At 38.5% G+C, this 121,896-nt stretch overlaps 1 protein-coding gene across 1 annotated transcript; it reads right to left on the bottom strand.

Moving 5' to 3' along the window:
- Window positions 1-339: 339 nt before the first annotated feature.
- On the bottom strand, window positions 340-113,035 carry SLC6A11 (solute carrier family 6 member 11). The gene is made up of 15 exons (XM_064454236.1): window positions 112,737-113,035; window positions 112,030-112,260; window positions 107,576-107,710; window positions 107,252-107,392; window positions 105,726-105,816; window positions 82,454-82,586; window positions 63,523-63,657; window positions 21,289-21,392; window positions 14,318-14,442; window positions 12,078-12,190; window positions 10,562-10,699; window positions 5,022-5,124; window positions 4,071-4,171; window positions 2,549-2,719; window positions 340-549 (listed from the first exon to the last, which is right to left on the bottom strand). Exons 2-15 carry the CDS (start codon window positions 112,247-112,249, stop codon window positions 397-399), a joined length of 1,863 nt encoding a protein of 620 aa, XP_064310306.1. The 5' UTR covers window positions 112,250-112,260; window positions 112,737-113,035; the 3' UTR covers window positions 340-396.
- Window positions 113,036-121,896: the final 8,861 nt, after the last annotated feature.

The raw sequence follows: 121,896 nt of genomic DNA, 5'->3' as shown, positions 1-121,896 counted from the left end.
TAGTCCCCTTTATATACATACATTAAAAGCTGAAATGGTCTGAAATGATTACAGATTAGAATGCATATGTCTATGCAACATTACACCTGCCAGAAATCAAAATAGAAAAGTTTTACAGGACATTATACAGGTCTCTAACTTCTAAAAAAACCACATTTACTGAAATCACCATATTACAAGAAGTCATCATTATCATACCATATAATACTATTTCTTTTTCTTTTACATAATCATTAATTATATAGTAATTTAAAAAATTACTTTTAAACAAGTATACAATTTTCACTTTAAAATTAACTGGTTAATAAAACTTTGTGCAAAACAAGCCAGCTTCTATAGTTAAGTGATTTTATTTATTTATTTATACAAAAAAAATAAAGCAAAAAGATAGTTCTTTCAGAAATGTGTCTCCTTTTCTGTAATGGTTGAAATGGTGCCATCTCCTTTCGGTTTGGCATCGCAGTCATTTATTGCTGCAATGTAGGCTCCTCCTCCAAGTTTCCCTCTCATTTTCAAATCTGAGCTAGGTGTAATCAACTTCCTGAATTTCTAGAAAAATTGAGAAAACAGAAATCATTATCTTTTCTTGGTCACAGACACACATTTCTTAAACAGATTGGCTATAAAAACCTCTTTTCTTGCATGACCGTTTCTCATTTCCCTGTTATAGACACATCCATAAAACTGCATGCCACACAGTTCCTTACAAATAACACTAGACCAAGGGCTAGAGAATCAAGGCAAAGACAAAGTTCAAAGTGAATTTCTGTGCTGATTTAGAGTAACATTCTCTTCCATGAAGAAATTAAGCACATTGCTCTGAGTAAGGCCTATTATATGGGTACATTTTGTTTCTCATAGTATAGACAAAGTTTATATACTGAAAAAAAAATAAACAAACAAGAGACTGCCAAAGTATTAAGCTACAATAAAGTACAGAAGAAAAATATGCATGTTCAGCTAAGAACTTTCTCTTTCATAGCAATAACACCAGTAGCAATGTTGCTGCTTTCAGCTTGGAGATCAGAGACGTTGCAGGAAGTTGGCTTCCTGAGAAGATCCCAACTGTAATTAAAACCCCCCCACTCATCATTCATGTAGGGAAAAGATAATGACCTGCATGCAGTGCTTCAGATTACAAGGCACTGAAAAACAAGATTCTATAAACAAAGTCTATTTACTTGCAGAGACAGGGTAAGGTTGTGCAAAACTTCTTCTTTTGACTTGCTAAGAAAATTATATTATGGAGAATTAATTTTCTGTTTATATACCCACAGTAAAGATTTCCTAGGTAGTCTCCAGGCCCTGGAGTCATTTCAATATGGTCTGCCATCAGCAGTTAAATTGCATGTTAGCTTCTCCCTTCAAGAAAGCGGTAACTGTTACACTGAGATATATTCAGAGGTCATACCCTTCTGTTCTGAATGGAGGAGAATTTTGAAAGTGTGGTTATACACTGGGAGATATTTCAAAAGTGCTAGATAAGTTAATGAGCCCCAGGTACCCCAGACACAGAAATTCCTACTGTCTTGTTGTTCACATTGGCATTATCCCGGAAAATATCAGACAGATGAAGAAAGCATGAAAGGGACTTTATTAAGTCCCCTCCATATATGTATTGAGATAGAAGGACACAATACCGAGATACCTACTTTTACTGCATAGTATCTAAGGAACTCCAGATGACAGAACCAAGCTTTTCTGAAATATGAGAAATCCCAAACAGCTGAATAAGATTTATAGTCTTGTTTCTTCCATTATAGCCATCTTCACTGTCTTTCTTTGGAGAAAAGGTCTTATATTTAATAATCTTATCCTCATCCTAGACCTGAGATAACCTGATACCAAACGTTAGTAAATTGCACTGAATATTTCTTTTTGCCTCTATTTCTCACTCAGAGAACTGTAATCAGGAAAACTGTCCAGAAGAAATATGTGTTTGCTACCCAGCTGCTGGAGGAAAATCCTGGCAGCACAAATATTAGTTACCAAAAACATGGAAAGGAAGCAGCTGACTTGAATGAATTGCTGGTAGAAACCTTCCTGAGGGATTTAGCTGATGTTGCAGACATTTTAAACTAGAAACTGAGCAGGAACAGATCACCTTAAAGCTATAGTATTGATTAGTTTACCACAGGCTGAAGTCAGTGAAGGCAAAAACAAAAACAAAAACAACAACAAAAAAAGAAATTCAGAAGTTTTGCCCAGTGAAGTGGTTGAGTTATCATCCCTGGAGGTATTTAAAAGACATGTAGATGTGGGGCTTAGGGCCATGGTGTAGTGGTAGACATGGCAGTGTTAAGTTAATGGTTGGACTCAATGATCTTAAAGGTCATTTCCAACCTAAACAAATCTATGATTCTAAGAAAACAGAGAAAATTCAGATGCCTCCTTCCACCAGTGATTGAGAGGCCTAACCCAAGCTGCCACTGGAACAGGTACGTGGCATTGCTTTTTTGATTAAACTGTGCTTAGACTCATGCTGGTGAGGATTCACACTCCCTTCCCACTTCTTTTTCAGTATCATTACTTTGAAAATATATATTACCTCTATGAAATTGCCTTCTGTCTTCCACAGCTTAATGCAGATCCATAAAGGGATACAGATCATGGAAGAGAGCGCCATCATCCACCCTATGCCATAGCCCCAGTCAGGGTATATATATACATTGTTGTATTTCAAAGGCTTGTATTTCACCAGGAAAAAGATGAATATTCCCTGAAATAAGCAGAGAAATATATTAGTGGTATTTGAAAAAACAATTCCTATGTTACAAGAAAATGATTGACTCTGTAGGCAAGGCCAGTCTCCCTAAAGATGGAAAGCAGAGGTAAGCTTTTCAATCAGAGAAAAAACCCAAACATTAATATCTATGTACAGCTTAAATAACATGTCCCAGTACCTTCCACGGGAATGAACAACCTTTCAGGTTTAAATCCTATTTACCTCTCAGTAACAATAAAACCTTCACTTTGGTGGCAAACATTACCCAGGCAGGAAAGATTAAGTTTTGCTACTGTGAACTAGCTGTGATTAAGTAACACAAGCTGTGTTCTCTCCAGCCTGTCATGATGAAAAAGGAAAGCCAAAATTTTCAAAGTTGCCTTAATCCACTATCTGTATCTGCAGTTCTGCAGGTCAAATCTTTCATCCTCACAAAAGCTCAAATATACCTGTCTAATTTTGACAGGTGTCTAATGAAGCAGTTTGGACCATCTAAATTTATGAAATATAGAAAAGTTACTATGTACTTTTCTCCAAAGTGGTTAAAAAAGTGTACAAATGCAAGGGATATTCAGTTCATTGCAGAGTTGGTGAAAATGAGTCAGAAATTTTCCCAAGTTTACAGATGAACTGGCAGAGCTCAAGGGAACCTGGATCTCCAGGTGCCCCAGCATCTGTGGTTTTGCAGTTGCTATCAGTTACATATTGTAGAACTGGAAGATTTTAGTATCTAATCCTCAAGCACCTGTGGATCAAATTTATGGGCAATCTGGTCATGTTCCTTTTGTAATTTTGTCCCTGTTATGTAGCCACAGCAGATTGCCAGAGTTGGCACCAGTACTGCTGCTAAGCTTCTGGTAGGGCAAATTCCTTTCCCTCCTGCATGCATGCAAGTTGGGCTCTTGGCCTCTTCCACTATTTTTACTAGAAGAAAAAATGTCCTGTCTTCTTTGAAAAATGTCTGCTTATGCAGAGAGGGAAGGAGATAGGAGGCTGGAGCAGCAAGGAAACCAGCACAAGTCTGGAGGAGCTTGTGTTATGCTGGGTAGACACAAGGTATACTAGCAATGCAGTGAAAAAAGCCTCCATTGTATTGGCAAATGTTCATTTAGGGCCCTTAGTTTACTTCTTTCTATTATTGTATATACTAAGATTTCTCATGATTCACAGAATATTTAACAATTTTTACAGATCCTACAGAGTTTTTTTAAATTAAAACATATGCTACAAATCAATAGGCTTTTTTCTTAACTGTTGTGAACTATTAGTAGCAGCAAAATTATAAAACATACACAGAAACCCATCTTTGTATCTAAAACAAGTTATTGGGATATTCTGTACTTACTGCACAAATACCTGGAGTTAAGACCATCCAGCACCACTTAATCAATGACAGTGGTTTGTACCCAATCATATCTTCAATGTTGTCATAAAAGCGATTGCTGCCTGCCCAAAAAAACCCAAATGAAAGCAGATGTAGAATGTACATATAAGAGGTTGTATAGGTTGGTATTTAAAACAGAACAGAAAAACATTGGTTCTGACAGAACGGCAAAGACTAAAGCTCTATTTCCCTGACACATACATCTCTCTGTCATCTGCTCTACACTTGTGGCAGAGATTGCTGCCTACATCTGTGTCTGACCAATATGAACAGAGAGTAGGAGTTGGTGAGCTGTCAAACAGAAATGGGTTCTGTCCAGTAACAGTCTGAGCAAGCCCAGTTAAAGAGTATATCTATGATACAAGCTCATGTGTGAATCCTGAGGTAGCTGGGGACATGTGTGATCTGAAGTTCATACGTTGCTTTACAAAGTACAATTTTCAGTCCTGTGTGAGCAAAAAATGCTTGAGCCTGTAAACCATGACCATACCCAGCACTATGGTGGTTTTCTCTTAACTTTACTGACAGACAGAAACAGCAGAGCTAGGGATACTACTGTCTCTAGTTTGTGTTAATGAGGCATGAACTCCAGCTTCCCTGGATTTATATGTGAGTATCAGAAGCGGAAGGGAACATGCCCTGCACAGATGCTTTGTGAGAGAAGAAAGACTTATTGCCACACCTACTTTCTAAAGCAGCTAAGGACTTCCTTGCAGTCCTGCCAAGGGAAAAAAAAAATCAATTCTGCTATATTTGTTATTTAGAGTGGAAAAAAAGGCATTCCTGACTTTTGGTAGGGTATGGGAATGTGGATGGCCCCACTCCATAAGGGTACAAGGCTTTCACATTGCTTTTATGCAAATAGAAAACTTTCTTGAAAATTTGAAACCACAGCAGTTTTCAGCAACTCACCATAAACCCAGCCTATGCAGACACATTCAAATATGGCAACAAAAAGAAGGCACATTCCACTAGCTGCATAAGAGTCGAATAACTGAAAGACGTACATGCCACCCTGAAAGACAAAAACAGAAAAAGGAAAAAAAGATATTGTGTTGGCAACAGTAGGAATATTTCATAGCAAATATGCCTTTAATTACACAGTCAACCTGATGGTTTACTGGCAATCTTTGCACTACCATTGGTTTCTTCTTGAACAAAGAATATTAATTCCTCAGTGATTTGTTATGTGAAAGATTTTTTTCTTCCATACCACTCAAGATTATTCCCTATGCCAGTTGAATACAGTGCATTTGCTTTAAGGTGGTAAATACTGGAGTGGAGCGAACTACATATGAGTTGTTTCAAAATGCTCTCTCACCTCCATGCTTTTTTTCAACTTCATTTGTTGTCACGTCAAGCTGTAGATAACTACAGGTGCTTTTGATCTCCAGATCACTGCATATGAAGATGCAGCATCTTGGGTTTGTGTCTGTGCTATTATTATGTAAAAGGATTAGGTAAAATGTGGGGAAAGGGGGCAAAATCTGTAGCTACTAGAATCACTCTCCAGTGGCATAGGGACTGTAAAATGAATAAATTGACCTATAAAGTTTGATTGTAGCTCACGGCCTTTAAGCCTCATCATTTAAACCAGTCATTATTATTTGAGGGGAAAAAAAAGTGGAATAAGAATCATCCTGACTCCATGCAAGCTTTTAAAAAATGTTTTCCTAACAAGTCAAAAATTGTTCTCCAAACGGCTTTGAAATAGCAACCTCTGCATTTCCAGAAAGGAGAGCCAAAACCAAGAAGTGCCTTAAGTTAGCATGGCATCCATACACAATGCACACTATGCTATCAGTGATCTTTACTGTTCTGCATTCAGTGATGCCACGATACCAATCAGTATGAAAACGGAAAATGTGCTTAACATCCTCACTTACTTACTGTCTATGACTCAACACTATCAATTATCACATCTTTCAAAGACATAATTATTGTCTTCTTTTCCTGTATGTTTTCCCTTGTTTACAACAGTCAACTCTTCAGAGAACTGGCTGGCTTTCTAGAGCCTTTGACTCTGAAGTCCAATTAATAACATTATGGATAACCTGACCATAAAAATTAATTATATTACAGTAATTTCTATGCATGATGCTTAATCGTTTATCACATATGCATTCAGTATTGAAATAATAATGAGATTCACAAAAGATCATTTCAATAGAAAGGAATCCTAAGAATTCCCTCTTTGCAGAAAGCTATGTGAAGGAAATAGGGGCTTGAGATCATCTCTTCAGTTGAAATGTAATGCTATTTGAGTAGTACATATGATCCATTACATCTCAGACAATTTTCTGCAAATGGAAGAGAACCCTAAAAACATAAAGAAAACTAAATCAAAAACAATACCCAGGATTTGCCCCTTTTTTTTCTCTGCATTAACTGACTGAAGTTAAGATGGACTCTGTAAACTTCAAATCCTGTCTAAATCTTACAGAACATAAGAATGTTCTGAAGTTATGGTATATAAAACTGCTTTGATGCCTTACTCAAGTACCATGGATTAGAGCCTTCTCTACCAGTGTGTCATTTCTGCATTGGATCACAGCTACTTAGGTTGCCTAGGTGATGATGTAAATAAGTCACATCTCTCAGTAATACTTATGTCTCTCTAGTGACACTGAGAGAAAAAAAGTGTTTCTCTGCCCTTAAGGTTTCTGTTGAGCAAAAAGTTGTAGTAAAAGCACTGTGGAATGTCAGCCCTCCCAGACCAGAAGGCAAATGTTGAAGTAAATTTTTTTGAAGTGTTTTAGATATTTTTTCCTCCTAATGCATGTGCTTGTTTGATTATTAGCTACACTGCTTTTAGTCATCTCTGCCAGCTGACTGCTTCCCAAAATCTCACTAGTGAACATGTTTACTGCAAAGAGCTCTCTGGGAGGTTCAGCAAATATCTGAGCAAATTGGTAACCAGAGATCAACCAACTAAGACAATACAATATAAGAAACACAACCCTGCAAAAATACTGTACGACTATTCCTGTCATTTTGGAGAACTTGCTTCCTCTTCACACTTCATGCTTATATTTCTTTTAGTGGGTACATTTTGATAATCTACCTCTCACTGCTCTGCTTAACACATGCATGGTGGGAGGAATTATTCCAACATTTCTGCATCTTACATAGCAAAGACAATTTATCTTACTGAGGGTAAGAATGATTAAAGGCAATTGGTCCCTATAAGGTTGCTCTACTCCAATACTCAACTTATAGGGACACACATCTGGAAGGAATTCTTAATCAGTCAGTGCCAATTCCTCTGTTCTCACAGGGAACTATGTCACATAATACCTTTCATAAACTAACTGACAATCTGAACTCCGGTTTATAGCCAGAACTATTTTCTTGGAAAAACTTTTAGAACCTCACTGTTCTGATGGACAGAAATCCCTTCTTACTTTTCAGGCTAATTATTCATGGCCAACTTATACACCCTGGATTGGGGTTGAGAGAGACAGAGACATTCTTCTTGCAGAAATAGTTCATGTTTGTACTCACATATATTATGTATTTATAGAAAGAAATCTCAGAATCACAGGTTGGAAGGGACCTCAGGGATCATCTAGTCCAACCTTTCTGGAAAGAGCCCAGTCTAGACAAGATAGCCCAGCACCCTGTCTAGACGACTCTTGAAGGTGTCCAATGTGGCCGAGTCAACCACTTCCCTGGGGAGATGATTCCAATGGTTGACTGTCCTCAATGTGAAAAATTTCCCTCTGGTGCCCAATCGGAATCTCCCCAAGAACAACTTGTGTCCATTCCCCCTTGTCCTCTCCATGGGACTCCTCGTAAAAAGGGAGTCTCCATCTTCTTTGTAGCTCCCCTTAAGTACTGGTACACGGTGATGACAGCCCCTCTGAGCCTCCTTTTCTCAAGGCTGAACGAACCCAGTTCTCCCAGCCTACCATCGTATGGCAGGCTTCCCAATCCTTTAATCATCTTGGTGGCTCTTCTCTGGACCCCTTCCAGCCTGTCCACATCCTTTTTGTATAGCAGGGACCAGAACTGTACACAGTACTCCAGGTGTGGCCTGACAAGCACTGAGTAGAGTGGGATGATGACTTCTTTCTCTCTGCTGGTGATGCCCTTTTTGATGCATCATAATCATACATCCTTGCTAGTATTATAATAATTTTGCTAGTTTCTGGTAAAATAAGCTCCGTATTCCTAGGGTCATCCTCACTGCTCTTGCTTTGCAGTTTGAATACAAGTTTCTAGAGTCATACATAATCTTTCAGTGGGACTGTTACCTTGTCCAGTTATGGGACTATTCCCATCTCTCAATTGGAAGTACCTTCCCAAAACATCTAAGAAACATAGTTTTATGCCTACAGCATATTTTTAGTGCTTGGTTGCACATCCAGATAACTTCTCTTTCATAACAGTTTTCAATGCCGGATAGAAATGTTTATTACCATATGGATGTTTACTACCATATGGATGACCTTATACCTTGTGCTACTATAGTCCACCCCATCTTTAATACTTCCTATCATTATGCCTTCCTCTGTGACCCAGGAACTTCAGAATTAATGAAGCCTGATTTGGACTTAAATCTTATAGATGACTGTGAGCCTTTATACTTCACGCACTCATTGGGCTACAGCTTTTTTCCAAATTCTCTGTTTTTGAAAAGACTGAGCTCACGCTTTGTGCTTTTGAACAATAAGGACACTTCTAAGACTTCTCCATCTAGCTGCCAATTTTCATGAATGTTGAACTTCCAGGAAAAGGACTTATCTTTGAAAATTCTGTTAAATTGACTGAAATCTGCCAATAGGTTCAAAATTTAAAATGAAGGAATACATCGCCAAGACCTAGTCGCATGTAGCCAATGACTATATGTGACTTGTTTCCGTAGCAAGTCAACTACAGATACCAGGTAAAATTTCTGCCAACCACTGTCTGTGTAACTTCACTAAGAATATAATTTCAGCTTGTCTCTTTTAACACCAGCAGTCATCATCATCTCTTTGTCCAGTTACTTATACCAGTTCTTTTCTTCTGGATAAAATGAATAATTTTATTATATAATTATATATATACTTTTAAAAAAATATATTTTATTATATAATTTTTCTTGTAACAAATTTTCACTTTCTTCACTGAAGTATATAAAACTTCTGCTCAACTGCATTTCCTTCATACAGTGTCATATGTCTTATCAGAGAAAGATACCTGCTTAGTCTGGCACAAACTGTCACTAAAAAAATTAGTAAGAGTTTCATTTTGTCCTAGTCTCCACTTTCCTCCCCATCTTTAGTTATTCTTTCTTTGAGAGTGTTCCTAAAGCTAATATATTCTGATTTGTTGATTTATTCTATTTATTGTAAAAACTTGCATACCAAGGACCAGAGACTAACATGCTTACAATTGCCTAATGCCCCTTTTGGGATGAAATGTGCTCATTTTCAGTAAGAAAGCAATTAGAAAAGCACATAGTCTAAGGACTATGGATCTCTGTAGAGGGAATTTAAGTGACCCAGATGAGTTCATGAAGCCCTGGGAGGCTGTTTCACTGGGAAACCCTGCCTGAGATTGCTGCACAACAGAGGTACATTGTGGCCCTTCACAGTTCACACAGCCAGGCTTCCTCAGACAAACACTCCTCAGGCATTCAGTTCTACAGCTCCTCAGACATGAAACTTTTTTCTTTGCCTTTCTCCCTGGTACAGGGAGGCTTTAATGTCCCAGCAAGCAGAAGAATATGAGCAGAGGAGAGTGTGGACTCTGCCCCTCTTCTTCCTGTCTTGACAGGGTAAAGTGAAGGAGAGGAGGACTGTTGATATAACCCATTCTGTAAAGCAAACACTCAGCAGCAAGACTAACCTCCTACCAAGTACCAAAGGATCCCAGAGTCCCTCCCCAACCTGGGTACCAAATGCAGTAGTGACAGTCATGTTGTATCATTAACTGTTGGGATGGACTGACACCCTACAAATTTTTGGTTTAGACCACCCCAGAGTAAACATCCTAGTTTAGGTTTGTGGATTTTGGGTGTGGGCTGTTTGGGTTTTTTCCCCCTTTCTTCTCTTACCAAAGCAATTTCTGCTCAGGGATGGCTGTATCGATTTTAGTTTTCTATTTTCACTTTACTTCATCTTCTTTACTGATCTATTAATCCAAAATGTAGTTCTTTTCAGACTGGTCTGCCCAGAATAAGTAAGCAGAAACCACAATCAGTATATCTGGTTGGCAGATGTAAAGCAAATGGAATTTTTTTGGCTATGTAACTTTGATTAAAATATCTTCTAAGCACAACTGAAAAACTGAGGATACATTTCAAATGTTACACAGTAATTGAGAACAGTCTCTCAAGCTTTTTGTAGTCATATTCCTCACAGTGAAATTTGCCTATGGCAAATGTTCTTGCATTTTATCTGTAATGATTATAAACAGAAACCAATTTCCTTTTTTCTGCAGTAGTACAACAAACCACATCTTACCTCAGTTAACATTATTAGGCCAATGAAGTATGACACAATGGAAAGGCTGAGAATCAACAGTTCTCTTCGGTAGCCCCTTCGGAAAATCTTTGGGTACATATCTACAACAGCTGTCACAAGGCTTTCAACACACACAAACTAGAAAAAATGATAGGAAAGTACAAATGAAATGTTTGTCTCATCTGCTGCTGGGATTTGGATTTGCTACCAAACACTTCAGATACCCTTATATGTTCTCATCATAGAGACTGAACGATCCCTGAGGACACTCTATGAGCAGAAGTTCAAACTGAGAGGAACATCATTTCAGAATTAAAAAGTCCAAAGCTATGGATTTCCAGTGCACCACCAAATTCAAATAATTGAATCCACTATTACCTCAGAACGTATTTGCCCTGTAGCAGACGGATTACATAAAACTTAGATCTTTCAAATGTGTCTTGAATGGGACTTAAATAGTGTCCATAGGACTGCAGCAGAATTTTATTCTAAGCATCCTCTACTTTTGTCACTCAAAGGAATGCTATGCAGTGCTACGCACCATCAAGCAGTGCTAAAGGAACTGCAGCATGTTTTTTGTAGAAGTCATCTCCATTTTACAGAAGAGAGAAGTTCCACAAAGCTATTAAATGCCCAAGCTAAGTACATCTAATGAAGGGGGGAAGGAACATTCTTAAAAATCAACAGAAAGTAAGAGGCCTGAGCTTCTGACTCAGGGCTCTGGAGCAAGGTTTCTAAAATAGGCACTAAAATTGATGCCCAAAAGTTGACAATATAAAGCCTGCGTCACTGCAACAGTTGGGAGCAGAATTCATCAATTGCTCATTTTAAAAAAACAGACTTTAAAAAAGTTGTTAGATCACAAAAAAGAGCAGTTATTAAAATGTTAAGTTTAATGACTGGAAAGCACTGAAGAGCTTTATTCTATAGTACACAATCATAAACTTTCTGAACTAAATCATGCCAAGAGCTGAGGTGCTAAAAATGCCAGCTACTTTACATTTTTCTTCAAACAGCTTTCACATACTTTTCATTTTTCTTCAAACAGCTTTCACAGTTTTTGTGGTCACATAGGAAGGACAACTTCTGTGCTGTCACTTTGCTGCAATATATGACTACACATTTCTTGCTATGGTAATACACCACAGGAACTTACATTATCACTATCTGATATTCAGTTTCAAAATACATTGCAAAGTGCTTTAAAAATGGGAAAAGACAACACACTGACATTTTACTGACCTGTGAATTTTAATCACCCATATTTAAGTTCAAGCTTATTTCCATGTTAATAATGAAAGATATAGATAGGCTGAATCAGTGTTCACAGTAAATCATAAAGGAATCTCCAGGATCACACAACAGAGATTTAAAATAAGGAACTTGATTCAATGGTTTTAAGCAAGGAATTAAGTTAGATCATTCTTTCATCAGGTTCAGTGCTGTTTGCATCAAGGATGCTGATATAGATGTGCTAGGGAATCTGCCAAAATATTTAAATAGTTTTGTTTCATACCTGACTATCTAATCCAAGGAATATGAGCATCATGAAGAACAGAGTTGCCCACAGAGGAGAAAGAGGCATCATGGTAACAGCTTTAGGGTAAGCAATGAATGCAAGTCCCGGACCTGAAAAGGAAGAAAACAAAGGAAATATTTATGCTTGTGCACTGGGTCTGGCTGAGATGGAGTAAATTTTCTTCATAACAGCCTGTACGGTGCTGTGTTTTGATTTGTAGGTAGAACCACATTGCTAACACCAACATTGTGGCTATTGCTGAACAGTGCTTGCACAGCATCACTTCTTAAACTGCCTCTATCTGGACCCACAGGTTTTCTCACTTGTCTTCCTGTTCCCTTCCTCATTCCACTGGGGTGGGCAGGTGAGTAAATAGTGTGGATGCTTAGCTGCTGGTGAGGGTCAACCCCCCACAACTTGGTTATTGTTTTATGGCAGATAAGAGAAGTTAAATACGAGTTGAAAACCATCACAAACTCTAAATCTCTAATAGTCTAAATATTTGGTGATAAGGCTAATCAGTAATGAAGACTTGCTTGGCACATTAACTCTGCCTACAACCTGCCCAAATGTCTGAAGGTCAAGACTTCTGTTAAGACATCGCTGTACTTTACATTCTCCTCCTTCTTTGTGTGGATATACAGCAAGACTCGCATCCTGAATAAATAATAGCGTGTGGTCCTGTGATTGCCTTATATAACTAATTAACATATTCTGGATTTTTTTTTCCTAAGACAGCACTCTTTCTGACATTTTGTGCAAGAATGCAGTCGATAAGAGCTGTCTCTTGGAAGCCATACATGGTGCAAGCCAAATGTCTACTGCTTTGTTCAAAATCTGCTCTGCATTTTCAAGTGCTGCTCCTGATACTTAACATTAATTCATTGGCTGCATATTTACAGAAATCTTTAAAGCAGAACATTTTTGCAACATCATTGGAACTTCTCAGATCTGCTAAAACACTGTCTCACCTAGCTTATATTTTCCTGTTCTTATTTACCTGTGCCCATTTTTCAGCTGCTGCAAACTGTTGTGCTGTAACAGCTTTTACTGACGTTAGCCAGCTTTTAAAGCGGAGATATAAAGGCAGTGTCACAAAGCTGATAAAGGAGTACCTCTGCGCTCCTGCTGCAATAACTTCAGTGAAGACCTGTTAACACACTACTGCTTTTTCAGTTAACACAGTATTTGCAAGCTCCTTTAGTTTCCAGAGTTGCTGTAGTTTTGTAAACATTTTCTATATAGTTTCTGTAATAGTATAAGCCAGTTGTCTTGGGGGCTTTAGGAATACAGAAATATTTTCCATTACAGTATCAGTGGAGCTCTAATTGCTTTGCAATGTTCCTGTTAATCTTGGTTAACTTCTTGAGAGTCATTTCTCCTCAGCAGTTCAGTATTACACTGCTTTTTTTCTGGGCAGCACTCCTGTTCTTTTTGTTCTCTTGAGTTTTAAGTGATGCTTAAAAGTATTACATCCACAAAGGTGTTAAAGAGCAATTAACTGTCATTGGATGCCTAACTCCAGGTGATGGTAATGATTGTTAGATGGCTAATTTCTCGTAAAGCTGGGCCTTTGTGCCTTTCTGGACTCAAAACAAGAACTATTATATTTAATCAACCAGAGTGCTTCAGTGTACATCCCTGGGAGAAAAACACTGCATTAGGAAATGGCATTAGCTGTCTTACTCTTAGAAATCTGTATTTGGATAGTACACAGTAAGCAAGACTTCAGAGGATTTCCAAAGATTTCTCCTAAAGAGCTGGTTTCTCATTATTTAATAGCTATATATTTTTTGTTTCTCTCCACCCCCCCCGCCCCCCCCACCCCCCCCCCCCCCCGCGGGAACAGATATTTGTGTAGATTTCTGTCACATTTAAAGAAAACTGGATGCTCCTTTCATGAGAATGTAACACTCAAGGGGCATAACAGAGCAATATATCTCTGCTAAACAATCTTCTGGATGCTCAGCTGGAGTAAGTTTGTGTTACAATAGCTCCTTGACTTTATGAATTTGGTGCCATGCACAATAACATTAGTATTTTTCACATAAAAATTGTTAAAAACTCTTCTCATAGCAGTTATTCTAATGAGTCAAATAACAGGTTTTCAAGAGGAGTTTTGTAAGACTATCTGCAAAACAGTCAACTTATCCATAAGATAATGGAACAGACTAAGTATTCTGACAGCAACCCCTGGGCATTTTTTGTTAACTTGGAAAACTCCTTTCGGAACTTACCTGATTCTGCAACTTCTGCAATGGGCACGCCTTGTTCATAAGCCATAAATCCAAGAACTGAAAAGATAGCAAAACCAGCAACAAAGCTTGTGCCGCTGTTCAAGCAGCAGAGCATGATGCAGTCTCTGAAAATATAAATAAAAAACACTGCATTTAATCTCCAGAGCCTGGGTTTCTTTCATATACTGAGCCACAGGACTAACAGAACCCCAAGCTGCATGAATGGATGTAAAGTTGCTCACGAAGAGTAAGCTCCCAGCTGATACTGTGCCTGAGACGCATCAGTCAGGCATAAGCATTTACAGGAAGGCACCATCATAATACCCTTGTTTGTGTTTCAACTGGTTGAATTGCAAACCTGTTGTTATTCTCTTGCTGTTTTTTGATAGAATCTTTAAAAAACATGTAAAAGTACTGTAAGAATGGTGTTAAGAACAATTTTTCTACAGTAGTTGTAATAACATATTCCAGAGGATATAAACTAATTTATAAACTATATAAAAATGGTAGTAGTTTGTTTCCTGGAAAAAAAAAATCCTATGGTCAGAGATTAGCTAATTCTGTTCCAGTTACAGTATATTGGCAATTTATATCTATAATTTATATCTATACAAAATACAACTCCAGTTTAGTTTATAAGCTTTTTTTAAGAAGCTGTGGTAATGAAAAGCACTATATATAATCTAAGAAGTGTGTATATACCTAAAAAAGTATCTAACAAGTAGGCAAAGACAGTGCAGGGACACTGATCTCTCAGACCTATGTATCCTACACATCAAACAATGACAATTACAAGGCCAAGGTGAAGAAATATTTCTTTTCCCAGATTGGAAATGTCACAATAGTAAATCACTTTAAAAAAAGGGAAGATATTCTTGCAGAAAGGTACAATCTTTCCCCACAGCTCAGTAAAATATCATTGTTCACCCTCCTTTCAGACAGCACTTCAGGCTTGTCAGTTAATGATTTATCATGACAGTCTTTTAAGACTGTTTGCTACAAGAGACAGCTGTGTACTTGAGAAAGTAATAATCTAACCTAGATGTCTGAAAGTAAATTAGGATTCTAAAACACTGAAACACAAGGCAAGCCTGTAGTTCTGTCAAGCCTATAACTTAGCCTGGTCTGTTCCCATCCTACTACAGCTCTGAAGCAAATTTTTATGCAAGATAATGAGAAGAAATGACCCTGTAAAATCTAACAGGTTCTGAATCCACATCTTCAATAATGATTCCCATCTTTGTCACAGATTTGTAGTGACTTTTTGAGAATCAGAGACAATTAATATTTTTGAAGTCCTGGCATATATTCTGGCAAAACTTCTTTGGTAACCTCTCTGTCCTCTTGCTTGTTTCATTTGGTATTTTTATCCTGTAAATTTATCCCATTGGTTTATTAAGTTGAAAGTGAGGTGACCAGTTCCAGCATCTTATTCCTTCACTAATGAGCCCTGCACTGCATCCACAACTGTTCAAAGCTCTTTTTGTTACTGACTTTGACTCACTTTATCACATGCTAAGTGGCAGGAAGCAGGCATACATTTCAATACTGCAAAGTCAGTGATAAGCCGAACTATGGCCATTAGGCCATGGGAGGCTTTGGCTCTCTCTTATCACCTTATCTACAGTTAATTTTAACCATTATTTGGAGAATGTTTTTATGCTTTCATAATCATTTCATAGTTTAAAAATTCTATATGGCATATCATCTATAAATTGCCAAAATTTGTCCAGAAATGACTAAGAATGAATACTTCCATTTGTAGGTAAAGACTCAGACATGGAGAAGTCCAGTGATGTTCATACTTCTTTCACACATGTGCTCTCTCTAACACTGTTCGTTAGCAGGGGTAAATAGGTCCTTCAAAATACTTCCTGAAAATTCTGAAAATGGTCAGAATTCTAGCCTGTTATTTATTTGCTTTTCATATGAAATTGCTTCCTGTAGTTATGCACAGCCGGGCTAATTATACACTTCGGACGTTTTAAAGCAAAACAGCAATCTAAAAGAAAGAAACTGGGAGCACAGAGTTCTTTGTGCTTTGCACAGAAATAAAACAAAGAAAAAGATCATCTCTCTACCCATCCTTCTCAGTGTATTTCAGCACTGAAGTAGCTCTGGACAGGTTCTCACCCCAGCCTATCTCACCTAAGAAACTGGTGAGTTCAATGCTGAGAAATTAAAACCTGTGTGATGAAACTCTGTTGATAAGAGATGTCAGAAAGATGTATTTTTTAATCCTTTTGGGGGAAAAAAAGAGATACTACTTCAGTGGGATGGATCTGGCTGCTCAACAGTCATATGATGCCTCCATTCAGAACAGCCTCTTTTCTGTTAGATAAGACGTATTTTAGATAATTCCCAAACTTCAAATGCAGTCCAATCAACAAGATATATTTTTCTGGTGAATGGTGTGGCACAGGACATTTGAGAGCTGCTGATTCCTAACCATGCAAAAAGGGTTGAGGTGGAGACACACTGCTCCCTGTGCACATTCAGAGCCTCTGGCAGTTTCTGCTGCTTTCTCTTGAAGAAAGGTCCTAGGGGAAGGTTCAAGTGGTGTAAGCTGGACAATCCTGATAATTAGATCATCTGTGAGAGAACAAGAGGAGCACAAACATTTCTCCACTCCCAGGGAAGACCCATCCATCAATTTCTTGTAAGCACCCTGGCTAGGAATGCATCAGAGCCTGACTGAAGCCCAGACTGCTTTCAAACTAAAGGAAAACTTAAATTTTTTATGAAAATTCTGCATTCTTCCAGATTAATGTCTTGCTAATCACCTGAATAATTCAAGGCATACATCCTTATTCTCTCCCTGACTGACAGGCAGGATACTGCTGAAAACTGAATCTGCCTTCCGTAAGGAGCTTCTCTGATTAGAGACAATTGCTCACAGAGCCTTTTGCATCCCTCCAGTTATTTCCTTGCCTTTATGGATCCCCTCAAGACCAATCCCGATTCCTCTTTTCCTCTTAGACTAGAAGCTTGATAAAGGACACATCTTCTTTTCTTAAAAGTTTTGTCCATTTGTTGGCGGCATGTGAAATCACTCACGATGAAAGATAAGGACAATAAATATTAATTTCCTATTAAAAAATGTGAATCGACTGGTTTGCAATACATTTACAATGTTAATGAATTAGATCAGGTTGCTAATAAGAAAAACCCACATACAGTTTAGATTTTCCCATTTCCCACTAAAATACCTCATGTCATTATTTTCAATTGCAACTTTGCCTTAGAAAAAAAAATTAGTAAAAGGGTGCAAAAAGAGTAGAAATACTATCAGATGATGCATGGCGGGTATTGCAAGAGGCAAATCCATAGCTTAATTTCAATTTTTTTAAGTACTAGTTAGAATACAGATTTAATTCTGCTTTCCACTGCATAGCTGTTTTGTATGTCTCGCTTTGGTAACTGCCCTGTTTAATTCATCTGCTTTCTGCTGTTAACTTCTGTCCTACTCCTTTCCTCAGATTTCTTAGAGTCATACTTCAGGACACAATAAAATCTGTCCTTTTCAAGAAATTTGTGAAAACATTTTGTTAGAGGAATTGTGAAGCTTGGATTCAGTAAAAAGTATTCTGTTGCAGTATCTTCTTCAGGAGCTTTAAAAAAGAGCTGTCGATGCTCTTTATAAAGCTATGCTGCTCGGGTCAGAGGAAAAAAAGGAAAGTTACATAAGCTATCTGATCACAAATCTGATCAAAAATCCTGCCTTTTGTAATGAGTTACAAAACCATAATAAAAACATTATTGCAGTCCTTGAGGCAGTGACAGAATAGTTTGTAGATGGGATGCAACTGGAAAGAAATAAAAAGAAAACTAAATAAGACAGAAAAGGAGTATTGCCTTTATTAAAGCATTGCTTATGCTAATTGGGGAAAACTTTCATTACCCACTGATCTGTAGGGGCATTCATTACCTTCTGTTGGGGCTTTATCATTATTCTGAAAATAATGTCAATCAACACTGAAGATTATAGGGGATTGACACTACTTTATGTGGCAAAATGTTTGGTATATTGACTGTCATAGCCAAGCAAAGAGTAACTTCTGTTGCTGCTAAGTTACTTTGCATGTTTAGATGGCAAAGTACCCTTAACTGCCACTGGATAGCTTTGTGAACATTTGGCTGGTGGATACATTCATGTCTCTGTGGTTTCAGGTATCCCAATTCCCCCTCTGTCTGGAGGGTCCTACTGTTTTGTGTTTCTCTGACAGAAGAGCAAATTGTTGCTTAGACGTTGAAAGAAGAAGGCATTTCCTAAAACAGTCTCCTAATCTCTCCAAGTAAAACTGTAATTTAGAATTTAAATACACTTTGAGGGGTTTGGTGGTGGTGTGTTTGGAGTTCTTTTGCTATTAGAATGTATGATTTCTTTTATGAAACTTTCCTTTAATGAAACTTTAATTCTCTGTCTGGAGATCATAATGGAGTCAGTAGAATCAACCTGTCATTTACTGTCTTGTATTAAAAGCTGTTAAATAGTAGGAATATTAATTCAATAACAATGGATGCCCGAAGAAAAAAGTAGTGCTCGTATTCCTGCCTATGTCAGTAAAATGGAATTATAATTTGCAAAGAATCATAGAATGATTTGGTTTGGAAAGGACCTTTAGAAGTCATCTGGTCCAATACCCCTGCAATGAGTAGGGACATCCTCAAATAGAGCAGGTGGCTCAGAGCCCTGTCCAGCCTGACCTTGAATATTTCCAGGGATGGGGCACTTCTCTGGGCAACCTGTTCCAGTGTTCCACCACCCTCACTGTAAAAAATGTCTGCCTTATGTCTACTCTGAACCTACCGCCTTTTCATTTAAAACCATTAGCCCTAGTCCTATCACAACTGGCCCTACTGAAAACTCTATCCCTGTCTTTCTTATAGTCCCCCTTTAAGTACTGAAAGGCTATAAGAAGGTCTCCGTGGAACCTTCACTTCTCCAGGCTGAACAACCCTAACTCTCAGCCTGTCCTCATAGGAGAGGTGTTCCAGCCCTCTGGTCATTTTTGTGGCCCTCCTCTGGACCTGCTCCAACAAGTCCATGTCTTTCCTGTGTTGAGGACTCCAGAGCTCAACGCAGGACTCTAGGTGGGGTCTCACCAGAGCAGAGTAGAGGGGCAGAATCACCTCCCTCGACCTGCTGGCCACACTTCTTTTGATGCAGCCCAGGATAACGTTGGCCTTCTGGGCTGCAAGTGCACATTGTTGCCTCATGTCCAGCTTTTCGTTCACTAATACCCCCAAGTCCTTCTCTGCAGGGCTGCTCTCAATCCCTTCATCCAGCAGCCTATATTGATATCGGGGATTTCCCTGACCCAGGTGCAGGACCTTGCAAGTTGGCCTTGTTGGACCTCATGAGGTTCTCACAGGCCCACCTCTCCAGCTTGTCCAGGTCTCTTTGGATGACATCCCATCCTTCTGGTGTGTCAGCTGCACTGCTCAGCTTGGTGTCATCTGCAAATTGCTGAGTGTGCACACGATCTCACTGTCTATGTCACTAATGAAGAAATTAAATAGTACTGGTCCCAGTACAGACCACCGAGGGACACCACTCGCCAGTGGTTTTCATCTGGACATCAAGCCATTTACCACTACCCTCTGGATGCAACCATCCAGCCAGTTCCTTATCCATCAAACAGTCCACCCATCAAATTGGTATCTCTCCAGTTTAGATAGAAGGATGCTGTGGGGGACCGTGTCAAAGGCCTTACAGAAGTCCAGGTAGATGACATAGAATCATAGAATCATTAAAGTTGCAAAAGACCTCTAGGATCAAGTCCAACCGTCAGCTCAACACTACCATATCTCCTAAACCATGCCCTGAAGTGCCATGTCTATACATCTTTTAAATACGTCCAGGGATGGGGATTCTACCGCCTCTCTGGGCAGGCTGTACCAATGCCTGACCACTCTTTCAGTGAAGATATTTTTTCTGATATCCAACCTAAACCTCCCCTGACGCAGCTTGAAGCCATCTCCTCTCGTCCTATCACTAGTAACTTGGGAGAAGAGACCAACACCTACCTCAGTAAAACCTCTTTTCAGGTAGTTGCAGAGAGTGATAAGGTCTCCCCTCAGCCTCCTTCTCACTAGACTAAACAACCCCAGTTCCATCTCCTCATAAGACCTACTCTCCAGACCCTTCACCAGCTTTGTTGCCCTTCTCTGGACATGCTTCAGCACCAAAATGTCCCTCTTGTAGTGAGGGGCCCAAAACTGAACACAGTACTCAAGGCGTGGCCTCACCAGTGCTGAGTACAGGGGCATGATCTTTGCCCCATGCCCTTCTTTGGAAATGCTCCAGCAACTCTATGTCCCTTGTCTGTAGCTCTTCCCTTGTCCACTGATGTAGCCACTCCATCACATAAGGCCACTAGGTTGGTCAGGCTTTTTTTTTTATTATTTTTTAATATCCTTTTGACATTGATTCAGGAAAGATTAAAAACTGCTGAAGTCATTAGCAATTTCCTTATTGATTTCTAAAAAGACAAGCAATGAAATGCTATCCATTTCTACTGTGCTTTAGCTAGAAGCCAGTAAACGATGGGAAAAAGTGACATTCAGAGCACAGACCAAACTCAGGTGAGTTTTAATAACAATTTTTTGGTAGGATTTTTTTTAAAGCAGATATACATTATAAATCAAATATTGCATACACATGCAGTTATACATGTATGAAGTTCTGCATATTATACATGCAGTTGTGTATACCTATGTGTACTGAGTGGCTTGTGACTATGCAAGGGTCAGATAGGATCAAAAGGGATGAAACCACCAAATTTTGGACCAGAGTTCCTCTGATACAATTATAGGAAGCATTACAAATCTCCGTTGTACAAAAACATGTGCATGTGCTTATGATTACTCATGTAAATAGCTAAAGGAAAAGGGAAGTACTTCTGAGTGACGCTAAGTATGTGGACACTTCCATCACTGAAATTAAACGTAAAAATGGAACTTATTACCTGTAGCAGTTATTATTATAGTTGTTGTAACTTCCCAGGGCTGTCAAGCACCCCAAGCAGATCGCATAAGAGAAAAATATCTGTGTACCAGCATCCACCCATACCTGAAGACAAAAAAAATTGAGTGGTTAAAAAAGGTGAAGAAGGAATCACCTTTATACATATACTGACTACAAATTTGCAGAGGCTGTACAGGGTACATATGCTGTAGAGGGTAATAGTGCCTGGCAAACCTTTTATAAGACACACCTTAAAAAAAACGTATGCTGCTAGTTAAATTCCCCTCTCCTTCCTGGTATAAACAAGGAGTAACTCAGCTGGTCTTTACAGGTTCAACCTAATCTAAGTAGAAAGAGAGACTGAATTTCTGGAGAACCACCTCACCCAGTATAAATTCTTTAATGGTTTTATTAACATTATAAGGTGTTAGTAATTGCAACCTAAATAGAATCATCTGCATTTATATAATTCTCATTTAATAATTATTTATTCAAATTTAAAAATTTAGTGTAAAAAATACTCTAAAGACAAAATATGCCATTCATAGATAATATACAAATTAAGCTGGGGAAAGAGACGGGAGAACTTATCCAGGGAAATGGGTTTCTTTAACAATACTTAGTGGCCCCCATTTGGCACAAAGACATGGTTGTTCTGGTTGCTGTACAATTAACGAATAAAAGTTCTGTAGAGTTTCACAAGTAAGTAGCTTTACAATATCATTATGGTAACATTTGTATCCTAAAGGGATGCAAATACTAAATTTGAAATCAAAGAAAAGAAGAAAAAAGGAAGCATGAGCCAATGCAGTGAGATTATTCTCCTCACAGTGACCTCAGAACATTAATATAGCAAGCAAATGTTTTAAATTTAAAAATACTTCAACAAAACAGTTTACTTCATTCAACCCGAGTTTGGGTATGCTATCCATGGAGGTGAATAAACTTTTTTAACTCCTCATTTTGCCATGACAGCAATGTGAAGAACCCGCATCTACACAGCTGCACCATTATTTCCAATCCAATAAATTCTGACTCCTGGTTTTCTGGGATAAATGAGCTCTAAATTTTTTCAAAGCAGTGCAACCAAAGTGTTTTTCAGAGAAGTAACAAAGCACTGACTGATAACCAGAGGCAATAGCTGTGTAGCCATAAGCTTCTCTAAGTTTGAGACAGGAAAGAGGTAATGCAGGTAATGACTTCATGACTAATAATAGTAATACTAATAACAGTAATCAAATACACATAAATATATGAAGGGGGTGTATTTGTTTTACATGTGATCAAGCAAGACCTTGGTCTCTAGAGTTGAGAGTATTTCTGCTTAGGAATAACATTAAGATCACATTTGATTTGCATCAGTGGCTTAAATGGTTTCACTGCTGTCATACTGAATAAGTTACAGCTGGTTACATCTCAAAGTTTCACCACTTGGTAGGGAAAAAAACTGCACAGAGAAAGGTTTTTGACAGACAGGCTCTTTAACAAGATCAGAAGCTTCCAAAAAGCTGTAAGTAGCATAGGTCAACTGAAAATACACAGTCCTCTTAAGCATAAACAAAAGCTGGGAAACTGGATGAGCACACGTAGAATCTGCTCTTTCCTTCCATTTCAGTTTTTGCACAATGTATTGTTGCATTGTACAGCATGTACAGCATGTAAATGAGCAATAGCCTTTCCTGCTGGCATATGCCAGCTCCACAGAAGTCTGATTATTCCTTGGACAGCAAGTCCTAGTAGAAATGGGTACAAAGAATTGTACTCTGAAGTGAGAACCTCCAGAGCTGCCTGAGGAGGACAGAGCATATCCCTCTAGAGGTCCTGTGTACTTAGTTAGAAAAACAGGTGAAAATCTGACCCTAAGTGATATTATCTCCTTCAAAGAAAACAAGTCTCCTCTAAAGATCGTGATAGCTGTCAGTGATTCAACATAAAAAGTGGCAAATGCTTTATGAGAAACATGGCAGCAAATGTTCACATATTCTATAAAATTTGAATCAGAAGAAGAGCCCTTTGTTTTTGTTGCACTATATGACATCAGTCTAGAAATTCCACCAGAACTTATGGCTAATGTTTAAGCAGGAAGAAGGAAGTAATTTTATTTACTGAATGGGATAATACAATTAGAGAGCGATTTGAGAATTAGAAAGTAGAAAAAAATATTTCAGTTTCAAGTTTCTGAAATGGCAAAAAACCTACAACTGATCAAGGAAGTGGCAAATAGGGAAATAAATTTAGAAACTACAGGTAGATTTTTGGTAGCTGGAAAACATGCGAGATGGACTTACTCTGTTATATTTTGTCACAAGCCTAGACACATCAATATTTTTAAGCCATGCACTTGATGTTACAGATCAGTTCTTACTATTCTTCCCCCAACAGCTAGTGACCATTTGACATTTAGCATCCAACTGCAGTACTCATTCGTGGTTGGAGAAGTTGTTGAGGTACAAAAATTGTTTATTAGTCTAAGTCATACCCAGTCTTAGCCATTCATAAACTGTACCCTCAGGGGAAGTCGTTCTCATTAAAACTTCTAGTGAGTACAGATGGGGTCTTGTAGATACTACTCACAAATCCAGGTACCATCCATTTGGCTTAAAGCAACAAAAGCATTATAAATTATTTCTGAGCGCGCTGAGTTTGCAATGCCTGGCTTAGACTAGAAGTTGTAACTTTGTCCAAGTACATGGAATAGATGTAGCATAATTCTGCAGAACAATGAAATTCTGAAGGACAGAGACAAAAAAACCACTGCCAGTAAGCTGCAAACCAATGGTTCTGGAGCCCGTAGCTGGTGAAAGGCTGGGACAAAAGGAGTACATTTTATCTGAAATGAGAGGGGCTTGATGCATTTCTGGCATGAGTAAATTCCAGAGGAAAGGACCTGTACCAGAGGACATCCTGTTCATGTTTTATAAACTTTGTACCTTGAAAATCCTTTGGTTAGTGATAATTAAGTCAATTCAGAAACAAGCTGAATGGGGACTGAAAATGTTTTACAGTCTTCTATTAGCCTCTAACTTTAAAAGATGGAACTAAGTGGTTCTTCTTACATTTTTTTATATTATATTTTAAATGTTTCCATACCAAAACAAGATTAAAATTAAAGCACAAAACCTTTGTTTATTATACCTTAATATTTAAAAAATCCAAATGCCAAAGGACAGAACCTTTGTATCTACTGTGCTTACATTTTGCACCCATGTTACAGCCATTTTCTAAAGATGCTGGGCCCAGTACTACATCAGCGACAGTGTAGGCAAACTAGAAGAATGCAAATGCTAATTCAGAATACAGCAGCACAGCTATTATTCTTACTCCTGTACAGAAATAATACTTGCTGGCTTGGAAAAAGGGGCTGTTCAATAAGCCCATGTGATGAATGTCTGTTCCCAAAGGGAGAAGGAAAAGTAAACAAGCCTCAACTCTACCTGCTGTAGAGTCTGTGGAGTCTCTCCACTTTCCATTTTCTGAGAAGAGGAACAGCAGAGCTGTCTGTGCCCTGACCCTCATTTTGAGGCTTTCCCACACTTCACTTTACAGCTTTCCTGATTCACACCATTAGCTCACAAGCAGCGGTCTCTGCTGTGTCCTGCTGGTAACTAATTTATGTTGGTACAAACACAATTCCACAAACAGAATAAAGAAGAACATTTTTAACTAAAAATGGAAAGTGCTGTTTTGCAAAGTCCAGCTCTCAAAAGCTAGCAATACCCAGGTATTAAGTCTGCCTGGGTAATCTTATTTGGCCTTCTTGTGTGTAGGTCTAGGACACAATCTTCATTTACAGGACTATTCAGCTTTCTGCCCAGGGAGATGAATCGAGCTAGTCAAACCAAAGATCCTGTTGTCTGGAGGATCCCTTGCCTCTTTTGTTGCCATGATTGTAGTGCATGTAATGAATGAAGAAGGATAAAGAAGGAAGAGCGGGGATGTGCTGTAGTGAGGACAACAGAATACTGCTCTGAAGAATTAGATTCATGTCTGTGCTATAAATTTTCTATGTGATGTTATGTCCATAAATCACTTAAACCAACCCTTTCTCAAATGTTCATTAACTGGGTAGTTCTCATTTAACGGGTGTCCAAAGTGAAGTACAAAAATCACTGAGCATTCACTTTTGCAACCAGGGTGAATGAAAGCCGTGTATGGAACAAGAAAAAAAAAAAAAAAAAAACCACACACAAAAAACCAAAACAAAAAAACCCCACAGTATAAAAAGCCAGGTCTACCAACTTCAAACTGAAAATCCCCAAATGACTGACAGCCTCTCATTTTAGTCTCGCAATGTATCTCTTTATGTCGGTAAGATGGGGTCATACCATACGTTGAAAAAAAAAACAACCCCCAAACCTGAGGTTTATGGAGCACATGGACAGTGCAGAAATAAGTCACTTTGAGAGGCTGAGCCATTTTTTGTCTGAACAATATGCCATATGTTTATAGGGCCAAGCAGTGAGTGAAAAGGATAAAGCAAAATATTACATAACTTTCCTGAAATTAGTTTAGTTGATGCTGTACCTGACTGAAGCAGAGACCTTGAGGAAAACCTGTTATATGTTGATGTATTCCATAATGCATGGAATAAAAATGAACATTGCTCACCTGAATGAGTATCATTAGATTCCAGGTTTTTTCTCTTTGTACATTCCCCTTACTTTCCATACTCTTTGTACAGATACAGTACAGAATTACAGAAAATATAAGAACACAGTTTAGACAGCTGGGCAGACAATAGCTCCATATCACATCACTCCTGCTGTATCTCAGTACTTACTGCTGCCTTACAAGAAATGTGCAGCACATATTGTGACAGCCTCATGTAACATGTATGGTTACGTGTTATATGTGATTTGCATTCAGGAGAGTTACAGTGCAGGCACAGCAAGCTCCTAACTGCTTCAAAGCACAAGTCATGTGAATTCATGTCTTCCCAAAAAGGTCTGCACAGGTATACTGCCATATTCCCTAATGCAGGGATAGGGAAACCTCAGAGATCAGGATCTACAGGGATTCCTGCAGCAGCCATTCTCAGGAGGGAGCCCTTGCCACCTTTAGTCCATATCATTTTCAGGTATCAAATAATTGGGAGAACACTGTTCAACACTTAAGCCCGTATCTCATTCCAAAAGTCTTTTACTGTTCTTAAAGCAAACACTCCTAAACAACTACTATGGAATTGTCCCATGACTGCAGGGAACATGTCCCAGGATAAACTGACTTTAACTGGCACTTTCCCAGGCTTTTAGAACCATGACAAACAGCTGAATTTAACTCAAAAGGTGTAAAAGTGTTTCATGCCTGGGTAACATGGGAAAATTAGGTAGCTATTTTCAGTCTGATCCTCCTAAAAGATATGTGGTTTTAAAATAATATGTTGTCACCTGGAAAGCTTCATTTTACACCTCAGCTAGGAAGCTATCAATGAAATTTCAATATTCTGCCTTGTTGTGTATGTGTCTGCATATTAGTCTAGAAGAAAAAATGCAAGATGCCTAAAATGCATGTTGAGGACATTTTGAGCAGAAGTGGGAGGGTTTGTTAAAAATGTGATACTCAGAAATTATGCATATGGCAGGTTATAAGTTCAAATAAACAGTCAGGCACCTCACACCTCAGTGCCTGGGCCCTGGAGGAAGACAGGACCTGGTCAGCCTACATTGCCTCTGCCTGTGAGGATCAAGTCTGTGGGCTGGGTAGACAAGCTCTTGGATAAGCACCAGTTTATGCTGTAATTTTTCAATCTGTTCCTCAAATAATGGTAAAAATGGAAAAAGCAAACAAAAGAGAATATAATTTTCTAGAAATGGCCCAGTGCAGCACTAAATCACCTCAACCACTTCCTAAACTTACTCCTTGTTCAAATGTCTCTCTCTACGTTCAGTTTTGTGTGTATTTGTACATCCTCACAAGCACCCTGCACATGGTAACAGCAGCCTTCTAACTGTTGATTCATAGGTCTGTGATTGCAAGGTACATTTTTTCCTCTACAGACAACAGATGAGACTAACTGCATAACACTAGTGCTACTGTCACTGTGGCATTAAGAAGGAAAGACTTACTTAATGAGTAGCCATATTTGGGCCTGAAAGATATGATAGAATTTACACCAAAAAACCCCAGAAAAGCTCTAAAGAGCATCAGTGTCTAGATAATGAAGTATATGCCTAATTACACACAAAGAAAAGTAGCAGGAGTGAATAATGTTGCTATAGAATAATGGTCCTGGCTTTATACTGAACAGGAAAACAGTATTGTCAATGTCATTACAACTGCCTCAGACCTAAGAGCTGTATCTGACCTGTTGCAGGAGAGATGTCATTATTTCCTCCCAATGGTATTGCTCTCTGAACCCACAGATATCAACAAGGATGTTGAGGTCGTAGCTGTGGGTTCTTGATACTAGTCTGGACTTACACATAGGCTTTAGGTGCCTGTGTATTATGGTTTCAGAGAGATTTGTATATGTAAAGAAACATATATCACCCTTTCTCTTTTTGCAGTCTTCTAAATTATATTTCATAGATTTCTTAATGGTACCAAATCATTGTGATATTTGGGTTCAGGAGACAGTTTGGAGAGTTTTCAATGTAATAGCTGATCTAAAAGAATCCATGTTTCTGCGTACATAACTAGAAGAACAATCAAGCATTATGAGGATTCTTCCAGTAAACAAAATGTGTATATCATCTGTCTTTCCACAACTTTTCCCATAGTCTACAGTTAACAGATCTGTTAGAAATTATAAACACATAAGGTCTGCTAATATTTGTACCCACACACTTAAGTTTGCTTTCTTGAGTATTTCTATCAAAATTAAGGAATTAATTTCATGTTGGTGTCTGAGTACTGGCTGAAATATACATCCCAGTGGTGTAGTTTCATAAATATGCACTTTTTTCCCCTTAACAGTGAGATTGAACACCCACTTGAGCTGCAAAGCTCAAAGCATCCTTAACTACAGAGTGGTTAATTACAATTCCGTAATGAAGCATACTGTCTGATAATACGGAGATTTCATAGGCCAGTTGAATGCTGCACTCACTCTTTAAAACACGGTCCAAATGTTGATAATCATTTATTTCCCATTTTGTTATCGGAGAATGAGCAATCACTTTTGAGTTTTCTTTTAATTTAAATTATTCATTACTTTTTGATGAATCTCAGTAGTGTTTGTGTTTTAAAAAGCAGTTTGTCTTTGGTTTCAAATAAGAATTTTAAAAAGAAAGCCTTTGCTGTCAGGATATAACAAATGAAATTTCAAGGTAAAGGCATAGACTAGTTGCAGTTTTTTGTAACAGTAAGAATGCCTGAATAAAACAACCTGTTGCCAAATAGACTTAAATAGAAGCATTACTAGAGTTTAAGTCCCACACATCACGACAGGTTTAATGTTCATGTGTCAGTGTGTCTCACTGGGGAATGTGCGGAAAAAGTCAAAAATTAATGTCAGCTACAGAACATCTCTACCTGTACTAGACTGCAAGGTTTCGCATTTTCAAGTTGGCTTCTAAAGCACCTTTTTCGAGCCTATAGTCGCAAAACATGGTTTATATCCAAGCCACCTGGGATCAGTCGAGCTATCTGGGTATTTTAGATACTGTAAAAGGTAGGCAAATTCAATGAATGGAGGAGGCCACAATGAGAAGACTGCACCAAGATCAGAAAGAAATAAAAACAAAATCCACATGCAGTGTAGAGGAAAAAAAAAGATGGACAGTAAACAGACTGAAAACCAGTTATGGAACTCACACAGGGTAGCCAGGATAAATATCTTCATCTTTTGGGAAAAAGTACTAGATATTTTTTCATTGTCATATAGATTTAGATGTGACAGGACTGTAAGATACTACAAAAATATTAGGTCTTAATCTTGCAGTAGTACCTGCACTTAAGAGAGTACCCCGTCAGACATGAGGGAATTAACAACGTGTTTAATTATGAGCATTAAGAGAAGCTTTTGGAGAATCAAACCATTTGAAAAGAATCTACCAGCCATGGCCCTAACATAGGCTCCTTCCTCTCCTCCTGCCACCTGAATTAGATAAGAGTGTTTAAGGGAATGTCTTTGGCAATGCCAAATACAGCTCCAGGCACTGCTACAACAGGTCAGAAGTAGTCTAGTAATTTGTGACATAAAACTTAGAAAAACCCAGAATATATGCTGAGCAAAAGATGGTTAAAAAAATGCAGTTTCCAATGACTTTTGGTAAAAGCCGAAGTCCCTATTTCACCCTGTCTTTTCATCTCAGATAGTCTGGGTCTTTCTTTTCTATCAGTTTGTCATTGAAGACTGCTTTCAGTTACTAGCTAACATATCTAACTGAATAGGAGCTGAAATTGAAAACCGATCTGACCTTTCTGCTATGAGCCTACACATACAATCCGGAGGACAATCAGAAGAACAGGCAGATGCTACTAAGGTATTCTGACCTTGTTTGAAGGTCAGACTAGAACCTCTATTTCCTCTCATGATTAATAGGACTTCATGTTACATTGACACCAATTAGAAGAGCTGTGATTGTACCTATGAAACAAACATGAGTCACTCAGCTATATTAAACTAAACCAGCCATGTTCATACATAATGGTATGTTTTTCCTGCAGACATACTTGCTAATGCACAAATCCTACATATCCAGAGGCTCCTGACCATAATTGCTCTGGTGTAGAAACAGCAGGACTCCAGGGCCACCAAATTCTGCTACTCAAAATAATATTTTGATATTCAGAAAACAGAGAGCACATACTCTTTACTTTACAGGAAAGTACCACACAGCATGAAGTCTCCTAGGCAGTAAGCTTTCCCATTTTTTATTTACAAGACTTTTTTTCAGTCTTAGATACCATGCCTCTTAAATAAATGACAGTATTATCACTAAGATAAACTTCTACGTCCAGTTCTGGGCTCTCCAGTTCAAGAAAGATTGGGAGCTACTGGAGAGAGTCCAGCAGAGAGCTACGAGGAAGACCATGGGATGGGAGCATCTCTCTTATGAGGAAAGGCTGAGAGACCTGGGTTTGTCTAGCCTGGAGAAGAGAAGACTGAGGGGGGATCTTATCAGTGCTTATAAATATTTGAAGGGCAGGTCTCAAGAGGGTGGGACTGGACTCCTTTCAGTGGTGCCCAATGACAGGACAAGGGGCAATGGCCACAAGTTGGAACACAGGAAGTTCCACTTAAATATGAGAAAAAAATTCTTTACTGTGAGGGTGAAGAAGCAGTGGAACAGGCTGCCCAGAGAGGTTGTGGAGTCCCCTTCCCTGAAGACATTCAAAACCCGCCTGGACATGGTCCTTTGCCCCCTGCTTTAGGTGTGCCTCCTCAAGCAGGGAGTTGGACAAGATGATCTCCAGAGGTCCCTTCCAACCCCTACCATTCTGTGACTCCGAAGTCACTAGGAAACTAAGAATTATTCTACTGATTAAAATGTGCCGACACAGTGTAGGGTAATGTTTAACTATAAAAATAATTCCTGGAACATTTCTTAAATTGTTGTCTATTACATTCCTCTACTACAAGTTACATTTTTATGTATATATGAATATATCGTCTAAGAAAAATAGTAACATAGGCAGTAGTGGAGGACTGAGCATTTTACCTCTGATCTTATTCCAATTCATAGAATCATAAAATCATTAAAGTTGGAAAAGACCTCTAAGATCATCAAAAGTCAAACCATCAACTCAACACCACCATGCCTCCTAAACCATGCCCTGAAGTGCCACATCTACATGTTTTTTAAACGCCTCTAGGGATGGTGACTCCACCACATCTCTGGACAGCCTGTTCCAATGCAAATAATCCAACAATCCAAAATCAAAGTAATTTTTTCCAGCTTTCACATTATGAAGAACATTCAGCTACATCAGAAACTATTATGTTTAGCATGGTGTAGCATAGTTGACAACAGCAGGAGAGAGCACCAGGATGATAAGTAGACTGCTCCATGAAAGTTGTGTATATATACACTAGAAGGAAAGCAACAGGTATGTGTGTGGGGTTTTTTTTGGGGGAAGGGGGGGTTGACACTTCCTATGTTCCTCATATGCTAACCAAGATGAAGGATGTTATACATTCCCATGACACCTCACCAGAAAAGACAGAGATTAATTCTTGATTCAGTTTCAGTTCCAGTGCAGAATGCATTGTCAAATGGATGGAGGCAAGGCCAAAGCACTTACATCTGCCCCAGAAGCCACACTGAGCAGGAACATGAAGTAGTTTTAGATACCATTCCAAAAGCGCAAAGGGTAATACTCTGGACAAGTCACTACCATCGACTCAATTCTCTGTTCAAAGGCATGAAAAATAAAATTAACCAGTTTTCATTTATTCTCTAGTCACTCTGTCCTAATCAACTGAATTTTTTTCTTCAATAGCAGGTAACATGAAAATCAGCTGAATATCTGTGCTAACTGTGCAGAACACATATTTCAAAGTACTTTCTATGCTCAAAAACAACTTAGAAAATGCAGACATTCAAAGCAAATATATCCGTTCCTTGCATACATTCTGCTCTTTTCCTGTCTTGCAGTACAACGATAATGTATCTCATTCTAATGAATCTTGCAGAGAAAATCAAACGGGGAAGAATAAACTTTATTATTTTCATTTTCCCACATAGATAACACAGTTATTGTAACTGCATAGTTTCTCATATTTGACTATAAAATAGCAAAAAAGACTGATTTTCTAATCTTGGTATATGCTTAGTTTTAAAAAAATTACAAATTATTTCAACAGCATTAATTAAAAAACCACATTTATTTAGAAAGCGGACAAAAATATACTTCACAAAATTAACTAGTTAATCTCAGGGATCACAAGGACAAGGTTTTTGCTGGCTAGGAAAATACAGCTTTCTACTTGAAACTGAAATCTTGGAACAACCAGGGAGCAAAGCAGACGATTGCATTGCAATTTTAAAGTAACTTTTCTGAGTAGAATATAACTCTAACTAAAAGCACAGGTTAAAGCTTCTGAGAGCTTATATAATGACCTTCATGATAAACTATTTTGAAAGTCACTGCCTCGACAGATCTACTTTCAACAGTAGTCCAAAATACTTTTGATATACTTGTATTCAATTAAATATACTCATTTGAAAGAAAACTTTCAATGTCTAAATTTATCAAATCTATATTCATTGAACTTAAGATATAACTGTGATATAGAAATATAAGGACATAAATCAAAGACTATTCACTGAAAATGTGCCTGTCCCCAGGCTATTTGAAAGTGGTAACTGTTCAGACAGTCACCTATGTAAAAGAGAGTTTAGCATGATGTTTTACAAGTGAAACACAAGTTGTCTAGGGTTATTCAGATGGCAAGAGCAGTACTAACATATCCCTCAGTTATCTTCATGCAGCCTCGGTCAACTCTAAGGAATTGTGGCTGAGGGCAAAGCTGGGGGTCCCGTGGTCAGAAAAGTAGAAAACAAAATAAAACAAAAACCTGCTGGATCCAAGCATGCTGGCACCAACTGTGTTACCTAAAATAAACAAGCTTTTTAGCCCCTGACCCCTGTCCCCAGATGACTTCTTGGGGGGGTGGGGAATTATCTTGTTATTCTTTCAACTCAGCGGGAAATGTCATTAAATGGGAAACTAAACCAAAACAAAATATGAACTGTGTATTGTGGAGAAGCAGCAAAAAAGAAGAAAGTTGAGTTTTGGATACAGGTCTTAATTTGTTTCTGAAGTTTACTACCCAGGGGTTTTTAAACAACACAGCTTCTGAAAGCAGAGCCTTCATTAGAGCAGGAAAACACAACTTCAACGGCCAGGCAGAAAATGGCTGTATTAATCTCTTTTTTCCCCTCTTCTTAATGGTAGTGATTCTCAAAAGATTAAAAGTAGGTTAGGCGAATAAGAAAACAGCTATGTTTCTAGTGTCTACCTGACAACAGCTTTTGTAGAAGTGAATAATTACATGAAAACCACTTCCTCTCCACCTCTCTTTGGGTTGCTAGGCAGTCTGTCTCCTACCTTCTGCTAATGTTACTTACAGATGGGATGAATACAGTATATTCATTATGAGAATGGTGAGCGGAGGGGGAGAAGGACCTAAATACTTGAAGTTTTGTTTATTCATTGCTGCCTTTGGAGACCAGCACTATAGCTCATGTTACTTTACACGTATTTAAATGCTAATTTTCCAAGGCATAACTGTCAGCCAATACCACCTTGTTAAAATGGAACAGGACCTTCCTCAATACAGGAGCCACACTAGTAGTATGTTTCTGTGTTGCCAGCCAATGTTGAAAGTCAGGTGCTGGAGCAAAGCATGCTGAGGTTCCTTCTGGGACTTAGAGGAAGAAATTCTTTCACTCACTCTGACTACTTTTCATGAATGAAACAATGTTTGTTATGGGACTGTTTTACTTTCCTGAACTCCTTAATCCAAAACTTAAGAGATATCTTGACTGCCTTGGCATGACTCCAAAACTAGCAGCCCAAAAGTACTGTTGTACTTCCCTGTTTGTATGAGTGCAATCATAGACATTAGGGTGTATGTTCATTAAAAAAGAAATTCACGTTATCCAAAAATCACTCTTCTCTGCAGAGTGCTGGCTAAGATAACTAGGGGCTTGAATGCTCATTTCACATGGCAGGTATGTGTGCGTGGTTGTGGGAAGGGCAGTGAAGAAAGTGCAAGGCTTTGTGCATTTTTAAAAAGTGTCTTTGATTTCCAAACTCTGATTTCAGTCTTCTGAGCCTACAATTCGCTTTGGTTGTGGACTTGTCAGTTGAAACCCTCAGTTTCCTCACGGAGCATGGTACAACAGGAGACAGGAAAGAGACCAGAGCTTCGGATTCACTTCCCAGTGAGCATATTCTGATGGCAGGATTCAAATACACAAACTAGCACCCCAATTAAGAGAAATCCCAACCTGGCAAGAACTAAGGTGCTAAACATATTGCATTTTGCATCATTATTTTACTAGCTTCTTACCAGTTGTCTCCATAACTTGGCTTATAGCTGAGGACAGCTAGCTGCACACCCCACATGCCCCACACAGCTACACAACTTTGTTCCAAATTTAACATCATTGCAGAAACAATAGAAGGTAACAACTCCCAGCTGTAAATCTATTATTTAATTAAATTGCAGTACAGTGAACTAATTTATTAAAGAGCAATCTCTGCCTCCTACTTCACCCACACTCTGAAAGGTACAAGGCTCATGCATTTAATGCTCAAGAGGACATCGAATATGCAGGTGACTTCAGTTTTCCAAGTGGTAGACCTGAAAGCCTGTTGTTTCTGCATGGCTTTGTCATCACAATGACACCTTGGAGACCTGGAGGCTCAGAAGAACACCTGTGCCACTACAGGAGTGGCAGCACAGATAAGAGCATGCTCTAACCTCTGGCTTGTCCGACTGTCTTTACATCCCCAACTTCACTCAGAAACAGCAATGCCTAAAGGCAGTTTGGCATGCAAGTGACTTAAAAGGAGACTATTATGGCCATGAAAGCACCCGCTTGGGTTCAGAGATTTAGTCTGTCACAAAGTTACACCACAAGGAGCAATTCGAGGTGTGTAAAATAGCATTATTAAGGCATAACCCTTTGGAGCTGCTCTCTCCAACTGGTATTTATTTCAATGGCTATTAGTTATCTTGACCTGGCCATCCAAGAAATTTAAAGGTGTGAAAGAAATAATAGATGGCTAAGTTCCTTGTTAAAGAACTTACTTTGATTTAATAGCACCAATCTACCTTATGCCTTACTTGTTTTCTGTGCAGACACACATAATCCTAGGAATAATTTTCATAGGACTTTTCCCATATTTAGAAAGGAAAAAAATGTAACAAAAGAACAAATATTTGGCTAGGCCTATCTTTATCTGAAAGTCAATACTAACATTCCAAATTTGCCCAAAGGAAAAATCCCATCTACAAAGGTATTTATGAGTCCAAGAACTTCTCTAAACTATCTTCATGGTAAAACTTGCATGTTTTTGTTTACAGCCAATAGTTACACCAGTTGCCTAGAATATATGTAAGGAAAGAGTTATCTCATAATATAGACTTTTCCCTTGAAATATATACCAGTTTTACATTACTTTAGTTCTGGTGCATAAGGTAAGGAGATGGCTGACAGTATAAGACACACAGAAATATTCAAGAGTTATATACTCATATTAAAATATATATGGTCCTATGATGAACATGATTTCTGGAAAAAAAAAGTCACTGACTAGCTGGAATGGTTGTTTTGTGTCTGAGTGATAAGAAATGAGAATTGTCTTCAATAGCTTGGTAGCTTAAATTTGGGTATCTGGCAAGCTGGAAATCTTTTTAGAAAGGTATTGATAAGAGGCAAAAAAATCACTAAATCCCAATATCTCTTGGGAGCAGTTTCTTCACTGACTCATTTCTTGTAACTGCATACAAAACGTACAGCGTTCAGATCAGCAGGATGGTCTGCATTGTTCCTCTGTGATGAAGCCTGCTTGTTCTTGATTACCAAAAATTGTCCAGCATTCTGGAAAGGTAAAGTTGTTGACAGCTAGAATATTCACATGTTCTATTTGTGCTGCATAGCTCTTTTGCAGCATGCCTTAAAAGCATCAAAAGTTTTACCTTCTTATAGCCTTGCACTATATAAAGCTTCAGGCATTTGGAAATAAAAAGGTTTTTTTCTTCATTCTGTGCATGATATGAAAAAGCACAAAAAATAGCCATTGCCTGCCTTTCTCTTTTCTATAGAGTGTATATTTTCCATGTCCTAGAGACATCTGACTTTAGCAGGTCTTTTGGGGGGCATGTTTGGGGTTGCAGCATGCTTAATGTGATTTCCTGTAAATAATAAAGATACTCAATTTGTTAAAATAAATGCAGGAAGTGCAGTTAACTAATTTTTAAAATGAGGGTGTTGATTAGTGTTCCTCTTTACTATGACACTATCAACAAATGCTCTCAGAATGAGATATCTGGCTGCTCCCACATACACTATAATGCTTATGGACAGTCAGAGGAGTTTCAAAATATTTGCACTCAGTTTCATAGAGGGATTGATGAAAGAGGTCATCATGACTAATTTCTGGAGTATCCTGAATCCAAACTGAGATGTTTTTAAGGTATTCTTGTCTTCAAATATTCCATTTGCATAACATTTGCCAGAAAGTAGGGCTCTGGGGTTGCTTTGGTTTTCAGGGGCAGCGTGAGGCAAGAGTTTTAGCAAATTTAGTAGGGTTCCATATCCTCTCAGCAAGTTGATAATTTCAAGATACCTAACTGCTATTATAGAGTGGCTTGACTAATATCACAGTGACAAAACAAATCCTTCTCTGAAAGCTTTTTTGTTTACTACTCTTACTTTCTTAAGATTCTCATTCAGCATCCTTGAAGCCTGTGGAACACTGCAGATATTAAACACAGCCCTGACCGCAGATACTTTTCCAAAGGGTAAATATTTTGGTCATGAATCATTATTCAAAGAATTCACTTCATTTAGAAATTAAGAGGAAACTATACTTAGGTTATACATTAGGTTAAACGTTATTTAATCTACTTTAAAAACAGTAAGTCTCAAGAATTCTTTTTAAGCTGTCTTCTGAAGAATACTTATGTTAGAAACTATACTTTTAACAAAGTATCCAACAAGAATAGAGTTTGAAACAGAAGAAAATACAGTTACAGAGGCCTGAGAATTATTTGATCTTGAGTTCTTCCTTTTATTGAAAACAGCCTAACCCTCATACTAACCTAAGTTTTTCACAAGGGGTTTTTCATTCATTTTTGCAATTTAGACAATGTCCAAGTACCCAATGATGAATGCTAAAATGATACATAAACCCTGACTGAAGTGAAGTTTGAATGAGAAGTAAAATGTAATGTATATCTGATACTATTTAAACATTTATTGCTGTAGAATGCTGATCCAAAGGTTTCAGATGGATTGATGAAGTGGTTTAGTGCCATGTGTTATTCATACCCAATAATAACTAGAACACATACTAAATATTACTAAAAATAACTGATATAATCATATTGAACTGTGTAAGAACCACTCTTAAAATAGAGGCTAGATTTCTTGAAAGAAGAATTTCCTCATCTTTGAATACTATACTAGCCAACAAAAAGCCTTTTGGTTTGTGTAAACCTGCAACTCAAAAACAGACAGACTGCAAAATCACACCTTAAACATTATTTTCAAATAACACTTTTTCATTTAGGCAGAAGTGGAACTCTCATGGTACTGAGAACATGGCTGTAGCATACTTGTGATCCATTCTGTTTTCAAGGTTTATACACTGGACACTTCCACAGCAAGCTCATAATACAGGCAAGACTGTACTAGTTTGTTAAGCAGTCTCACAACAAAGTAGAATTTTAAAAACACTGTGGCCATATGCAGGCTACAACTATTCCGTCCATGTAAGGAGGGTGATATACTACAAGGCTGAATCCAGCTGTGCTGTGGAAAGGTAAGCTGTTCTGGCATGCATGAATTGGAACAAGAAAAGAAACACTGCTACCAGGAGCAAGTGAAAAAGTGGCTTACAGTACCTCTCCCTGCTCAGTAAATCTGTGCTTAATATGATCCCAGAAAGATATTCCCAGAGTGAATTCAGTTTCTATTAGTAAAACAGAACTTCTGCCTGTAGAACAAACCATTTGCACAATCAAAGAAAGTGTCACATCAAAAGCACCATTTTCCCAAAAAAAGCTATCACTATATTGGGAGTTTTTTCAGGATTCTTGTGTCAATCAAGGGTCCTGCTCCTTCCAACTAGTGAGTATAATATAGCTATGATGCCAAAGTCTGTCTGCCATCTAGGTTAGAGTCACAGAATCACAGGTTGGAAGGGACCTCAGGGATCATCTAGTCCAACCTTTCTGGAAAGAGCCCAGTCTAGATAAGATAGCCCAGCACCCTGTCCAGATGACTTTTGATGGTGTCCAACATGGCTGAGTCAACCACTTCCCTGGGGAGATTATTCCAATGGTTGACTGTCCTCATTGTGAAAAATTTCCCTCTTGTGTCCAATTGGAATCTCCCCAAGAACAACTTGTGTCCATTCCCCCTTGTCCTCTCCATGGGACTCCTCGTAAAAAGGGAGTCTCCATCTTCTTTGTAGCTCCCCTTAAGTACTGGTACACGGTGATGAGAGCCCCTCTGAGCCTCCTTTTCTCAAGGCTGAACAAACCCAGTTCTCCCAGCCTATCCTCGTATGGCAGGCTTCCCAGTCCTTTGATCATCTTGGTGGCTCTTCTCTGGACCCCTTCCAGCCTGTCCACATCCTTTTTGTATAGTGGGGACCAGAACTGTACACAGTCCTCCAGGTGTGGCCTGACAAGCGCTGAGTAGAGCGGGATAATGACTTCTTTCTCTCTGCTGGCAATGCCCTTTTTGATGCAACCCAGCATCCTGTTGGCCTTTGTAGGGGAATAGACAGGGATCGGCGACCGGAAGATCACAGGATGTGACGGAAAGATAGACTCCTCCCCATACGAGTGCCAGGAACAGGAAGCGCAAGAGCTATATAAGCTTGTGACGCAGTTAAATAAACGGACATTTTGTATCCATCATATTGATGTCTGTGCATCACTGTCCCCAGGGTGGGTAGAGCCCTGTGTCCTGGAGATATGCGGCCCAAGATAAGTTCTCCCATAGAAGCGTACAGCAACAAGAGGTGACCCCGACGTGATCGGCGGGGTGGCATGGCAAGTTCGCCGGGAGGAAAAGATAGCTTGGGGCATGCAGGGGTGGGAAGGGGAGCTGCAGGACGGCGGGCGCGCCATGAAATCAGTCGTAAAGGTACTGAAGGGATTGGGGAAGGAATATGGAACTTCGATTTCGAAGGCACCTTCCTCAAAGACCATACAGTGGATGATTACGCAGGGGCTCATACGGAGTCCCGCAGACATATTTAATAAAGATAATTGGGTGAGAATTAAAGAGGAGTTAGCCGAAAGGGCTATGATGGGAAAACCCCAGTACATACAGCTCTGGGGAAAGATACACCGATTACTATTGAAAGCTCGGGATGATCAGGGGCGGCAGGCGTGGCTGTGCCTGCACGGTGCCACAGTCAACAGTAGCCCGGAAATAGACCCAGGATGGGCAGTGGGGACACAGGCAGGGGCAAGCAGCGCGGGGGATGGGGAAGAAGCGGGGAGTTCGGACGGAGTAGCCTGGCCAACTACTCAGTCTGAGGCTCCTAAAGAGGTGGATCAGGAAGTGGCGGTGTTCCCTGTTGAGCCAGCAGGACCTTTGGAATGCCCCTCTGCATACCCCTGGGACGATTTGGCACAGGCGCGGGTACCTGCATGTGGGGAGGGGGACGTAGCGGCGGACGCAGCGGGAGTGACGGAGCGGAAGGAGGAGGATGATCAGCGCCGGCAGCGGCACCGCCGTCTGCCCGACCCTCGAGACTGGCTCCTGGGGCAACCCTTGAGATGGGAGTCAGGCGAGGAGGAGGATTGGGGTGCCTGGAGGGGAGGACAGGATGGGTATAGATCAACCTCGAGTAGCAGCGAATCAGAAGTTGGGGGAGAAACCGATGTCCACATGTGGGAAGATGGGGCAGATTGCCTGCAGTGCTCAAAAAAGAGGCATAAGGCAGCAGGGACTCGGAGGACCAATCAGAGTGAGGGAAGAGAGAGACTGCCAAAAGGGGAGGTCCGGAGCACTGCAGCTCTGGAGGGGTCCGCGGAGGACGTGCTGCGGCAGCTGCAGCAGGCTATGCCCGCACTAGGGCAAGTAACTCGGAGGCAGACGGGACTCTTAACGAAGGGTGCGCCCCAGCGACAGTCAGTCGAGTTACCTAACTGGCGGCTGATAGCCAGAGATTGTAGCCTCGATGGAGTAAGGATAGAGATGCCCGGGATATTCCCTGTCCATATAGCTCCTGGAGGAGGGGCAGGGAGCTGCAAGTGGTGACGGAGAGTTCCCGTAGAGCGTATAGCGAAGTGGGCAGGTATTTAAAAAAAAAAAAAAAAAAAGGCAAAAAAGCGGAACCTAGGCAAAAGATACAGCAAGGACTAGCAGAGCCATTTACAACGTTTTGTGACAGGTTGCAGAAGGCTATTATAGAATCAGAATTGCCACCAGCAGCCAATGAGGCAGTCCTTATGGATTGCCTCCGAAGTCAAGCAAATCCACAAACACAAGATGTCCTCCGCACCCTGGCGGTGGGGGCATCATTGGGTCAAACCATCAGGCATGTCTTGCGCCAGGAGGCATTGAATCAGCATGGTGGTGCGGGAGCGCACATCTGCCAGAACCCTGACTGTGGAAGCGAAGAAAGGGTGATGGTGCAAGCAGCCGGGGTGGGGCTGAGATGTCATTTGTGTGGACGGCTAGGGCACTTTAAAGCTGGGTGCCCGCTACGGGAAAGGGGAAGACGTAATGGAGGAGGAGCACGCCCAGTAGGGAGGTGCTGGGTGTGTGGGAAGCCAGGACACATGGCAAGAGATTGTCCAGCCACAAAGCCAGGAAACGGCCAAAGGAGGGTGAAGTGAGGGGGATTCGCGCCTCCTGTGAGTCAAATGGCCCCCATCATGGTGCCAGTGCCAGGAGCTTGGCCCACCGTAGCGGGCCAAGGGGGAGTGAACCGTCATGCAGGGGGGCAGAACCAGCAAGACTTGCAGGTTACGGCCCCCGCGTGGCCTTGGTCATAGGCTGTAACAAGAGACCCATGGCAGCGGTGATGATTATCCCACAAGAGCCGAGTTGCCCGGTACGGATATGCCTGGGAATGTTAGCGGATACCGGGGCGGATGTCACAGTGATGCCTCTCGAACAGTGGCCACCAACTTGGCCCCTCGCCATGGGAAAACGTATAATAGGGGTGGGAGGAGAACAACAGACAAGGACTAGTACTTGCCCTGTGAAACTCGAAGTCATGGATGAGGAGGCAGGGAAGCTCCTCACGGCCGTAGTGGACCATACTAGTAGCAGATGGGGTAGCAAGCCCTTTGTTGGGGCGGGACGCCCTTGCCCAGATGGGGATCGAGTTGAAAAATTTAGCATAAGGGCCACTGCCTCAGAGGGGCTTTGTCAGCACAAGTTGGTGTGGAAAACCGAACAGCCCGTCTGGGTGGAGCAGTGGCCCCTGACAACAGAGAAAACAGAGGCTGTAAGAGCTATAGTTAAACGAGAGCACGAAGGAGGGTACCTAGAGCCCTTGATGAGCCCCTGGAACACCCCTATATTTGCTATAAAAAAGAAAGATAAAAACCAATGGAGGATGCTGCATGACCTTAGAGCAGCAAATCAGCAAACGGAGGACATGGGGCCTCTCCAACCCGGCCTACCAGATCTGAGTGCTGTCCCGAAAGGATGGCAAGTCATTGTTTTAGATATCCAAGACTGCTTCTTCAGTATTCCGCTACATCCAGATGATAGAAAGAGATTTGCCTTTACTCTGCCCGCGGTGAACTGTGCAGAACCAGGTAGTAGATGGCAGTGGACAGTACTTCCGCAGGGGATGAAAAATTCTTCAGCGATCTGCCAGAGGTATGTGGCTTCCGCATTGCAGCAAGTAAGGCGACAGTATCAGGAGAGAATCTACATGATCCACTACATGGATGACGTCCTCATAGCTGCGCCCACCAAGGCATTATGTGAACAAGTCTTTTCAGACACCCAAAGGGGCCTTGAGGGACAGGGCCTCAAGGTAGCTGAGGCAAAGGTACAGTGAGGACCAGTGTGTGGATTTCTGGGTGCTAGAATAGAAGGGGATTGCATACAAGCTCAGCCTATTAAACTTACACCTAAGGTTAAAAATTTACACGATGTACAGAAGCTGGTAGGAGCACCACAGTGGTTGCGGACGTTTGTGCGCGTCACTGGTGAGGAGATGCAACCTTTCTATGCGTTGCTGAAAGGGACTGACCCATGGGAGCCCAGGAGTTTAGACGCTGAGGCAGTCCAGCAGTTGCAGATGATAGAACGTCGAATGCAAAAGGAAGGAGTATGGTGGTGGGACCCTCAGAAGGAATTAATCGCAGGTTGGATTCTGACCGCCAGTGGAGGATTAGGATTGCTATATCAAATAAGGGCGGGGGAAGAAAAACCATTGCGATGGGTATATCAGAAGGTTCCCAAGGATGCATTCTCCACAAAAGTCAAGGTAGCTGGGGGAATGATTTGGCGTCTGCGACGGGAAAGCAAGGGAATCTTTGGGAAGGAGCCAGATAAGCTGACAGTGCCGTGGAATGGGGAGAAATGGCGGAAGGTGGTAGAGAGTGAAGAGGATATACAATTGGCAGTATACTCGTACCCAGGAAAAATCGTCACAGGCACGGTACAGAGGTGGGCCGAGACAGCCAAAGTGGTGGATTTAAGTGTGGATAGTAGAGTTTTGGATACCCCTCACCCAGGACCAACATATTTCACAGACGCTTCCTTGAAGATGAACAGAGCGGCGGTAGTGTGGAAAGAAGAGAATAGTTGGATGCGCCAGACGTATGAGGAGCAGGGTAAAAGTGTGCAGTGGCTAGAAGCAAAAGCGCTAGAGATGGCCCTGCAAAAGGATATAGATCGGCATATAAATGTGTGCGTGGACTCTTTATACATGTATAAGTTGGTCACATCCATGAAATGAGAGGGTGTACCACACACGGAAATTGCCTTGATGCTAGAGGTTGCCTTATCGCAGTGAGGTGCAACTGTGACAGTAATTCACATTCGCAGCCATCAGACGGGGCCTGGACCACTGATTGAGGGGAATCGCATGGCTGATGAGGCAGCTGCGGGAGTCTGGACATTGACGGAGGCGAAGAAACTGCATGAACAACTGCACCTGGGTGCTAAAGCCTTGGCAAAGGAGTGTGGCATCTCAATAACAGCAGCAAGAGAAGTAGGAGCCACCTGTCCTTACTGTCAGCACGCGCCATTGTGGGAGGCAGGAGTCAACCCTCGAGGACTGGAAGCAAATGCTATCTGGCAGACTGATTTTACTGAATGTCCACACTTGGCCCCTGGAAGGCACCTGGCAATTACAATTGATACATATAGTGCAGTCATCATGGCTACTCAACATTGGAAGCAGACCGCAACGCATTGGTTGCGCATTGGACCACGGTGATGGCGTGGCTTGGAAAGCCCACCGAGATAAAAACAGACAATGGACCATGCTTTCGGGCTCGAAGTACCGAAGAACGGTGTAAAGCTTGGAATATTGTACTAAAACACGGCATTGCTTACAATAGCATGGGGCAGGCAATAGTTGAACGCGCTCATCGCACCTTGAAAGCAAAAATAATACAGCTTGGGGAGGGGGAGGGGTATAAGGGAGCTATACCCGTAGCAGCTCAGCAAACTATTTTAATGCGTGCACTATATTCGCTTAATCATTTTATTAATCATTGCAGGAGCAAGTTACAGCAGTGGAGAAGCACTTTGGCAAAGGTCAAGCAGGCGAGCACTATCTGCAGGTACGAGTAAGGTTCCCAGGCAGTGAGCAATGGGAGAGAGGATGGAAACTGAGATGCCTGGGAAGGGGCTACGCCGCTGTTGAGAATGAAGGGCGCATAGAATGGGTGCCTGCAAAGTGTGTGAAAGCAGAACTGCGCAAGGATGTACAATGAATAATCCCTCTCTGAGCTGTCTCTTTGCAGGGTCTGCTGACATGGATCCTCATGCTAGCCGTACCATTGGGAAAAGAAATGAGCTCCTTGACAAGATCGCAAGCAATATTGCAACGAGAGCGACACTGGGAAAGGGCGGCAAAAGAGAGATATGAACTGGGATTGGATAGTAATAATTGGGGGGATCTTGTTGTGTGTAGTAACCATGGTTACTTGTGGCCTGCCATTGTTATGCTGTGTTATAAGACAAATCAGAGAGTGCCTGCAAGAGTTACATGAATATAGACCTGACTGCAATATGTATCCCCTTACGCAAGTAGCTTTGTAGAACTTTTAGCAGCATGGGGAGGGGGAGATGTAGGGGAATAGACAGGGATCGGCTGTGATGGAAAGATAGACTCCTCCCCATACGAGTGGCAGGAACAGGAAGCGCAAGAGCTATATAAGCTTGTGACGCAGTTAAATAAACGGACATTTTGTATCCATCATATTGATGTCTGTGCATCACTGTCCCCAGGGTGGGTAGAGCCCTGTGTCCCGGAGATATGCGGCCCAAGATAAGTTCTCCCATAGAAGCGTACAGCAACAGCCTTCTTGGCCGCAGCAGCACACTGTTTGCTCATGTTGAGCTTTCTGTCCACCAGGACCCCCAGGTCCCTTTCCACAGAGCTGCTCTCCAGCCAGGTGGATCCCAGTCTGTGCTGCACTCCCGGATTATGTTTTCCAAGGTGCATGACCTTACACTTCTTGTTGAACTTCATGTGCTTAAATTAAGTATGTACTCTACTGAGTTCTGTAGCCAAAGGAGAGAGATTGGCCCTTCCTTGAAAGTTACTCAATCATTAAATGGGATAAATTATCCTCTGCAGGAGCCTGTTTCCTCTCTGTTTCTTATATGGGGAATTAAAAGCAGTACATCAAGATTCTTCAGTAGGATACCTAATATCAAATGGCACAACCTCTGATCTTCAGGAGGCCCCAGTGATTTTCAGAGGGACCTGTGGGAACTGAAGATCCTAGACCACTTCAAGTCCTGAAGGCTCTTCTTGAGTTGTATATTTCACCTCTAACATATTTTAATGTGTGCTTTGCAATGTGAGAATTTCTCTGTTCAAAGAAAATTTAAATTTAGCACTATACACTGTTAAAAAAAGTAAACTCAAAACAGAAGAAAAAGAATGTGCTAACTCACTACTGAATGCTTTAGAATTTTACTGTTTAGTTTAAACAGGTAAAGCTTCTGCAATGTTAGGACACAAACTTTAATGGAAATTTTCCCATTGATCTCCAGGGACCAAGATTTTACCTTTTTAATTTTTATAGAATTAGAATTTATGAAAACAAAAAATGCACCTAAAAGACCTGCTTATCAGCTTTTTTTTGCTTTTAGAAATATTTATCAAAGTCAAGTTTGAAATATGTGAAGAGTTAATATATATTCTACTGCTCTAATGAAGCATTTGGAAAATTATAGGCTTGAGGATACCATATGCAGAGTAAAGTAAGAAAAAATACTCATCCCTTACATTATAAAGACTTAAAAATTGACTTGGGTTGGAATAGTCAAACTTATGATATAAATTCTCATCTAAATAAAAAACACCCCTCAGGAACATACTCAAATTTTCTAACCAGTAAATAAAATTTTATCTCACTAAAGCTTATTTATGGTCATTATATCTTTGTTCGCCTCAGAAATCCCTTTCACAAAACAAAAGATTTTCCTGATTACAAATATATTTCAGAAGGAACCCTAAGAGTGGCATTTAGGTGTTAAGACAATTGTAGTAAGTATGGTAAAATAAGTATATACAGAGATTCTACCCTTGTATGCACTGTTGCAAAGACAGAGAAGCTCCCTGTTTAGGTCACAGCACTATCTGGTCAAGTTAGTCTGAAGATACTGTTGATTTGCAGATATGAGAGATCAAAACTTAGTATGTAATGCATACCCGAGGTCTTAATTCTGTCTTTACATATGCACACAAAGATCTCGTTAATTCCTGGTAAAAAGAACTGTCTTTGACTGGAGAGCTTGTGTCAAGGGATATATGAGAGTGATTTTGCTCTATGTACCAATACCATATTTTTTTTCCCAGGTTGTATTCTGTAATGAGATCTAACAACTCTACTTTTTTCCTTAGAGTGGGGTGTGCAGACACTAACAGGCATTGTCAATACAGGGAAAGAGCAGACAGAGTGGAAACAGCTCTCTTAAAATGTGCTTTATATTTTTACTTTTTTTTTCCTTGTTTGTTTGTTCTTGCATTTTCTACACTAGCAGCACCAACATTAAAGGCTGTTAATGGGAATCAATGCACTAAATATTTGATTCACACTTTCTCAGATTAGATTACTGCCTTCCTCCGTGTTGGGGAAGATGGCATTGAATCTCAGTAATCTTTTTATGGCTGTAGGTTCTACTCCTAGAGCTTCTTTTTTCAGCAACTGGATTCAGCAACTGATTGTAAGAAAATGATCTGTCTCTATCAACTCTTCATGGAAAGCAGTGAGTAGCAGTCATAAGAGCACAGCTTCCTAAAGCACACCATTGCCTTTCTCTAGCCACTGCCAAAATCATAAAAGTCCAAAGACAAATTAAGCAAAAGTCTGCACTGTCGACTTGCCCAGAGGTGAAGAACATATTTCCCCTTTGCAACTACACTGGCACATTGCTGCAGGTGGGCACCTCAACATTGGATTCTGGCCCAGCTGCTGGAATTGCGCCACTGGCAGATGCATTTCAAAAATTAAGAAACCAATCAAGTTTCTGTAGTGTTACTAGCGCAGAATTAATCTCTTTCCATTCCAGAGCCTCCTCCTTCTATTCCTTCTATACTTGGCATTGGAAACATGACAGAAGCTGCTGGTAAAGCTTAGAAACTGCAGAAAAGATAAAACCCAACCAAGAGAGATTATTCATCCTAAATTTTTTGGAAGTGGTCAGCAACCATGTGGTTGAATGTGATGTAAGCCTATTTTGATTTTCAAAAGAATTTTGGAAAAATCTGTCACACCAAAAGCTCTTTAGGAAACTAAGTATCTGTGGTTAAAAAAGGAAAGGTGTTGCTGGAAAAATAACTGATGAGAAGATAGAAAACACCAGATAAGAGTAAAGGAATAATTTTTACAGTGCAGGGGGGCCACCAATGGAATACCATAATGGCCTCTGCTGTTCAGTTTCTTCACAAGTCACTGAGAGGAAAAAAAGGATGACACAAAGTTAGTCAGACTAGCAAAGATAGTAGTTAAAAAAGAAGTGACACTAAGTTACCCAGACTAGCAAGTATGACAGCTGATTGTGATGATGGATCTTATGTGCTGGTGTGACTGGAAAATAACATTTTTTTAAATGGCAGAGAAAATTCTATTACATTTAAAGTAAAATGTACAAGAAAAACCAACTGATTTGACCTATGAAATCATGGGCTGTTAGCTGATAATGCTTCCAAATCAAAATTATCTTGTAGTTATGTTAGATAGTTCCAACAGCACTCAGCAGTGGTTAAGAAAGCAAATTAAGTGCTGGGCATTATTAAGGAATAAATACAAAGAATACTAGGGAAGGGAACAGCAATATACCAGTGACTAAATCCATCATTTGTCAACATCTTGAATATTCTATGCAGTTCTCACTATGGGCCTCTCACATAAAAAAGTTACAATAGAATTTGAAAGGGCTAAAAAAACATAACCAAAAATAGCTTTGTATTTTGTGGTATGAACAATGGCTATGCATCCATACAGGCTAGGGAACAACCTTCTGAAAGGTCCTAGGGGACAAGCTGACAATGAGTCAACAGCGTGCTCTTGGGGCAAAGGTGACCAACAGCATCCTGGGCTAAACATGAGAAAGAGCATTACCAGCATCTTAAGGGAGGTTTCTCTGCCAAGCACTGTTGAGACACATCTGGATTGCTGTGTTCAGTGCAAGGTCCCAGCTCATGAGACAAATAGACTTACTGGAGAAAGTTCAGTGAAGGGCTACAAATATGATTAAGGGACTGTTGCATCTAACGTGTGAGGAGAGGTTGAGAGAGCTGGGACTGTTCAGGCTAGAGAAGACTTGGGGGATCATAAAAATATGTATAAATACCTGATGGGAGGGAGTAAAGAAGAGAGAACCACTGTCTCCTCAGTGGTGCCTGATGGAAGGACAAGAGGCAATGACCACAAACGGAAACACAGGAAATCCCATTTAAACATAGGAAAAAAACTTTTATTGTGAGAATGGTCAAACACTGGAACAGGTTGCCCACTGAGAGCTTGTGGAGTCATCATCTTTGGAGATACTCAGAACCCAGCTGGACATGGTCTTTGGTGGGCTTGGCAGTGTTAGGTTTATGGATGATTCTATGATCTTAAAAGTCTGTTCCAACCTAAATGATTCTATAGTTCTTAGCAACCTGTTCTAGTTGAACCTGCTTTGGGAAGGAAGGTTGGACTAGATGATCTCCAACGGTACCTGCCAGCCTCAATTATTCTGTGATTCTGTATGAGAACAGATTGAGGTGGCTAGGACTTTCTCAAGTGAGGTGTGATGTCAGTGCAGTTTAACAAGTCATGAATGAGAAGGAACGAAAGACTAGGGATACTTTGTTCACTGTTACTTCCAGTGCAAGAACTTTTGAATCATCAGATTAAGTTTCTAGGAATTCAGTTCAAAAGGAATGAAAGGAAGTAGCTCATCCTGATACAATCAGCAGATCTGTGGAACTTGTTGACAAGAAGTGTTGGGGATACTAAAAGTCTTCATGGGCTCTAGGGAAGATCAGAAAACTACATGGAAGGGAAATCCATCGAGGATTTCTGAATATGAAAAGCCACACAGACCTCAGCAAATCACCTGAGCTGAAAACACCTAGCTGTCTGAAGAGTTCAAGAGACAAATATATATTCCTTTTCAGGCCATTGCTGGAGACAGCCTACTGCGCTACATGATCTTTGTTCTAGATAAGTTTTTATGTAAAGCATCATCTTATATGCTCTCAAGCAAATAACATTGTTTGATGCTTACTTTAATGCTCCCTGTTCTGCAGAAGAAATTATCATGTTGACTGTCCATTCCGCTAACTAACATTAAGTTGTTTTCACACACTCATTTCTGTAAGAGATATTAAGAGAATTAATGCCAGTACCCAACAAGGACTATTACGTTTCCATGCCTATGCAACTTCTGGCACAACTTCTCCCCCCACAATCTATGCATAGGATAATGAAAATTGTGAATAATTCCTATCAAAGGATTACAGGTATCAGTTAAACTACAAATCTGTAGCAGCCAGCCACTAATGTGTTATTTTCTACTCAAATAAACATGTTCTGACTAGATGGCATATATTTAATCTTATTTTATGGTAGGGACACAGGAGACTGCACCTGCAGGGTAGAGACCCCAGGACAGGAGACTTGCCAGCTGGACAGAAATTCTCCAGCAGAAACAAGCTGGAACCACAGGTTATATGTAGACTCTTGTGTTTAACATTTCGTAATCGACCTATCAGTAATTAACTGAATTATTTTTTTACTTTTGGCCTCCCACATCCTCTAACAGTGAATTTCACCATTTAGTTATTCATTGTGTGAAATACCACATTCTTTTGTATTTTTCTAAACCCACTACCTCTCCATTTTTACAGACTTTTGCCAAATCCAAGGCAGGGTTCCAGTAGGACCTCCTGAGTTACTGGCTGACTGCCACACAAATATAGAATGGTGCCTTGGCTGCAGAATCAGGAGGGCTGTGCTCCAATTTCAGGTCTGACAGTGTGTAAAAGCTTTTTTATTTATATGTATCTTTTTCACAAAAAAACACCAATGACTGTTGGCTACATACTGCCCTATAGAGCTACCATTACTATTTAATGAGCAGATCAGTCTTCTAAGAAGGATCACAAACACAATGCAGTTCTGTGAAAAGCTACTCTAATCACTTGTCTACAACACCACCAAAACTGTGGTCCAGCTTCCAGCTAATATCTACTAAGTACCTCCACTGTAGTTCATTTATTTTAATAAATATTTATTGCCCAAAGACCAGAAGGAAAAGTGAAAATGTTTTTTAAATTTGACAGGAATGTCTCTAGAAAAATCCCTCAACTAAAACCAGTACTTAATAAACCAATTAAAGGTGCCAAGTGGCAACTTATTACCTATCATTGCTATGAAAATAAATGCTTAATTGAAGACAACATTGATTTAATATTGCCTATGTAATAACCTAAATATAGCCCTTCACAGCATAATAAAACCTGAATCCTTAGGCAGAATAAAAAATAGACAATTAAAAGTTAATTATCTTTTTAAAATAGTAATCTCCTTCAAATACTGGTGCTGACAATATAGGTCAACAATCGAAAATGTCAGACATAAAAGTATATAATTTTATTATAATTTAATGATATTTTAGTCACTCAGCCTTCAAAGCAGCTACGGATGTGAATAATTCCATCCTAACTCAGCAAAAATTGCCCCAGAAAACTAAGAAAAGCCATACAGTTAACCTAGAGCATTAACCACTTTACTAAAACATCTTAAATCCCCTTTTCATTTGAGAACTGTAATTTTCTGTTTAATATGACTTAAGACAAGAGAATAGAAAGGATACAAATTACTATCAAGACAACAACATTTCTTCACTTTTGCTACTTACATACAAAGGATACATATTTGATATAAATACATAACAAAAGTATGGCTACATTCAATCAGTGCAAAGGTAGTCCACTGTCCTCCTCTTCTTGTTGCCAAAACCGGTGCTCAGAGAAAGCAAACATTTACCAAACCAATAAATTCCAACTTTATTCTAGTTAAACTGTATCAAATCAAAATATATGTTCAAATTACTTGAGTACAATGCAATGGAAATGCTCTCCAAAGGTGGCTTTCTCTTCCCATTGTCTGCACAGAAAGCCTGGGAGTCCCAGCACATCTCTTACCCCTGCCACATACCTTCTGGCTGCAGGTCATGGGTAACCAACAGGCTTTAAACTGTATTACTCTGCCCCAGGAGTTCTCAGAGATACTCTCAGGGCCAGAGCATCTTGGCCCTCGCCTTTGCTATGGCTTTGGTGGTTGGTGCCCTACTTTCTGCCATTTTCTACACTCATTTTCTAACTCCAAACAAATATTTTTATCCCGTTGTTTGAATGTAGAGGACAATTAACAGGAATGAGTCAATAATACACAGAACTGTCTGCATGACAGCTCAAATAAGCACATAGAAATGAAAAGCCAAAAAATGTCTTTAAGCATCAGTTAAGGCTAAATGGATGTGCACCCACTGCGTACAGCAAACCCAAGTAAGTTAAAACAAAAAGCTACATATTACTTATCTTTCTCAGTCAAAACAGAACAGCATCTAGGAAACAACAGAAAGAATCCATTAAGGTTACCTCACAGCTAAACCTTCAGAATAGCAATTCTGTGGCAGCACTGCCCAGCAGTAAATTGTTTCAGAATATTGAGCATTACAGTTACCTCTTCAGTGAGTGTATGCCACAAAACCATATATATTTATTCAACGCAGTCTCAAAGACTCCATATTTACAAACAGAAACTCTACTTCTTTGTCCTGTAGCCTCTTCATTCTTGAATTTCATCAATGATTAAGTACTGAGCAAGTGACAGTCATTAACTTAGGCATTTTATAGAATCATAGAATAGCTAACTTAAGCTTTAAATTCATATCTCCCCATACTCTTAAGTTGCATGCAAGCCAGACGCCTCCAATCATAAATGTGGGAAGATGTGGGAAGCCTTGTATCATCTGCAATAGACAGCAAGCACTGCTATCAAGGGTGTGTGACTAATACTCCCAGGAAGCAATTTGGTCTGGTACAAAAAGGTAGGTAGACCAGCCGTTGTTCCACTCAGACAAATCTGATTCTGTAGATGAATGAGCATGGCCATAGCTCTGCAACTGGCAGGGCACCATTGTACTGATGCAAAGATTATAACTTGGTATGTACCATCTGACTATGTGTCTCAGAGTTAATTACTGGTGAATGGTAGCTGGAATTTTCTTGGAACCAGACCAAAAGCCTGGAACCTACCCAGGGTTATGTGCCAAGAACCTCTGAGATTCCTCGAGCAAGCTTAGAGCAACAGCTTATCCAATCAATCTCAGATTTATTTTTTTTTTTTTAGAAGGGACAGTTTGGATTTTCTGGTTGTTCTTAGTTACAAGTCACAGAGACTCCACCTGACAGTTTAAAGCTCACATCACCAGGTAAGGAGCTACTAACAACATCCAGCTCCATAAGGGACTTGACAAATATTAAAAAAAAATAGTAATCAGAATTAGCTCCCTAGATAGTTTTCATAAATAAACGCAGAAGATGGAGAAAAGCAAAGTAAAAAAGCAAATTGTTTTTTAGGCCTTCAGGCATAAGCTTGTCATCTCTTCCCTGTGATGGATTTGTCTTGGAGAAGTTAATTTAGGAAACAAATATTGTACTGCTGCTATCCTAGGCTTATATTAAATGCTCGTCTGAAATGTTCAAACAGCTGATGTGCTGGTAGGTATTTTTTCCTCATACCCAGCCAGGAGCATGGAGTGAGGTATACATTGTTCCAACCCACAAACATCTTTGATGCAGTGTTTGTCCCTCAGAATCACTTCTTGCATGTTTCCCCTTCATCTGAAGGATGGATACCTCCTTCTGTCTGATACCTCCGATCTACAGTACTCAGTACAATAGGATGGAAAGACAACAAAAAGGGACTGCATTTTTGTTTATTTCTTTCCCTTTCCCACTTACTGCAAACTCATTTAGTCTTGCATTCATCAATGCTATATTTTCATAATATGCACTCAGTTCTTACTTCTACCTGCACCTGTATGACTATGCAGCAGAAGTAAAAATTTAAGCCCAAACCAACCAAACAAAAACCCAACAGCAACAACAAAAAACCAACACCAAACCAGAAAACCAACAGCAAACCACCTCTCTTGGACCTAAAGAGAGCACAATATTAATATTTCACTATTTGGAGTTGTGTTTGACAGCCTGGATTCTTTAACAACTCACTTCTTCAGTGACCATACATATTAACTTTTTGTGACCAAACTACTTAAAAATCTGCAGGTAAGTGGAGTTATATAAAGAAAAAAATACAGTTATCAGTGATATACCAGTACTGAAAACCATTGCCTGGTCAGTCTCAGAATATCCAGGAGAGTAAATTAGCCCCTGTGTTATTTAGCCTCTGCCTCATTCACTCAAGCTGAGGTATGTGTCTGCTCTCGCTGTAAGGCTGTGGTCATACCAAGTGCTCACAGAATTAGTACACAAAGGAATTTATAAGACTAATGCAAATGGTGGGTGACCAAACTACACTTCCAAGAAACCTTTCCCTCTCCACTGATGAAAGAGGCAGCCATCTACAAAGTCGGAACCTTGCTTACACATGCCAGTTATATATGTAGTGTTAAATACGATGATTTGGGACCACCTTATCTACATTGTTGTGAAGATCAAGATATAGAACAAATCATTTTAGTTTGTAATCCCTAATCATGTGCCACATTTTCTGCCTTCTTCCATAAGATAGTAACTCAGTGAAGGCTAATGCCCCAACTATACTTTTTTCAGTGCTTTAACTGCCGCAGTCATTTTCCACCTATGTTCTGCTCACCTTCATGGACAGATAAACAAATTCCTTTAGACATCCAGGCTGGTAAAGTACCAGCTTTCACTATAATTTTTGTAAGCATCCCTCAGAGTCACCATGTTGTTTTATTATTTTACACAGAGGGATTTAGAGTACTTTAAAAGCATGAGTTGTTTTTAGAGTGACAGGAACTGTATACCCAGCTGGCAAATTTTAGTAAACAAGCCACTCAGCGTTCACTAAAATTCTGCTGTGAGCCTAGTCCTTTTTAAAGGGAGCTGGGCAATGAAAAACCTTTCATTTGTGCCACAGAGCTGGCAGGAACTTAAAGTAAAACAGAGTTCAGGATATAAAAAGCACTAGAATAAAAAAATGCCATTTAGGAATTGTATTCAGGACCTGCACTTCTTGACACCAAGGGGGCTACTGAAAATATTGACATTGATAAAATGTTTAATTTCACAGAAGAATGAAAATTCAGTTTAATTTACATTATTTGTAAATTTGTGTCAAGCAGTAAAAGATTTTGGTCAAAAACTGAAAAGTTATTTTGAGAAGCCGATTGTTATTTCTCTATCTTTAAATTAAGTATTTGATTTTTAATTCATAATCAAGATTTTGTTTCAAAATGAAATAACAACAGTAAAAAGAATAAAGAAAAACACCTCTTCAAAATAAAAGCACTTTTTAAAGCTCTGGGCTGCATCTGGAAATGTTTTATGTTTGTTCTGCTAAAATATCAATACACAAACACAGAACTTATGTACAAAATCACCAGGAACCAGATTCTGCTTCCCATTCTTTACAAATTCAGCCGTGCTTTCTTGATTCAGATGTCCACTGAAAAGTTCACATGGGTTGACAGTAAAATGAGAGATTGGTGAACTTGTATCCCAAACTGCATCAACATCTGATGATTTCCTGACAAGTTTGTAACTTTGTTACTCAATGCATTTTATCACCTCTCTCTTTGTGACAGTCAGATGCTTTCTTTCCTTATCCTTATTTACAGTCCTAAATTGAAGTTGTAACATTTGGCTGGCACTGGTGTGACAAAACACGTTATTGCCTCTGTTCTCTGGTGGCATAAAAAGATATCCTTCCAGCCAGGATTCTGGCACAAATGGTCACAGAATGCTCAGTTTATTTGAGCCTCAGTGTTTAAAGTAGCTGCCTATAAATGTCCATATGGGAAAATATGTTAACATATGGAAATCTAAGACTGTGAAGACAGGTAAGGAAGATAAGTTTAAAAATATTAAAGACCTTTGCAGAAATTCCTAAATTCCAGAAAATTTTGTAATATAACATTAACGCAGGAATAAATTTCTTTCTTAAAAGACTTATTTTAGAGCAAAGAATATAAGCTGTATCCCCAAGTCATGTAATGCACCACAGCAGTGATGTATTAAGAAAAGATGTTAATGAATGAAATTAAGTTAAGAAAAGTTGCTGAGTATCCCATCTTGTCACTTATCTTCATGGGCAATTTTGATGATGTAACTTTAGTGTGTATATATGTGTGTGTGTGTGTGTCCGTATAAACATTTTATAAAGCATAGGGAAGAAACAATTATGCAGTGTTAGGTAAAGTAGCTGATGATCAATCCAGCTTCAGCTGCCTAAACAAAAATGATATTAACACAATGGAGTTACTTTATCCATAAAGAAGGAATAGTCAACAATTTAGCATAGACATTCAGAGTATAAAGCATCAGAAATTCACAGCTGCCAATCTATACATCTCCTCATCTTTCCAATTTGCTCTTCTGGACCAGGATCCTTGCTGCGAGCTGCCTGGTAGCTGGTGACAGTTCATGATGGGAGAGGCAGCTTGTTTTCCCACATACATTAGGGCAGTATGCCAGCAACTGTCATCAGTCACCTCCCATCTTCCTCTCCCAGCTTCCTGCTCTTGCTTTCTATCACTTTTTTCTCCTTTTCCCACACTGCCCTTGCAAATATATCACGTATGTATGCACAAGTGTCATATAACCTATATGCTAGTAGATACAAAAAGCATGGTAGGAAGAGGGAAGAGCAGCAGTAAGACACATGTACTTGTAAGATGCCTGCATAGCCCACAACTCAATACAGTCCCTGACTTTCTTATACCACTCCAGAGGAAGGCACCTTTTCCCTTCCTTTCTGTCTCCTCCTCATTTTGTATTTCCATTAGTTCAGAGAACACCTTCAGGGGAGAACTTCAGTACCAATCTCTTCTAGGCTACTTCTGAGGAAAAAAATGTGTGTGAACCAAACTCCATTTACTGAAGAACCTTAGGTAGACACCTTTCCAAATTCACAGTCAACCCCTATAGCATGGCATCTCTCCAATGATAGTTTGTGGGGTGTACACAATATACTTTAGTCATTACTACTTTTCTGCAGATGTTTGCCCAGCCTTTTTTTTGTTGGCTTGTTTTGAAAATTCAACTGTTATTCCAGTTCTAGGATGGAAGTCAGAAATGTATGGGGTACTAGAAAGCATGTACAGGTCTTCAAAGGGTAATATTTAGGAGCACTCAATTTTTTCAAAGGTAAATAACATATTTTCTGCAAGCTGCATATCATTCCACTAGTGCAGTAATCTTCTCATTTTCTTTTTTCTCTCATTCCTCAGGATTAGCAAGAATCCTGTTAGCAATTCTTAAAATAACTATGTATTTCCAGTGCTTCTATTTATATGGCATCATGTAACCACTTGGTGATTGTCCCAGAAATAGTGTGGAATATTAATTTGCTTCATTTAGTATGTTCACTGTGCACAAGGTCCCTTATTATTATTCCCTCATTAATATCCATATCACTTAGTATTTTTTGTACCAAATTTTCATTTAATCTGAAATAAATGAATTTTTAACAACAGCTTTTCTCTTGCTAGAAGACTTAACTTGTAGAGCAGCTGACAGGCTGGAGTCATTTATAGTATTCGCAATTCTTTAAATGTTCCTGGAAATGTTAACTAATCTATGTGCAAAATGGCTCTTCAAGTTTATCTAGTACTTCTTTTCAGGTGCCATCATTGTGAACAGTGAAAAATATCTCCCTGTTATGCCAATAGACCAAGCTAACATGTGGATCCTGTCTCCCTCCAGTGGCATATCGCACTAGCCATAAAGTCTAATATTAAAGTGAAATTAGAGTTTCCCTGAAACTCAGATGATGTCTCTCCATTTGCAAGGTTGCTAAGGGGTTGCAGGGATAGCTGGAAGAGATTTCATGTGGCCTAGAAGCCTCAGTGAAATTACAAAATGACCCCATTCTTTCAACAAGTCTCTTCTAACTGCCAAAATCTGCTGTTGCCTGCTTAGCTTGCTGTTGCTTGTGTAGCAATAGCAAGAAACACAAGGAAAAACCCTGGGGAGAAGGAGGCAAACTATTTGTTCAGGGCTTGAAATATAACTCTCCAAAGCAATTACTGGACTTGTGAAACCACATTTGCTACATAAAAATTAATAGTCACAATATTATCATATTGAAAAAAAAGAATTGTATGAGGCATAAAAAGGTATGTCACATTCACTCCTACACACCAACAGTTTAGCAATGACATATTCAATTTAGAATGTGCCTTTTCCACAGCATACTTAAATATACCTAAAATCTTTGCACAATGTAATGACTTGTGCGGCGAACAATACTAAGCTGTTCCATGGATCACAGAGAGTAATTTTTTTTTTGTCATAGAAGACCCTGAATGTCTTCAGCCCATGCCTTTTGAAATGCATGTGCCAAATCACTGTGGTGTAGATTCACTGCAAGAGAGCAGGATGTAGGTTCCATCAAGCAGGGGAAATGAAATGTTCTCCCAGGCCTTCAGTCTTTCTTTGGGAAAAATGGGAATAGTATCCATCCCAGGAGTGATTTATGGCTTTGTTAAACACCTCTGCCCTTTTAGCAAGGTCACTGCGTTATAGCAATTTGTTGGTATTCCTTCTTTAAAAGGAATTGGTTGATTTATGTAAACCAAGATGCAAATGACATAGTACATAGTAAAATGAAATAGTTTCTCATTGTGGAGACTATAAGCTGTTGTACAGCAAAATGTTTCTAAACATCATACTAGTCCATATCCTGTGCTTATCTTAAAGTTTAAAATCTCAGTAATTTGTAAGGATGGTGCAAACAGCAGACTTCAAGAAGAACTAATTATTTTTTAAGTTTAAATTTTAAAAATTTGGGTAGGGGATTACTACTTAACAGCAACATGAAAGCCTCACAATCAGCAGCAATACTTTTTTCCTTTCATAGAACTGTTTGAAATTTAGTTTTCATATCAAATGAACAAAGACTGTTTACTCAAAGATACATGCATAAAGTGGGAGTTATAGTTATATAGTAGTAGTAGATTCAGCTAAGGATTTTCATACTTGTGATCCTTGTATGAATTTCTGGCATTTCACTTTTTCAAAAATTTACTGCAACTCAGATGAGTGTACATCACAACTGCCTGGGTCAGAAAGTGAATACCCAATGAAGCAAACAATACAGAGAATGGGAAGAAACTAGTAGGAAAAATAAGAGTAAATTCCACAGCTGTTAACAGAACTGCATGGGAGTGATGGGAACCGGACATCTTCCTCCTCTCATTACTAGTATTTTTTCCCAGTGAATTTTTTTTAATGTGTGCACAAACACTTATATTTTCCAAAAATGCAGTAACTTGCTGTATAGAGGCATTAAAAGGCTGGTAAGATGACAGTTGTTGACAGACAACTTGTCTCTGAACCTGTTCTCCAAGTACTATGCTTGAAAACTAACCTTACCACCCAGTATTGAACGGACGCTATGAAGTAAGTTTCTCATTACACTGCAAGTTTCTCACTTGTCACATTCCAAACAAATAAAAGCAACAAAAAATTCTTCCACAATTAGATATCATTTCATTGCCAACATATGAACATTCCTAGGTTTCAATTTTAAGGATCAATATGCTTAGATAGATACAGTACAGGTCTAAAATCCACTACTCAGGAATCCATAAAGTTCTCTTGATTTTCTGAGCATGAAACCACACAAAAATAAAATAATAATTTCTTCTCCTTTCCCCCCCCGAAAGAAAGCAGAGCTCTAACACTTCTGTTTAAATCCAACAATTTCCTCCACTTTCAAAGCTAGGAGAGAATTTTTATTTGAAAAGAGGTTTCACTCAGCCTCAAGGTGGCGGTATGATTGTGATAGTTGCTTGCTTCCAAGGCTGCATGTACTAAAATTGAATCAGTCTGGGTTATTTCATCTACTGCTAAGAAGAGAGTTCTTGGTAAAGAATCAGAGTGGCATTACTGCTGCAGCTCTCATCGCTAAAACAACTCTGCATCATTAAACACTGGGAATAAAAAGTTAAGTGGAGATAAATTCACATAATTTTCCAGTTTGGATTTTCAGAACAGGATTTAAGAAAATATGGAGTCTACACCTATACAGTATCTCAAAATGTCTCACACATGTATATTATAATAGGCCTGATTGGATATCGATTGTTTACAGCTTTGGTGAATAGTATGTTTTTTTAAAAGTATAATTCTACGTATATGCTCAAACATACTATGATGATGTTCAGGAAGGAGTGAATAACTAGTAAAATAAACTAATGCTAACCTGAAAATTAAGGAGTTTTTAATGAAAACTACAATTTTCAGGCAAAAAAAAAAAAAAAAGTCCATTTATTCTAAGTGATTTTCTACCAAAAAAAGTGTTTTCCCTGAAACAGATACCCCATGTACTAAAACATTCTTCTTCTCTGTAAACACATAGATCATGAAAACTTAGGGTAAGTGCCACACAGGAAAATGCAGGAAGAGAGACATTTTTGACATGGGGGCAATGTAAGGAAAAGAGTCTTCTTTGTACTATGAGACTTATCTAGTGTAAGGGTTTTTTCAGGTTAAGTTGATGCTTATCACTCTGCATTCATATTTTGGTACTTATTTTCAAGAAGGGCAAGAAGGATGATCCGGTAAGCTACAAGCCAGTCAACCAAATTTCAGTGCCAGGGAAATTTATGGAAAAAGTCCTTCTGGAAGACATTTTCTAACTGGGTGGGCTACCCAACTGCCCAATGCAAGAGTACCCACAGAAAACAGAATCTCTGCAGAGTCATCTGCACAGTCATGGTTACCTAATAGTTGAACTCTCCTAGCTGAGAAACCAGAGGTGAATTGTAGAAATGTTTCTGCCATCAGAAATTTTATTGCAACTTTAACACTTCCTCACTGCAAATAAAAGGTCAGAGAAATTTAAAATCAGTCCTAACTGTGATAGCTCAAATTTTCCTGTGCCTTGAGTGTAATTTGCTGTCATTCATTTATCATGCTTAATATTCACGAAAGTATATCAGAGATAAAGTACAACCTAAAGTATTCTTTCCACACAGAAATATATTCTCATGTACAATTCAATCACAAAATCCAGATTAATTAAACTTGTTCAAGATTTTGGTAAGCACCAAATGTTCAGAGGAGAGTGCAATTCTGACTATGTTGACATGTTCACTCCTACAGATGCTATAATGAATATCTTCATTAAAACAATACATATCTTCTAATTAAAAACCCAGTAACTCAACCAGTTATTAGCATATAAGCACACAATACAAGGCTTTATTTTTATTTTCCTTCTCATCTTAAGAATCCACTGCTACAGCAGGTTTAAATCTACATGCACGTTTTCTGTATCATTGAGCATAATATTGCCCCTTGATCCATCAAACTGGTATGTCTGCTAGTCCCTAACTAATTTAACCTCTTCCATTCACAAATGTTTGGAAAATCCCATCATGAAGAACCAAATGTTTTCCCCAGAAAGGAGCAGCAAGTACCACACACAAGCACAATTGCATATGAAGTGATTTAAATCTGTTGAGGGACAACCAGAACCATATTTTGAGTCATACTTGCACACAAAAACCATAACAATTCTATTAACTTTGTAAAACACTACTTTTATGTCAGTTATAACTCAGGAAAGACCCCATATTTAAGCTATAAACAGCACCTGTATCTTCCAGATTGGGATAGAGGGACATATTTCAAGCCAATAAGAGCATGAAGGCCATACAGACCTGCCTGTTGATGAAACAAAGCATTTCTGAAGCTTTAGTACTCCACTATTATAATGAAAAGTGATTGGTATGAGCTCTACTGATACACAGGACAAAAGATGGCATTTTGAGACCAAGAGGATTCAGTCTGCTGAAAAGATAGAATATAAAAATTAAACTGAGCACAGCACTTGAAAGCTAAGAGGAACTGAAAAGACAGCTGAATAGCTGCTCAGAAAGCTATAACAAACCATGGAATGCAAATTACACAAAGACAAAAGATTCAAGAACTTCAAACTGAAGTGAGCCTTGAAGAGAAACTTAATTTATTTAATCCACAGTAAACATAGTTGGCACTGTGGTTCAAATACCCGACTCCCCATACAGACACAGTAGTCTCCCTGGAACATTATTTAAACAGACCTCCAACTGAAGAAGAAAACTTCTGCTAATACACATGCATTATCCTTTGATATTGTGGAGTAAATCCAAATAAACAAGAGTAAAGATGAAAACTGGAGGCACAAAAGTCAAGATTACTTCAGTTGTCCTATATTTGCTTCTTAGCAAATGTCTTTAGAGCAAATTGAGAAAAGGCCTATGGAAAGGGGGTTTTTTTGATGCAAAAATCCATGGTTTTGAACATTATTAACATCTACATTTCCATAAAATGGAAAATGTCTACATACGTATCTTGTTACCATTGAAAGTTCCAATAAAGCTGAAGCAATTCCATTTTACTTTTTTTTTTAAACAAAAAGGGTCATGCCAAATTCTATTTTTAAGATTGAGACGCCAAACTTCCTTTATTTCTTGAAAATTGACCCGATATCCCACCTATAATTCAGAAATCTTTCTTCAAAAATTACATTGATTAATCTCAACAAAATATTTCTATTTCAATGAAACAGCATTTTTTTTCTACACAAAAATAATTCTCTCAAACCATTTCCTTACATATACTGCAGTTAAATTACCTGTATTAGTGTTCCATAATCTCTATTAAGGTCCATTCTACTTCAGCTTCTTTCCTACAAAAAGGTGCTTAAAATACTAAGGCTGAAGTACAGCAATGTGTCAGTTAAAGTATCATTGAAACACAGAAGAAAGTTGGCTTGTTGAAGAAATCCATTAAGCCTTCCCAAAAGACATTGTAGCCCAAAAGCTGGGCTACAGGTGTGGGACAAACAGATACATGCACACCTGTCTTAAGTGCTTTCTACTTCACAGACTGCTTAGACTAATATTATGTGCTTTGGAAATTGTTATGGCAACAATGTATTTCTTTACAAATGGAAACAGTACAGTAAATAGGCATATAAAGACCCCTTGTAACCTGACAATAGTGTTGCTTAAGCTTACATTCCCTCCCTCAATTACAAACAGAAGCAAGGGTGTCAGTGGCATGTGCAAAATACACACACGCGGCAAAATCCTGTTAACAGGCCTCACAGAACCACTGGACAAGTGAAGGAATCAACATTTAAGCAGGAGGACTACCTCCTTTTCATACGAGGTTGATAGACTTCACAGGCAGAGGAATCATCATGGCATAGTACAAGAGTACTCAGTGAACACTTTTTGTTAAGGCAGTGGCTAACTCATCAGAACCACACAGCAGGATGAAACAGTAGTTAAAACTGGACAAAATAAACAGATGCTGTCCATGTTCTCAGATAAGCATACGACAGTCAAATTTCTTGTCTCTGCTAAAACGAGTTAAGACACATGAGGTTCACTGGGCATTGGACTGGCTTGCTATATTGACCACAGTGTGTGAGTCTATTATATATGGCAAACAAATAACTGGGAACGTGTCAGAGAATCCTGTTTTTCTCTGTTACTGTGCTAATTTCTCAGGTGAACTGAGGCCACCTCTAAGTACACTAGCTGTCGGAAAGCCATAGCACATCACTGACATTCTAGCACCACTTCCACAGCTCTTTCACTTCCCATCTATGCTGACATAGAATGAAAGAAACATTGCTGAGTCCAGAAGTGGCAACATGATTAAATTTTAACCTAAAATTTTCAATATTTTAAATTAATCTTTTTCTTTCTAGCTGTTTTTTCTGTTGCAATATTACTTGTTTAAAGTGAACTTTACATGAGTCAGTCATTTCAGACACTTCAAGGACGTAACCTGAAGGGTCCCCTCTATTGTCTCCTGGAAAAAAAATACACATTTTCAGTAAGTAGAGGTTAAAAATATAATGCTGACACATTTTCACTGAGTAGATTAAAAAAAATAATTTTGACATATATTCCCAAACTTACTATCTCCATCTCAGAATCCATTTCATATTGTAATAGCCTTAGGAGTAACACTGTATACTGTATTTTACATTGCCAGACCAGACAAGTAAAACACTGTCTGTAACCTGCCAGGTTTTTTATGTCTAATGTAATCTCCCCTCTCTGATATCAGACAAATGATATAACTGTTTTAGTGTACTCATCTGTCACTGAAAAACAAAAACAAAAAACAGCAACAACAACAAAAAACCAACCAACAAACAAACAAACTAAAAAAGCCCCAAACAACAACTTAATCCAGTATTTCCATGTTTAATGCTACTCTGGAAACAATGAAAAAGACACAGTTCCTGTTTGAGTACTTCATTCCTTCTTGATTGCATATAGAGTATTCTGCTTGAAAGACAATAATCATCTGAATGATTAATTTCTCTACTAATCTTGGCTGAGATTTAGATTTGGAATAAGAAAGAACTGTAAAATGGATAAATCTTAGTTAAAGTTGTTCCCTCTGTGGCAATAGCAGCAACTGTAACTGAACACTTCTGAAAATTCCACTTTATCAACCAAGGTACTTTGCTACTAAAAGAAGAACATATTCCAACACATGTAAGCAGTGATAGGCTTTAATGCCCTATCGACAGTTCCAAATCTCTAGCAAGGAACAACCATCCAGTAATCACCTTTATGCAAATTTTAAAATTAAGACTCTTGCAGTTTTTCCGAGTCAGAGAGGAAAATAAATACATGGACCATGGTCCTACCTGTGGGTCAGACAGTCGAGAAAGGTCAGGGTACAAGTAGAATTTTATCCCCTCAGAAGCACCTGGTAACGTTACTCCACGAATCAGAAGAATCATCAACATGATATAGGGGAACGTGGCAGTTACGTATACAACCTAGCAAGAAGAAACAAACATTAGAAAAATATTTTCTTCCAACTGCAAAAAACCCACCTCATTTCCACAGCGATTTTGCTATTAGATAAAAACCCAAATCCTTTCTGGGGGAAATGTGCTTTTGATGCCCTTGTTTGTACAGTGAATTTTTTCCTCCAAACATATTTCCTTCTAAACTGTTTATGTCTTGTAGGAAAGGTCAATAGTTTTTTATAAAGAGAACTTCCCAGTCTAAGTATGTTGTTTACTCTTTCTTTGTGACAGGTGACCAGTCACTATACTATAGTGTACCTGTACACTATACCACACACCATTTCAAACACAGATACAGGGGAATTGACTCATAATAGCAATTAATTGCATTATATGTATTCTATAACAACATATGCAATGAATTCCTAGTCACCTAGTAATTACTAAACTGTCATCTCATAAGGCTACTTTGCCTGCATGTCTGTGTTTGAGGAATAAACATTTCATCAAGCCTAGAGGTTAAATCTCCTTGCAGTTTGATATAGTACACTTATCATGCAAAGCACCTTCAGGCAAGACTTCTGAAGTGCTCAAGCCCAGCAATTTCTGTTTTCAGATATATGGCCACATTTCTTTTTCAGAAGTCAGCCTGTGCATGGGGAGTAACTGAGCTTTTCTGGAAACCTGCAAGAATTCATGGTTTCATAAGAAAAAAAAAAGAGCAGAATTGATCCCAGTTTACAGTCACAAACCTGAGAGCAGTATATAGCTATTCAAACTTGGAGATGGATTAAATGATAAATTCCACGTCACTATAAATATTTCATTTAAATAATAACATACCTTAAACTTAATTCTCCATAATTCTCTATAGTCTTTCCTGCCTTTGCAAAGTAGGTATAAAATATCCTAATATGTGCTGATACTTTTATGTATCTGCTTTGCAAAAGTCAAAATTACTTAACAAGCTGCAAGAATGGGGAAAATCATTTGGTGAAAAATAAAACCTGTATAGCCCTCAAAAATATACATTTTAAATACAAAAGTTCATATACCTGTCTCATGGCTATGTAAATGAAAGATACATCAGAGAATGCACCCATGAAAGGATTCTCACATTTTCATGACTAATTAACTGAATTTTGATTTTCACACCATACTGATTATTTAACCCCAAACATGAAATCATCTCATGTGTGCCTCAGCTGGTACACTTAGAAACAAAGGAACTTAAAATCACATGGCAGACCTTTGAATATATCCAGCTGCTCAAGACATAGACACTTCACTCTCCCTGATCTTAATGGGAGGTAAGCACCTATGTAATTTTCAGGTGTCTTATCCCTTTTGAAAATACAAGCCCTGATTTTCTCAGGACATGGAGACAACATTATATTCCTATAGGTATCAGAAGCCTGAACTGATGAATTCATAGGTCAATAAAATGCAAAATGGAAAGCTTTATCCCAGTGCTTACCTTTACTAATGTTGACTATTAGTGGAAATGCAAACTGATGACTGGTTGAGTTCAAATAGACCTTGTCTTAAAGAAACTGCTCTCGACATTCAGGTTGCAAATAAAAATGGATCATCAGTTAATGAGAAGTAAAAAAGAAACACAGGGAATGGACATGGTCCTGCTCCAAGTCTTATATTGGGTGGAAAGGACAGAGTAGCCAGCAACTGTTTTCCATGTTTCTGTATTTAAATCTTTGCCAGCTATGTTTCTCTACTTCTTTTAAATCAATAGCTGCTTTTAATAGAGGATAGTCAGCAGACATATACATTTGATGACATGGAAGGTACTGCACCTGAATATCTCTTATAACAAAGATTAACACTTTATTGTATCATGCTCTGTTAACTATACCGGTTTGCAGCCTGCTGTCTTATTTATCTTGCCACTGCTTTGAAACATTTTTCATCAGTAAACAGATTGCAATTTTATAGAGGCAGATTCCTTCAGGTAGATTTCCTCACTCAGCTCAAACAAGGAAGAGCTGAAACCACTCATCTCTATGTCCAAGAGAGGTCAGGTAAAGATACCCTTGTACAGTGGTCTGTAATCCCACAGCAGCCATCCAGGCTTGTAGAGCTATACTTCACAGTTTTCTGTTTGCTTTTCCAAATGCCTTCCAGAGCCCATCCGCGTGTATTAACATTATTGCAAGTACTAGAACCACAACCTCTAGCATACATTTTTATCATGAGGATAGTTGTGCATCAGCTTTAGAAGAACAAGAACTCTCTTTCCTTTCTGGTTGCCATGCAGAAAGAGGATATAAATAGAGCACAATTGGCTCAATATTTCTAGCAATAAATAATGCAGATATTCAGAATGACAATTTAAAAGATACCAAGGAAGCATGTGTGGGAAAGATACATCCTTCCTGAGCCAATTGACATTGTTGACAACGTTTCAGTGTCAGTGCTCAGACAGCTAATGAGGCTGCTAAAACTGCAAGCTTCTCTGGTACAGCAACAGGGATGTGTATTTTGCTCAGAGTGGAGAGAGAAGACCACCACTTGGAGGTGGTGTTCAAGTCTCCCACTTAATTGCATTGCATCCAGTGCATCAGTTGTTCATTTTATCATGCTTCTGGAGAGCTCATGAGGGTGAGGATGGATGAGGCATTTTAGAAATCAAATGCCATTATTAGTATCATCACATCTGTAGGCATTAGAAGTTTCCTGAATTGTTTTCTTTTCTTTCAACACATCAAACCTCTCTGAATATAAATGTGAACACAACTGTTTCTAATTACACTGCATCCCGGTTTAATTGACTTTAATTGCTTGGTATGTTAATTTGCATTCCAATGCTCAAAATGCTTTTTTTAAACCCTTGTCAGAGCAATGCCAGTGTTTAAGCAGTTGGAAACAAAGTAAAAAATTCTGGCATGCTAGTTTTTGCACCAAGTTCTTGTATTACAATATAATTGAAAGACAAATTTACAAAGATATTTAGACATACACGTATGTGGAAAGGCGGCTACTAGGGCATCTAACAGCTCATAAGCACTTAGATGCTTAACTGAACATACCTTAGGACCAAAGATCCCAAGAAGAGGTATTTCATTGACTGCCATGAACTTTAAGTATCAAAGTATTGGAAGTTAAGTACCAAGTATGGAACTTTAAATAACAAAACCTTCAGAGACTTAGATGTCTATATCACTGAAGATATCTAGGTATCTATGCAATGATTTCAAGAGTAAGGCACCATAAAGATCCTGAGAACTGAACTAGCTGCCAGTTCGCAGCTTTTCATAACTATGTATCTTTAAAGCACAAACATGGTGCATAGGTTCAAATTTGGTTACTGGGACTGTTGAACTTCTTGTCTTAAATGAAGAGGTGCTTTTCTGAACATTCTGGCCAGATCATGCCGGAGAAGCGAAGGTGACTTGGCTTGTGAGAAAATGTAGAAGAAATACATGATAAATCTATTGAGAATAAGGAAGAAGCCCTGCATGCAATGAATTGAGCCACACACCCACAGAAATGTAAAAGCCTAAAAGTAGATTTCTCTGGCTACGGCTACTACAGAACACACCAGCCTCATTTTCACACACTACCTCATAGCAGCTTCTTAGCAGGGCGAGTCGTGAATAGGAAATAGTGAACTTCAATCCTTTGCTTGGCTCTTACTGAAAGCATAACTGAACTAGGATTCAATGAACAAAATATAACTTTCTGAGGCTAGGAAGCTGAGGGAATTTTTCTGCAAGCTGTGGTGTTTGAGCTTGTTTGCACTATAATGAACCAATTACAGTCTAAAAATGGAATAAAAGTGCTTAATTTCACTTGACACTTCAGAAAATTACTGGCTTGCTAATTTCCTTTCCCCTAAAGTCCTCTAGTGGTCCATTAAGCTATAAACACACACAGTATCAGTGCAAGAATTGCCAGCCATTTGCCCAAACTCAGTATCAGAAGAATTATATGGAAAATAAGACCTGACCCCATTCCCTGCTCATCCTTATCTTTCACTTACTGTTTTCAGCCTATTGGGTAGTCATTTATTTAGTGGATACTGTGACCACAGAAAACTAGATCGAGACCACTAACTTCCTTTAAGAGGAGACCACTGAGCGGTCTTCAGATCTCAGTAATGTATCAGGTTTGTCTACAAAGGACAAATAAAAGAAAATTATGCCCACAGTGCAGTACATTCCTGTGCAGAGAAACAGCTTGGGAACCAAAATTTCACTGCCTGAGTGATGTGATGGGAAAAAGAGTAATTTTTATCCTGCTTTACAGTGTTGATGCAGAACGCCATATTACTACAAGTATAGAAATATAATTTTCTAACCTCTGTCTGGCGGCTCTGGTGTCTTTGTAGAGATATCCAGGTATTACCAATTTGGGCTTGACTTTATGAACTTTTCAACACCCCCCAATTTCTATTTCAACAACATATTCTGAGTTCAAAAATCTGCTTTCATGTAGTCAAACATTCCAAAAAGAGGGAAAGAAAAACACAGTGGAAGTTTTGACTCAGTGCTGAGGAGCCTAGTGCTCTAATAGCCTCTACCAGGCCAATACAGCTAAAATTGAAAAGCAATGAAAAAGTACCAAAGGCAGACAATATCAACGCACTGCAGCAGCTCACATTCGCAGCTGAAGTGAAGGAACAAATCACTTAGATGAAGAGCTATTTCTCCCTATAAATATTCTTTAAGCAGCATCAAGTTTTCTAAATATCTGTTACTTGAAATTATTTCCCAGCTAATTACCACAGCTGGTTTTGTTTCCAGATTGCCCAGGACCACTGAAATCAAGATCTTATTTCTGCTGAAATTGCTCTTCAAGCTTGTTGGTTATTTTGATGGGTTTTACAGGCCTCATATTTAATAGAAAAAAATGTACTACCTAGATCAAATGCAAAGTTAGATTTCCATGTATTTGGGTAAAAAAAAATCCCTAATTTTACAGATACTGCTGCCCCAAAACATTAATTTGCTAGACTACCAAGAGAAACCAAACAGAAATGGTTATAAATACAGCCTGAAAGATTTCCTGGGAAATATCTTGGGACATAGCTGTATCTACTCTGCAGAACTTGTGAAATTCATACCATACCCCCAGCAACACCCCAGTTCCTTGGTTATCTATACTTCCCAACTCAGTGTTTGAATAAAATGAGAGGGGGGAAAACTACTCCCACCTCCTTTAGAAAGAAACCTTGCTATGTGAGTAGAAGGAAGTTCCAGTGATTCTGCAGAGACTCCGCAATCCACACAACTGCACAACACAGACAAAGTGCTCCTGGAACAGAACTTCCCCTCCATGCAGCCACAATCAGTAAAGCCCAGTAATGGGGACTGGAACACACAAAAGTGTCTATATAACATGTAGAAGCAGTTAATTTTATTACATTATTTAAATCGATTATGTGAAAAATATCATTTAAGCACTTAATAGTGGTAAATGCAGATAACCAGATTCTTTCTTCAACTGACCATATGCATACACAGCTTAATAATGACCTAATAACTTACAAAGAATATGCCAACAGCTTCTAAAAAAGTGGGGCTTATCATAAAACATGGGCTGGATTCCTGAAAGAATGTCTTTAAATCACAGTTCCATGTATTTCAAGAATCCGTTCCAGTCTGAATAGGCCTTGGTTGAATACATAGTAAAATTTTATTCAGTGGATCAAGAGAAGAGACCCATTTTATCTAGATTAAGGCTCATAGTAAACTATTTGCATTGTTACCCTAAGTTTACGCAGCCTACAAATGAATGCATAGGTCTATAGTAGTTTTTGGAGACCCTGCTCTGAAGTGTACAGAAATATTTACTAGAGAATCCACACAATGCTAACCTTGCTGGCCTGAACAGGGACACAGCCTTAACTAAGTAACTGTGAGTCCGTTAGTCATACTGTTTCATCAGTGCTACTACATTTTTTGCTGTCATTTAGTGCCAAAGGTAGAGAGTAGGAAGACTTACTTCCGAGATAAATACCTAAAGTAAATACAACTTGGAAGTCTCAAGAACTCAGTGCAATGACTTAAATCCTCCCAGTGCTACTGTTCCTTAGTCTCCAAAATTGTATTTTCCAAACTCATCCTACAGTTACCAATCACCTGAGTGTCCTCAGAGGAGTTATGTTGATAAAAAAAGGATGCAACAATTCTAAACACTAATATGTCTAAGACTGTGCTATCCATTTGTTAGAAAGTGTGCTTGTCACATTGTTAATATATTGTTAATACAGTGCCAATGCAAAATTCCAACAGCTGTAAAAACAGTATGCCCAAAATAATTCTGTGAAGCAAGATGAGGTCTGTAGCATAATTTTCAAATGCAGAAAGTTGCAGAAAACCTTTAGAAAATAAGCACTACAATTTGGCAAGCCAATAAGGCTCTACCAGTGTAAATACAAAAGAAGCAATCTGATTATAAAATCAGGGTATTATTGGCCCTAGTACCTATAGGGTGTGGTGTGGTGGTTTTGTTTTATTTGGGGGTGTGTGTGTTTTGTTTTGGGTGGGTTTTTTTACCCTGAAGAGGCTATTGATCTAAATTCAATATTTTATCTCCATAATAAATGGGCCAGCCTCAAACCAGAATGGCAAATGAAATAATGGTACCCTATAACTGTGGATATCTAAAAGAATAATGTCAATTTATTGTTTTGCTTAACATTCGAAGTGCACAAAGAAGAAGACCTGTCCTGTGGTTGTGCACAGGGAGAGGAGAACTGGTAGGGCGGAAGCAAACTTCAGCATCTTGGCCAAGTTCATTACTGTAAGCAAAAGTGTTTATGTAGCGCTCCCATCAAGTAGGGAATTTGCAGAGCCACAAATATCTCAAGATCAAAGACTGCTATTTAATTAAGTAAAAGTCAACTTGAAAAATCAATCAGGAAGATTTTAAAGTATAAATTAGGACTAATTAATCAACAGAGGGTTGGGTTTTTTCTTTTTTTAATTTGGAAAGGTCTTTAAAAAGTTCAAACTTTTACAAATCAGAGCTGTTCCTTTCCAGAACCCTCCAGGATTTTCAGACTGCTGAATGCCATCTAGTTTGCCTTTATACACAACAAGCCAGATACGGACATTAGTTATATATATGCACAGAAACCTGAATTTTGCTTAAAAAACACTTAATATGGGATGACTATTCCTGATATAGGACTATCCCATTTCTATGAAAATAATCCTGACAGCAGGTCAGAATTAGCCCATACTAGCACCTGAACTTCCAGTTCTGTTACTTAGTTTACACAGGCAGAGTTGGGGGACTGATAAGGCATTAATGAATTTTATATCTTAGCTACTCTAGACATGCTTTCCAGCTCTCATCACTGAAGGCACCAATCGGTAGGGTCTCTCATATTCTAAAAATGTTTAACCTGTAAAACAGATGAAGATGCATAGGTCAAGAACAGGACAGGACATGACTTCCATGTCACACAAAAATTTCTAAGATCTTCAATCTGCACTGGAATGAACTCAAAATTTTTGGCTAACTCGTTCCTCTGATCCAGAGGACAGTAAAGGTTTGTTTGCCCTCTGATTGCTTCCTGGAGAACACGAAACTGGGTTTTCCTCATGTAATTACTAGCTGCTCTGAAGAATGACTACTCATTCCACTGAGGAGTATAAGCCCCTATCAGCATGGTGACAGCTGAGATATATTCACCATCACACATTTGCAATACTACTTGTGTATTAAGCATAATAATTATAACAGAAATATAATAAATAGCTTTACCACCTAAACTAACAGGTATCCTTACCATTCAGACCCTAATTCTCCACCTTTCCATTCCCAATGGCTACTACCTCCATCATAATGTGGTTAGTCACATCTTTATTTTACTTAAAGGCTTATTGCACTGTAACTTCCCTACTAAACAGCCTCTAAATCTAACCCCTAAATCACCTCAGGGCTGACTTGTAGGACACCGATCTGACAGTGTGCTGTAATTTAATTGTGTTTTTGAGCCGAGTTTCAGTCTGAGAAGAAGAGGTGATGTGATATATAGGAAAAATGAGAGGAATCACACAATAAGGACATTAGGCTGGAAGACAGTGTGACTTAAGAGTATGCTACTGCCACAGATTTATTTTTCTATCTTAGGCAAATGCTTTGATCTCTCTGCTCCGCCTTCATCCCTTCAGTTGAACAGAGATCTCTGACTGTCTTACAAGGATGTAAAGGCAAGCTCTTCGGGTAATAGAGGCATCTCACTATGTTCATCCAAGAGTTGGTACACTGAGATTCTAACCTCAGTAAGGCACTCCAGGAACAAGTGACATACAAACTAAACCACAAAAATACTAACTGACCTGAACTATGGTTAGTTATCTCAGGTAGCAATGAACACATATTATACCCACAGGAAAAAAAAATCAAAGAAGCTTTTATTACAGTTAATTCTTTGTGTCAGACTGTTATTTCAGTGCCTTATGCTTTCTACATATGATACAATCAAGCTCATACAAGATGTTTTGAGGTTTTTTTCTTTTCTTTTTTAACCACACAACTTTTTCAATTGCCCATGAGCAGAAGTGAATAGCAGGTGCATGGCAGCCAACTCACTTCTCAGGGTTGTGTTTTAGTTAACAACACAGCACAAGCAGCTGCTTGGAGCTGCCTTTGTTGCTCATGTAGCAATTTAATTCATTAAGTTTTCCCATTCTTAAGACTGAGTTTGGATTCAATCCATTTTAGTTGACACTGAGATGTCAATACAGAATTCAAGTTTGTAAATCTCACAAGAACAACTTCGTAAACAAAACTTCTACTACGAAGACATCTTTACATTGTAGATAAACCCAAAAATCTGGACTATACTGACAGCAGAAACTGAATAGGTCTCCTTCCCACTGGCAGGAATTTGATATAATACTGATCTTTGCATACAGTGCCATGGGGATGGATACCTATAAACCGCTTTGTAAACTGTGATGGATGAGCCAGTCTTGAAGCTATATAGATTAGCACTAGCTGAGGACAAACTACCTGTGTGAGAACAGCGGATTATATCTATTGTGCTTCAGCTGAAGAAATATGAAATTGAAGCATTGCTAAGAGAGTCAGTACTATAAATTGATACCAGCTCTTCTGTTTCTGTATTCAAGTTGAGGGACCAAGGAGATACCTTGTATACTCTTGCTGAAGAAAAGGTGCAAGTAATATTCCAAATAGGTAAACTAAAATCCAACAAAAGCAATATCTATAGCAACTTCTCTACACATATAAAGAGACTAGGACATCGGTAACTACACAAATATTTTTGTAAAACATAGTTTCATAAAACCTCAACAGTTATAAATCACAGATACAAGTGTGTCATGCACCTGAAGGAATAATGGTTTAGCTCTACCCTAACACATGTGCAGCAAAAATTATCACAGTAAGCAGAACAACTTATATTTTGTGTCCGGTCTGATGTCCTTCTGTTTGGCATTGTTCACTGATTTTTTTTTTTTTTTTTTTTTGGGGGGGGGCACACGATAAGACAATGGGACAATGGTAAGGAAGGACAGGTTCTGTGAAAGAAGAAATTAAATATGAACAGGTCTTATAGGAATAAATGACTGAAACTATTGCATTTCTAAAGTATTTTTTAAATTGGGTTAGTGTATTTATTTTTGATAATGGGCTAAAAGTGTCTGCTAACCCCAATGGAAAAAATAAACCTCTGTGTGTTACCCTTAGCCAATCAATGCATTTCTCCTATAGAGATACCTCAATGTTAATCTGTGCCTTCAGGCTTCGCCTTTAATTTTTCAGCAAATTTCACTGCATTACCACTGCAAATATCAGAGGTGGCCTTCCTCCCTCTGCCCCCACCACTACCCCTTTTCATACATTAGGTTTACAGATCAGGTGATTTCTCTGCCCAAAAATGCTCACACCTGCGTGTGCCCTGAGCTGTCCTTCAGTGCACTGAAACACACTTTTGACTTCTTTGGGCCATGGACCAGGGCTTAGATCCAGTCTAAGTAAGTACTCATATAAAACTGGAGTTCTGCTGCTAGGGTGCAGCCAGGAATGAATGAAATAATGAAGATATGGTTCTGAATTGAGTTTACTATTTGATACTTTCCCCAGCTGCCAAACAGAAATTTGGGAAAAGCACTGACAGAGGCACAAAAATTATTTTTTTTTCCACAAATCCAAGGTGTCCTTAAATGCTCAGTTCACAAAAGAGTAAAAAAAATGTCACAGTAGCTGTTTTAAAACCTCACACAGAGGCGGCGGATAGGAGGAACTCTGCATGCATCTCATGAATGTTCTACTTTCCCCTTTGAATACAGAGATCAGTCTCGGACAGTATTAAAGCCTCGCCATGAAGGGCTATTCTTTGCTATTACTTCAGACTAAAACAAAAGACACTTCAGGAGATGCAATCATTGCTGCCTAGTTCCTTTTCCTGGGCTCCTACAATGGGCCCCACTTTTTTTTGTTTTTCGTTTTTTGTTTGGTTTTCTTTTTTTTCTTCCACACATCTTTCTCTTATTTTTTTATTCTGTCCTTTTACTCTTTCTTTCTGCCTCATTGAATCCATTAAGGCCTTTATATAGCCTGCTATTGAGAAATAAATTTTCTTTGGGACTAGTGACTGAGTCTTAACTGCTGGCAAGCAAGGCTTAACTCCTGATGGAAAGGCAGAGAAAATGATGGGTAAAAGGTATGAAAAGTCCATCTCTGAATTTGGGGTCTTCGAGCACACTGGATACTATGCAGTGTCTTGCTCGTATCCAGCTCAAGGAAAAGGAACATCCTAATCCTAGCAGGTTTTCCACCTCTTCCATGCATTAGTTTTGATATTCTGTTATTTTTGTGCCCTTATTTTCAACCAGATCAATATACTCTTTTCAGTTTTTTCCCCTTGGTTTAGGTCCATATGACAGTCCTTTTTGCACAATTGTAAATTAGAAAGCACTCTGACATCACCAGAGATGTGCTGCTATGAGATGTAAAATTGGGTCCTCTCTCAATTAATACAAAATTATCCACAGTCAGAAATATAAGCACTATTCAGGTCTCCCAATAGTGCGATAAACTATTTCAAAGACACTAAAGCTAGATCCAAACCAAGTGTACTGCATTTTACCCCAGAACCAGAACAGACCTGTATGCAAGCTTAGAAACCTATCACACTCTGGGGTAATAAGCTGGATTTATAAAACTACACAATGCAAGAAAAGCAAGGGAACTCCAGAGGGGCCAAGCAGAGATCTGCCTGAGGACAGAGAAAGAAAATCAACCCATGGCCCTATCTAGCATAAGAAAAGAGGTCTGCATAGAAAAAGGCCAGCTTAAGCAGGTGTAGGCAGCCTGGCATAGAAGCTGCCGGCCCTCCCTGCCTTTCTTGTGGTGGGAAGCTCTGGGGGGTCAGCCTTTTGCCATGGAGATACATTCTAACAGTGGTGGCCTTAGCAGATGATTTGCAAAAATCTAAGGCTTGGAATGAAGGGGGAAAGCCTTCAAATCTTGAAGTTCTGAGCAGCTGCTACCTAAAATTGAAAACATCTTGCCTACCTGAGAACCTTATAAATAATTCACAGAATATAAAGGAATATGAGCTGGGAGGAATGTAGACAAAAGGGTGAAAATAATTTACTGTTACTGTGTCCTCTGTTGTCTCCAGCCTGGATAACAAAGTTATTGGGGCAGGGAGGAGAAGAACAGCAATGAAGAACAGCGCTGCAAATGCAGGCAGAGGAGGGAGCTTGAGTATAAAAAGAGAGGTACGGGGGGAATATGTAGAGTTCGATAGTGACAGATGAAACTACACTCAGCCAGCCAAAGCCTGACAGCTTACATTTTGCATTGTAAATTGTTCAAACAAATTCTGGGGTTTTCCTCAAAAAAAAAAAAAAAAGAAAAAAAAAGTAACCAATAGTTAAGTACAGTTGCAGCTTTTTTTTTTTTTGCTTTTTCTAGTAATGCACAGCAAGGAGTTTGATTTGTTGGAAAAAAGTCTCAAGAGCTCAGATGTCTATTCCGTAGTGACCTATTCAGGCCTATCGGAACTGCAACCTGGCACAGAAGGTCTTCAGAAGTACTAAAGAGTGAAAAAAACAGGGCTCTACACCTTTAAACCTTGCTAAAATGTGGATGTTAATTAAGGATATTTTAGTACATTTCATTGGCCATCTTATTTATTCATTATAAGTGATCTTATAGTTTTCAGTGATTGTTCCCTGCTGATCGCATTCACAGATTAATAATAATATCAAGACTCCTTACCAAGCCATTTTTCTATTATTGTTATTAGGTCTATGTCAATATGCCCCAGTCGAACAGGTTGTACCTTACTGCTTTCTTTTATCTCTGGTCTTTCAATATCCAGGATTAATACAGACTTCCATAAAATTTCTTAACAATTTACACTTAAATGGCCTTTCTCTGTTCAGCTCTGCAAATCAAACTGATCAGTGGAACTAATTAAGAAGTAAGGAACAGTACAGCACTGAGAAGAACAACAGCCATGTAGCTACAAAATTAATTTCACAAAGTCCAGCTTAAGACCCTCATACTGATCACAGCTACTAAATGCACTTATCGGCCTTTACAATACTCTTGTCTAAGTTTACATGTAAAGCTTAAATGAAACACTCAGATCAGGAAAAATCTGGGAGTCCATATGGAATCTAACCCAGTTTGCTAAACATAACATTTGGAATGAGACAGCTCCCATCAGAACCATCAAGCAGAAAGAACTATGGAGAGCATTATAGCTTAAGACACTATGCACATACACTGGAAAAAGAAAAAGTTCAATAGCATGAGAGTAAAATAACAAATTATGCCATCATGTACACATATTCAACCCAATATCCAGCTTACTTGTGCTAGGTAAGAGAGTACTGCAGTTCCTTTAAGAAAAGAAAGTTCTCTGCTTTGCTAAAGTGTTTATAACTTTTCCAATGATGTTCTGATAGAAAGTGAAATATTTGAATAAATAATGAAAGTGACAAATCGAAAAGAAAAAAAAAAATCAGCGTGTCTCATAATTTTACATTTATATACAATAACTGCACCACGAAGAAAGCTTGCTAGGTCATTGCTAATGATTTACAATGATGCACTGCAAATTAGTTTATTATCCAAACAGTATCCTTTTTAGAGATGCAAAGGATAATATAAGGCTATCCAATGATAAATTAGGACAAAATTCATAAATGTTTCACAAGGAGATTTGGTAATCATTAATCTATTATTTTAGCTTCTGACTTGCAGGACTATTTAATCAAGCATCTTAGACAACTCATGCTTATGTAGAGAGAGTAGCTATATCAGTGGTTTTTTCTTATGTAGCACTTACACAGATGTGAGCACAGCAATACCTTTCAGCAGAGCTTTCTGTACTATGGTTAAGAGAGTACCTACAGAGTCAAAAAGGGTAGCAAGTGATAAACAGAACTATATCAATGTTTTCTAGCACGTTTCAAGTCAAAGCTTGATGAGACAGTGTGCAAGACATTTTCAAAGTTGGTTATGATCTGAAAAACTAGATGAATTTGTTTTAGAGCAACAACCACAGCTTTTTTTAGAGGGGACAGACCCTCTTAACTCTGGGTCTATTCCTCTAGATTGTTTTGTAGGCACCTGATACCTGTGAAAGGGTTGATGCTTTCTGCATGTTTTTGCGTCAAGCCAGGACAAGACACCTGACCTTACCCTTCAACATCACCCTCTGTTTTTACTAGCCCCTCCTCTTTCTGTTGCAGTTTTAAGGTATATGAAGTGGAGAGACAGCATAAAGTTAACACTCTAAGATCAGGATTATGTTGAACTTCAGGGAACACAACACAAAGAGTAGGAAAAGAGCAAAAGATTCAGAAGTCAGAATCAGAATAATATTCAGTGGTTATTGAAGCCTATTTCAGTGATACATAAATTAGTTCCAGAAAAATATGAAGACCAGACTCTTATGATGTTTGTCCCTCTTCCAGATGATCCTGAAACAATGTGAAAAGGATTGGCCACATATTGGCCAGCAGCTAATGAAGAAGTAGAAAACAGTGTCAAAGAACTATTTGTGTTTGACTCTGGCAAAAGAAGTATAGCGTTTATTATATTAATAAGAACTCATTCAAAAAGACCCAAAAAATACACAAGTCTTGGTCTTAGTGGTCATACAAGCAGTGTGATATTCTAATACCAAATAACACAAAAATCTTGAAAGTACACAACAATATTCTTTTAACACTTCACATCAGAAAATGCTGGTTTTGCGTTGAGTCATAAAATGGCAAAACCGGACCTACAGTTTTACAACAGACATTAGGGGGAGGTTTTTTGTTTACTAAACATTCCCCAGACTAAAAGCAAATGTCCTCCAGCTGTCCAGATTTGTTTCAAATTAGTGTTACCCAGACAAATTACACCAGAAATACTTACTGGCATTACCCAAATTTCTTTGTGTTTATAATAACCTTTGGCAGACCTGTTGAAGTCCTCAGCAGACTTTGCATTATTTGCTCATTAGGTCCAACTCTCTGCAACAAGACTGAAAGGGTCTTAGCTTGATTTTCCAAGAAACGTAAAAGATACTGCTTATGCACAACAGCAGTTTATGGCATTTATTACACACCAAATACTCACTGCCTAAACCAACCTTTGGATCCAAACCTGTTAGCCATTATTATATTAGTTTCCCTTTTACAAGGAGTTTTGCTTATCTCTTTGTGCCTTGCTTTCAAACATAAGATATCACACTTAAAAATGCAAAGCTGGGGATGTAGTAAAATGTTCTAATATCCATACTTGAAAATGATAGCAAGACTGTGGGTTGCTTTTTAACACTTTTGATTCAATCCTTCCTCGTCTACAGAGTGAGTGGAAGTAGTGCTCTTTTAATACAACACAGAAGAAGGAAGCACATCAAGCAATGATATTATAAAGACATAAGCAAGTTTGATCAGTTGTCCCATGGCTGCATGACATACTGTATGCTGATTAGCTGCCACTCCCATTCATGAATAGGCCAGTGATGCTGACTAGGAGAGAAAGACTCAAACAAACAAACAAAAAACCTCCAGCTATTAGCTTATTAATATAAAAGTATTTTCAAGTCATTTTGTGCACATGAATAATTGCAGGTACTCAAATCCATGTTATGTAGTAACAGAGATGATACAAAAATGTGCTTTAATCAGGAGTAGATGACAGAAATACAACCATCTAAGCAAAAAAAACCCCCGTATAATTCAATAACAAAAGTAAATATTGGAATTAACATACATATTTCCTATACAGGAATGAATTAATTCATAACTCACGTCATTAGGACAATTAAGCATTGGTTGCCTCAAGACATCTAAGACACATGAAGTCTCTGTCCTTGGAGGTTTTTAAGATGCAGCCAATCAAAGCACTAAGAAAACTGTTCTGAGTTCAGTGTTGATCCTTTTTTGACCAAGAGATTGGAGAAGAGACTACCCAAGATCCTTTCCAACCTGTACAATTTTGTGATCCTGTAAATCCACATACACATCTGTTAAAATGGAAAACTAAAATGTTTTGTGAGAAAGTGATGACTTTTGAGAACAGTAAGGGAAAAGTTTGAAACACCTTGTTAACAGTGTCAAACACTTCATCTGGAGTTAAACTTTGTTAGATGTAATATATTTATTAAAATATTTTAATATTCATAATCTGATTAGAGGAGTTCTGCAGTAGTGCTATTTGGACAATGGTGGTTTTATTTTATGATAGCTTTTAAGGCCTGGAATTTTTTTCACCATGCATTAAGATGTAGAGTAAAAAGAGGAACTTCTTCAGAACACAGCTGTGTGAAGATAAGTCTCTCTCCCCTTCTGCATTTTGTCTCTGTTTCCCCATCCACTTTCTCTCTAGCTATTCTGTCCCACAGACACATTTGAAAATGTTTCCAAAGGTGTAAAACTTTAAGAAGCTTTGAATAAAAGTGTTATTTCATTGAAATTATTCAATCCAATTCAAGTACATAGAACATTTAACAGGCTAGCCTAAAACCACTTCTAATATTATGATAAAAGTCTAGAAGTCAATTTTAAATGTTTCCTGGAAATGAGCATATAATAAATTCAATCTAGTGTGAAGGACTATGATTCAATGAGCTTAAATATGAACTTTCAAAATGCCAATATATCATAAATGGAAACTGCCGCCCAGAAGACTGCTCTGTCACCTGTATTTCAAGCGTTTAATTCCTTTGTAACATCCACAACACCTGACTGCTATGTCTTTGTTTAGCTGATCTGGGAAGGCAGTGAGATGGCACAAGATTTCCAGGGACTTTGGCTGTAATAAGTGGCAAATATAAGAATATTAAAATTCTTAAATACATATAAAAAGTGAACTTATATCCAGGAAAAAATGTATCACTGGAAACCAATTGCAATGTCACACATTCATCTAATAAAAAGCTTTCCCTACTTAGTACAGGAACAGAACCAGAGAAAGTAAATTATCAATATTGGTTATGAATTATCCTTACTGCATGTTTCTTGAGAAGCAATGGAACCTCTGCATAGGCAGACTGCTGAATACCACAGTGCCTCTGAAGGAACCCAGGAATCTCCCAATCATCTCCCTCATAATTTTATAACAGCAGTGTCGCTTGTGGTAAACCAATCTAAATAGTGTAAATGTATGATGAGTCTACCTCTTACAGGAATCTGATCTATTTTCTTTCAGGTTTGAGACCTATAAAGCTGAATACTGGGCATTAATTCAATTTTCTTTGCACTTCTGTTGCAAGACTGCTAGTTATTTTTGTTTAGATGTAAAGCTTATCATCCCATTTCAAGTCGGCAAGACATGTCTCTTTCTCAGGCCGTTTCACTTAACCTCATCAGAAAGGTGCTTATCAAAATCACACTAAAATAAAATAAAATAAAATAAAATAAAATAAAATAAAATAAAATAAAATAAAATAAAATAAAATAAAATAAAATAAAATAAAATAAAATAAAATAAAATAAAATAAAATAAAATAAAATAAAATAAAATTTATTCCACCTACTGATAAGCTGAAGTTTTAGCTAAGCTACCGGTAGGAAAAAAAAAAAAAGTCAGACAGGTCAGTTTCATTTTAATTACTTCTAAAATGCAAAGTCTATTTCTGGGGAAAAGGTACAAGCCGAAGGAATGTCATGTAATGTGTATATGAAGAACAATAAAAACCTGAATGTACACCACAAAAATGCAGAAATGTAAAGTATATCCTTCCCAAAATCACCAGACCCTCTCCCTATCAGCAAATGATTTCTACCAATGCTATCTTTAAGTACAGTGCAGTTCTGCACAACCTTGCATGCATGCATGCACATTCAACAGTACACGTTTTTTTCCTCCACTCTTGGGTCAGATTATACAATGGTAGAATAGATCTCTATCTTCAGACACCCTTTCTGATGGAAAAAAGAAAATTAGTTTTGCTCATTTTCATTTCTCCACTGCCAGCTGTAGCTCCTCAGACAACTCTAAGCCACTTCTGTACCTCCCTGAAGTCCATGCTTCAAAAGACACAGACATTTATTTTCTCATTCCCTTATATCACCTTTGCTTCTCCATATTTTTCTCTCTAGGTTTTTTTCCCCCTCTTCCTTCCAAATTATGCATGCTTATATGTATCCCTAGACAGCCTTAGCATTTTTCCTGCAGTGACTTGATAGAAGTAGGGCTGCATAAATCTGTGTGCACAAAGACTTAGATGAAAAACACAGTACCAGGTTGACTGACACAGTTGGCAAATACAGACAGAATTCAGCAAATAGCTTCAGCCAAAATTTTGATACAAAGAAGGATGTGTGTGGTTGAGAAAGATGAAAAATTTTACTCTGACATAGACTAAATTAAAAAAAACAAACCACCAAAAAAAACCCACAACAAACCAACCAAACCCAAAAACTATACTACATTTCAAAGATTTAATTTATAAATGTAGGCTACTAAATCAGAAATAAAACAAACTCCAACCACACTTCCAAACTAAGTAATAAACAATTGAAAAATAAATGCAAAATATGTTTTAATCCATCAACTTTTTTCCTTGTATTCTTTGGTTCCAACATGAGAAACTGGTGCTTTTTTTTAGACATACACACACCCCACCCCACACTATGGCTCTTTTCCTCTCTCTCATTAGTTGATATTAATCATATATTCTACTCAGAACTACATCTGCAACTACTCCAGGGGCAACCTCTCCATCATCCCATGACTCGCTTAGGCTATGAAGCAGTGCGTTTCTGTTGCATGCCCTGTATGGAATGGCACTCAAGAAGTTACAAGAGTACTAGATATTTTTCTTTTTCTCCTCTCTATGTCCATCTTTATCTCTGAATTTTTTCATTATTTCTGCTTTTGGAGTTCTGTTTGCATTTGCATTTGTTGCAGGTTTCTTATATTTCTAAACTCTCTCTGCTTACGTGTGCAATTTACTTGTGTCACTAAGAGCTTAAACTCCTGTCATTTTGGGACAAAATTCAAACTTTGGATACCTCATGCACAGAAATCAACATAACCCAGTATTGATTTCAGGGTTCAAATATTAGCCAGTAGTGTAGTCTTCTAAATTAACTAAACTAAACCAAAACAAAAACAACCAGCCCCCCTCTAACAAAGTTATGGAAGAAGCAAATCATGAAAACCAAGAGGAACAAAATAATGCAAGGTATAACTGATTCTTAATGACCTAGTATTACAATTTATATACCCCCAAGTATAGTTATTTAGAGCAATGCAAGACGCATATGAAATTCTACCATTCTGATTTAAATAAATGTAAGTGACAACAACAGGTTTGCAGACAAGACAGTCATAATATAGCTGATGCACAGAATTTTAACCTCACCTTTCCAGTAGACTTTGTTCCTTTCCAGATGCAAAAATAGCAGATAGTCCAAGCAGCAAGGAGGCACAGTGCAAGTTCCCAGCGAATATTCCCAATATGTTCAATTCCGTCAGATATAGCTAGTACTCTTCGTCTTCAAACAAAAAAAAAAAGTAAAAAAAAGAAAAAAAAAAAAGAAAGAAGGTAATAATAGTGAGGCATAACGACATTACATATAAAACACTGGGCTAAAACCAAATCAACTTCAACCAAGGAGACTCTTAATTACTGACTAGTGAAAATGCACCATTCTAAGATAGAAAAGACAGAAGGAAAAAAGTAGAATATTCTCAGTGGAATTTACATCTGGTTAAAAATGAACAGAATGTTTAGTTTTTCCAGGTCAGTGGAAAAATTAAAAAAATATTTAAAAATAGGTTTTGTATAAAGTAAAAGTCAAAGAAAAAAACCCCCATATTTCTTCAAATTAATAACTGACATGTATAAGCCCAAGACAAAACACTTAAATAATAAAATTTTTTCCAATTTTACTGTTTTTTCCAGGAAAAAAATGTTCTAACCTTTATTTTTACCTTGTAGCATTTATTTTCATAAATATCCCTTTGTAATTGAAACTATAAATTTAAAAGATTTATGTCAAAACTGTCAAATATCACAACATTTTACAGAGATGTTTTATTTAGGAAATGCCAACTTTAAAATATTAATATTTTTTAAAAAACTTTTTTTGGAAAAGTAGTCAGCAAAAATATGTATTGCATTTACTGTCTGAAAATAGTGTATTTGAAATACTAGCCACTCAGTTCTAAAAACATAAATCCTCATATGCTTTAGGAACACAGCTCACAGTCTGGGGCCAAAGTATTTACTAACTTAGTAAGCAAGATAAAGAGAGACCGAAGAGTAGTGGGTTGGTTTGTTCTGCATTTTTTTGGTTGGGTGTTCTTGTTGTGGGGTTTTGGTGTTTGTTTGTTTTTTTTAACCAAGAATTTGGGAACAGAAAAATCAAGTTAATTACTAGCATTCACACAGGAAACCTTCAGAACCAGGCCTCAATGCTAGTTTCCAGAAATCTGGGCTAGCACTTTATACACAATAATTTTTTTGTATAAGAATGATGCTCTTAATCTGGGAGATGCACAGTCCTTTTATGCCCTTTCATTTTTACTTTAAATAAACACTCAGATTAAACAAAATGTAAATTATTTACCAGCCCATAAATAAAACATGGGTACTCCTGGTTGTATGGATGAAGATGTTAAAAGCAAGAGCAAAAATTTATTCCTATAACGCTCAACAGTTTCATGAATTCTCTTAAGATTTTTCAATTGTTTTGAAGCCTGAAACTCTATAGACAACTAAAAGACTTTTTTTCAGGAATCTCAATTTTCCAGAAAAATAAAAGTATGACTTAACTGGTATGTGAGGTCAGAAGTTGATATGGATTTAAATTCCACATATTCAGAGATTTGGAAATACCTCATAATTTTTAAACAACTTAAAACCAAGCAAATAGTGATTTACCCATTATATACACAGAATAATTTATTTCAGTCATTCTTGCCTTTTTTGGCTTAATCAAGTCTGTATAGGCACTCTTCATGGCTCATTCCATGTGTTTCCATATATATATATATTTGCACACCTGTATATGCATATACATATTCACATAAAAATTTCTAACATTCAACCTTACATAAATCATCCTGAACAAAGTTTTCTCTGAAATCTGTATTACATGTTACCTATACAACCTCAGAGACCCTAGACTTATACTATCCTCTCTCCCAGAGTCATTGTGAATGAAAACAAGTAAACTGAATTTCATAGGTTACTCTGATATAGTTAAAAGCCCTGTAATAATAATCACTGTATTATATCTATAATTAATGTGCATATAGTTAGATAATATAATTAACTACCATAAAATATATTTAGGTTAAAAGTTGAGTATTAAGTTTTAAAAAGTCCAATCTCCAATTATCCTGTGACATAATTCTTCCTTTTGCCTTTGATTCAGCCAGTGGTAAAGATGATCAATTCAGAGAACATACAGTATGATCATGTAATTCAAGGCCATGTCTAAATTAAATAAGCACTGAGGCTACCTGGGGAGGAATCTGATCTGGTTCTTTCTGCTTTCATCAGCAGCTGGTTGAGGATGAAGGGAAGTTCCTTCACCTGCCTCTAATGATGGAGGATGGAGTCATCAACAGCTGGTGATATGGTGGGAAAATGAAAAGATCTAACTATCACCATGCCTTTCAGATGGCCATACAGATGCTGCAGAACCTATTCAGTCTTTCACACATTTCAAGAGCTGCAGTTGCTGTTCCTGCTGCAGCCCTGGGGTATGGCAAATTACAACGTATGTGTTACAAGTTTATTGCTTAGTTAAGGCAGGACAAAATTTAACAGGTTAAAGAAAAATCACAAAAAAATGCCAAAACTCTAAAACCTGAAGTTTGTCTTCTTGTTTTCCAATTAATACAGAGGTAAAAAATCTTTACACTTTAAAAAAATAAGAGGGCAGGGTGGGGGAGAAGGTTAGACAACCTGTTTGCAATAGAAAATGTTATGTGCTTAAATGTAAAATTACTGACATCTCTTCCACATTTCCTCTTGCACATTTCTTCATCCAGTAACTAGCTTTATTCTGCAAAGCTCTGACATCCTCTAGTTAGGGAGATAAGTGACCTAGCATAGAACACCTTCAGCAAGCTAAAACCTGCAAAGAACCTAAAGAATTGTCATCAAAATGCATTAAAAAAAAAAACAAACCACAAACAGGTAGCTTTTAATGAAGGATATACTTTCATCAAGAAGGGGAAGCACATATCTATATCTACAGTCTAGCATTGAAAATAACATCACTGAACCATAATTATAGAGAAAGGCTGATGAAGTAGACACTTAAAATTCAAGTTCTAAGCAATTTTGACTGATGATATCATATGGAATTTGACTTAGGATGACATCCACCCTGTTTACAAATTCTCATTCAAAACACAAAAGAAATCCTTGAATTCTTAGCTCACCTTGAACATTAGGGTATTTACTTGCATGAGAACTAAGACAAAAAGTGGTACAATATGATTTAACAGGGCCTAGGCAATAAAAGGCCAATGAGTGTGTAACCATGTTGAAAGACATGTTAAGAGTGAACAGCCCACCACAGAAACCTGATGACAACACAAAGAACAGGTATTTACAAAAAGACCTATTTTGACTGCAGGTACTAAGAGGTTTCTAGTTAACCAAAAACATTTTATAAATGGACTAAAAAAACGTCAAACTCTAAGTTACTGACATAGGAAAGAACTAGCTAATACATATCTTAACGTTCCTCGTTTGGGCACCAGTGTTTCCATGCAGAACCCACTAGATCAACCTCTTAGTCCACCAATAAGATTTCTGCTCAGCCAAGATTAAGGAGGAACAGCTTTGACAAATGCAGCTGCTAATGTGAAGAAAACATTGTTGTAAACACTCTGACCTTTAGCAAACCTATGAAAAGAAAGCGGTATATTTTCAGCATTTCCACATAGCATAATGTATGGTCAGCACATCTACACAGTATATATGAGCAATATGGAAATCACACAGTGTTGTGAGACTATACATATCCAACCTTTCTGCAATGACAGATAACTGTGTGTTACTTATAATTTACAGCTTCTTGCTGCAATTCATTTTTTAGGGGGTTTGCTGTTGTTTCTGAGAAGTAAATATTAGTGTACTTAATAAAGATGCAGGCTGGTAAGAGATTGATCCAAGTTCAGTTTTAACTTCAGAATCAGATTAAGGGAGAGAAACTCGTAAGACAAGCATGGGCAGCCTAAAGAATTTTAACTGTTGTTTTCTTAGAAAGGTTCTAATTTTTATTTTCAAGTAGCATACTACATTTAAAATTAACTATTCTTTTTAAGATGAAAAAGAAAACTAAACAAAGAGAATATACAATTAAAAAAAAGAAATAAAATGTGTTTGAGCCACAATAGTTCATAGAATCATATAATCATTAAGGTTGGGAAAGACCTCTAGGATCATCAAGTCCAACCATCAACCCAATACCACCATGTCTCCTAAACCATGCCCTGAAGTGCCATGTCTACACATCTTTTAAATACCTCCAGGGATAGTGAATCCACCACCTCTCTGGGCAATTTATTCCAGTGTCTGACCACTCTTTCAGTGAAGAAATTTTTCCTAATACCCAATCTAACCGTCCCCTTACACAGCTTGAAGCCATTTTCTCTCATTCTATCACTAGTAATTTGGGAGAAGAGACCAACACCCAATCACAGAATCACAGGCAGGAAGGGATCTCAAGGATCACCAACCTTTCTAGGTAAGAGCAGAGTCTAAACAAGATGGCCCAAATGAATCCAATCCAAGATGAGTCCAATGTGGTGGAGTCAGCCACTTCCCTGGGGAGATTATTCCAATGGTTCATTGTTCTCAATGTGAAAAATTTCCCTCTGGCGCCTAATCAGAATCTCCCCAAGAACAACTTGTGTCCATTCCCCCTTGTCCTCTCCATGGGACTCCTCGTAAAAAGGGAGTCTCCATCTTCTTTGTAGCTACCCCTTAAGTACTGGTACATGGTGATGAGATCCCCTCTGAGCCTCCTTTTCTCAAGGCTGAACAAACCCAGTTCTCCCAGCCTATCCTAATATGGTAGGCTTCCCAGTCCTTTGATCATCTTGGTGGCTCTTCTCTGGATCCCTTCCAGCCTGTCCACATCCTTTTTGTAGAGCGGGAACCAGAACTGTGCACAGTACTCCAGGTGTGGCCTGACAAGTGCTGAGTAGAGTGGGATAATGACTCCTTTCTCTCTGCTGGCAATGCCCTTTTTGATGCAACCCAGCATCCTGTTGGCCTTTTTGGCTGCTGCAGCAGCACACTGTTAGCTCATGTTGAGCTTTCTGTCCACCAGGACCCCCAGGTCCCTTTCCACAGAGCTGCTCTCCAGCCAGGTGGATCCCAGTCTGTGCTGCACTCCTGGATGATGTTTTCCCTGCTGCATGATCTTACACTTTTCCTTGTTGAACTTCATAAGGTTCTTGCTGGCCCACTCCTCCAGCCTATCCAGATCTCCCTGCAGAGCAGCTCTCCCTTCTGGAGCATCTACTTCCCCACTCAACTTGGTGTCATCAGCAAACTTCATCAGGCTACACTTGATGCCATTGTCCAGATCACTTATGAAGATGTTGAATAACATTGGGCCCAGTATCGATCCCTGGGGGACTCCACTAGTTGCCAGTTTGAAAAAGAGCTATTTACCCCCACCCTTTGGGTGTGGCCTGTCAGCCAGTTCCCCACCCACTGCACAGACCACTCATCTAGGCCATAAAACGTCAACATCTCCAGGAGGAGGCCAAGGGGAACCATAGCAAAAGCTTTGGAACAGTCCAGGTAGACCACGTCCAATGTTCGCCCCGTGTCAGCCTAGCAGGTCACTTTGTCATAGAAGGCCACCAGGTTTGTCAAGCACGATCTACCTTTAGTGAAGCCATGTTGGCTTTTCCCAACCACATGCCTCATTTGACTTGTGATGGCCCCAGGAGGATTCATTCCATAACTTTCCCAGGGATTGAAGTAACACTGAATGGCCTGTAATTACCTGGATCCTCCCTTGAGCCCTTCTTGTAGGTAGGGGTAATATTTGCCTTCCTCCAATCCTCTGGGACATCCCCCGTTCAACTTGACTTCTTGAAGATTATGGAGGGGCATCGCAATGACAACCAGCTCTCTCAACACCCTCAGGTAGATGTCAACAGGGCCCACTGATTTGTAGGGGTCAAGCTCCTGTAATAACTCACATACTAACTCTTCCTTCACTGATGGTGGGTCGGTGTTTGGATCAACCGGCAATTTTGTTCCCAAAGCATGGGACCCAACAGTGTTGGTAAAGACAGAGGAGAAGAAAGTGTAGAGAACCTTTGCCTTTTCAGCATCGTTGGTGACTGACTTGCCTTTTCTGTTTAACAGTGGGCCTATGTTTTCCTTCTGTTTCTGCTTATGGTACCTGAAGAACCCTTTCTTGTGATTTTTGAGTCTGCAGCCAGTTTAAATTCAATCTGGGCTTTTGCTTTTCTAACTGCATCGCTGCACACTCTGGAAATGCTCTTGTAGCTCTCAATGGATAATCCTCCACTTCTCCATCTCTGGTATGCTTCTCTTTTGGTTTTGAGAAAAACCCACATCACTACATCCTCCTTTCAGGTAGTTGTAGAGAGCAATAAGGTCTCCCCTCAGCCTCCTCTTCTCCAGGCTAAAACAACCCCAGTTCCCTCAACCTCTCCTCATAGGACCTGCTCTCCAGACCCTTCACAGCTTTGTTGCCCTTCTCTGGACACTCTTCAGCACCAAAATGTCCCTCTTGTAGTGAGGGGCCCAAAACTGAACACAGCACTCAAGGTGTGGCCTCACCAGTTCTGAGTACAGGGGCATGATCATTTCGCTGCTCCTGCTGGCCACACTGTTCCTGATACAAGCCAGGATGCTGTTGGCCTTCTTGGCCACCTGGGCTCATATTCAGTTGGCTGTCAACCAGCACCCCCAGGTCCTTCTCTGCCAGGCAGCTTTCCAGCCACTCTTCCCCAAGCCTGTAGCATTGCAAATTGTGAATGGAAACTTTTTATTTAGCTTTATTTTCACTGAAAAATAATAATGAACAAATTTCCTTATGCTTCAGTCAAACCAATTTTTTTTCCTGGCTACTTAGATGATATTTATGCATATGTGCACCTAAATATAAGTAGCATTTCTTTTCCAAAATGGGGAGGTGAGCACATGTGTAAGATGCCTGCTGTAACGCAAATCAATGCTACGGAGAAATTTGTAAGCTTATTTGGCTACTATATGCTGTAGAACCATGCTAACACAGCACTCTGCCAGGGCTAAGTATTACAAGTAGTTGCTTGCCTGTAACACATACACCATGGATATAGCTGTGCTGCTTTGGTACATGAGCTAGCTAGTTCAGACAGCCTGGAACCTCTGCAACACACTGCTGTATCGTGTAGGCATGAACTTCATGACAAAACCTGCTACAGGACAAACCCCAGCAACAGGAATGGCCCCTGGAGGCTTGACAAATGTATTTAAGAGAGGCTGGCAACTTCCTCACTTGAAAATTTGTGCACATCTACATGAATGATGAACTGCACAGATCTCACTAATGCTAGGGCCTTAGCCGTCCTGCTGAAACCATCTGAAACAGCAGCAGCAGAAGCCAGTTTTTGAACAGAGGCTGCATTCAGAACATGAAATTTTTCTCACAAAGCCTCAATTCAGTCTGACTGTAGATACCCTCATATCTGCTCTTGTTCTTTTATTATTCAACTTAAATAAAAGGGGCAGCATTTTAAAAATCACAATTCTTTCCTGCATCCAAGAAGTGAGGTTGATGTATTCAGGGGTCAGAAGATGACAGGCTTGATCACAGCTTCTTGCTCCTCAGCAGTTCAGCTTCTATCTAAAAGCTCCCATGACCTTGCATAAATTGCTCAGACAACCAAAAAAGAGATAGTGTAGCTTGCACTATGTCTTTCTCATCTTCTCTTACCACTGCAGGTCCCCTACACTACCTTGTTCTCCTCACCTCTTAATGCAGGGAAAGATAGAGAAAGAACAAAAGCAGTAGAATCACCATTGAAAGTGATACTCTGTTTTGAAATAACAAGCATTTGAAAAAGATGTTTTATAGTGAGATGAGCAGGAATACCCAGATCTGTGAAGGTTGTTTGCACCAATGTTTCATCACTTATGACTGCACGTATTAAAGCAGAGCAGACGAGGGTAATTTATGCACAAGGCATAATTTATGCAGACTGCAATGGGAGGAGGTGGCAAATGCCTCACAGTCATTGTAAGTGAAACTATTCTTGAACAGAGTGCCTCAGTCTCACCCTAAGCATCCCCTGGTATAAACTACATGGTCTTGTAAAGTAAGACAATGGGATTCAGAGACAAACTGCAAATCCATAATGGTGTTATATTCCAATTATTAGGTGATATTAAAAGTAAAAATGAAAACCGATGATTTTCTGAGCACAAGACACCCTGGTTAGATAACTACATAAGCCTGACAGTCTCAGGGAAGCCACTGGAGATAACTGACAAAGCTAATTTATATAACTGTATTATCAAAAATCAGAAACCTAAGCTAAGGGATGAGTTCAAGACATTTCTTTGTGATAAATCTTTTCAACTGTCAGATCTGAATATTCCAGGAAGGATTAGAATGCCCATGGCCATATGACTTAGCAAAGGTGCCACTACATGCCAGACATACTATAAAAAAGCAGACTTGTCCAGTAATTGCTTCCTAGATTTTGCTTCTTCAATTCTATATGTTTTCCCAAAGGAATCACACATGTCTGTCTTTTAACAGCACTATTAAAAAAATAGATAGAATCTGGAAAATTCTTTTTTGCTTCAGATGGGTTTGGCTCATACTTGCGTGGGGGGAAAAAAAAAAATCTTTTTCCTTATATATCAAGAATTATTAAAGCTGAGGATCTTTAAGTGAAATCCCCCTAAATTAAATGGGGTGAAATATCTTAATAGTCATTTCATTGGAATCTCTTGAAACTTTATTACTAGAACACACTACTGCCACTGGCCTAAGGCCTGAATGACTTCAAAAAAATATTGCAAACTAATGTACCTTGCAGGTCATTTAGGGGAGAAGATACTGGGTTCAGGAAGGTCATCTAAAGTTGTCTTAACAAATGAAAGTTTCCATAAATCATCATATGTTTAAAGAAATGTAAAAAAATCAACAAAAATTCTGACACAAAAAAACTCAAGAACCTAGAGGACCACTGTAGTTGCCAGTACAACAAACTAGATGTAGCTGAGGGTAACCATTTGAATTATTACAGAATGTAAGATCACTGGTTAGTACAAGCCATTTTAAACAGAATAACTTTGAGTATAGCAAGTTTGCTGCCAACAACTTAAGACTATGTGAAACTTTTCTGTAAAAAAAATATTTGTCTTATAGAGACATGAAGATACAAAACATTAACTATTTTTAGATCTCATTGAAAACAGAAAATGATGAGAATTTGAAAAGATTTATTGTAGGTATTGAGTTTGGTTTTTGTTGTAGTTTTGGGGTTGGTTTTTTTTTTTGGTTTTTTTTTTTTTTTTTTTTTTTAAAAAATATGCAGCAGCTCAGTTTCTTGAACTGACCAACTGCCTGGGAAGGAAGGCAGGGGACTGGTGACATTTTAGCATCTTGAACAGAATATTGAGGGAAATAAGCTCCATTGGTATTATGGTTAATTTGGAATGCAAAGGTTAACTCAAACCAGAGTAAGATTTTTAATTCAGTAGTAGCAAACTATTAATTCTACACATGGTATTTTACTTTAGATATTTCAATTTAAACCTGAGTGGATTTGCAGCATCTCACACCCAAAGACACACTACATATGAAGGTTTCATTACCTCCATCACACATATGTATAGCTGCACTAAATGTTATTGAAGAAAGAATTTTACTTTTCATGTTGTATGTAACAGAGAAGAAAAGTGGTAAAAGTTACAAGAAACTAATGAATAAACAATATATTTAAATGTAATAGTAGGACATATATTTGAAGGGTGGCATTCTTTATGTTTCCCATTAGCTATCAGAAATGTTGATGTTTGATCACAAAGGTATTTACAACTAGACTGAACAAAATCATGACATTATTACTATAGTGTAGATGTATTCTGGTTACAGCTTATAGTACCAAATACTGTAAGCCTATTTTAAACTTACAGTTTAATTTGAGTCAAAATGTAAATGTAGCTAAAAAAATAAACACGGACATGAATCGGGAAGAGATAACAGAGCCATAGTGAAATTTCAGCATACTTCAAGTACACATAAAATCTTAACAACAAACTTGACAACATGCAATGACGATTTGCTACCTACATTCAGGAACATACTGCTGCTAACAGTTACCTCTGTCCTTTCAATTAACATGATTGCCCATATATGCCCTAGCAAAATTTAGGAAGAAAAAATCCCATGAGGAAATTATTTCAAAAAATATATATTTACTGAAAAAGTTTTTAATTTGTTTGAGAATGTACTGAAATACCTTTCAATTTAGTAGTTCATCTGATAGGAAGAAGGGCCCCTCCATTATTGGAATTGCTGTAGATGGGCATATTATGAGATAACAGCTCCTTCTGAATACTCATATCTGAAAAGTAACCTTTCCATCCAAATTTGAAAACTAATGTTTTGAAAGCTTATAACATTATTGGCTAGAGGAACACTGCATTTTCCTGGCAAAGAGCGTCTTTAATAAAGTGTTCCAATGTGCAGAGCTGTACCAGGCTCTTGAATACAAAGAGGATTAACTGCTGCCAACGCATTGTTGAAAGGAATGTGCCAGCGTACTTATTGCATTATTCCATGATTTGGAAAGCTGAAGAACAGATTCAATCTATTTGAGGAAGGTCCCTTCATGTTCCTTCTCTGATTTGGAGCAGTTTCCCAGACATTTTTCTTTTTTAAAAAAAAAAAAACAAACACACACACACACACACACAAAAAAAATACCCAAACCAACAACACAACACAAAACACACAACCACCAACAAAAAACACCCAAACAGAGGGGGCAGTCTCTTGAGGTCATGTCTTCATCTCTATCTGTTCAGCCAGGAACATAGGTGGCAATGTTCCTTTTTACTCTGGGCCAGACACTGTCCTCAGAGCATTCTGTGGGGAATGAAAGGAACACAAAAATGAAGCCACTAAGCAGCAGTAGTGCTAGTGTACAGTGGCCTTTCTTATATGTTTGGGTATATCCATTTCATCCCTGCAGATTTTTCAGACCCAGTCCACATTTACCTGTGAACTTTTTACTGAGCTCCTTGTACAAAAAGCATAACATATTTGAGTGCCAGTGCTGCACAAATTTTCCATCAGTTTAGCAGAAAGTTATCAATATCTTTCAGACATCCTCTATTCCTGTATTAAAGTGAGTTTGTTTCTATCCAAAGATATGTTTTCTAAACTCTCATCTTTCTCTCATTGCACTTTATGCAGTTCATATTTCTTATTTTTAAAAAAAATTTATTGGTTTGACTATTTCATGCACAAATGTATTTGAGTATCATGTGCAAATATACAGTTTCTGACATGTAGAAACTCAAACAGATGTTAACTGAATTCTGAAAATGGTGGGATTCAGATTCCATGTACCAGAATCTTCTGTGGATGCTCAAACTGCCAGGCTAGATAGCTACCAGCATCCAAGATTCTGGTATATATCTGCATCAAGACAATCACACTGTGGACTGTTGCACTGTCAGATGCTTATTCAACTAGTTAGCAGTCATAAAAATCAGCCTCCTTTGTAAGATCAGTACTTCCAGGCACACTGGAAGGCCAAGATGCTTGCCAGGGACACACAAAAGTGTAAAAAGTTACATTCTTTTTGTCATAGAGATCAGAGGCAGCAGCTTATCTAATGTGTTTGTGACGTTATTTATTGACGAGATTGTGGCCAACCATACAACTATAGAAAATGCTTAGAAATGGCTAGTTTGAATCGTTTCACCACCAGCAGCATTTGTTCTCTTGTATGAATCACTGCAGCTTTACCACTATGGGACAGAGAATCTTTAAAACTGAACGCTGAGTCTCACTTGACCCTGTACCCTTCCTATGCAGCATTGCTGTTAGTTCTTGCTCAAGTCAGTGCTTCCTCAACTCTTACGATTGGATCTCTCAGGTAGTGAAATTGCTCCTTTCATTCTATTAAGACACTAAGCTCTGCTGAATAGCACAGGGGCTTTCCTGTACTGAAATATCTTTCAGGGAGTTGTAATATTCCCCCGTGGCTGTCTAATCTGCACTAATTGTTGTCTAATTTGGAAGAGGTGCTGATACATGCATCTGGACTGCCTAACTCAAAGGTGGAAAAGGAACAGCTTAGGAGCAAAGACTTTTGAAATAATTCTTATTTTAATAATAATACATAAACATATAATCAGTAATATTTCAGAGAGGCTCTATTGCAGTCAGTAGTCTCCAGTTTACTGAAGACACATTAAAATTCTCATAAAGTAAGGAATAACGGCTAAGAGAAGGCAAGTTCACCAAAATTGCATGCTTCCCACTTTTCTTTGAATACAGAGAGGTTCTCTCTCACAAAGAGTAAAAAACCCAGTACTGAACAGGATATACAAGTTACTAAAGATTTGAGATAGTATTCTCCACTGCCTTACACACTCATATGATAACTTTTGATAATGGTACTCATACGATAAACTTACAAAATCTATGTTGAATGCTAAAGGATATAAAACTCTATGGCTAGCAGTTTACTTCGTAAACTTCGCAGGTATTTTTACAAAATATATTATATATACCACAAGATAAAAAGAAAAATTATCCTTCAATAAAATGAACCTTAAAAGAGTCTTCTTGTTACTTCCCTAGTCAATTCATTACTTTATTACTTGTACTGTTCTCCAAGGTTTTTCTCTGACACGGTTCACTACCTCCTGACACAAAAAAACATACAGAATGGTACAATATTGTCTTAGGCAACAGGTATAGCAATATTCTCAGTGTAGTAGCATTATCAAAGCTATGAAACATTTTTCAGTTTTAAAATATAAATCAAACATCCATTCTATACTTTACAGGACTATATTAAAAGGTAGCTGCCAAATAAAGGAGACTTTTTGAGCTTCACTGAGTGAGCAACAATCAACAGAATGAAGACAAATTCATGTTAGAAGAGAACATACTGGATGCAGGACTTTGACAAAAATGTGTAGGAGACCTCTCCCTTTTACATGAAGGGACCATATATTTTAATGGTGATAACCCTTACAGTTGTAAGTCACAGAGTATAATATATACTACATACTACACCTATACCACATATAATCTACACTGTATTGCCTAAATGAATGTCAAAATTTAGCAACACGTGACTCAAGTGTATTAAATTGGTTATGATCTTACTTGTATCCACTTGAACCTTAGTAGGAGTGAAGGAGACAAGTGTTCAGAGGATGAACTCCATGACTGGCTAACGCATGAACCCTCCTTTGGCTTGCCAACCTGCAGAGCTCTGGTTACATGATGATGACATGGGAAAGAATGACATTGATAATGATAATACCATATACTAGGCATGTATCTTCAAGAAAGGAAGTGTCTTAAAAATAAATTATTCTTTGCAGACTATCTTTTTTCCCCTCTAGATTTTAACATTTAGGAAACTAAGAAGAGACTGGTTGCATCAGGAATTTCTTTCACTGCAGCAGCGTGGTAATCACTGAAACACCTCCAGAATAAGCATGGATACAACTTTGTCCACATTCACACCTACTGGGTCTCCATAAAATAACACACTCCTGTAGCACTTGCAACTTACAGTATTGTTCTTAATTAAATTAATTCAGCTAAATTCTGTTGGCTCAATTTTTTATTTGTGAACTAAACCCAATAGTCAGCAGAGTTGAAATAATTTTTAAAAAAACAGCTATTGAAGGGACTTTAGGAAGATCTCAGTCTTTTCCCTTTCTGCACACAGAGGACAACTATGACTCCATCATTGTTTCAAACCCTGCAGTGATTGGTATTCTGTAACCTTTATAAGAATTCCATTGCAATATTTAATGAGTATTCTTCAGGAAGTCCTTCTGACACTGCAAATCTACTTCCTTGCTGCCATATAAGAATATAGTGGAGAACTGTAAAAAATTTACCAAAAAAAGGGAGGGGGGTTTCCAGTCTATGTTCACTACAGGTTTTTTTGCACAGCAAGAACATCTCTCCTTTGAGCATTTAATTTGACTAAAAAACCCAAGCAGCTCCTTTTTCTGTTAATGCCCTGAATCTATAGAGCTATACTTGGGAAATACTCTTGGAAGTGTCTAAACTTCTCCCCCCCCTTTTTTTCCTTGTGATGGTACTTTTTAAAGAGCCAAAAGTAGGTGCAGGCTTGCTTAATTGCATGAAACTATTCACTTTATGCAGTACCCATGAGGAGATAGCCAAGAAGTAGATGAATGTAACTGCTGTTTAACATTGTTTTCAGAGTTACTTGGGCATCTCTAAAATCCCTTGCACTGATGTCCTTAAGATTCTCAATTTCAAGACAGTGAGTATATCTAATGGACACATTCTTGGGTAGTTGAAAATTAGTGTCTTCTTTATAAAGCCACATGCATATTTCAATGATTCCAGAGGTATTGAAAAGTATGTCTTGGAAGAGTTACATGCTATTTGTTTGCATATCTAGTCTTGCAAATCCAATTCCCATGGCAAACTACCAGAGAAAATACTTATTGGGGTGGGCAACCTTGTAAAACATGAATGTAACTTTTCAGCTTTTCCTGAGCAAGACACCTCTCTTCTTTAGGGAGCTACTGAATTGGTTTCAGGCAGCAGTTGCTACCAACCATACCTTGCTTTTAGTTTTCTAGAACATTTGAAAGTTTGCTTAGATACAAGTGTAGGCGGCTATACATAATAACTCTTAAAGAAGGGGATAAGCTTACTTTGTATTTGCAGACATAACTGAAAGGAGGCCTTTCAGTAAAAGTCTTCTCTTATATAAGTACTAAAAAAAAAGAAAAGAAAGAAAGAAATTCTATGAAAAACCAATTAAAACCCTAGCAAATCCAGAAGAAACATGCCTGGTTATTCTGGCATCTTCTGCTATTTGCTGATTTGGCCAAGCTTGTCACGGCACAATGAAGGTTCTGCTATTTTAGACCTTTCACTTTTTTTTCCATTTCCCTACAAGCGAACTGTTTCTCAAATATTTCTTTCCCTACAATATAAAAAAGTGCATATATAGATATACATATCTCTAAACACACGCTCCTGCATTAACGATAATGAAAATGCCCTTAATGTTACCTGTTCTTAAAAAAAAAGTTTAGTGTTCTTCAGCAAAACTGGATATCACAGCCAGCAGCTTCTAAAGGTCACAATTTTTTAAGCACAACACTCAGCTCCCTGTGCATGTTTTCCAACTATTATTAGTAGGTAACAACATTATTGATAGAACTTTTACAGTTGTGTTATTAAGGGATATTTTAAATAGCTCATGTATGATCTTTGCTACAAAAATGTAATTTCTATTTTTGCCAGCACTGCAGGCCAAAACTTTCCTGTATTTTATTGTAGGAATCAACTGAGTGCTACAAATTCCCAAAAGACATTGTAAGTAGTAGGTAGTCCAATTAATGTTTTATGAAATATATCTGAAATAACTGTGCCTTTCTAAATAACTAGGAAAATGAAAGACAAAATTTGTTCATGGTACCTTCACAATCAAGTAAAAGTTTATTATTACCTTAAGTACATACAACTACTTAAGGTAACTTACTAAATGTAACTACTTGTAACATTTTAAAGTCACTTTTCCAAAACTTACAGATGCATCTCCTAACACAAAATTTTATTATTTAAATTTTCATTATAAAATCCTGTTTTCAGATGCAAATATATTTATTCAGACTCCTACTGTTTAAAAAAAAACCAACGTTTTCACAATAACTGTCTTCAAAAATGTTAATGGCAATTTTTGGCTGCACCCAAACCACAAGCACAGCAAAAAAATATTTATTACAATAGCCTAACAGCCTTATCATTGAAGAAAAAAAGAAAAGCACACAATGCCATCAGACTTCATCAGGATACAGATAAAATCTTCCTAGGTTCCTCCATCAAAATACCCTAATGCTGCAATAGTTACTAACTTTGCACAATTTGCAGAACATCAGGAAGAAAAAAACACAAAGAGGACTGGGAGTTAGGGAGACTTGAATATAAATTGGACTGAGACTGTCTGGACAAGAAGGTCAGTCTTTCTCACGCTAGTAGATAGGCATGAGGAGAGGAAAAGAAGCAATGAGCAGAAGGAAGAGCAGTCTATGATTAGCTGACTAATTAATTTAAGGAGCAGAAAGAATGTTTAGAGAGTTAAGACTGGAGACCAGTATGCAACCATTCTGAGACTAGACAAGAGTTTGGGAAGTGGACAACTGGCTGGATAAAATGATTGGGACTAGGTGGCTGGAGGTAGGAAGCACTAATATACTTGATATAGAGAAAAGTCAGAGGGTGATTTCAACTGACAAAAAAAAAAACAAGAGAGACTAGGATGAATTGCAATACAAAGAAGAAACCGCAGCAGAAAGTATATGTGGGAATGGCAGGATTGGTTGTAATCCTAGGAAAGGACACTAAACTGGATAGTTGTTGGTGGGGATGCCAGGCAGGCACTAGAATGGACCAAGAAGTAAACAAATCAACTGAAGAATTAAGATAAGACCTGAGATAGCCCACTGATGTCCCAGAAACATGCTAACATTTAGGTGCCTTCTGAGTAGACCTTTCGAAGTGTCCAGAACTAAGATTAGAAACATGGGGAATGAAGAGCTGATTCTTAAAGAGAGAAGAGTCTAGGATAGGGACAAACAACCAAAAAGCTCACCCATCATGCTGGAAACCCATACTCATAGCCTTCCTCTACCCTAAAGCCTAAAGTTTTGTACCAAGAGAACTCCCTAGCTATCAAACTTCCTGCTATACTGCAGTAGGTGGATTCAGAAGCAGCTTTCACTCTCTCCTGTTAGTAGTGTGTATAAACAATTAAGTGCACAAAATACAGTGTTTTGTTCGAAATGAAATAGAAATTACATTTTTCAAACAAGTGTTATGGTGTCTTCAGTTTAGTAATTTCTTTTCCTTTATCTTTGGACAAAGCTAACTTGCATACATTTCCTTGTTTCTTAATGGTAACAAAATTTTTGCAACCCTAATGCTAAATAGTATGAAAAAATGTCTTGAGCCTCTCATACTTTGCACTTTTACTGTTTTTCTAGCTCAGACCCCTTCTGTAAAATGGGAATAATTTGACCTTATCGAGATTTTTGTGAAGATAAATGAACACGCAAATAATCAAGAAAACTATGATTACAAAGCCATTGACACCTTGAGCACCCCAGGAAGCCTTGATTAAATTAATAACTTTGTCAGCAGAACAGGAACTTAATAATAATGAGAATACAAAACATAAGAAAATGAACAAAGAACAGAACAACAAAATATTTAATACCTGCACAGTGTTTGCTCCCTATCCATCCTCTAGCAATAAAAAAGCAGATCTATTGAAAGAATATCAGGCAATCCTTCAGCTAAAGACGATCTAAAAAATTGCACAGTGTTACTTCTAGTATTTCCTAATGCCCAAATACTTGACTTTGCAACTTTTAAGGTAATTTTTTTCTCAATAGGAAAAACATTATGTACAATGTTCAAGATAAAAATCAAAAAACATGGAAGTTCATCTGCCTGGCTTAGGGTAACATTTATCTCTCAATATTAAGAAATTAGTATAGCATTTTGACACCTGTCCCATTTACTTCTTTCAACTGAAACCAGGCAAAGTCAGTTGTTTTGAGGAAAACCAGATCAAGAGCTCACATGACTCCAAACAAAAAGCAGTTTTCACACAGCCTCTTATAAACTGAAGAGAAACGAACAAGTCTGGCACAACTCAATGTTCTACAAGACATGCACAAAGGGCCTAGTTCTGAGAGGTGCTGAAGGTCTCTGGGTACTGAGCGCTGCAGGATCAGGCTTAACTTGCTAATGACTTCTCATAGGGTAGTGGGGTTTAACCACAATGTGACTTCTGCAGTCATTTGCAGCCTGAATGAAACAGGAAAAGCTCTTTTTGACTTTGCAAGGAAAGGGTTTGTGCCTTTTCCTTTTTGCCGAAAACAGCCCCTTTTCTTTCCCCTAGACAAAAAAAATGTTTTTTCTCACTAGGCTTTACTTGGAAATGCTAAGTGCCACCCCCTCCAGAGAATGACAGGCCAACAACTAGACCTTCTTTAACAGAGGCCTAAGTTGCTATTAAACAGCCAATAAAAAAACATTGAGGTAGAATCAACCACAAAACCATGGACCCTCTGTCTGTCCAGCTCCCTTCCCAGGCACTAGAAACCTCAAATTCCTGACCATGGTGACAGACTGGAACAGCAGCCAAGGGAGTACGCAGACGTGGTTGCTGTCCCCTATACCTGCCAGACAATTTCCTCTCCTAGGAATGCATACAGAACAATGGAGTAGAGTATCTTATCCTCTCTATTCTGTTTCCCAGGCTATAAATATAGCCTCATCCATGGCCACGGCTCTCTTTCATGGAGCTGCTCTAACATTCAAAATTATCAACACCTCTATTAGTGGTAGCTGCAGTAATAATAACTGTTTGAAGTTTGGACACTAAATATTCTATGTGCTGTACCTTAAAATTATTATAATTATTTTTTCTTAGATAACCCTTAATCAAGTTCTACAATTAGGATGAAACACCATAAACTGTAGTTAACTGGACAGTCTCTGAATACTGGGTGCCAGTATGACATCGAAAGTGAAGTTTCGGACTCTTGCCTATTCTTCAGAGAGTTTGAAGAATAAAAAGGGAGTTTTGATCGATTCAGCTGCTTACCGTAGAAAACTGTGTACACAGATGGAATGTGAAACTTCAAGGCTGTAGCTTACAAGTCCTATTTAAGTAAGGTAAGAAATCCTTTAATATCCTAATTTTTCCCCAGAGTTCTCAACACTGATACCTGTAGACAGTGGCAAGTTCTGCAAACTCAAATTAAGTCTTAAAACATTAACTGGGATAGATATTTCTAAGCAAGAAAACAAGTAAAGACAGTCCAAACTCCCAGACTTTGCCTACTGCTCCTCTAGCAGGATCAGACCATTTGCACTGTATACCTACAGGTAAGTAGTTATCAATTACAGGCTTATAAAAATATTTTCAGTTTTGAGGTGCTTGCATGTACAATGAGATTCTTCTTAGTTTACCAAAAGGAAAGTAGCATATAGGACCTACTGCAGTACTTACCTCTAAAGACCTTTTTATTAAAAAACAAACAAACAAACAAAACAAAACACCACAACCATCCAAGCCAATAAATAGGCCTTCACACTCTGTGACCCAGACATCAAAGCTGGTAGAGAATGCTGAATTATCAAAGGAAGTGAGTCTATACCTGCTAGAGTAGCAAAGAAACCGTATCCTCTGTACAGACCTGAGGAAGGGTAACTACTAATCTGCATGCCAGAAGAGCTTCTTAGTAGTGCAAAGTATCCAGTCATTGCTGCACTTAGGTGAGTGGCTGTTTGACTTCAGCAGTAGCTTTAGGAGTAGCTAAGGCCCCAGAAGCAATAAAAGCTAGAGATATTTCAGCAGAGAGGCTGAAGTCTTTACTTTCAATCCTCAAACCAACTGCATATTTGTATTTGCTTCCAGTCACAAATAAATAAGGGCTGAGCCTTCTAGCCTAGATGATGGAAGAGACCTAGTAGTACTAGTTAAATGTGGGGGTGGGGAGAGAGAGAGAGGACTCCTTTTCAAAGCCAGAAGCAAAAACATCCTTTTGTTATGGTTTTAGCTGGGATAGAGTTAATTTTCTTCACTGTAGCTGGCATAGTGCTGTGCTTTGGACTTAGTATGAAAATAATGTTGATAACACACCAATGTTTTAGTTGTTGCTAGGTAGTGTTTATACTAGTCAAGGACTTTTACAGCTTCCCCTGCTCTGCCAGGTGCACAAGAAGCCGGGAGGGGAAGGGGACACAGCTAAGAGCAGATTCAAACTGGCTGAAGGGATATTCCATATCAAGTAACATCATGCCCAGTATATTTACTGGGAGGAGCTGGCCAGGGGAGTTCAGCAGTAATCACAGCTCGGGGACAGGCAGCATCAGTCAGCTGGTGGGGATACGGCTTGTGGGTTTTTCCCCCCCGTTTTCCCTCTTTTCCCTTCTATTGTATTATTATCATAATCATTGTTAGTATCATTACTATTTTATTTTAATTATTAAACTGTTCTTAACCCACAAGTTTTCTTGCTTTTTCTCTTCCAATTCTCTCCCCCATCCCACAGGAGTGGGGGGAGTGACAGAGTGGCTGCGTGCTGTTTAGTTGCCGACTGTGGCTGAACCATGACAGCCTGGTGTATTCATTTACACACATGCGCACACACACAAAACTAAATCCAACTCGTGTCCCTGCTACTAACTTCTGCTGGCACTTACACAATGCCAGTCTAGCCTGCTTTGTGATACATAGCAACCTGTATATCCCTCAGCATTATTAACTCTCAGACTGAGAGCAGTGGGCTTGAAAGAAAAACATAGCACTGCTAAAATATTCCTTTGTGTAAAAACTGAGTCTTCCCCAAGCATTTTTGTTGGGTTTCTTTTTTTTTTCCCTTAAAAAAATCTGAAGATATTGTGAATACTCTAGAAGACTGTGGTAATGTGATATGAATATCAAAGACAAGATGTAACATCAGCCTGACAGTTTACAAATGCAGTAACCAAAATAAAGCCGAACCTCGCTCCCCCCCCAAAAAAAAACTACCCCAAACTAACAACAAAAAATCCACACACAACCAAACAAAACTTTTTTCACCCCAGCTGAGCCTTTACACAATAGTCTTTATTTGACCACAACTTACAGAAATTTCAGTTGCAGACTTGACATTGCAGAGAGCAAAGTGTGAAGGTTTTGGATGCTGTGGTTGTTCAGAAGAAACTTAGAGCCTCCCTCTTCCCTTCACAGTCATCAACTTAATTAATTGTAAGGACCCTGGTCCTTATGCAAATTAATTCAGTCCAGTGATTAGTTATCGCAGCAATGAAGATTCGCAGACACTATCCACATGAATTCTGAATATAACAACAAGCATCTGCTCTGTGCAGTCTACCCCATCAACTTTTCTTTTACTATTTATTTCAAAAAGAGTCTTTCGATAAATTTATGGTTCTTGACACCAGAATTTATAAAGCAATAAAGCCACATGATGTGAACAATACCTCTGGCTCAGAGAAATAACATTTCTGGTAACACTGATCTACAGGCTATAAGATGACTTGCTGGACAATTTAAATAGTCTAGTAATATATTTACTTCGTATTAACTATTCTGTGATCTGCACTGCGCATCTATACACAGAGACCTCTACTGGGCATTTATGTCCAATATATTTAGGACATGTAACTTAATTTTAATCTTCTGTTCACCCTCATTATTTTAATGCAAAGATAGTCCTGATATTTAATAAAACTCATTCTTCCACTTCTAGACTAGTTTGTCACGCCTATTTTAAAATTTGAAGCCATGCAGCAGCAAATACCTTCCACAGCAGGAAAAGAGTACATTCATTTTCCAAGGGTGAAAAGGTATGCAACTTCAGTTTTGCTTGAGCAGAGGAAGTAGGTAAGTTTAAATCTTAAGCTAGTTTGGTCAATAAACTGTTAGTATTATGAAAAGTTTGTCCACAACACAAGTTTCAAATAAATAACAAATTATTTTGTTTACCTTCTCATTTGATTTTTGTGATTATAAGTTTAGGAGTATATAGTTTCAACTTTGTATACCCAAGAGTACAAAACAAGTTAGAGAAAAGGCTAAATCTGATTATCCCTTCTAGTTTCATAATTCATTCCTAACTCAGCCAAAATCAAGTAGGGAAATATGTCCAAAATTTGAAGCATTTAAAACCCCCTGTAACTTGAATCCAAGTTTAGCTATAGAATCCTGTTTAAATTCGTTTTTAGAGAATTCTGAGAAGGGGACATGCTTAAAACACATGTCTAAATAGCACTAACATGGGAATTTAGGCAATCCAAAGATGAACACTAACAAAAAAAAAAAAACCAAAAACGACAAAACCCTAGAAATATGAGGATATAAAACTTAGTCGGTGCCCTCCACATAATTCAATTGAACATTGCCCACTTCTCTGGGTAACTGGAGTTACTGTCAATTTGTAAGTTTTGAATATTGTTTAATAAACAAACACAGTGGGTAAATAAGGCTAGTACTGGAGAAAATACTTTGTTTATTTACTCCAACTATATGAAAACTTAGTTCAAGTTACCCCAAAGATATTTTTGTTAAAGCGAAGTCATACCAATAAGAGATGCCACCTAAGAAACTCTTTGTTTATTCTGAAACATTAGAGCTGGGAGTGGGTAGAGCAGGTATATTTAACATGTTAGATGTTCAGATTACTAAAAATGAACAGAAAATTAAATGAAAAGTTTAACCAGAGAGAGTATGCATTTTCATGCTTTGTTCAGATTTATTTCAAAATAAAAGAAAACCCAAACCACATTAAAACAGTATTATTTACTGAAGCAGCAACTACCACCCATGACGGCTAAGGTAACTGATTTAGCAAGACAGAGAGGTTCAGAGGCAAAGACAATAGCATATGCTAACATTCAAGAAAATTATGTCAATGTAGAGTTCTCCCTTCAAGGATAGCCTTAATTTATGGTCCTTTAAAAGCGTAGATATTCCTGTCCTGAACATAAAACAGAGCTCTGAACATAGAGCCTTACAATAAGGCTCTATCTTATTAATACAATTGATGAGATCAGAATAGGCTCTCAAGAAATTTTAGTAACCCATCCCAGAATTTTGTAATACACTTTGAATTGTGAGATAGCTTAGTACTAAAAGTAACATTCCATTTCTATGACTGTCTTAACACACACTGCACCCTGCAAGGAACAAATATGCAACTACACATGCACTAATTAAGTATTTATAGTAAGAAAAATATGTGTCATCACAAAAGCAGACCGTATTTTGTGAAGATATTATTCTCTTCTATTACTCTAACTAGAAAACAGAATCAAGGAGGCATGAGAGTTAAACTCTCCCATTATTGTTGCTGAATAACTAACACTTATGTAGTTCTTTTTCTAATTAAAAAAAAAAAAAGACACAGAACCAGAACCAGAAACAGAACTTTGTTTGAGTTAGTCAATTCAAACAAAGATGAAGAGGCAACTCCCAAACTCTTAAGACAAGAAACAGCCTGGAAAAAAAAAAAAACAACAAGAAATATTTAAAATAATCCTCTTTCTTTCACCTCTGTTTCCTCATTAGTATGAGTTTGAGGCTCTTTCCTCAGCAGCAGGAGCCAAGCTCCCAAGTGAGAGGCACACTTTGTTCTATGTTCTTTCAGGATATGGAATTCCTTTCCTTGTATCCTCTGAAAAAAAAAAAGAGTTAAAACTCTCATCCTGACCCTCTTTGGCAGTATGAGAACATTTCCAGCTGAACTCATGTCACTAAGTGCTATAGGGTTACAAGGTATCTAATCATGAGTAAATGATCAAATATTGGGAGATAATGAATAGTCTGACCAAACAAAGTTTACGTGCACTTACTCCCAAAATTCCATCACTGGAGAAGTGGCATTTTGTAAAGAGACTTGACTGCAGTTGCTCATATTAAGTTTTTGAAATTCCACACAGTTTTCTATAAAAGAACAAAAAAAGAGTTTGCTATATTGACATGTAAGCACATTTCTTTTCTGAATCTTCTAGTTTATGCATCCTGTAAAGCCACCATTCTATAATACATTTTCTATATGTGGTTAAAGGATTTCTAGGTACACAAAAATGCCACACCTGTTACTTCTGCAACACTGTATTTTCATCACCAGGTCATAGGCGTATTCAAAAAAAAAATCCATGCAATATACTACATTATCCTATAACATGTTCCGAAGACACAGTTGCAACAGCAAGGGCGAGTAAACCATCTAAGGTAGAAGAAAATCTATTGATTGGGAATTACAACATACTCCTACTTCAACTGCTTGTTCAATGGCCCATGGTAACAATTGGCTTATGAAACACTGCCAGCAACATGTTTCCACTTTACCTTAATATGGCAAATGAAAAGTCATTCTGGCTTATTATTATTATCTCAAATACAGGGAAAAGAGATCAAAGCAGCACAGCATTGTTGAGTTGACACTTAGTATTTGAAGAGTGATCAACGTTGGCTAAGCTCCTTTGCAGGGTTGCCAAAATTGATACTGAAGCCTTCCACATCTGTTGGGCCCAAGACTAGTTCCCTAACATAACCTAAACTGTAAGATTTCAAGATAGCTTTAGGTGTGCTCAAAGAACACGATAATGACCAAAAACCATGAAGGACAATACAATTGGTACAGGATTTGAAATCAGACAGTAATAAGGAATAAATGGAAAAAAAAACTTCAGAAACGTGGAAATAAGGGCATAGGTATTTATTCTTCCCCTAGATGTTTGTGATCTGCAAATGCATTAAGTAGAGCATTACAGATAAAAATATCGATGAGAGGACAGATGCAGAGCCCTACACTGCAAACCCTTACAAATACATACCTCATCTTTCATGTAAGAGGCTACTTTGCATGCAGTAAGGATTATTTACGTGACTAAGTTTTCAAAAATAGCTTGATGAACTTTTTCCCTCAACATCTGGCATTAAAAATACCAAATCCAAAGTTCCACATGTAATATTTTCCTCTCCATTTAAACTCCTCCTGACTTCATTAGAGTGAAAAAGCGAGTTTGTAACCTGTCATCAGCTCTTCAGTACAATTCACTTACTGTATTCAGGGAAAATAGATATGATTGCAAATAAGAGCCTTGGGATTTAGCCAGACTATCTTACAGAATTAACAAAATCCAAAATTTTCTGCTATCTGAAATCATATTCTACAGGAACAAGTGCTTCTACAACGGCCTAAAATAAAAAGGTATGAATAAGGACTCCAGGATTCTTTTATCATGGTATAGTGTGATGTGATTGGCCCATTTCCACAGACTTTTCTACCAGAATAGTTTTGTTCCTGACATTTTAATATATTAATCAATTACTTAGAAGTATTTAATAGTAATAATCTCTACTGAGATCATACCTGTGTTCCATTCATGCCCACAGGTAGCCCAAGGAAGCTCTGTAGTAAAGCAGTTAAACAAATAGAAGATAGCCCATGCTAAAATGATGATGTAATATACATTTAGATGTGCCTCTATAACTTGGGTAGCGTATCCAATGCCTGGCGGGGGGGAACAAAAATAAAAACCCAAACAGTGAGAGACAATAGAAAACTTTTGCTTTTCAAGTAATTTAAAAACAAATGCTTGCTACTTAAGTGTGTCTTCAATTTTGATACAATTTATTTTCTTTTACTTCAAATTTAATGCACTTTTTTGCAGTAGAACACATAACTGTTTGTTACCTTCAAATAGAGGGCAAACTTTCCTCCAGCATGTAATGCCTCCTTCACTTGTAAACTGTCCCAAGGCCGTCTCCAAGAAAAAAACTGGTATTCCACAGCAAATAAAAAAAACCACATATGGGATGAGGAAAGCACCTACAAGCAAATATTGAGGGGGTATTGGTTATAATGAATACAGTTCCTTAACAGCATAGTGAGAAATTAATTTTCTTTATTAAGGAAGGATCACCTATTAGCCACATCTCAGGCATCATGCTGAAAGTGCAGAAAGGGTTTACTCCTGGCTCCAAATATCAAAGGTTAACCTGTAAGCCAATATCATGGTCTAAAAGAGACCAGACCCAAGTTCCTCAGTATAGACTAAACACTGCTCACATGTCTCTCAAACACAGAAAAGATGACTGTCTTGCTCAGCCACATATTTCTGCTCTGATCATCACAAAGTCAGTCTACACTATCTTCTCTTCCTTGCTTTTCTTAAGAAAGCAGGGAGGAAGAAGTCTTACAGAAATTATATCCAAAAAGTCCTTTGTATGTTATTTGAATAAACCTGATGACAAGGATCATGAAAAGGGAATGATGAAATAAACTTTAGAATTGCTTACAAGAACAGGAAAGCAAGGGTTGGCCTTATCAGCTAGAAATATTAATATGAAACTGCAGGACAATAACAAAGCATAAACATTTTTGTTAGGTGCTGACAGTAAACCCCAGCACAAAAATGAATAGTTCAATTCAATGCTGAAGTGTTGTATACAACTACAAAAAAATTCTTTTATAGATTAACAAATAGCAGAAGTATTATACTATTTAATGAATGATCATTTTATTAGGTGTGACATCTGAAGAACACAGCTGTGAAGTATGCAGAAGAAAAGAAATGAGAGAAGATATATACCTTAGGCATAATGTCACTTGCTAGTAACATAGGTTTTAGGTATTTCGTTTAGAACTGAACCTAAATAAAAAGGAATAAAATAGAGCCTTTTGACTATATAGAGAATCCATCAACATAAGGCATAAAGAATTTTCTTCCTCGTTCCCCAAGTACTCAGAATTTCTGATGAGTCAAATGATGAGGTAGAAAGCAAGCAACTATATTGGTCTAGACTGAAACAAGGAAAGAAGGAAATGAATACTGAGACGAAAGCACAAAATAGCTGATTCTGCAATTTTTACTCATACCAAGAAAGTTTTAACAGTTTAACCAGGCAGACTAGCACAGCAAAGTAGTACACAGAAAATTTATCTAGAGTTGTAGGAAAATTACAAAGCATTAACTGTCTCAGTTATGAAAAAAAAACAGTTAGTAGAATACGCATAACGTATCCAAGCCTCAACCTACTTGCTCCCAAACAAATAATCCCACAACACTAACTTCATTTAAAGGTTCCATTGAATGATGTAAGTGTCCTACCATTTATTCCATTTCAAATCAACACAAGACGGGCTAAACACGCAAGAGTTGTGGTGGATGCAGTTTTTCCTGGGCAGCACTGCAAAACACGTGTTCCTATCATTGCACACATTGATCAGTTCTTTTAGCTCTAGCAATAGCAGCATTTCCTTCCTTCAGTGGGAATCCTGAAGATCAATTTGATCATTAATGAACAGCACCTTAATAGCTACCTCTCAAATACTAAAACTCTGTCAGAATATTAACTATGAACAAAATGTTTCTGAATAATCTACAACAGGAAAAATTCCACAACAAGGCAAATAGGTATCCCATTCATAATCTTAACAAAAAAAAAAAACCAACCACCACGCCACAAAACCAAGAACAAAACTAAAAAAGATGACGAACAAAACCAAAGAAAAAAGCACCACATACAAAAACCTAAACACCACAACACACCTACAACCTGCAACAATTGTTATGCTTTGATCACTTTACGTAGAAAGCTGAGACAACTAAATACAGCTGTTTTGACTTGCAATTTCTTTTCCTGGGTCTGATGACACAGCACATCAAGAGAAATACCTTCATGAGTAGTCTCTTCCCTCAACAACACAATTTGCCTAAAGTTCAATCTCAGCTACAGCTCAAGCAATACATGTGGATTTCACAAAGAATGGAATCCTTGAATCTAAAACATGGTTTCTCTGTAAGATTTACTGTGTAAACAGTTTGAACAAAATCCTTATAAGCCAGGTGAACTGCTGGCCATTATCAAATCCAGCTCGGCCCACTCTCATACATGATCACAGTGAGTTTAAGATGGCACCTTGCTGAAATTGAAAGGATTAGCTCTGATTATTTTTCCAACACTGTTCTACAACAGGTATACATCACGAAAATTAGAGGACATCGGGTTTCACAGCTTACAAACAGATCGTGTTCCAAGAAATATCTAGTTCTAAACATACAAAGAAATTGATTTTCCTAAAAACCCCAATATCTATAAGAATAAATTTAAATTATAGAAGCTTATGCCTACACTACCTGTGTACTTACTACTCAGAGTAAGAACCAGCGAGAGGTCAGACCTCAGAAGTTCCATACTACTGCTTCTAGATTTGTTCTGTATCTAGCAAGTTATTTCATAACTAGCTCATATATCTTACCATTGTCTTCACTTATCACATACTAAGTAGTTTTCAGTATTTACATCTGACGCATCAAACACATCCAACTCTGGTCTAATTCCAGCAGAGCATTCCAGAGAGTTACAAAAGCACAGGTCATACACCAAGTCCTCATTGAATAAAATTGAAGTCAATGGCAAATTTCCCATGGTACCAGGACATGACTAATTAAACCACAAGCATTAATTCTATTCTTTAAGAATAGAGTGGTGATTAAGTATAACATTATAAGTCATTACTTTTTCACCAAATCACCCAACAACATGGTTTGAATCTTTTCTACCTAATGTTATAGCCTTAAAAATTTTCCCAAGCTAGCATATACATACAAATGGGCATGGAAACGTTCCTGTATGAACAAGGAAATCTTCATTATATACTGAAAAAGTATTTCTATCTTTCCCCTGCCAAAATTTCTCTGTGAAAACCTTGACAATCAACAAGAAACTGTTTTGCATATCATACCCAGTATATTAATATTTATGTAGTAAGAGCAGTACTTGGTAACATTATTCTGAAGACAGGTGAATTCTTGTTATGTTAGTTTTGCCAAAGTACCGATGTATAAAGAAAGGAGCTGCAAATCATAAACACATCTTCCAAAACAGTACTAGCCTTACAGAAACAGCAGACAAAAATGGGCCAAAACCACCCCTGAGTTCAGAAAACTGTGCCTAGGTTTGTAGGGACAAGGGAAATAAATTTGGCACAGCATTGTTAGAAAACAAACTCATTAAAGAATAGATCTTTGCATATCAGCCACTGAACGTATTCTTTTTCTCTCAGCCTATATGCTTACACTAACACTGATTCAGGTCTTAACTGGGGAGAATGTTGAATCCAGTCCACAGAATTCTAAACTAAATTTTTAATATATTTTTCTTTCCTCATTGCTTCACAGTCACAGTTGATGTGCTTGCTCTTAACTGTCACATACCTTACATAGCTTATACTTAACTCTAATCAATACATGCCACATGTTATACTTCTACAGAAGTTAAGTCTGTTCTTTTCTCTCTCAAATAACACTCTAAATTTTATAGTGTTTGCTCTCTTCTTTGAGTAACAGGCAGCTTTTACATCTTCCCCTACCCTACTGTAGTGATTTGGGAAGTAATGAGGAAAAAAAGTATTGCCAAGGTAAATAAATTTTCATATGACAAAAAAAAAGTAATCTGTGGCATTATCAAAAACAATATTCATCCTCTCTAAAGTATGCTGTTCTGAAAAATAAACTACTGCATTCTTTTCTACATCAAGCAAACTTATTTAAGTAAGCTTGGGTCTCTATTCACGTGCACAAGAAAGCCCACAGTGTACTACTTTAACAGAACACTAACTCCTTCCACATTAAAAATCTTAGTTTAAAAATAGACTCTTTTTTTTCTGTAACACACAAAAAAAATCTTGTGAAAGTAAGCCACACAATATCTGGGGAGGAAAGAGAAACACAAATTTCCTTACTTGTCAGATGCTTAATAATTTCCTATCTGCACATACACTGAATTCTTGAATCACTGAATCACAGAATCACAGGTTGGAAGGGACCTCAGGGATCATCTAGTCCAACCTTTCTGGAAAGAGCCCAGTCTAGACAAGATGGCCCAGCACCCTGTCCAGATAACTCTTGAAGGTGACCAACATGGCCGAGTCAATCACTTCCCTGGCAAGATTACCCCAATGGTTGACTCTCCTCAATGTGAAAAACTTTTCTCTTGTGTCCAGTCAGAATCTCCCCAAGAGCAACTTGTGTCCATGAATACCTATCTCTTAACTAGTGTAAGAAATCACTATAAAGTATTCTTAACTTTTTATTTCCCATTTGTTTATAGCGAGCTGTAAATCAACATAGGATGTCATCTTACCTCCTCCATTCTTGTAGCAAAGATACGGGAATCTCCATACATTTCCCAATCCAATAATCTCCCCTGCCACAGAAAGCACAAATTCAACCTTATTGTTCCAGTGGCCTCGTTCATGAACTTTCTTATCATTGTTGTGGACGAGGTTGGTACTTGAGGCTTCTGGGTCCAGAGCATCTTCTGGCTTGCCATTAATTATAGGAATAGTCTTTTCAGCTGTCATGACTCTTCAGCCTAGGGGAGAACAAAATAAGAACATACAGATGTTTTAAGTCACTTCTTAGTAATAACCGTCAAAGACTAGGAAGTCCCTCAACTTACAGTTGGCTTCTTATTACCTACATAAATTTGCAGATCAAAGTGAAAGAGGCAACTCCATAAGGCTGGAAGAGTTGTAAAGAAGGAAAAAGGAAAGCGGGGGGGGGGGGGGGGGGGGGGGGAGGGGAAAGAAGCTTATATACAAAGGAAGGACAAGAATATTTCCAAATTGAGACAGACAGCTTAGTAGTATGACGTTGGTTTAAGCTGCAGAGAAGAAAGCCTTTCAAAAATCCCTCCCCAAGTAAGGATCCCAGCTTGACTAACCTACCAGAGGACAGAGATCTGCACCTTGCAGATAACTGAGAACATAAGAAGAAAGTGATGCGGAGAAGGAAGCCTCAACGGTTCTGGCCTGCCTGCGGGAGTAAGGGAGCTGCTGGACTACTCACCCAGGGCTCTGCCTGTGCTTGCGCGGCAGGCAGAGGGACAGGGTCTCTAGCTCAGTGCTCGGCTCCGAGCGGACCTCCGCGGGCTGCCGTTCTTTGCTCTGTTGCTCGGGAGGCACGGGGCAGGGCAGCCACCAGCGCCCGGCGGCAGAGGCGGGGATAAGGCGAGCAGCCTCAGGATAACGAGAAACCGGGAAGCCTCGTCCTGTTCTGCGGCTGCTGCCCGGCCGGCCGGCAGGGAGACGATGCTTCCCGCGCTCTGGAGCCAGAATTTGCAAATGCTCAGCCTTCCCTGGAGCGATGGTATAACACCCGCCCTCTCCCCTCCGCCCACTTCAGGCAGCCCCACCAGCTTCCCCCTCCTCCACCCAGCATCACCACGCGAGCATCTTCAGCTCCTCGCTCCCCCACCCCGCGCGAAGCAACCGGGGCCAAGGGCCGGGCGGTACCCAGCCCTGCTTCTTGTACCCCCTCCCTCCGCTCCCCTCTATGCCAGGGGGCGGCGACCGGCCTACGGCTCCGCGGAGGGCCGGCGGCGGCAGCTGGCTGCGCACGTGCCGGCCGCCGTGCTGCAGTGCCCGCCGCGGCGGCCACCGCCCAGCCCCCCACAACCCGCCGCGTCGCGGGCAGCCCCCGGGGGTTTGTTGGGGTGGTCGGTTCAAGGGCGGCGGAGGGCGGGATAAAGAAAATGTGGGGGGAAACATTTGGGAAGTGTGGAAGCAATGTGGGCGCTTTCTAGTTACACTGGGAAAATGCATAAACGGCCCACATGGGCATTTCTAACCCGGGTTTTGCTTAAAAATCAAGCTAAGTAAGAGTAAAACGGAAGCAAGGATAGGAAAAACAAATAATACAAGCTGGTTTGTTTCAGGTTGAATTAAATTTCAAATAGAATTTTTTTCCCATTTAATCCCCCCCTCCATTTTTTTTAGGGTAGGCCAGTTATTTCCACCCCACATTTCTCATCCCAAACTAAATACCTCTTCCAATATTAATCTCTGCAGCTTCTTCTTGGCAAATAGCAAGACCCAACTCAGGTTTTAGTTTCAAATCTTCCCTCAGATCCAAACTCTCAGTTGCAGCTGCAATCACCAATGTTTTGCTCTGCAACTACAGGGATGTGCTTTGGAACACTGTCTCTTAAATCCTGGATTACATTTAAACATGCTGGAGGATGCCGCCCCAGAGACACTGTGCTCTTCCATATAAATTCTCTCCCTCTTGCCCTCCGGCTCCATGGACTTTTACACTGCCAGGAAAACTGTTATCTAGTGCTTACTAAAGTAAATGGAAAGATGCCCACGGACAAATTTCATATTAACTTTAGCTGGCTTTGGAAGCTAGAGTCTGATCATACCCTGCTTACACATGTAGCCTCTGTGTGTTTGCACACTGGGGCTCCTACTGTGGTTAAAGTTTTTAGAATTTTGCCTTTAAAATATGCATGCCACAAGAGTGGGTGTTGGGGCCTCACCCTACATTCTCTGTCAACTGTATATCACAAACACTTGCACCTAACAGATGCAGGATGAGGCCCTTTCTTTTCCTATAGATTCCAGCACATATAGCACTAGTCAAACCTATACTGTGAAATGAAAACCTGCCAGTGGTAAAGCTACGATAAAACTGCAGAATTCTGATTTTTTGTTTTTAAATCATGTTTTCTAAGAGTATCCTCCACAGATATCATCACCAGACCTGGGTTTGGTTTTGGGTGGTCTTTTGTGTTTCTTGTTTTTAATGCAGCTGGTATTCATTAACTGAGGATGGAATAGATCCATTTTTCCCAACCTGGGTTTGTATAAACCAAAACCAACTTTGAGGGGTTTTGTTGTTTTATTTTTCCTCCCTTCTTCAACTAGTTTTCAGCAGGGATCAGAACAGACATTGTTTTTCTGTATTCCAGCCAAGCTAAGCAGGCTCAACAGGATACACTTAAACATCAAAGCTAAAACTCAATTATCATTTCATTCCTGAGAGTAATTCTAAAAATGGAGGGAAGCTAAGGGACAGTAAACATTCAACTGATGATTCAGTACATGGGAGAGACCAGTCTTATGCAAATATACTAATGATACCAAGTTGAAGGGCCTGCTTCAAAGAACAGACTATAATATGACTGGCAGATGCAAAAGCTGTTTAGTCACTGCTGATTTGTTCAGTATTTGAAATTATTAATTCCTGGTGACAAGTATTTTATCCACTGCTGTGTTCTTGCACTGGTTCCCATTCAGTCTCCTACCACCTGAAGGGTTTATGGAAGCAACTGCTAGCTGCCAATCTTTGTGAATACTTTACTAAAATGCAGCACAGTGTTTGCAACATAAAACCTTCCAAATTTTAAAACACGTTGATGACCTTGTTTTGTTGTTGTTTTTTTTTTTTTTTATTCTGGTGGAGCCTTCTCTATTGTAATGAAAAAATTCTCTGGATCACTGGTTACATCTCAGTTCACACACTAAACTAGTGTATCTTATGCTTCTCATCATGAATTCATGCCTGCTTCTTTTAGTCTGTCAGGAGATCTGCACATGACATGCAATCAGAGCTCGATTCTGGGATGAGAGCAAATCTTTCAACATGGCTGTACTGTAAGACAAGAGACTGAGAGTTACTAATATCAGAAGGCTGTTACTAGTAAAACCAATATCTACTACTAAAACAATCTAATCTAGTTATGTCCAAGTGCATTTCTTCTGCATTGCCTACTCTATTCCTGACAACATAGCATCAGTTCTGCAAAGTATTTAGAATTGTTGACTCCAGAAATATGTCTCCTGGCCATTTCTCTCAAGTCCCACATTAAAATGATGTGACCTAACAAAGCAATTCAAGTTCTGCCTTATTCAGATTTATCTCCACACTCCCAAGGAAGCGATTAAAACTCTTGTGTAGAAAGTTGACAGGGGTGGGAGTGGAAACCAGTTGTTTCTGCTAGCCAAAGAAAGATGCTGTGAAGAACCAAATGTTCCAAGACCCCCTTTATTTAGATTTACAAACTAAAAATTAGAGAAGATGAGGAATTGATATATAGAGTCACTTGAGAAAAAAACATCAAAGAAAAAGCCACATTCCCACAGGTTTCTGCCAGTATGCTGAAATACATGGCCCAGATGTACCAAGGAATACACACTGTAAACCAAACTTCTTTGGTTACTGCCAGAAATCATATTCAGCCTATTTCTCTATTTATTCTGTTCTAGGATTTTTCCCTGGTCCATACTTTCAAGACACAAATACACAGAGCATTAAGACATACCACCACCTGTGGAAGATTAACTCTTGCTTTTTCTCTCCTTAGTGCCCAGTGCCTACACAGATCACAAAGGACATGCAGAGAACTGCATGATGCAGTTGCACATTTTGCTTCTCATGCTTTGGATGTATAACTTCACACGGAAATCAGGATGCTTTGCTTATCTTGCACTTTGGATCCTTGTTAGGAAGCCTCATTTTCCTTAGCACTACAGTTGGACAAGAGCGGTCTCTGCTACACTGTGGAATCTTTTGGCCCACATATATGCCCCTAGATTTTTGCAGTTTTCCTGCCTAAAACAAACAAAAAGAGGAACTAAATAGCTGTCCAAAAAAGAATTCTCATTAGGATTAAAGCTACCATGAACAGAGCTAATTTCCTAAAAGAGATCAATACAACGTTCACACGAGTGTTTAATGTGAACAAAAGTAATGTTATATAGCTTTGGAAATTAAAAGACTTGGCTCCATTTCTTCTCCTTATTAAACCACAGTAACTGTTGATTTCTGCGTTGTTTCAACAACATAGAACCCTGCTTCTGTAAACTGGAGGAAGGAACAATTCTTTCCAGATTTGGAAGTTTTAGTTTAGATTTCATGTCAACAAAATCTGCACAAGCCTTATGTAAAGTTTTCACAGTCAGGCTTTTCATGGGTTAATAGCTACACAGAAGAGAAGAAATACAATAAGAATTTCATTAGTGATAGTGATCTGACAATATTTTGGATCAAAAGCCTAAGATCTTGAAGCAATTTGTGAACAAGTAAGATACCTTTAGCTATACTATTACAGCCTGGACTTAAGTCAAACAGCAATAGGCTGTCTGATTTGTGCCTAATCAGTTTTCTGCAATGGGAAAAAAAGCTTTATTTGTTGCAGGTAACTTTAAGTTAAGCAGCAGCTGATTGTTGGCTTCTATTTAGAAAGGCTTAACAGCTATCATTGTAGATATTGCTCTCAGATTTATTGCCCATGATTCACAATGGTTGAGATGCTGAATTTAGAGTTCAAAAGAGCTGCAAAACCTACTTTTTCATCTATTGGTATTGTCCTTTGGGGGCCTTCTCTTGTCCCTTGCTGCCAGTCTGAGAGCCATATTTTCTTTCTGTAATACACATTTTATCTTCCAGACCATCTTACCTTCTAAACAGGAGTGGGATGATACATTCCATGATATGGCTTCTCTGCTACAGACTTGTGCTAACATGTGTTCACCTTTGGATCACCTCTGAGGTATCTTGCTGTGAAAGGGTTAACTTCAGTTCCCTTGCAGGGTTCCTCAGTGCCTTTTGTCAGGCAGACTTTTCTGACAGTTACTGGGTGACTGCTTGCATTTTAATATATGACAAAGGCGATCTAATGTCTCATGAAAAAGGTGCTACACATCATGGGTTCCTCATGTTGCCTCACACAAGTAAGCATCATTCCCATTGTGGTTTATGGAGACACCCCTCTGCTAATGTGTCCAGTAGTAGCTTGAGCTTCCTAAACACGAGTTTTATACACAGGCAGCACTTGGAAGGAACCTCCAATAGTGAGACTTATACACAACTTCCAAGAGTTAGCAATCATCTATCCAAATTGAACAGAGACCCTTTCTATATCGTGTCAGTCATATCTGCTGACTTAGCTAAGAAAAGCACAATTTTACTGTTGCTAGCACTTAGAGCGTCGGGAAAATGAACAATAAGCAAGAAGTTATTTTTATGAAAAAAGCATCCTCATGCCTCTGACTTGAGGCACTGTACTTCTGCATAAGACAACATGAGGTATATTTCTACACATTGACGAAAAAATAACCGCCCTCTAGCAGTTTAGCAAATGTATGCAGCTAAAGGTGTCCAGCAAGATGGAGATAGAGTAAAATACACTAGTTATTGTGAAAAGAGAAAGATACCTGTCCATATAACTGATAGCACTGAGAGGATACCTATAGAATGATGTTTTAATGTTATTTACAAATGAGACCAAATAAAAGAAATATCAAACAGAGACTTCAGAAGCATTAGATACATAACACCATAATGGCCTTACCTCTAACGGTTACTAATCGTTCTTCCAGATCCCAAATTGAACTTGCAGTCTTCATGCAGCTATGCATATCATCAGTATGCCAAACTCATACTTACTAAGAGGTGCTGCAACCTAGAAAAGGAATGAACTCTGAGGAAAGTTGGTGTTCAGGTCCTTTGAACATGTTTTCAACTGTATTAAGATTGCAGAATTTGTATTATTAAAGATATTCAGTGAATATTAAAACAAAGGCAGAACTGAATTCAGATTATAGATGGCCTCTGCAGGCACCTAAAGTCTTATCCCAAACATTCTTTCTTGCTGTAGAAGAACGAGTAGGGTAAGGAGTTGCTTTGTGCACTGTATGCTCCAGGTTAATGTGGGAAGACTCAGACACCTCAGGTGGGAAAGAGTGAACCTGATAGGAAGCAGCATCTTCCCCAACCCCTAGGTAGTCATCCCCATTGCACTTCTTTTGCATGAACAGCTCATCTAGCCAGGCTTTGTGTTAATACATTAATTTCACACAGCTTAACTTGGCTTTCAGGCTTTAGGTTGAGTCTATAGAACTGTAATTTAAAACACATTTTCCAGCTTATAAATGAAGCTGATAATCAATAATTACAGTAAATAAACATGGAAATGTAAATATCTTGAAATTACACGCCTTCATATATATATTTTTAAATATACATGTAAAGGAACAGAAACATTTCCTGATGAAAATTAATTTCTCCTGATTCAACAGCTTAGTATGCTCATCTCCCTAACTTTCCTACTGTACTGGTTTTGGCTGAGATAGAATCAATTTTCTTCATAGTAGCTGGTACGGAGCTGTGTTTTGGATTTGTGACCAAAACAGTGTTGATAAAACACTGATATTTTAGCTATTACTGAACAGTGCTTACACAGCATCAAAGCCTTTTCTATTTTTCACATTTCCCCATGAGTGAGTAGGCTGGGGTTGCAGAATAAGTTGGGAGGGGACACGGCTGGGACAGCTGACCCCAACTGACCAAAGGGATATTCCATATCATGTGACATCATGCTCAGCAATAACAGCTGGGGATAACAGGGAGGAAGGGAGGATGATGATTTGAGTTATGGCATTTGTCTTCCCAAGTAACAATTACACACGGTGAAGCCCTGCTTTCCTGGAAATGGCTAAACAGCTATGTACTGATGGGAAATAGTGATTTAATTCCTTACTTTGTTTTGCTTGCACATGCAGCTTTATTTTACCTATTAAACTGTCTTTATCTCAACCCATGAGCTTTCTCATTTCTGCCTTTCTGATTCTCTACCCCATCGCCCTGGGGGAGAGAGCGAGCAGCTGTGTGCTGCTGTTAAACCACAACACCTACCCAGAAGCAACAGATCAGTGTTCAATCTTGAACACGTGGTGAAGCGTCTGATTGTCCCTCACAAACACGGTAACCTATGCAATACTCATGTTGAATGAAGGATGGCAGCAACACTGCACAGTCTGCCAAATGTAGTTTTAAAATACATCAGAATGAACAACTGCAAGTTACCATAAGAAATGCAGTCGTGAGATGTGAATGAGGGAGTGGTTTGGTTCAGTTTCAGCTCTGAAATAGGAGAAAAGCTCCGAAAGATGCGTCAACCCATAAGGGAGGTGATTTACTCCACTCCATGGTACAAAATAAGAAATATGTGTGACAGGTTACCCCCAAAATTCTGTTCAACTCAATCACATGTTTAATTTTGGTATTTTATATCTTCAAAATGGAGTGCAGAACCAATATATTGCTTTAAAATTTAAAAAGGAGGTCCTTCATTTTCAAAATATTTTCTTTATTGAATTATTTTTGGCTGCAGTTTCATGTTAGTAAAACAAATTAATTGCCTGAAAAGTTTTGATCAGCTCTTATCAAACACAGGTCCCTTCCATCTCAGGACATTCTATGATTCTATATTCTGTATTTGTTTACATGTTAGCACTGTAAGCATTTAAGCACAGGAGCATCTAGAATTTTAGAGAAAGTAGTATGTGTTAAGTTCACTGAAGCAGACCTAGTATATTCATACAGACACTATGCTACTGCAACTGCTCTATCACATAAATTACATCTGACAACTTGGACTAACTCAGCAAACTATCCTTTCTTGAGCTGTCTGCTGGCACATAGCTAATTAACAATTAATTGCCTTCAACAAGATGCCTGCAGAGCAGATGATGTGATATTGCAAATGCTCCAGCCAAGCTGCATTTCTGTGCACTGTTGAAAAGTACCTAAAGATTTTTTTTAACTTGCTTTGCTTTTTTTCATCATATCTTTAATCAGAAATTTATTCAAGGGTTTTTTTTAAGATATTGCAGTATTTGAGTACTGAAGAAACTTGTCTTACTAAAATACTTTCTTTACAGCTGTGAAAAGTCAGCCCTTAACTGACATGAAGACAACACCTATAGATTTATAGTCTGTGATTATGTCAAATGGAACTTAGCTGGTATACCAGAAAAAACACAAACAAAAAAATCCCCACAAACATTGTTGTAACCCCACCCCACTATGTCCAGGAATAACAACATCTCAGTGTTAGGAGACAAAATATAGAATACTGTCATACTTTATGATATTCACTTACTAAAAAGTACAGCTATGTGTCAGTCCTGGTACACGGACTCTTTCTTTCACAGCTAAAAGAGGGAGTAGCTGTTAATGTAGACTCTAAGCTAATCCACTGGAAAGGCAAATGGAGGAGATATAAAATTGTGTTATCTGGTACTCTTGAATCTACTGGACAGTTATTTTCCCCAATGACTTGTTAAAAGTAAGCAAGAAAAATCAATGACAGAAGACCCTTACAGAAAAGAAGCATACATCACATTTATGTGCACAAAACTCTGTCTAGAGGAACAAAGACCAGTGGGTAGATCTCTACTTTGTTGGTACAGATTCCAAAAGCCTGATAATGGGTATGGTGGGAAGGCAAGAGAAGGGGTGTATGAATTGCTGCTGCCCTCTTTCAGGAATGGATGGCATCTATTTGGGTGCTATGATTCAGGCACAGAAGACAAAATTAGCAGTTTCTTATGAGTGGGAGAAAGCTTTCCAGTAACTTTAAAGAAAGTAATGAGTGTGTTATTTCAACATTATGTTTAAAGCAGAGATGTGAAGAATATTATTTAAGTGACTCAGAATATTTCTAATAGTTCCTACTCCATCTCATTCTCTATTCCTATCCTATCTACCAGAAAGCTGAAACTGATCCTGCAGTGTTTGACTACATTGACAAGAGAGGCTTAAAATACATTTGTCTCAAATTCTTTTCCATATGTCTGGCACTGGGTAGAATCATACTACCAGAAACGTTGAGCCTAATCCACAGAAAACCAAATGCATGAGAGAAGAAGAAATTTGGCAGAAGGTCATCTTATGCAGAACTTGTGCCAAAGGTTTATGTTTGGCTTCCTCAATATCCTAGTGTTCATAGGGCAAGTTATAGACCACATATCACAGAGAAGAGACATTTCATATTCTCTGAGGCATGTAGTTCTTCTGGTTTCAGGACAGGAGGAGGAAGTAGTTTGGGTCATTTCTCTATGCAGTTTGTAATAAGAAAGGTGGTAGAAGAACTGCTCAGTGGAAGGGAATAATCTGTTGGAATCCTGTGCTCCCACTATTATGCTTTAGTTTAGGCACAACGTCTGGTGAATATAATGTCCAAAGCAGTATTCTATTTCTTAATCTCCTTCTCTAAACTGATTGTCACTGAAAATACAGAGCCAAATGGACCTTTATTAATTATCTTCTATGGAAGTTTTTACTCTCTGAAAGCTCAGACTACCATGATAGTACCTATCATTATTAGCAAGGTGCCAGAGCTACAAGTATAATCCTGATTTAACAAAAGGGGATCCTCACT

This window comes from Phalacrocorax carbo, chromosome 6, assembly GCF_963921805.1.
Source record: "Phalacrocorax carbo chromosome 6, bPhaCar2.1, whole genome shotgun sequence".
NCBI classification, from domain to species: domain Eukaryota; kingdom Metazoa; phylum Chordata; class Aves; order Suliformes; family Phalacrocoracidae; genus Phalacrocorax; species Phalacrocorax carbo.
Note: the sequence above shows the minus strand (reverse complement) of the source record. Positions and strands in the feature narration are given on the sequence as shown.

Coding starts and splice junctions, on each gene's coding strand:
- SLC6A11 (XM_064454236.1), bottom strand. CDS start 112,249: ATGACAGCTGAAAAGACTATTCCTATAATTAATGGCAAGCCAGAAGAT. Junction 105,817..107,251: donor TGGGCATGAATGGAACACAG/GTATGATCTCAG, acceptor GTTCTTTTATAG/AAAACTGTGTGGAATTTCAA. Junction 2,720..4,070: donor TAACTCCAGGTATTTGTGCA/GTAAGTACAGAA, acceptor TGCTTATTTCAG/GGAATATTCATCTTTTTCCT.